Source organism: Miniopterus schreibersii (assembly GCF_964146895.1).
Source record: "Miniopterus schreibersii genome assembly, chromosome: 18".
Classification (NCBI taxonomy): domain Eukaryota; kingdom Metazoa; phylum Chordata; class Mammalia; order Chiroptera; family Miniopteridae; genus Miniopterus; species Miniopterus schreibersii.
In genome coordinates this window covers 5651332-5773038 of record NC_138121.1, presented here as the reverse complement: position 1 = coordinate 5773038, position 121707 = coordinate 5651332, and the positions used below count along the sequence as shown (strand labels likewise).

General features: G+C 54.0%; 7 protein-coding genes across 26 annotated transcripts; 3 read left to right on the top strand and 4 right to left on the bottom strand.

The window, feature by feature from the left end:
• Window positions 1-2746: 2746 nt before the first annotated feature.
• On the top strand, window positions 2747-29221 carry MARK4 (microtubule affinity regulating kinase 4). 3 transcript variants are annotated; one of them, XM_081119334.1, is made up of 18 exons: window positions 2793-2940; window positions 7392-7592; window positions 9494-9547; window positions 9638-9686; window positions 10378-10443; window positions 10522-10592; window positions 11631-11687; window positions 12971-13207; window positions 16677-16796; window positions 17216-17315; window positions 18494-18603; window positions 18707-18866; window positions 20865-21082; window positions 23201-23304; window positions 25129-25407; window positions 25555-25634; window positions 26584-26628; window positions 28231-29221. In XM_081119334.1, exons 1-18 carry the CDS (start codon window positions 2890-2892, stop codon window positions 28293-28295), a joined length of 2067 nt encoding a protein of 688 aa, XP_080975460.1. In that variant the 5' UTR covers window positions 2793-2889; the 3' UTR covers window positions 28296-29221. The 3 variants fall into 3 exon arrangements, with proteins under 3 accessions (XP_080975461.1, XP_080975460.1, XP_080975459.1); XM_081119333.1 differs by lacking the exon at window positions 25555-25634; XM_081119335.1 differs by lacking the exon at window positions 25555-25634 and having other exon boundaries at window positions 2747-2940; window positions 9494-9686.
• Window positions 29222-32093: 2872 nt separating this feature from the next.
• Window positions 32094-41374, bottom strand: CKM (creatine kinase, M-type). Of its 2 annotated transcripts, XM_081119131.1 has the most exons (8): window positions 40676-41374; window positions 38440-38651; window positions 37432-37586; window positions 36840-36972; window positions 34951-35122; window positions 33788-33911; window positions 33087-33276; window positions 32094-32588 (listed from the first exon to the last, which is right to left on the bottom strand). In XM_081119131.1, the coding sequence occupies exons 2-8, from the start codon at window positions 38630-38632 to the stop codon at window positions 32410-32412; spliced, it is 1146 nt and encodes a 381-aa protein (XP_080975257.1). In that variant the 5' UTR covers window positions 38633-38651; window positions 40676-41374; the 3' UTR covers window positions 32094-32409. The 2 variants fall into 2 exon arrangements, with proteins under 2 accessions (XP_080975257.1, XP_080975258.1); XM_081119132.1 differs by lacking the exon at window positions 40676-41374 and having other exon boundaries at window positions 38440-38660.
• Window positions 41375-46783: 5409 nt separating this feature from the next.
• On the top strand, window positions 46784-54738 carry KLC3 (kinesin light chain 3; the record flags this gene model as incomplete). Of its 8 annotated transcripts, none has more annotated exons than XM_081118864.1 (13): window positions 46784-46892; window positions 49383-49648; window positions 50146-50376; window positions 50638-50707; window positions 51034-51253; window positions 51622-51709; window positions 51786-51887; window positions 52635-52808; window positions 53630-53720; window positions 53799-53839; window positions 53930-54036; window positions 54211-54274; window positions 54517-54738. In XM_081118864.1, exons 2-13 carry the CDS (start codon window positions 49391-49393, stop codon window positions 54586-54588), a joined length of 1518 nt encoding a protein of 505 aa, XP_080974990.1. In that variant the 5' UTR covers window positions 46784-46892; window positions 49383-49390. The 8 variants fall into 8 exon arrangements, with proteins under 8 accessions (XP_080974990.1, XP_080974988.1, XP_080974989.1 ...); XM_081118865.1 differs by lacking the exon at window positions 46784-46892 and adding an exon at window positions 47112-47161; XM_081118867.1 differs by lacking the exon at window positions 46784-46892 and adding an exon at window positions 49006-49073.
• Window positions 53042-69349, bottom strand: ERCC2 (ERCC excision repair 2, TFIIH core complex helicase subunit). 4 transcript variants are annotated; one of them, XM_081118858.1, is made up of 24 exons: window positions 69237-69349; window positions 68813-68912; window positions 67088-67165; window positions 66950-67012; window positions 66656-66769; window positions 64376-64492; window positions 64168-64284; window positions 63771-63894; window positions 63580-63676; window positions 63277-63410; window positions 63030-63198; window positions 62228-62346; window positions 60006-60075; window positions 59848-59917; window positions 59654-59755; window positions 58538-58601; window positions 57890-58011; window positions 56508-56600; window positions 56329-56401; window positions 56023-56093; window positions 55778-55921; window positions 55490-55633; window positions 54874-54972; window positions 54064-54126 (listed from the first exon to the last, which is right to left on the bottom strand). In XM_081118858.1, exons 1-23 carry the CDS (start codon window positions 69284-69286, stop codon window positions 54880-54882), a joined length of 2328 nt encoding a protein of 775 aa, XP_080974984.1. In that variant the 5' UTR covers window positions 69287-69349; the 3' UTR covers window positions 54064-54126; window positions 54874-54879. The 4 variants fall into 4 exon arrangements, 3 of the variants coding, with proteins under 3 accessions (XP_080974983.1, XP_080974984.1, XP_080974985.1); XM_081118859.1 differs by lacking the exon at window positions 54064-54126 and adding an exon at window positions 54587-54605; XR_013997568.1 differs by having other exon boundaries at window positions 53042-54972; window positions 57890-57932.
• Window positions 69350-71975: 2626 nt separating this feature from the next.
• PPP1R13L (protein phosphatase 1 regulatory subunit 13 like) lies at window positions 71976-87499 on the bottom strand. 3 transcript variants are annotated; one of them, XM_081118692.1, is made up of 14 exons: window positions 86072-86157; window positions 85058-85119; window positions 81120-81196; window positions 80889-81031; window positions 80010-80517; window positions 79837-79935; window positions 79670-79761; window positions 78885-79350; window positions 77425-77879; window positions 75181-75312; window positions 74848-74981; window positions 74546-74712; window positions 73322-73521; window positions 71976-72525 (listed from the first exon to the last, which is right to left on the bottom strand). In XM_081118692.1, exons 3-14 carry the CDS (start codon window positions 81172-81174, stop codon window positions 72487-72489), a joined length of 2490 nt encoding a protein of 829 aa, XP_080974818.1. In that variant the 5' UTR covers window positions 81175-81196; window positions 85058-85119; window positions 86072-86157; the 3' UTR covers window positions 71976-72486. The 3 variants fall into 3 exon arrangements, with proteins under 3 accessions (XP_080974818.1, XP_080974819.1, XP_080974820.1); XM_081118693.1 differs by lacking the exons at window positions 85058-85119; window positions 86072-86157 and adding an exon at window positions 87433-87499; XM_081118694.1 differs by lacking the exon at window positions 85058-85119 and having other exon boundaries at window positions 86072-86090.
• A 266-nt stretch (window positions 87500-87765) lies between these two features.
• Window positions 87766-90003, top strand: POLR1G (RNA polymerase I subunit G). The gene is made up of 3 exons (XM_081117690.1): window positions 87766-87855; window positions 88216-88357; window positions 88530-90003. Exons 1-3 carry the CDS (start codon window positions 87834-87836, stop codon window positions 89902-89904), a joined length of 1539 nt encoding a protein of 512 aa, XP_080973816.1. The 5' UTR covers window positions 87766-87833; the 3' UTR covers window positions 89905-90003.
• Window positions 90004-90033: 30 nt separating this feature from the next.
• Window positions 90034-121293, bottom strand: ERCC1 (ERCC excision repair 1, endonuclease non-catalytic subunit). Of its 5 annotated transcripts, XM_081117691.1 has the most exons (11): window positions 121148-121293; window positions 101522-103464; window positions 100921-101032; window positions 99732-99947; window positions 97994-98097; window positions 97113-97212; window positions 95828-95904; window positions 91754-91853; window positions 90677-90748; window positions 90385-90453; window positions 90034-90138 (listed from the first exon to the last, which is right to left on the bottom strand). In XM_081117691.1, exons 3-11 carry the CDS (start codon window positions 101011-101013, stop codon window positions 90085-90087), a joined length of 885 nt encoding a protein of 294 aa, XP_080973817.1. In that variant the 5' UTR covers window positions 101014-101032; window positions 101522-103464; window positions 121148-121293; the 3' UTR covers window positions 90034-90084. The 5 variants fall into 5 exon arrangements, with proteins under 5 accessions (XP_080973817.1, XP_080973820.1, XP_080973821.1 ...); XM_081117694.1 differs by lacking the exon at window positions 101522-103464 and having other exon boundaries at window positions 121148-121289; XM_081117695.1 differs by lacking the exon at window positions 121148-121293 and having other exon boundaries at window positions 91754-91848; window positions 95828-95900; window positions 101522-102196.
• Window positions 121294-121707: the final 414 nt, after the last annotated feature.

Genomic DNA, 121707 nt, shown 5'->3' with positions numbered 1-121707 from the left:
CTTCCAGGTCTGAGTTTTCCCAGACAGTGGGCATTGGGGTAGACGCTCTTTGGGTGGTCAAGAGGAAAGAAGGAAGGACAGGTTTTATCTTTCCTGGTCAGCGTGGGCCTGTGGTGATCAGAGGTGGCCCAGGCTGGGATCAGGTGACCTGTTAGGGGTGTGATTTCTGTCAGGTCTCCCTCTCTTTTTTTCAAATTTAATTTTATTGAGATATAATTCACATGCCATGAAATTCAAGTTTTTAAAGTGTACATTTCAGTAGTTTTTAGCATATTCAGAGTTATGGCAACCATCACCAGGATCTAATTCCAGAACATTTTCATCACCCCAGAAAGAAACCCTTGTAACCCATTAGCAGTCACTTTCCATTCCCCTCTCCACTCAGCCCCATGGATTGACCCGTTCTGGCCATCCCATATAAATGGAATCATACAATAAGTGCTCTTTTTGGGTCGGGCTTTTTTTTGCCAAGTAAGCTGTTTTTGTCCATATTGTAGCTTCCTCTTTTTTAAGCCTCAGTTCCCTCATTGGGAAATGGAGTGGGGACAGTCCTTGGACCTGGAGCCGGGCTGGAACCTTTTATTTGTAGAAAGGCGATCTGCTTCCCCCGTGTGGTGCACGGAAGAACTGCAGCTCCTTGTGCCAGGTTTGGGAAGGGATTAGGGGTGACTCAGCTTCCTCAACCCATCCCCCCAAGACCTCACTCCTCACCAAGAAGAGCCCTTGTGATCTCAAAGCTTCTAAACCATCCTGAACTCTTCCCTCTCTGCCTCCCACCATCTCTGAGACTCCTCGGGCCCCATTTGCTGAATAATAATAGTAATGTCGCCCACTTACAAAATTCTAATCGGTTCCCACGTGAAGCGCTTTACTTATATAGTCTCATTAATTTGTTACAGACCGAGGTTGTTCCTATTATTATTATTCGAGGGCAGGTAACCATAGTGGTTAAGAGCCCAAGTTCTGGAGTTTGGAGGCACTTGGATTCAAATCCCAGCCCTACCACTGACCAGCTGTGTGATGAGCATCTGATTTTTCTCCTTTGGGCCTCCTTTGCCTCATCTGTAAATGGGATTCATAATGATAGCTCAACATCATGGAGTGCAGAAATGATAAAGTCCTCAGAGCCTGGCACAGAGGAAGCCTCTGAGTCTATGTGGCTGATAGTATCCACCAGGGATATGCTGGTAAATGTTTAACAACCAGCCCTCTAGGGGGTGGCAGTGGGGAGCCTCAATTCGTAGCATTTGCCAATTTCCATGGTATAAATGAAATTAGCTAATTTCAAGGTGACATAACTGAAAGTGTTTATTTTTTTGGTGGGGAAGAGATGCTCAGTAGCTCATTATATAGCACTTTCACTATGCAGATACAATAGATGTAAATGACCTCAGTGTCACAGGTAATAGTAAAATAATTAAGATGCGATGAATATGTATTACCTTTGTTTTAAATATAATTTATTTAATTGTATGTTTGCATAATTTAATTTTGAATAATGACTATGTAACAACCAGTTCCAAAATTCCTGAGACTTTAACAATCAGCTCGCTTGAGCCAGCTCCATCATATTGCTGTTATCACACCCATTCTTTAGAAAGGGAAACTGAGGCTCAAGAAGGTCAGACAGGGGCAGGGCATGGACCCCAACCAAGGGCTGTGTGATTCTGGGGCCAGGACTGTGCAACGTCCCTTTCTCTTTCATCCCATTCTGGTCTAGAGGTCATGCGTCGTCCTCACACTGCTGTGTGACCTCAGGGAAGCCCTTGCTCTCTGCGGTTTCAGTTCAGCCGCCTGGAGCCCGCAGGTTCCCTCGCACCTGCCTCAGCAGGCCAGGCAGGCAACGTGCGGCTCCCCTCCCTCGCTTCATAGACTGGAAACTGAGGCCTGAAAAGCCAAACGCCTGCCCTGAGTGACAGCCTGACAGAGTCCTGAGACCCTACGGAGCGCCGAGGAGGGGAGGCTGCGGCCCACAACCTTGTGTCTGTTTTCCGGGCGGTGGGAGGTTACTCCTCCGCAGTGGCTCCGCCCAGGACGCCAGCCCTCCAGCACCCCGAGCCGCGTGTCGCCCAGAGCTTCCTGGGCCCCAAGGCTGGGAGGGAGGAGGTGGACAGTGCCATCTGCCCGGCTCTTGCCTCTGGGGGCTTCTCTGCCTCTTCATCCCCACTCTCTTCCCAGGTCTTAGCGCCCCTGCGTGTATCTTTGTCTCTTCCTGCGTCCCCGTGTGTGGGTCTCTCAGTCTTTGTTTCTCTGCGTGTCTCTGTTCGCTCTTTGTATCTCTGTCTCTGTGTGTCTCTCGTTCCCTGCGTTTCTCCCTCTTGCCGTCTCTCTCTTTTTGTGTCCGTCTCTGCGTTTCTCCACGTCTCTCCCCGCGTCTCCCGCGCTCCGCCCCGGCGCTCCGCGCCCCTTCCCTTCCGGGGACTCTCCCCGTGAGAACGCGCCAACCTCGACGCGCTCAGACCTGCCCCCGCCCCCGGAGCCCCCGGCCCGCCCCGACCTGCGCCTTTAAGGGCCGGCGGCAGGGGCGGGGCCTCGGCGGCCACGCCCTGCCCGCCCCTCCTCCTGACGTCCCTTCCTCCGCGGCCCCTCCGCCGCCTCCCTCCGCCGCCGCCCGGGCCGGCTCCGCGCCCCCTCCCCGGCCCCCGCCCGCCCGCCCGCCGCCCGCCGCCCCCATGGCGCCCTGGGCCCCCGCTGCGCGGGGCCACTAGGACCCTCAGCGTCTCCTTCCTTCGCCGTCCCTGACCCCTCTCCGGCGGCGTGAACCCGGGTGTTCACGGCACCCAGCTTTTGAGCTCGCGTCCTCAAGCCGGCGGGGGGGGAGGGGAAGAGGGGACCCCGGCACCCCTGCCCCCCCCACCCGGCCGCCCAGTCCCCCGGGACCCGGAGAAAATGTCTTCGCGGACGGCGCTGGCCCCGGGCAGCGATCGGAACTCGGACACGGTGAGTAGGGCCCGGCCCCTGGGGGAGCCCCGGCCAGGTTGGGCCGCCGAACCCCTCGCCCTGCTGTGCCCCTCGCCGCGCTGGCCTTTGCCCTCATTTCCGGGCCCTGCCCGGCTCGCCACCCGCGACCCCCGCCTGGACTTACGGGACTTTGGACCCTCCCCCACTCCCCAGCCCAGCCCGACCCCTGGGGGCGCCCCTCTCTCGGGACCCCTCTCTCGTCCCCCTGCAGACCGCTTCCGCTGGGGTCTCTTTCCTCCAGGAAGCCCCCTCCCCTGCCTTCCAGGAGCCCCTCCCTTCTCCCGTGTGTTCCTAAGCCCCTTCCCCTTCGGGCCCCCTCCTCCGACCATCGGCCCCCTCCCGGATTTGCAGGGCTGCTGACCCCGAGGCCCAGCCCTGGCCCTCTCGCAGGAAGGCCGGGCCCAGTCCTGCCTCTGGCCCCGTCCTTTCCGGCCGGATCTGGGTGCCGGGCTCCCCAGGAGCCCCCCTCCTCTCGTTCCCAGCTCTCCGCCTTTCCTGGCTCCTGTGGGCACCCCCTCACAGGAAGCAGGTTTCCACCTTTCCTGGGCCCAGGGCCCTTTCCAGCTTGTTCAAGGTCTCTCTACTCCCAGGCCTGGGCCCCATCTTCCAAGCAACCCTGTTCCCTGCATTCCCAGCACCCGAGGTCCTCCCAGGTGCTCCTGGACCCTCTCTGGTCTCTTCCTCTCCCAGGAAGCCTTGGCCTCCAACTTCCAGGCCCCCAGCCCAGTCCCGGATTTCTAGGCCCTGAACCAGTCTGACTCCAGGCCTCATCCTCTCTGTGTCAACTCCTCAGCTTCAGGCAAGCCCCCAACCCCGTGATCCCCCACTTTTGTCCAGGCCCTTCCTGCAGGACACCCTCTCTTCCCCTAGATCTCCAGGCCTCTATCCTTTTTCCTGCCTCAGGGCCTCCCTCTTCCTGGCAGGGGGTCTGGCCTCCCAGGGAAGCCCCTTTCTCAGCTTCAGAGGTCTTCCCCAGCTCACAGCCTGACCCCAGATCCTCCTTCCAGAAGACTCCTGGACTCCAAGCCTCTGGACTTGCCCTGGCGCTCAGGACTCTTCTGTTGTCTTCTGGAAGCCTTTTTTCTTCCCAAGTTTCTAGCCCCTTTGCCCCCACAGGCTCAGCCTTTATTCTTTGGGCTGCCCCTTGCCTGGGAAGCCCCTTTCCCAGGACTTGCAGGCCCCAGACCTTGCTATGGTTCCAAGGGCTGCTCCTACAAGACCCCTTCTTTAATTCTAGGAGTTTTCTCAAGACCTAGGCCCCTGGCCCAGGGATCCTTGGCCCCTGACTTCCACTGCCCCATGGCTTGGACCTTTCCTGTCATCCCCAGGCCCCCCATCCTTATACTACAGCCCAGGACAATCCTGGGGATACTCCCACTCCCCATTTCCCTGGTTTCTGATTGCTTTCAGTGTTTGTAAAGGCCCTCCCACCAACCAATGCCAGACTCTCCCCAGCTGGGATGTTTGTCTCTTTCCCCCAGGCCTTCTGCCAGGTCCCTGCTCCCCACCAGAGAGATTTATCTCTCCTCTTTCATCTTGCAGGACCCTCCCTCACAGAGATCACTACCACCACTGCCACCCATCATACCGTAGGCCAGACTCTGATTTGGAGTCTCTGATGAGATACCCCTTCATCCCCCACCCCCACCCCCACCCCTAGTCACTATAAAAAGTGCCAGGGAGCCCACAGGCCTTGGTACAAATGCTGGCTCTGCCAGCCGGTTTGCACTGTGTCCTCAGACTACTGGTTCTCCCTCTCTGACACTTAGTTGCCTGCCCTGGGAAATAGGGATGATCACTTGAGTCCCTGAGGATTACTTGGGATGAGACGGGTGAAGCCTGGCACGCAGGACGCGCTCTGCACGTGTTCACACTATTGTGGCTGTGGATATGAGTCAGATGGCCGTGGATTCTCAGCCCAGGGCTGTCATAGTTGTTGCCTGAGCTTACAGATCCACTCCCTGCTCAGAGCCTCAGTTTCTTCTGTTTTAAATTTTTATTTATTGATTTGAGATAGAGAGAAACATTGATTTGTCCCAACCATTCATTGGTTGCTTCTAGTATGTACCCTGACTGGGGATCAAACTCGCAACCTTGGTGTATCGGGACAACATTGTAACCAACTGAACTACCCAGGGCTGAGCCTCTCTTTATCTCTGTGTGGGGTTGTTAACAGTACCTCCCTGTTAGGGATGTTTTAAGGAGCCAAGGAGATTATGTGAGTGAGATGCAGAGGGTCAGGCATATTATAACCACTATTATTATTATTGTTACTTTGATTATTCTGATAAGGGTGGGTTCAAATCTAGTTTCTATCCCTCCCTAGCTGTGTGACCTCAGGCAAGTGACCTCTCTGAACCTCAGTTTACTTGTCTGTGAAATGGGACTCATATAAGCACTTTCTCTTTTTGTTATTCAGATTTGTGCATGGGAGGGGGGATTTGGGGAAGTCTAATCCCCTTCTCTCCTCTCCTCCCAACTCTAGTGTCCTGGCTGGGTCACCTCTCCATCTGGAATCTGAGGTTGCAGCCCCCTCTCCTGCCACCTGGTTACCATGTTGATAGCCATGTGGGGTCATGCTACCTCACCCCAAGTTCCAGGCCCCCCACCCCCAGCCTCTCTGGAGGTTCCCTAGCAACAGGCCCAGTGTTGGGGCGCCAGCCGGCGGGAGGGAGCTGGGCCAGCTGGTGGTGCCAGCCAATTTTAGCTCCCGCCCCCGGCCCCTGGGGGCTTTGTCACCCACTGCCCCAGCTGCCCCTTGCAGGGGTCCCTCAGCCACACTGCCTTCAGTGGGGTGCCAGCCCACACCCAGTTGGCTCCCCTGGTGCCACCTGATGGGGATTCTTCTTCAAGCTGTTATCTCAGTGGGGATCAGGGGCCTTATCAGCCAGGATCTCCACTTCCCTTCCCCTGGAGGAGGCCTGGGGTTGTGAGCAGCCAGTGGGATGTGGGAAAGAGATCAGCACCCAGGAGTCTGCAGGCCCAGGTTTGAATCCCAGGCCCCCTGCTCCACCTGCCCTGTGACCTTGGGCAAAGTATTGACCCTGCCTCAGCCTTGGGGTCCCCATCTGGAGAATGCAGATCATAATTGGACCCACATTGGAGGCCAGGGCTTCAGCAGGGGTGGTTCTTTCTGCACTGTGTGGGGAGCATTATATTTCTACTCCTTGTATGACCTTGACAAGGCACCTTCTCTCCCCAAGCCTCAGTTTCTCCTCTGGAATAGGAGGATGCAGGGGGCCGTGTCATGGGCTCTGGGAATTAATGTAGATGAGGTGTGTGTTGGCCCAGGACAGGGCCCTAGTAAAAGCTGCTTAATAAGGACAGCGTAGCAGTGTGAGACACATGGCGTGGTGATGGAGAACATCAAACCTGGGGAAACTGTCACTGCTCAGATCCCGGCTCTGGGCCTCAGTTTCCCCACGTGTAACATAGGGATGAAGATGCATTAATGGCTAGCACTCATTAAATATTGGTCATCATTGCTGTTAAGTGGCCTGGCAGATTCCCTGCAAGGAGCAACACAGGGCCCTCATCTGGCCAACTACCTGTCCTCCTCTCTTCCTCAGCTTTCTGAGCAGGGCACAGGGTCTGAGCAGAGTCGGCTTAGCTGGGGCCTGTGGCTGCCTGGGGCCCAGCCCTGAAAGGGAGGCATAGTCTCTGGGGGCTCACAATCAGGACGGGGCAGCCTGGAGCAGGCAGGTGACCTGCAGGGGAGAGAGACAGGGCAGCAGGAACAGAATTTCGGGGACAGATAGGCACAATGGTGGGGAAGACAGCGGACCAGGGCTCAAATGGAGCCACAGTGTTTCGTGGGGGATGGGGGTGATCGAGGGAGCAGGAATATCTTCAAGGAATGTAACAGTGGTGCTAGAATGATGTCAGGACAAAACAAAAGACAGTTGGGGACTCTGTTTGGAGTTGAATTTGAGATCAGAAGAGATTGTTAGGGTCACTAAACTGGGAATAAAATAATTGACATTTGGGTTTGGAATAGAATTTGGGCGTTGAGAATGGAGACAGTGATAGAGAAAATAGGATGTTGGAGGCAGTGAGGGTTGGGGTGCAGTGTTGAGACCAGGTTGAGTCAACGTTGATTGGGGTTGAGGGAGGGCTGTAGCATAAAATATTATAAAGCTGATGGACGTCCCAGTAATTAGCAAAGGAAGTTGGGGGTAGATTGACTACAGGGATGGATAAAGAAGAGGTCTGATGTCTGGGGACCTGGATGCTGCAGAGTTGGCAGGGGCCCAGCCTCTTTGTCCTTGGAGGCATCTTTTTGTAGAGGGAGACCCAAAGGCATCTTGCTTCTCCGTGGCCTGGGCTTGAAAAGTGGCCGTGGCTGGAGTTGACTGCCCCAGCGCTGGTTCCACTGGAGGCGGGACAGGATGGGCGCTGCCCACCAGTCACGCTCCGTCTCCCCCACCCAGCATGGCACCTTGGGCAGTGGCCGCTCCTCGGACAAGGGGCCCTCCTGGTCTAGCCGCTCACTGGGCGCCCGTTGCCGCAACTCCATCGCCTCGTGTCCGGAGGAGCAGCCCCATGTGGGCAACTACCGCCTGCTGAGGACCATCGGGAAGGGCAACTTTGCCAAAGTCAAGCTGGCCCGGCACATCCTCACCGGCCGGGAGGTGAGCGAGGGGATGGCTGCGGCTCGAGGCCAAATCCTGCAACACCGGCATTTTGTGGGTGGTGGGGCACAGTGGGCTTGACCCTCCTTTTCCTTGGTGACCTCAGGTAAGTCCCTGCCACTCTCTAGGACAGATCAGAGCATCTTAGATTTTTCCAGAACAACCCAACTAGGAGAAGAGAGCCAATGTCAGACATCCCTGGAATTGTCGGGAAATCTCAAATCACAGGCAGAGCCACGTGTTGTGTTTCTAAGAATTTGTGTGGCTTTTGTGCCTAAACCTAGGCCACCTCCCCATTTTAATGGTTCCAGTAAATCTTCCAGTGATCCTGAGGGGAACACAGAGTTCATTCGCATTCTTAATTACACCCTCCCCACCTCCCCTTCCAGAGCGGGCATGTGTCCTGAGTATGGCAACATCATTGCAGAAAGGGCCCAATCAGATGGTAGAACCTAGATCTGACGCCTCTAGGTGGTGGGTGGGTTCGTGACTCCTCTGCACCGCCTTCATTTTTAGAACAAATGACGGGAATGATTTCTCCTGCCTTGGATGAACCTCTCCTGCCCTTAAACTGTCTATGCTGTATACACGAAAGACACTGGGCCCCAATGGTTTATGGGCAAATTCTACCAACCACTCCCCCTTTATGCCAGTACTTCAGAGACTAAAGAAAGAGGTTCCACTGCCCAGCTGTTGTTCAGTGCTAGTTGGACAATGACCTCAAAAGCAGCTAAGAAAGAAATGTATGGGCTGGTCTTAGGTGTGAATGGAGATACGAAAATCAGAGGGAGCCATGTGATGCATAGTTCTTTGCAGATTCACAATTTATTCATATATTTCACCACATGCACAGATTCAAGGAGAGAAACCATATGATCGTCTCAGTATTGGCATATAGAGTGCTTGACAAAATTAAAAACTCACTCGTAAGAATGTGAGGAAAGCCAAGGGACCCTGTCCCCCACAGAGAACACATCGTTTCCCGTATGTGGATCTTGACTGTGATTCCAGGGATTTCTGAGAGGACCGGCTTCTGAGGGAACTGAGCCTCCCAGGGGAAGACTTCTAACCCAGTGGATCTGGGGGTAGCCTCAAAACCTTTGTAAAAACTACAGACTTAAAGCTGGATTAAGACTTAAGGGCTTCTCACTATGGCAAAACTTATGGTGCTCTACCCAAGTGTAATTCAAAATAAAATCTTAACTACAAGATAAATATAAGGAAAGTTTAATAACATTCTGATCCCCCTCGCCTTGATGACTACCTCAAAGTTCTTTTAAAACTGTATACATAAATATTTTTAAGTTTTGTGTTTAAGAGGTAGACTCCATCAGGCTGCATAAGTTCAGATCCCAGCCCACAAACTTACTGGCCACATAACTTTGGCCAAGTAATGAATGGCCCTGTTCCTCAGTTTCCCCATTTGTAAATTGGGGAAAATTCTAGCACTCATTGGAGTATTGTAAAGATTGGAAGAGTTATTGTTTATAATGCACGTGGACTGGGGCTTGGCACATGTGACTAGTCAGTAAATGTTAGCTACAATTATTATTTATTGTTCTGCAGTTTGTGCACTTAAAACAAAAATGTGGTGGATGAATGGTCTGAAGTACCCTCACAGAGGACCCCCTCAAGGTCTCGGTCACCCTCACACACACAGACCCCTGGAGCAACCCCACCAAGGCCCCACTGCAGAGCAGGGAATATATATATATTTTAAATAAAAGTAAGGGTAGCACTGGACACGGTGGGAACAGCATGTGCAAAGGTCCTGAGGCCCAGATCCCCATCCACTAGGAATGGCCCAAGTTGAGGGTTTTCTGTGAGAGGGGGAAAGGAAGAACATCCCAGGTGATCTGAGCTGAGTTACCTTGACCTTCCCTGCCTTCTTTCACCTCCAGGTTGCCATCAAGATCATTGACAAAACCCAGCTGAACCCCAGCAGCCTGCAGAAGGTGAGGCCCAGGGAGGGGGAGAAGCATGGGGGTAAGGTTGGGAAGAGGGTCCTCATCATACCCACCTTCATCTTTCTTTCTTTCTTCCAGCTGTTCCGAGAAGTTCGTATTATGAAGGGTCTAAACCACCCCAACATCGGTGAGGAGGGGAAGGGAGTGGGCTCAGAGGCTGCCCACCAGGGCACTTGGGAAAGGGGAGAGTCAGGGGCATGGGAGAACTGGCAGTTATAATAGTTAGATGTTTTCTCATAGCAGTATCTCTGCTCACTGGCTCTGTGACCTTGGCCAAGTCACTTAACCTCTTTGAGCATCAGTTTCCTCCTCTGCAGTGGGGGTGATAAGAGGGCTTTCATCAAGGTCATTGTGAGGATTGGATAAGATCCTGCATGCAAGACACTTGGTTCAGAGTTAAGCTGTGGGAGCAGGTCTGATTATTGTCATCAGTAGCAACCATTGTCATTATCATCAGGCAAAGGAGAGACAGGGCTCTTTACCAAGAGAAGCAGTATTTGGCCTGGCCCAGATATAGTCGCACCATTTATTCATTCTTTGTTAATATTTATTGAGTGGCCGTTACGTGCCAGATGCTGGGGACACAATGGTGTAGAAAACAGGCACGAATCCCTGGCCTCATGGAGCCGAGCTGACATTCTTGTGAGAGAGAAGATAGAAAAGGTTGTGCAGTGGGACTGAGGAGTGGAAAATCTTGCCATTAGTAGGGAGCCATTGAGTGTTCTTGAGTAAGGGGTGTCATGGTTCAGCACATCCACATAGTTACCGAGTCGGGGGGAGGGTCTGTTCCTGCATAACCCTCGCCCTGGCCATTGCAGTGAAGCTCTTCGAGGTGATCGAGACCGAGAAGACGCTGTACCTGGTGATGGAATATGCAAGTGCTGGTGAGGCCCGCCCCGCCCCGCGCCCTGTGTCCCACCCCCACGCACCCCACCCTCACCCCCTTGGCCTCTGCCCTGCAGGAGAAGTATTTGACTACCTCGTGTCGCACGGCCGCATGAAGGAGAAGGAAGCTCGAGCCAAGTTTCGACAGGTTGGGGTTGCAGCTGTGGGCGGGGCGGGGTGGGATCCCTGGGTCCCTGGAGACCGAGTCTGATTGCTGGGCGTGGGTCTGATAGTCCAATGACCGGGGAGGCGTGGCTTAAGTCTGCGTGGGGGGCAGGGAGTTGGGTGTCCACGGGTGTGCAGATGCCCCGGTGTGAGGATATCCAGATGTCGGTGTGCAGGTGCCCAGTTCATGGGTGAGAGGCAGGCAGGGAGGTGCCGGGTGTACAGGTGCCGGGTATATGGGTGCGAGGCTGTGCCCAGCGTGTAGGAGTGTGGCTAAGAAGACTGGGGCTGCCTGAGTGCCCAGGTGTGAGTGTAGGAGTGTGGATTCGAAGATGTGTGGGAAATAGGGGAGGATGCACAGGTGTGTGAGAGGGCAGGAGGGGGCCAGGTGTGGGTGTATAGGTTGGTGAACTGGAGCGTGTGGTGCAAGGATGTCCAGGTGCATAAGGTGTGTCGCTGTCCGGGTATGTGGCATTGAGGTGTGTGTATGAGGGCATGTGGTGTGAGGATGCCCAGGTGCTGAGAAAAAGACATGCAGGTGTGCGGCTGCCCGAATGTGGGAAAGGGGACAGATGTGAGGGTGCCTGGTAGCTAAGTGTTCAGCAGGTGTGAGGTTTCATGGGTATAGGGATCTGAGTAAGGTGTTAGCCCATGACTCTCCAGTGGCTCTGACGCAGCTGTCAAGGGTGTGGGAGGCCTCAGCCCTGGCATGTTGGGACCACGGGTCCATCTACAGGTATGCGACATTCTTATGCATGTGTCCAGATGTGAAAGCTGGGAGTATGTCCTGATATCTGGTTGTGAGGGTGCCTGGGTGTCCAAGTGGAGGTGTGTGTCTGTGTAGGTCCCACAGCATTTCCTGCCGTGACCGAATCGGGGTGTGAGGCCCCAGCATCTCGGTCTGTGCCTAGGGGAGGCCTGGAGTCCAGGGGCTCGGTTGTGCGTGGGCTCACAGGGTCTCTGAGGGAGGTTGAGAGGTTTGGGAGCCACAAGTAACTGACCCTCCCTCCCCTCCCCCTAGATTGTATCGGCTGTGCACTACTGTCACCAGAAAAACATTGTACACAGGGACCTGAAGGTGAGTTCCCCGTCTCCCCCCACTGTGAGCTCCCAGCTCAGCCCACCTCTGGTCCCCCAGGGTTCATCTGTACCCTTTTCTCCGCATGCTCCTCCCTCAGCGCCCGGGTCCCCTTGGCTTTCCCAGCTAAGCCTTCTGTGGCAAAAGCAAGGCCAGCAGGTGGGGGAGCAAGTCAGGGCTGGGGACAGGAGGAGCGAACAAAGAGGAAGAAACAAAGTGTCCTAGAACAGCCCCGACGGTTACATGTGTACTGGACAAGGACACTGGGGCACGATAGAGTTCGTCACTCTCAGAGCCTCCAGAGCCTTGGCGTCTCTCAGAACATTCAGGAACCTTTTGAGATTTTAGAGCCCCAGAGTCACCCCGCCTCCAGGGTCTGAGTCTCCCAGGCATCTTAAAACTTGAGAAGGACCTTGAGCAAGAACCCTCAAGGCTAACGCCCAGCGGGGAAGGGACTCAGTGGCTGAGCAGGGGCAGTTCCCTAGAGTAGCTTCAGGTCCCAAGTCTCCATTCCACACATCCCACTGGAGACAACCTCACATCTCAGGACTTCTCGCCTTAGACCAGAGAGAGAAACATTTGTCTGGCTTGAATGAAGTTGTTTTGCTTGTGATTTCTTGAGCACCTACTATGTGCCAGACCCTGTGCTTTATGGAAGTGCTTCTCAAGTTCTTCAGTGAGGGACCAGGTTTTTTTAAGTGTTTTCAATTCCCTGTCTGGTGTGGACAGGTACTTCTGTAAAGTATAATAAAAGTGAAATGAAAAAAGATGTACAAAATACAAGCCCAGTTTTTAAAATTATTATTAGATTCAAAAAACATAAAATCCCACCGTCAAATGGCTGAAGTTTGTAAACCCCTCCCCCTGCCCCCCCACTGCTCTGACTCTCTGCTGCCCTCTCCACGCTCTGAGAGAGCACCTCTAAGGTGCCCCTTGAGGGTAACAATAATTGTGAAGATCAGCTGGAAGCTGCATGCCCCCTGGTGGAGGGTCCTGGAAGTGGCTAAAAAAGGGATTTCAGGATCTGGTTAGCCAACCGCTGGGACCAACCCAGATGTGAGGTTGGGGCTGGACTATGGAACTTCAGATGCCACAAAGGGAACTGTCACTGCCCAGGGTCACACGGGGAGTAAGGGCCTGAGCCACAGTCAGTCCAGTGGGCCAGCTCCAGGCTTGTGCTCCTGTCCACTGCACACGTCCACACTCTGCCTCCTCCCTCCCTCCCTCCCTCCCTCCCTCCCTCCCTCCCTCCCTCCCTCCCTCCCTCCCTCCCTCCCTCCCAGGCTGAGAACCTCTTGCTGGACGCCGAGGCCAACATCAAGATTGCTGACTTTGGCTTCAGCAACGAGTTCACGCTGGGCTCGAAGCTGGACACGTTCTGCGGGAGCCCCCCATATGCCGCCCCAGAGCTGTTCCAGGGCAAGAAGTACGATGGGCCGGAAGTGGACATCTGGAGCCTGGGCGTCATCCTGTACACCCTCGTCAGCGGCTCCCTGCCCTTCGATGGGCACAACCTCAAGGTGCTGCGCGGGGCTGGCTTGGGCGTCTTACTCTCCTGGGGAAGAGCTCCCTGCGCCTCGGCCCCAGCACAGCTCCTGAGCAGAGGGGCGGGGCTGGCCTGAGATCATAGGGCAAGATGAGGGTCAGGCAGGACACTTGCGGCCAGCCCAAGTGGACCTGCTGTGTTGGGGCCCAGGGCATGAGCTCTGCAGCTGGCGGGCTGGGATTCAATTCCCAGCTCACTCAGTACGATTTTATTGCCCAGCATCCATGGGTCCGGCTGTTTTAGTAGGTTTTGCAGATACTCTGTGAACAAGAGATGCAGAAGCCCCTGCCCTCACATGCCTCACCATGGGCCGTCCTCGAAAACACACTGAGTGGGAAAAGCCAGTCGTAAAAGGCCGTGCGTTGTGCGATTCTACTCTTAGGAAATGTCCAGAACAGGCAAACTCATTGAAACAGGAAGCAGATGACTGTTTGCCTCAGTCTAGGGGGGATGGGGAAGTCGGAGAGCAGGGTTTCTTTTGGGTTGATGAAACGGTCTAAAATTGATTGTGGCGATGGTTGCACAACTCAGAATATGCTAAAAGCCACTGAATTGTGCACTTAAAATAAAAAAATCCTGCCTTCCTGCACCGACATTCCAGCAACAGAGCCAGGCCGAAAACCAAATAAATAAGCACAATATATTATTTCAGACGCTGGCCAGTGCTGCGGGGAATTGTGGGGTGAGTTTTAGTGCTGTGGTTTTCTTTCCTCTTTGAACTTTTTATTCTGAAACATGGCCAATCTACAGAAAAGTTGCAGGGCTAGAACAAATTTCAGGAGACGCGCCAGTAGCTAGCATTTGGCCACATTTGTCATGTCTGTATATGCTCATGGAATATTGTTGTCATTGTCATTATTGATGGAACGTTTGGGAGTTAGTTGCAGACACGATGTCCTTTATCCCTAAAAGGTGACATACAGCAGGTATCTCCTGAGACCGGGGCATTTTCCCATCCACCTTCACGCTCAGGAAATCCAGCGACCGTGCGTCCTGCCCTCTAACCCCCGCCCGGGTCCATGCTCAGATTTCACCGGGCGTCCCAAGAGCATCCTTGGTAGCTCTTTCCTGCTCCAGCATCCACTCAGCTCCTGCGTGGCCTTCACTTGTCCTATCACTTTACTCTCCTTTCATCTGGATCATCCTCCGCCTTTCTTTGTCCTTCATGACATGGCGTGATGTTGCGTTCAGGCCAGTTGCCTTGCAGAACCTCCCTCAGTGGGTCGCTCGGTGTGTCCTCACAGTGGGATCCGGGTGCGGATTCCACAGCAGAAGTGCCCAGCCCTTCTGGACGTGGCCCATGAGGAGTGGTCAGGAGGTCAGGGAAGTCCTTGCTGAGGACAGGCCATCAGACAGAGACCTGTGTGGTGATGAGGAGGGAGACCCTTCCTTACAGTGGTCTTGGCTGAGCAGCCGGCACTCTGAGCTTCAGTGTCCCCTCTGTTCAGTGAGGACCGTAAGGTACCAGCCTTGTAGCGATCCAAGGACTGGCTGAGATGTGGCAGGGAAGTGTTTGCTATCACACAATAATCTTTCTGAGCCCCAGGCATGAAGCCAAGAGACCTTTTCAAGGGACCAGGCCAGTGTGTCACCTGCCCCAGGCCTTTGTTAAAACCTCACTTGCCCCAGGCCCTTGTCACTTCCCTTTTTTACTTTTATTTTTAAATTTATTGATTTTAGAGAGGAAGGGAGGGGGTTTGTTGTTCCATTTACTTATTATCATTGGTTGAGTCTTATATGTGCCCTGCCCGGGAACTGAACCCACAGCCTTGGTATATGGAGATGATGCTCCAACCAACTGAGCTACCTGGCCAGGGCCCTGGTTACCTCCTTGCTTGGCAAAGGAAACACATAGCTGGAGACAGCAGGGGACAGGTCCCGGCTCTGTCATTTCCTTGCTGAAGGACCTTGGACTCGTCCCTTTCTGAACCTCAGTTTCCCCACCTGTAGGTGTCCACTTACAGCCACACTGGGTGTATAAAGCCCTTCACCGGAACCTGGCATCTGGTCAGGGCATCACATTCGGGGCAGCTCTGGTGGTGGTGGCAGTGGCCCGATGGCTGCCTCTGGCCATGCTGTGACAGGTGGTGTGTTGCAGTGGTTACATAGCATGGGCTCCAGAGCCTGGCTATCTGGGCTAGAACCCGGACCCTGCCATGTTCTGGCTGTACAATCCCATGGCAAGTGACAACCTCTCCAGGCCTCAGTTTCCTCGTCTGGAAATTGGGCGTCATGACCCTGCTTCGCAAACACGGATGTAACGTGTGGAAAGCACTTAGCACACTGTGGCACAGGGCAAGTGCCCTGAAAACAATACTCAGGATTATGAAATATTCACGACCCTCTGGGCTATAACGATCTGCAGACCCAGGAGGCTGCCCAGGCACACGCCTCTTCCAGCCCAGTCCCTGGCAGATGGCCTCACCCCAAGAAACCCCTTTCCTCGCTCACTCCCTTTTCTCTCTCCTTCAGGTTTTTTTTTTTTTTTTTTATATGCCTTTATTGATCTCAGAGAAAGGAAATGAGAAGGAGAGAGAGATAGAAACACCAATGATGAGAGTCACTGATCAGCTGCCTCCTGCACACCCCCGACTGGAGATCGAGCCCACAACCTAGGCATGTGCCCTGACAGGGAATCAAACCACAATCTCCTGGATCCTAGGTCGATGCTCAACCGCTGAGCCACACCCAGCTGGGCATCCCTCAGTTCTTTATTCAGGATGGAAGGGGCTCTCCCTGGTCCATGCCATGGAGCGTAGAATTTATTTGCTCTTGAGCAGCCTTGGCAGGGCTCCTCATACGAGACCCTGGGGGAAAAAAAAGGTGAGCATAGCCCTGGCCAGGTACCTCAGCTGGTTAGAGCATATGCCAGGGCTGTGGGTTTGATCCCCGGTTAGGACACATACAAGAATCAACCCAATGATGCATAAATAAGTGGAGCAGCAAATCAATGCTTCTCTCTTCCTTTCTCTCTAAAATCAATAAGTAAATAAATTTTAAATTTTTTTCTAAAAGGTCAGCATATAAATAGTGCTTGCTCCGGGCCTGGTATGTATCCTAGGCACGTACTTCTGTAAACTCTCACCCTGGCCCATGGGGTGGGTGCTGGGATTCCTGTTTACAGATAAGGAGACTGAGGCCCAGAGGCTAATTCACTTTCTCTGTGAGATTTCCTCCGAGTGAGAAGTGATATGGCTTTAAACTGGTATATGTATTTTTGAAAATTGCGTTTACTGCAATATTCCCATTTTACAGATGGGCAACTAAGGTCAGGAGAGAGTGGTGTGGTTTCACCTACCTCATTCAGCGCTGGGACTCCAGGCTCCTGTCACTTCTGTCCGGGGTTTGGGACAGAAATGAGAGTGTGTGTGTGTGTGTGTGTGTGTGTGTGTGGTGGGTGGGGAGGTGGGGTAGACCCCTCCCCAGTAACCCCATCCCCTCAGGAGCTGCGGGAGCGAGTCCTCAGAGGGAAGTACCGGGTCCCTTTCTACATGTCAACGGACTGTGAGAGCATCCTGCGGAGATTTTTGGTGCTGAACCCAGCTAAACGCTGTACTCTCGAGGTGAGCCCTGGCCCACACCCCTCCCGTTGCAGGCTTCTTGTCCTGCATCTGTCCTCTCCCCTACCCACCTGCCCACGGTCCTCTGCTGGAAGGTGTGGGGAGCCAGGCAGCTTAGGAAAAGGCGTCCGGACCCATCCTGACGCTACCCCCCCACCCAACAGCCTCACCCACTTCCCACCACGCCAGTAATTAGCTAATGAGCTTCTGGGATGATTACAGGGTGTTGGGGACCCAGATGATACGGGGGTGGAAGGGTGGCATCTAGAAGCTCCAACGGGGTGGGAGGCTGGGGCAAGGAGGTGCTAGCTCTCAGGAAGCCCTCAATTCTGGGTGTTAGGCCTTGGGGGTAGGAAGCTGTGTTTTTCCTGGCTTCTCCTGACATCTGTCCTCCCCCCTTCCCTGTCCTCCCATTCCTGCAGCAAATCATGAAAGACAAATGGATCAATATTGGCTATGAGGGTGAGGAGTTGAAGCCATACACGGAGCCGGAGGAGGACTTTGGGGACACCAAGCGAATTGGTGAGGGTCAGGGGGACGGGTGCTCTAGCTCCTCAGAGCCACGGGCCTCAGAGCCAGGGGTAGGAGCTTTCCAGCACTCACCACTTTGGTTAGTGCATCAGAGACGTTTGCAAGGTAGTTAGGGAGGGCCAAGAAGTCTAGGCTCCAGTCCCTGTGCTGCCACTTTCTAGCTGTGTGACCCTGGGCAGGTGGCTTCCATTAGCAGTGCGTCTGTCTCTTCATCTGTAAAATGGCATATTCATGGAACCTATCTTACAGGATTGTTATGAATATTAAATGAGTTAACCTACATACACCACTTTATATTAGGCATGTAATAAGGGCTGATGTGTGTTAGATTTGACTATTGAAACACAAAAGGATATCACAGATTACTTGCAGAGAGCTTAGGCACAAGTCATTGGTGATCTCCATGTTGGGGGAAAGCCCCCATCTTGGTATGTGCCTCACCCTCCAATCCTTTGGTCCCAGTCCCTCCAGCCCAGACCCTTTGAACACTTGACCCCTAAAGCATCAACCCTGGAAGAGCCCCTTAAGGACTTTCCTGGTTGCAAGTAACAGAAAACGCAAGCCATTCTGGCTTAAACCAGATAATAATAATAAGAGGTTGAACCATATGAAATTGCTATATGCTTAAAAATTGTCAATACCAGCAATTTAATATGGCTTACTGTAATAGTGGTAAGTTATTCACATAACTGAAAAGGCCAGGGTATGTCAGCCTTCAGACACAGCTGGATCCAGGTGCTCAGAGACAGTTGTAAGGAACCTCCAAGTGGTGGCTTTTTTCCCAGGCAGGCGCCCCCTCCCCCCCTCAGGAGCAAGCTGGCAACAGCATATCCTAGTGGCCTGGCCACCTCATCAGGGAGAGAGCCACTTCCTAATGCTCCACTAAAGCACTAGGCTGGTGCCCATTGGCTACCCCTGAAGCAGTCAGTTTGGCCCTGGGAATGGAGGCTCTGATTGGCCAGACCTCGGTTATGTGCCTGCCCTTGGGGCCTGGAGAAGGCAGGAATCAACTAAGTGATCTGAGCAGGAAAGGAATGTTCTACCAGGGAAGATCAGGGTCCTCCTGGCAGAAGGGGGAATGGGTACTGGACAGGCCAAAGAGCAGGCATTGCTAATGTGGAAAGGAAGGGTTTGGGGAGACTGAACCTTCTCTCCATGCCCCCTCTCAGAGGTGATGGTGGGTATGGGCTACACGCGGGAAGAAATCAAAGAGGCCTTGACCAGCCAGAAGTACAATGAAGTGACCGCCACCTACCTCCTGCTGGGCAGGAAGACTGAGGTCAGAAGGTGCTAGGGGTGTTTGGGATGCGCGATTCCTGGGGTGGAGGGACTTCTGGGGCAGAGGGAACATGGGGCTGAGGCTGTCTGTCGTCCTCCTGTAGGAGGGTGGGGACCGGGGCGCTCCAGCGCTGGCCCTGGCAAGGGTGCGGGCGCCCAGCGACACCACCAATGGAACAAGCTCCAGCAAAGGCACCAGCCACAGCAAAGGGCAGCGGAGTTCCTCCTCCACCTACCACCGCCAGCGCAGGCATAGTGACTTCTGTGAGTATGGCCCAACCCACATGTGCTGTCCCGGTTCTCTGGCTAACAAGCAACAGAAACCCGCTCGAGCCAATTATACAGAAGAGAGGACTTGCTTATAAAGATGCAGGAACGTTGCATGGAACTTGCAGGCAGGAGTGCACAGCCAGTCTCAGGGGAAGGGTCAGAAACTGGAAAAGCAGCCAGATCCAGAGCAGACACTGTCTGTGTCTTGCTTCCTCTGTTCTCATTTGTTTTTTCCTTTCTCTCTTATCTCACCTTATCTTTTCCCCAGTCTCTCAGTTCCTTACATGTTGGTTTTAGACCAGCTCAAGTAGTACCCAGAAATCTCAGTCCACTTGTCAGGGATAGAGCTCTAATATCAGGGTCCTGCTGGGATTAATCCACTGTGGTTGGAACAACAGGAGGACATGTTGTACAAAGTAGCTGCTGAGAGCTTGCCCTCTGGTGTCTCTTCCTCACTGAAATGATGGGAGCCCCCCTTCCTTACTAGTGGAAAGGACTGAGCAGACACCTAATTGTACCCCACGTTCTCTAACTGAAAGATACCTCATCCATCCCCTGCAGAAAATAGACACTACCACCACAGGTCAGGCATGGGAACTTCTGAGAGGTCTCTTACCTGCACCCTTATCAAATGTTAATTCCTCTCCACTATTTTTTAACAACTTTATTAAGATGTAATTCACATACTATATAATTCACCCATTCAGAGTGTACAATTCAGTGGTGTTAGTATATTCACAGAGTTGTGTGTCCATCACCACAACCGATTTTAGAACATTTTCATCAGCCCAAAAAGAAACTGCACAACCCTTAGTGGTCAAGCTCCAGTCCCCACTCCGCTCTACCCCCGAGCCCCTGACAGTTAACCTGTCATATTCTGTACAGATTTCCTTACTCTGGACATTTTGTGTAAGTGGAATTGTACAATATGTGGCCTTTGGGTCTGGCTTCTTTCCCTTAGGATTATGTTTTCAAGGTTCTTCTGTGTTGTAGCATGTATTAGTGCCACATTCCTTTAATTGCCAGATATTAGTCCATTGCATGGATAGATCACATTTTTTTTGTCCATTCATCAGCAGATGAACATTTGGACTGTTTCCACCTTTTGGCGATTATGAGTAATGTGGCTGTGAACATGTACAGTTTTTTGCATGGATGTGTTTTCATTTCTCGTGGGCATACACCTAGGAGTGGAATTGCTGGGTCACATGGTAACTGTATGTTTAACGGTTTGAGGGACGACTAAGGTGATCTCCAACTCTGCGTTATAGTCCAGCTCTACTTCCCCCCAGGGGTGAAGCTCTTCGCTCTGGGACAGCCCTAGCGTGGGGAGAGGAGTGTCAGGAAGCTTAGCCCAGCCTGAGCAGGAATTGTGTGGTCAAGCCATTCCCCTCCCCTGGGTCTCCTTTTCCCCTACCCCTTTTGTTGTGTGTTTTTTTTAAATTTTTTAAAGATTTTCTTTTACTGATTTTTAGAAAGAGAGGAAGGTAGAGGGAGAGAAAAGGAGAAACATCGGTTGGCTGCCTCCTGCACACCCCCTCCCGGGGATCAAACCGGCAGCCTGAGCATGTGCCCTGACCCGGAATCAACTGGCAGACCTCTTGGTCACAGATGACACTGGCCGGGTCGCAGTCTGCTTTGAGGATCACTCACTCTTTACGTGAAGAGCTTGCCCGTTCTCAGCAGCTGCGTAGTATTCCATCATGCGGAAGTATCGGCACTTATTTAGCTGTCCCCGTTAGGAGGCATTTAGTCTGTTCCCAGTCTTTGGGCCTTAAAAGAAAAGAATGATGCCATGCATAACCTTCCTGCACGTGCATGGTGTCACATATGTGCATGTCATTTTGTGTGTGTGTCATTTTGACAGATACTGTCAGAGGCCTACACAGAGATTGTGGCCTACGCGGCAATTCTAAGGTTCCCAGGATCACCCAGAGTAGGTTCTGGCTTTTCCAGGTGATGCCAGCTCTAACTGTCCCCTCCCTCCACCAGGCGGCCCGTCCCCCGCACCCCTGCACCCTAAGCGCAGCCCAACCAGCACGGGGGAGGCGGAGCTGAAGGAGGAGCGCCTGCCAAGCCGAAAGGCGAGCTGCAGTGCCGCAGGCAGCGGGAGCCGAGGGCTGCCCCCCTCCAGCCCGATGGTCAGCAGTGCCCACAACCCCAACAAGGCAGAGATCCCAGAGCGGCGGAAGGACAGCACGAGCACCCCTGTGAGTGGCTGGGGCTGGGGGACAGGGCACGGGTGTGACCTGCAGATGCCTGCAGGTGCCACTGGGATCACATTTTTTCAGACCCCGGCATTTCTCATCCTGTTCCCTAGACCACCACACAGGACTCTTTGTTACATCTATTCATTCATTCATTCATTCCACAGACATTTGTTGAGAGTTCTTTTTGTCTGATCTCGTCCTTGATACTAGTGTGTAAATTAGCATTCAGTGTTGGAAAGTAGCAAACAATGTGCTTTGGTCAGGAAGGGTTTAATACAGGGAATTAGGTGTGGTGCTTTCAAAATTGTAGGAAGGGCTGGAGGAGCAGGCAAAAGACTAGACCTATGGGAATGACACCTTGTCACAGCAGACCAGACCCACCAAAGGAGCTGCCACCTCGGAGGCTACCTCTAGCACTATTGAATTCAAGAACACACGGCCATGGCTGCAACGCAAGACTCAAGAACTTCATCCTTGACCAGAGGGCCTCTTGACACCCAGAGGTCTAGAGAATGGGCGTTGGGGCCCTGCTGAAGCAGAGACCCTCGTGACCTGGCCTGTGTGAGCGGAAGTCAGAGGGGAGGGGAAGGTGGCCACAACCCCATTCCCACCTTCCAGATCTTCATGAATATAGAACCCATTCCTGTCCAGAACCTGAGCTGCAGATGAGTCTGAGGAGTGTAGCATTTGATTTGTCCTGCCTCTGCAGCTCCTTAGAATGGCATGGTGCAGGCTGAGGGAACCAAAATACACTCAGCATTGGGAGACAAGGGTGGAATCAGGTTATAGGAAAGTGATCAGGAGTCTGAAGCCATGTAGACCAAAGTTTGAATTATATTGATGAGCTGTGTGTCCTTGAGCAAATAACTTTACCTCTGTGAGCTTCAAAACACCCTATGAAATGAGCTCATTAAAAAAACTTAGGTCATTATGAGATGAGAATCTTGTACATAAAGTACTTCACACAGCGTCTGGTTCAGTAAGCACCCACTGAGAGCTATTGTGTTTGTTCAGATAAACCTAGAGCTTAAGAAGCTAGAAAAGGAACAGCAAATTAGCCCCCACAAAAAAGTAGGAGGAAGGAAATAATAGAAGCCAATAAAGGGAAAAACATATGTACACAAGAGAAAATCAACAAAGCTGAAGACTGGTTCTTGAAGAGATTGAGAAAAGCAGTGGACCCATTACGAAAAAAATAGTAAACATGAATTATCAATATCCTAATAAAAAAGAGAACTATGTTGTAACATAAAAAGAAAGAAGGTAGTAGGAACTACTTTAAGCCAATAAGTTTGACAAGTTGAGTGAAATGGACAAATGCCTTTAAAGAGACAGTGAACCAAAACTGACACAAAAAGAAATGGAAAACCTGAACAATCTTATATTCTTGTTATAAAGAGATTGGTCTATAATTTAGAACTTTCCCATAAAGAAAATTCCAGATCCAGATGGCTCTAAACTGGTGGAATTCTTCCAAACATTGAAATAAAAAATACCAATCTTAGACAAACTACCTGAGATGAGGAAAAAAGGGTTCACTTCCCAGCACAGATTATGAGGCGACATAATCTTGATATGATATTTCCTGTCCTGAGCACTCACAGTTCTGTGCGTGATAGGGACATATATGTGAACAGATGTTGACAATACAGAATGATTAAGTCTGCCTTGGGGAGGCCAGAGGGGGCACCTGACTCAGCCAGAGGCTGGGGGTCGGGGTAGATTATGAAGTGACACCTCAGATGTACATAGGAGTGACTCAGGGGAAAGGTAGGAGGAATATTCAGGCAGGTGGAGAGAGACAGTGTGGCATGAATATGTTTTTGAAAGCTTGATGGACTGTACCGAGGGGTGGTGGAACAGGGAGAGAGGTGGACAAGGCTCTCCCCTGGAACCTTCCCTGACCCTTTCCTTTCTCCTCTCAGCTCCCATGGCCTCCTATGACTCTTAACCTGGATTGCTGGGATTGCTTTTGGTTCCTTTAGCCCAGGGTAAACCATCGGTTTACACACAGGCCTCTGCCTTGTTCATAATGAGGGAGGCCAGAGAGGGTGAAAATGAGGGTTTAAGGGGTGTCCCTCCATCCCCTCACTCCCCTCCTGGCCATGTCCCCCACAGAACAACCTCCCTCCCAGCATGATGACCCGCAGAAACACCTACGTTTGCACAGAACGCCCGGGGGCTGAGCGCCCGTCTCTGTTGCCAAATGGCAAAGAAAACAGGTATGGAGGGGGTGGCATTGGAGAAGGGGGGGCAGGGAGGGGGATATAGTGAGCAGGATCCCCCTTGATCTAAGGGGATAGATGTTGGGGAGAGGAGTGCCATTGGGACTGGGGATTGTATGTATCTGCCCTTCCCTTGGCAGAATCTACTCGTGTCCTCCCCTCCCAGACCCCCCTGAAAGTCCTCCCCCCTTAATTAATCTGTCATCAGCACAGGGAAGCAGTCTGCCCTGTTCTCTGCCTACGAGCCTTAGAAATCTGAGTTGATTTTTTTCTTGAATGATCCATTTTTAGAACTTAGAAGCCCCAGAATGTCACAGCTTCCACATCCTCTGGTTGGCTTGTTTTCAAACTTACTTGCTCGAGTCTGTTCAGTCTCTTTAAGCTGGCAAGTGAGGGGAACCAGTGCAGACTGGCTGGAGCATACACAGGGCATGAATTTGTTCATGTCAGAGTTCAAGTCTAGGAGTGGGGGCCGGGTAGGGGGATGTCAGGATAATGACACCCTTGCCCACCAGGACTGTAGGGATATAAAAATAATAACTCATCAAGCAGGAACCATGTGCCAGGCCTCTGTACCTTAGCTGGTTGAATGCCCCTAACAACTCTGTGAGGTAGATCCTGGTATCTCCATTTTACAGCTGAGAAAATGAGATACAGGAAGGTTAAGTAAACTGTCCAGGACCACACAGCTAAGTCAAGGAGCAAAGATTCTACACTGACTCTAGATAATCTTGTGTTTGTAAGCACTGTGCTGCAGGGCCTTCTGGTTCTAGTCAAGAGGCAGTGTATAGTTTGGTTTTAGACTCAGCTGCTGAAATGAAGAGAACCCAAGGTATCGTGGCTTAAATGAGATGGAGGTTTAATCCTCCAAAGACCCAGATTGATTCAGCCAGTCTCAACAGGAGGCTCCAGATCTGGGTCTCAGGCCGCTGCAGCAGTTGCCACCATTTCCCAACCAGCCGGAAGGTTGGAAAGAAAGTAAGGGGCAAGCAGCCTTTTTTTAAGACCCAGAAATAGTACCAAGCATTTTTGCTTGTATCCTATTGGCCAGAGCGTGATCATATGACCACCCCTAGCTGGAAGGGAGGCTGGGAAATGTAGTCTCTGGCTGGGTGGCCATGTGCTGTGCTTTTACTCTTAAGGGGGGTTGATGACTATAGAAAAGCAAGAAGGATGGATTCTGGGGGAGAGGTAGCAGCATCTGCCACAGTCAGGGTTTCCTCTTTGAGACCCAGGCTGGTGCTGGGGTCCCTGGAAGGATAGAGATTGGAGGCTTGGCACCTGCTATCAGAACTGGGAGGGTTAGAGGGGCTGGAGGAGGGTCCTGGGACAGTGGGGCCACCACTGCCCACACAGCATCTTGAGAGAGTTAGGAAGAGGGCCCCTTCCTTTTTATTTTCACCTGTTGAAAAATCGTTAGAATGAATATAGGTGCTCTTGACATTCACATCTATTCCTTTCCCAAGTCTGGAATAGTGGAAGTCGGGATAGCAAAGTATTTGCAAAGTTTATTTGGCTAATGAGGTTTGGGTGGCAAATAGCAAAGGATTCATTTTAAAACATGTCTGAATCTATTCAGTAGCTGAGTTTGGAGAAAGGAGAGCGGGATGGGGACAGTTTGGAGGGGGTAGACTTTGAAGACGGGACCGTTGGGGGAAGACTTTGGAGGGGGCGGTACAGTGCACAGCTTGCACAGCTCACTCTCTGAGCTCTAGGTCGGGTGAAGTTTCTGATCTCAGGACAGGACAGTGAAGAATCAGAGGGACTGGGAACGTGGCCTGCCTCTGGGTCCCACCCTCACTCGTTCCTCTTTGTCCACAGCTCGGGTACCCCACGGGTGCCCCCCGCCTCCCCTTCCAGTCACAGCCTGGCTCCCCCATCAGGGGAGCGGAGCCGCCTGGCCCGGGGCTCCACCATCCGTAGCACCTTCCACGGTGGCCAGGTCCGGGACCGGCGGGCAGGGGGTGGGGGAGGCGGGGGTGTGCAGAACGGGCCCCCTGCCTCTCCCACACTGGCCCATGAGGCCACACCCCTGCCCTCCGGGCGGCCCCGCCCCACCACCAACCTCTTCACCAAGCTGACCTCCAAACTGACCCGAAGGTGAGCCCCACAGGACATGGGGGACAAGGGCGGGGTGTGGGGCTGATGGGGCCTAACCTGTCTTCTACTCAACTCTGCCTCCTTTACCTCGACATCTCCTCCTTCTCCTCCTCCTCCGTCACCCTTCACTCCCTCCTCACACTACAGGGTTACCCTCGATCCCTCTAAACGGCAGAACTCTAACCGCTGCGTTTCGGGCGCCTCTTTGCCCCAGGGATCCAAGATCAGTAAGTCCTGTCCACCCTGCACTCTCACTGGCTCTTCCTGCCTGTCTGCATGTCTGAGTTGTGTGTGCAGGCACGGGGGGAGGGGGCTTTGTGAGTGGGAGGGGGGTCTGTACATGGGGCCATTTACTCATTTAATAAATCATAGTCTGGCCTTCAGAACCAGACTCTTGAGGTTTAGACCCCAGCTCTGCTGAGTGACCTTGAGCAAGTCACTCAACCTCTCTGGGCCTCACTTTTCTCTTCTGTGAAATGGGATGGTAGTAACAGTTGCTCCCCATAGGGTTGCTCTGTGGACTAAGTAAGGTGACATATGAACCAAGCTTAGAGTGCTGCCTTGGAACGTGCTTTATAAATGTTTGCCATTATTACTCACTGAGCACCTGCTGTGTGCCTGGAGCCCTCCTGGGCCCTGGAGTAGAGTGAACAAGATGTACTTTGCCAAGCCCTGTCCAGGCAGAGCCAACGTTCTACCAGGGGGCCCAGACAGCAGTAAACAAGTAAAATATATAGACTGTCAGGTAGTGACAAATACTAAGGAGAAAACTAGGGCAGGGAAGGGGGTCAGGGTTGTGGGAAAGGGCAGGTGCAGTTTTACATGGGGCAGGCCTCACGAAGGAGGTGTCATTGGAGCCAAGACTGAGGAAAGGGTACGTGTGTGTGTCGCCCCTTCTATATGTGGGTGGGTGTCTGTGCCCACCCTCCTCTTTCTTTTGTCTTCCAAATCCTTCAGTATCTTTCCTATGACCTACACTAACCATTTCAGGATGGGCTCCCATTCTGGGCATGGAAAGGGAGATTAAATCCCTGACTCTAGGCCTCACCTGCCGGGCTCCAGTCAGCAGAGAGGAACTGGGGCCAAGTCAGGGGCTTCCCAGAATCTTGAAGGCAGTGGGATGGGGAGGGGCCTCCCTATGTTCAGATTAAACACTCTGGCCCCCCCCTCCTCTAGGGTCTCAGACGAACCTGAGAGAATCGGGGGACCTGAGGTCACAAGGTGAGTGTATGTGCCCACCCCTGACTGCCACACCAGCCCCTCCTGTTAACCTGCCTCAGACCCCACTTGTCTCAGCACCTATCCCTGCTCCCCTCTGGTCCTTAAATGGAACCTGAGCCTTTAAGGCCAACTTCCCGAAATGCCCTGTGACCGTCCCTTCTCTACCAGCACCTCTTCCTCTCTGCTCTGCCGATAGCACCTCATTTTCACCCGCTCCCTGAGCATCTGCTCTTGACATTCTTTAACTTCAGCCTCTTCCATCTGTAGCCAGCCCCTCCCCTGTTGACACTACACCTCCTTTCCTCTCTCACCCAATGAGGAATGGTGGCCGGCAGTCTGGGTCAGCCAGTGGCAAACATTATCTATGTAGCCCCAGGTGGAAAATAGTTTAGGCTTTGAGGGCCAGACAGTCTGTCATGCTTATTCGGCTCTGTGATTGTAGCACAAAAGCAATTATATTCAATACAAACACAAATGGGGTGGCTAAGTTTCAATAAAACTTTATTTACAAAAGCAGGCAGCACTGTACTTTGCCAAGTCCTGCTTTAGTTTGACACAGTATCAGTTTAGAGACCCCCCCCAGTGGAAATAAAGAGTTGCCCCAGCAGTTCCAACAAAGTCCCAGGACTGAGTCTCATTGGCTGCGACTTGGTCACATGTTTAACCAATGCCTGTGGCCAGAGGGGTGGAGTACTCTGATTGGTCAGATGTGGTCATGTGCTCATCCTTGAGCCAATCACAAGGCCAGGGACATGGAATGCTCTTGTTGGCCAGAACTGAGTCTGGCTCAGCCTTGACACTAAGAGGCGGAGTCAGCCCCACCTAAACCAGAAGGACTAGATCTGCAGTGCTTCTCAAAAGGAACGGCCTTGGTACTTGAGGCAGGACGGTCCTTTGTTATGCAGGGCCCTCTTCCCATTGCAGAACATGTAGTGTCCCCAGTCCTCCCCTTACACAGCCTAGTAAATGCCCATGGGTGCTCCCATCCAGGACATTGTGACAATCAGAAAGCCCCCAGAAATTTCCAAGTACCCCCTGGAGGATAGTACAGCTTCTAGGTGAGAACCCCTGGTCTAGAGTGGGGAAGGTTGGTCCTCCAAGGGAAAAGTGACTGTTCTCACCAGAAGGATGATTAGTTAAGAAGCAAGCCTAGTGGCTAGAGCAGAGAGACGCCAAAATACAGACAGGAATACATTTCTCCTTCACACAAACCATGTGGCCAGGCTAGGCTGGCAGGGCCACTCTTCCATGAGGTCATTCAGGTGCCCAGGTTCTTGCACTGCTGTCCCTTAGAGCTCTGTCGCCATCTTCACAGTTGAGTACAGCTCACAGGACGTGGGGCACGAGAGGCCAGGCAGGCAGTGTCCTCTGAAGGTGGCGCGTGTGGAGGTGCACACATGTCACTTCCCCTTGCATCCTGGCCCATGGAGACAAGGCCATGCCCAACTGCAGGGGAGGCTGGGAAATGTTCCCAGCTGGGCAGCTGTATGTCCAGCTGAAACTTTGTCAGTGGGGTTAAAAGGAGGAGACAGGTTCAGAGGGGACAGTGGGTTGCCTTTCTTTCCTGTCCGACCTGTGACCTCTACTATCTTCCCACCTCAGTTGCCATCTACCTTGGGATCAAACGGAAACCGCCCCCCGGCTGCTCCGATTCCCCTGGAGTGTGAAGCTGACCAGCTCGCGGCCGCCCGAGGCCCTGATGGCAGCCCTGCGCCAGGCCACCGCGGCCGCCCGCTGCCGTTGCCGCCAGCCGCAGCCGTTCCTGCTGGCCTGCCTGCACGGGGGTGCGGGCGGGCCCGAGCCCCTGTCCCACTTTGAAGTGGAGGTCTGCCAGCTGCCCCGGCCGGGCCTGCGGGGAGTCCTCTTCCGCCGTGTGGCGGGCACTGCCCTGGCCTTCCGCACCCTCGTCACCCGCATCTCCAACGACCTCGAGCTCTGAGCCACCACGGCCCTGGGTCACCTCCTCTTCCTCTTCCTCGCCCCCTTCACTTCTACAGGAGGGAGGGGGGTCCGGGAGGGGATTCTCCCTTTGCCGTCCCCTCGGCTGCCCTGGATTGGATTTGGGGGCGAAGACTATGTCCTCTACTGTACCCTGGGGACGCTCAGCGTGAGAAGAGTGAGCGGGCTCAGCTGGGGGAGCTGGCACCTTCCTGGAGCCGCCGGCCAGGCCTGTCCCTCCTCGCCCTGCCATGGGGCACCTGAGGAGACTTTGGGGGCAGGGCAGAGGCAGGAAGGAAAACTGAGGACACTTCCATTCCTCCCAACAGTTCAAGAATTAGGCCTTGGGCAGGGGCAGGAAGAGTTGCTGAGCCTAAAGACTGGAGAATTTGGGGGGCTGGGAGTGGGGGATCAGAGAGGCAGATTCCTTCCCTTTCCCTGCCCCTCATGCTCGACCCCCCTCCCTGCCCCAGGCTGGTGCGGGGCACTTTGTACAAATCCTTGTAAATACTCCCACACCCTCCCCTCTGCAGAGATCTCTTGAGGAGCTGCCGCTGTTGCCTCCGGTTTTTAAGTTATTACACCCCCACCCTCCTCCTGTCAGCCCCCTCACCTGCAGCCTGTCATCCAATAAACTTAGGAGAGTCCCCCTCCCCCACGCTGTCCCTGGGGTTTTCCTTCCCTGCCCTCACCTACAAGTGAGATGAAGAGGAGGGGTGTGACTTTGGGCCAGTGGTTTCTCCTTTCTGAGCCTCGGTTTCCTCGTCTGCAGAATGGGAGTAGTAGGGGTGTGAGGGTCAAGGATGATTGTGGAAGAGGGCAGGACGGCACTCAGCCTCGTCCACAAGGCTCCCAGTTCCTATGTGGGACCCCCATTCATCCACTCACACTCCCACCCACGTGTTATACTGGACCCTAAGCCACTTCCTACTCCAGTAGTACATTTATTCAATAAACAGTCATTGACTGGTGCCTGTTCCATGCCAGGCCCAGTGCTGGACATGGAGACAGAAGGTGCCCTGTCTACAGGGGACATGGGTTAGGACACAAACTAGAGAAACCATTGCTTTAGGGGCCCAGGAGAGAAAAGAGGTTGAGGAAGGTACTCCAGAGGAACCAATGCCAGAGATGAGTTTTGAAGGATGAGTAGGATTGGCCAGGTATTAGGTATGCCCTGGGCAAAAGCCTGGAAGTGGGGGTGCATGGTATATCTTCAGAGAACTGTGGGTAATTTCAGTGTGGCTGCTATGTTGGGGGTGGGTAGAAAATTAACTAAAGATATGCTAAATTAGGACTAATAATCCATCTACACTTAAGCCAAAAGCTATCTGTTTGCTTGTTATTTAATAGTCTGGGCGCCTGACTTCAGGTATGGCTGGGTCCAGGCAGCAGGCCACCTCATCTCTGCTTTTTTTTTTCCCCCCCCCCAGCATGAGTTTCATTCTAGCAGTTTTATCCAATAGACACTCCCTGCTGGCAAAGTGACCCCAGCAGTTCCAACTTTCATTCTTCCAGCTTAGTTCCTGCAGCAGAAAGTTCCTTATTGCCAACTGCCAGCAAAAGTTCCAAGCCATATTCTAATTGGCCCAGATAGGTCATGTGACCATCCCTGAACCAATTGCTGAGATTCAGGTGGCCAGGGCTGTACCTAGAGCTGCACTTAATGGGGTTCCCCAAAGGAAAGTCAAGGATTCCTGAACAGCAGGGAAATGAAGCTCAATAGACAAGCAATTGAGGACTGTCCAGTACAGGAAGGCAGGTCTTGTTCACCCAGCACCTTGTGGCCCAAAGTGAGTAGGCTGGGTTTATATCCCAGGGCACTGAGGAGCCGTGGAAGATGGTATGCAGGGAAGAGCCTTAACTGTGCCTCAGTTGCCCATTTGGGGCATGGTAGGGTCACCCTGGTGTTCCTCATGAGGCTGATAGGAAAGTCACGTGAGAAATGAAAGCTAGTAAAGATTTAAAATGATCAGTGTTGAGAAATTAAGGGGCTGGGGCAGAGCATCATTCCTGTCTAATGAGGGAGGCCAGAAAAATGGGGGTGTGGGTGTGGGGAACCAGCCCTGTGCTAGGGACACATTGGTCCAGTGAAAGGAGCGGCTGTGTCTTCAGTGCTGATCCAGACTGGGCAGGTTGTGGAGAGGGGCCTGGACCTTCTTCCAAGGGCACTGGGGAGCCATGGCAAGGTTGTGAGGGAGAGGTAAGGACAGGTTTATGCTGTGAAAGGAGGGACAGAGATCAGAAGAATAGGGAAGAGGTAGGGGCAGGACTGAAGGTGGGGGAAAAAGGGGTGGATTTAAGGTTTATGAGGCAAAATGGGCAGGATGGGCATGGTAGCTGATAGACACCTGGACTGCAGATTTGACAGCCCGTGCCCACTGCAGTGCTGTCTATGTGACCTCTGGGGGTGGAGCTGGGATTAGTGATGGGATCTTCAGTTGGGGACAATATTGTAAAGGACATCCTGGCATCTGACAGGCCCTACATGGCTTGACCTTTGGGGTCCCTCTTAACCTTCCTATTTCAGTAACCTCTCTGGGAATTCTTGGGGAATCCTTGAGCCTCAATTTCCCCTTCCTGCTTCCTCCTGAAACCAAGCTTTCCAAAAGACCAATCCCTAAAGACCACGGGGATGCTCTGCCCCAAGCCCTTGCTGGAGGAGACAACAGCTTGCACAAAGACATTAAGGTGGGAGTTGCAGGGTGTAAGGAGCCAGAGTATATAGAGGAATAGTGGGAAAAGAACTGGAAAGGTGAGCTCAGCAAATGGTATGCATTATGATTTGACTAAATAATAATAGGAATGCTTTTTAGGAGATGTAGGAGCTATGGCAGGTTTTTGAGCAAAGTAAGTGAAGTTGAAAAGACTGGTAGCAACTAGAGGGATGAAGTCAGACCTCACAGAAGGTCAATAAAAAGCATAATGAGGTACATGAGATGCATATGAGGTCTCAAACTGAGAGCCTGTGGGCCAAGTTCAAGTCTCAGACGCCTTGGCTTGCATTTTGCCCTCACACGCCCCGTGTTTGAGATCTGAACCGAGTGTGATCAGAAGCCAAGGTTGAGAAGGGCCCAAGCTCGGCTATAGGACACTGGGCCACACCTCTCTGCGTTTCGGATTCCCCATAGAGCCTTATGATTTTTGGCATCTATTTTTTTTTTTTTTAATATATCTTTACTGATTTCAGAGAGAGGAAAGGAGAGGGAGAGAGATAGAAACATCAGTGATGAGTCATTGATCGGCTGCCTCCTGCACGCCCGGACTGGGAAGCCACCCCACAACCCGGGCATGTGCCCTGACCAGGAATCAAACCCGGGTCGCCTGGATCCTAGGTCGACGCTCAACCGCTGAGCCACGCCCAGCTGGGCTGAGCCTTATAATTTTTGGATTACACTCTGTACCCTAACTTTGCCTCATATGGGATAAAACGTGGCTAGCATGTGCCTAGAGAAGGCAAACCACTTCAAGGTCACACAGCGGCCAATTACTAAAGCCCCTCCTCCTCTCTCAATAACTTGCACGCAAAGTTAAGGCCACCATTGCTTTTATTTGTTGCTTTGAGTGGAGAAAAGCTTGAATGAGCCCCACGTGCGTGGGACGCTCCCCGCTGCGGAGCTCAGTAGGGGAGAGGCGGGCGTGAGGGAGGTTTTCCATTGGCCGGAACCCAGAGGGAGGAGCCCGTTGGTTGGAGCTCCGGGTGGAATCGCACCTCCGGGAAGGGTGGATAGAGCCGGGGTTGGGCCTCCCGGGGAGGGGCGGGAAAGGGGAAGGGGCGAGTCTCCAGGGGGTCCGGCCTTCCCTTCAGCTGGCGCTCCCGCAGGCGGCGGCGGCCCGGCTGGGCGTCTACTTCTGGGCGGGGATCATGTCGTCGATGGACTGGCCCTTCTCCAGCTTCTTCTCCATCTCCACCATGAGCTTCACACCGTCCACCACCAGCTGCACCTGCTCTACCTCGGACGAGCCCAGCCGGTCGGCGTTGGACACGTCGAACACTGAGCCCACGGCAGCTGTGTCCACGCCACCTGAGGGAGCGGAACGCAGGGGCCTGAGGAGGGAGCAGAGGTGCAGGAGCGGGGCCGGACGCCGCCCCGTGCCAAGGCCCACGGCCGCGTGTGCTGAATGCCTCCTGGTGACACGCTCACACACGAGAGCCTCCCAAATGGCTATTCGCGGGCCCACATGTCCGGCTTTAGTTTCCTCACCCCTCTACCTCCAACAAGAAAATATAGCGTAGTGGGTAAGAGCGTGAGCTATGGGGACGGGCCGAGTGGGGCCTAATCCGGGCCATCTCCCCCTTTACAGTGGGGAAACCGAGGCCCATAGGGGGCCGGGGACATACATAACGAGCCACACAATATGATAGTATATTGACCCCTATAAGGTAAGGCGTTTTGATGCCCGTTTGCAGAGGAAGAAACAGGCTCAGAGGGGCAGCCCTTGCCGACTCCCAGAACTCGCGGGGATACCCCACCCCCTGATCCGCCACCGACGTCGCGGTGGGGGGGGAGACAGGGCCTCACCTGTGCCCCGCTTCTGCAGGCGCAGGCGGCTTAGGATCTCCTCGAACTTGGGATGCTTGCTCAGGTGTGCCAGCTTCACGTGCACGCCTCCGCGCAGCCCGGTGCCCAGGTTGGATGGGCAGGTGAGCACGTAGCCCAGGTGCTCGTTCCACATGAAGGGGTGGCCGGCTTTCTTGAAGATCTCCTCAATCTGAGGGAGGGTGAGAGGACCGGAGGTCAGCGCCAGCGGGCGCCCCCAATACACCCCGAACCCGACGGAGCTCCAAGGGACAGGGTTTGAGGATGTGCGTGAGGGCGAGGTTCTGAGGGGCGCGGCTGGGCAGCAGACGGATGAGATTCTGAGGGGAAGGGACCGAAGACACCGAGGACAGCGGGACTCTGAGGGGGCGGGGCTTGAGGGAGCGTGGCGTTCGTAGGGGCGGGGCTTGAGGGCGCGTGGCGTTCTTAGGGGCGGGGCTTGAGCGTAAGGGTGGAGCCCGAGGGTTCCCCCCCCCCCAGAAGGCGGGGCTTTGAAAGCGCTGGGGCTGGTCTGAAGGGGCGGGGCTCGGACGGGATGGGGAGGAGCCGGGTTGCAGGTGGGCGGGGCCTTGGCAATCGGTTGGGGTGTCGGAGGGTGGTTGGCGTTTGGGGCGGGGCCAGGCTCCGAGGGGCGGGGCCTTGGGGGCGGAGCCCGAGGTCGGTGGCCAGGGGCAGGCACCTACCTTCTGCAGCCCCACGCAGAAGCGGCGGAAAACCTCCTTCATGTTGCCCCCCTTCTCCATGGAGATGACTCGGAGGTGGTCCTCCTCGTTCACCCACACCAGGAAGCTCTTGTTGTCGTTGTGCCTGGGGGGTGCAGCAGAGGCCAGGGTCAGCTCCTGTCCCAAACACCTGCCCACCGCCAGAGGGCAGCCGGCTGAGGGGCATGAGGTGGTGGCATCTGCTAGGGCAGAATCGCCGAAACTGACGCCTGCGGACTAACGTCACAGGATCTGTGACATCTCATCCTGGGAACAAGGACTTTTAGGGTCTTAAGTCTCTGAACAGCATTCAATGACAGACGCTTAGAATCTCAGAATCAGAAGCTTAGAGTCAAGATGGATAAATCTTGGAAATTCTACATCTGGTCTCGGGACCAAAGGATCTTCCTATCACATCGTGACATCTCAGACACAGTCTTGGTTAGAACCGTAGCATTTCGGGATCTGGGAATGTTTGAAACCGTGGAATCGCAGACTCTGAAATTAGTGGAATCTCAGAACCTAAAAATCTTTAAAAGCTTGAAATCTTAGAATCATCCTATCTGTAAATCTTGGAACCTATGCTCTCCAAGTCATTTGAAACCTAGGTTCTAGAAACCTTTTTAAATCTTTGTCAGAATCAGGGATTCGAAGATTTATAGAAAGCCTAACTCGCAACAGAAGTTAGTAATACAATCATTCCTAGCAATAAAATCATACTAGCCAAGATGTACCGGGTACTTACTATGTAGCAGGCACTGTTTTCAATACTTATATGAACTCATTAACCCTCATGAGAACTCCAATAGCTATGAATTATTGTGGTCTCTATTTTAGAGATGGGGAAACTGGGGCAGAGACACATTAAATAATGTGCCCAAGGTCACACAGCTAGTCAGTGGCAGCCTTGGGATTTGAACCCAGAGTCTCGTTCAAGTCTAAGTTCCTAAATGCCACTTCTCTGGTCCAAGTTTCCCAAAATGTGACACAGACCACAGGGTTGGCAGGGGTGGGGAGTGAGATCACTTTCTGGTTCTTGAAAACATAATTACTTATGGTCTTGACTTTGGTGGAGGAATGAGGAGGATCTTGGGGGGACTGGAGGAGGCTGGAGGGAGGGGAGGCCTTGGGACAGGGGGTCTCACCAGATGCCACGGGCGTCGGGCCAGTCGCGGGCCATGCCTGAGGCCAGTAGAAGCGGGGACACGGGCTTGTCAAACAGGAAGTGGTCGTCGATGAGCTGCTGCTGCTCCTGCTCTGTCATGCTCTTCAGAGGGTAGTATTTCCCCTTGAACTCACCCGTCAGGCTGTTGAGGGCTGAGAGGCCACATGAAGGAGTGGTCAGCAGCCTGTCCCTCCTGAAGCAGGGTGTGAGGCCCCAGAGACCCACCACTGCCTCCCCTAGCTGGCTTGGGCCTTTGCCCCCATGTGTCCTAAAGGCGCCTGGATACTGGGTCTAAACTCAAATTCATGACCCCCAAGCGTGCTCCTCCCCTGTCTGCCCAGGCCAGAAAATACGATTCTCCCCTTCCCTGGACCCTCACATCCAGTCCACCTGCAAACATTAGCGTTCTGGCGCCCGCTCCCACTAGCTGGCAGAACAGACAGTCTCAGGAATTTGGGGAGTCATTACTAAAAATTTTTATAATATAGTATAATTACTTATTTATATACATTTTATACATTATTTGTATCATATACTATGTGTTATATATCATATACCATATACTATATTAAAAATAAATTATGTAATATTACAAATTAAATTAATTATATTTAAAACAAAGGTAATTAGTACTCAGAACTGTCACTTTCTAATTATTTTGCTATATTTACTATTATCTATGTTCTTGAAGTTATCTTCATCTATCGTAGCTGTGTGGTGGAAATACGATGGATGATATGCTACTGGGCATCTCTTCCCATCTCTGTATGATGTCATGTCACAGCTTAAAATTAGCCAGGGTGGGAGAATTTACACCACAGAAATTGGCAGTTGCTGCAAATCAGGGCTTTTTTGGTTTTTTTAAGAGCCAGTTGTTAAACATTTATCAGAACAACATGAGTTCTGATGGTCCTACCTCCAAAACTTCTCTTTTTCCCCATTCCATTGCTATTCCTCACCCTCCACCTGGACCACTGTGGTTGCCCCCTCACCGTCTCTGTGCTCTTTTTTTGTCCACAGTCTGTCCCCCACTCAGCAGCCAGAGGGCTCCACGTAAGTCTGAACCTGTCCTTCCTCTGCTCACCACCCTCCCATGGCTTCCACCTCCCTCAGAGTCAAAGCCAAAGCCCTCTTGACAGCCCACAAGGCTCTGTGCACCCCGCTCACCCACGCCCCTCTGACCCCACCTCCTCGCCTGCTCAGCCCCAGCCACAGTGGTTTCCTTGCTACTCCTCCCCACCTCAGGGCCTTTGCTCTTGCTGTTCTATCTGCTAGAATTCTTCCCAATGTTGGCTCCTTCTTTATCAGGTCTCAGCTCCCTCACAAGGTAGCTCTCCCATATGCCCAGCCATTCTCTGCCACACCTCTTGTTTCTTGGCTTCGTGGCATTTTGGAACCACCTTGCTTTTTTCTTGGTTTCTGTGTTTCCTCTGATCTCCCCGCCAGGCTGACAACTCTGTGACAGCAGCGACACTGTCCATCTTATTCATCTTGGGAGCCCCAGCTCCCCACACAGGACCAGATTGACCATAAATATTTGCCGCATGGATGGATGGACGGATGGCTGGCTGGCTGGCTGGCTGGCTGGCTGGCTGGCTGGCTGGATGGGTGGATGGATGGATGGGTGGATAGATGGCTGTCAGGACCCTGGTACAATTAGGGGTCTGCATGGATCTGCTCAGGGTGCCTCAAGACGACAGCCACCCCCAGACTCCCACCAGGAGGAACGCTGCCAGCTGGCACTCACCAGGAACTCATGACTTATCAAGCAACTTCCACTGCCACATTTTAGAAAATGGGGGCCCGAGGGGGCCCAGAGATCCGCCCACGGAAGAGCAGAGGCGGAGCTGGTGCTGTGGGGGCTCTCACCTTCCACGGAGAGCTTCTCCACGGCCCGGCGCTCGCCACGGGAGCAGTGGGGGGGCAGCGTGTAGCCCTTGATGCTGCGGCCGGTGCGGACGCGGCTGCTGAGCACGTAGTTGGGGTCCAGGTCATCTCCACCCTGGGGGGCAGGTGGTGCGTCAGGTCCTCCCAGTCCCCTCCGGCTCTCTGCTGCTTCCTTGGACTCCATCCCCGCTAGTCCCTCACCCACCGCCCTCCGTGGCTCTGTCTCTCCTGCCTCTGTCTCTCCCTGTCTCTCCCCCCACCTCTGACTCTGTCCATCCTCTCTGTCTCCCTTTCTACCTGTCTGCTTTGTGCCTGCCCCTCCCCCCTCCCTGCCCCCTCCTGCCCTCTGTCTCCTTGTCTGTCTTCTCTCTGCCCTCTCCCTGTGTTTCCCTCCATCTGTTTATCTCTGTATCTCTGCGTCTGAGTGCTCTTCCCACCTCCACCCTTCTCTGTCTCTGTCTCTCTCTCGCCCTTCTCCCTCTCTCCTCCCCAGCCCTCCCCCGTCCTTCCCCATCCCTCCCCATCCCTCCCCCATGCTCCCCCCATCCCTCCCCCACCCCCTGGAGCAGCCAACCTTGAGGTTCTCGTGGTTGAGGTCGGTCTTGTGCTTGTCGGTGGGTTTGTAGCCCCCATGCCGGTCCTGGATGATGGGGTCAAACAGGTCCTTGAACACCGAGTAGGACTCCTCATCGCCAGCCACACAGCCCACGGTCATGATGAAGGGGTGACCTGGGGGTCGAGTGAGGTTAGAGGTGCTCGTGCCCAGCAAGGAAGGCCTGGGCTCCTGGGTACAGTTTAGGCTGTGCGTGCAAGTGTGTGTGTGTGTGTGTGTGTGTACCCACACAGGTCAGAGCTGAGAAGGGTTGGTGAAAATGGGGAGGGGGGTTGGTGAAAATGGGGAGGGAATGTTGGGAGAGGCCAGGGAAGGATGGTAGGGACAGGGCAACGGGGAAGAGTCTCAGGGGGCCGGTTGTAAGGTATGAAAAATATTACTGCTTCCGAGTCTCAAAATCATGGAATCCTCCCCTAGAATTTTTCAGAACCTTAGACTATCAGCTTTCACGCATAATAAGAGACTTGCAACACCTCTGACTTCCCAGATGGGGAGAGTGGCCCGGAGACAGGGCCTCTCCTGCATCACAGGACGAGTTGGAGGCTAAGGCTGGGACCTGTGCTCCTGCCTCCAGCCCACTCGCCCTGCAGGTGTCCTTGGAGAAGGAACCACGGCCCTAGTAACACCCTTCGTCAGATGCCGACAACTCACTTTGTGCTGGGCAGGGCTCCAGCACTGTATCGGTGCCCATTTTTCAGGTGAGGAAACTGAGGCCGGGGGGAGTAAAGGACTTTCTGGGGGAGTCTCACATGACACTCACGTGCATTCATCAAGTGGCTAACTACATTCTAGGTCTTGTCCCAAGCCCTTCCCACACACGGACTCTGTTTCTCACGACAGCCCCATGAGTATGGTCCCCACTTTACAGGTGGGAAAGCTGAGGCCCGGGAAGGTAGGATGGAGGCCTGGCAGGCAGCCTCCGAAGCGTCGCCCCTTCGGTCCCCGCGATGCCCCGCCAGGAGGGCTTACCTGGGTTGTCCACACCTGTCTGGATGACATCGTCCAGAGTGAAACCAGATGGCGTCTCCTTGTCCCGCAGCTTCTTGTACAGGTCGAGGGTCAGCACCTTGGCCATGTGGTTGTTGTGCTTGCTGAGGTCGGGGTACTCATCCTCCGGCTTGTAGTTCAGCTTGTACTTGTTGTGGGTGTTACCGAAAGGCATGGTGGCGGGGGGGGGGGGCCTGGTGGGCGCAGGAGGAGGGGAGGTCAGCCTGCCGCCTGCAGAGGTCAGCGAGGGGACTCCAACGAGCCTCAGGGCCAGTCCTGGTTCCTGTGCTGTGTGACTTGGAGCAAGGGGCTCCCCTCTCTGAGCTGTTGCATCGTGACAAGATGCATGAGGAGTCTTGGGTTAGAAGCCCAGCTCTGCCACATCTTGGCAGGTGACCCTGAACTTAATAACCTTGCTAGAGACTCAGTTTCTCCAGCTGGAAAATGGAGGGGTGAACCCTCACGTTGGAATAGTAACGGGCATGGATAACAATGTAGGTTCTAGAATCAGATTAGCCTGGGTTTGAATCCCAGCTCTGCCATCTACAACAAGCTGTGTGACCTTGGGCAAGTTGTTTAACCTTTCTGTGCCTCAAATTGCTCATCTGTAAAGTGGGGGGCATAACAGCACTTACCTCAAGGGGATGTTGGGAGGACTAAAGGAGCTGATGTATGTAAAGCCCTGGGAATGGTATCTGCCACACAATAAGCCTTATTTTGCTCAGTTATTATTACTGCTATTGTTATTTTAAAGGTCTCAGTGAGGAGCTGGTGAGAAGGTGGAGGATGTTTCTGGAAATGAGTGTGAGTAGAGAAGGGACAGTCTCTGCCCGAAGGTTCTTGGGCGCTCAATCAAGGGATGCGGGGCAGGGAGAAAGGGCGGCTGGGTGGCTGCCCCCACCTCTGTGTGCTGACCACACTCCTGCAGGGCTCAGTTAGGAAGAGAAGTTCAGCCTCTGGGGTCAACGGAACTGGGTTCAAATCTCACCTATGCCATTCCCCTGCTGTGTGACCCCGGGATGGTTGCTCAGCCTCTCTGAGCTTCTGTCACCTGTGAACTGAGCCTTCCCCAGGGGGTCGTCAGGAGGATTTTTTGAGCTTGGGCATGTGGCCAGCTGAGCACAGGCCCTGGTGTGGAGTTGTCCCTAGGGGGATGGTTGCTATTATTATTATTATTATTACTTTTGTTCACAAGACCCAGAAAAGAAGGGCCCTTCAGCAGTGGTTGTGGGGGTGGGAGGCAGATAGGACAGTAGGAAGACTGGGACCAGGGTAAGCTGAAGGCTGAGGCATCAGGCCGGGGGCTGTGGGTTGGGAACCCACGAAAGACCTTTGGAGCTGCTGTCCAGGGTTGGAGATTATTTTTAGAGCCTGGCAGACTCCTCCTCCCCCGACCCAGCTGCCACCCCCTCTCCTCTCGCCACATTCCAGGGGCTCGGCTTGCACCAAGTCAGCAGGCTGGGGACAGGTGGGCCAGGGTGGCCGGGAGGACACCCATCCTGGCCTCAGGGCTGAAGGGCTTCCAACCCAGAAATCCCCCTTCAGAGGGTGTAGCCACCCTCCCCTGCTTAGGGCCATGCCAGGAGGAGGCACTGAGGCAAGGCGGGGAGCCCGAGAAACATGAGCAAAAATAGCCCCAGAGCCATACACACATCACCATGGACCCCAGATCAACACCATAAACAGTCACCAGATCACACCATAAACAGTCACGCACGCACACCTCCAAGCTCAGGGACACACCCAGGATACGGGCACCCACGCAGGAGCCACAGAAAGGTAGACACAAGGTCGCACTGTTGTGAAACCCAACAGGGACCCACATGGTCACACATGCAAAAGACCCCGCCGCATCTGCTTTTACAGACCCTGACAGGTGACACTCAAACACCCCCATGGCTTGTGGTGCTCAATTCTGGTGACAAACCATCATGAACGCAAGCCAGGCCCACAGCCCCTCACACGGGGGACAGCTGGCAGCTGTCACGACTCCTTTCATCTCCAGGATCCCCCCAGGACCCTGTGCCCCAGAGACCACAAGTCACAGCAGGAGTTGGGGGCTCACAGGCGGAGGGGCCTCCCAGACGCAAGGTCAACCTTCCCACTCACTGTCCCTCTCAAATGCATGAGGATATGGGGGCAGACATGCAAGCCCCCTCCAGAGCCAGGCTGGCCTCCAGTCCCCAGGGGCCCCCACCCTGATCCCCGCGGGCAGTACCTGCTGGGCTGCGCTGAAAGGGACTGTCTGTCTCCTGGAGGCAACACTGACCCAAGGGAAGAGCCTGCAGCCCTGGCCTTATATAGGTGGGGCTTGGGCTGTGCTACTGGCTGGGAGGGGCTGCCCCAGAGAGGGGGGCCGAGGGCAGCTGAGCCTCTCACCTCGCTGCCCGGGCACCGTGCCCACCCTGAACCCAGGCAGGCCCTGCGCCCAGCCCCAAGGCCTTCTATGGGCCTTCCCAGGGCAGCACCACCAAGCTGATCCCCTGCCCAAGTGCTGAGTCGGGCTGGCGCGAACAGCTGGCCCCCTGCCAGGGACACAGGACAGTGGCAGGAACCATCCCAGGCACGTAGAGGCCACCCTCCCCTGGCCCTCCCCGTGGCCACCAGCCCCCTCCAGTGCCCAGGCCTCTCCTCAGCCCCCAGTGGCCTTGACCTGAGCCCTGCCCCTGGGGAAACGTTCCCACAGCCACAGGGGCGCCAGGGGCCCGGTTTTCCAGAGGACGGCTGTGCGACTTGCCCGCTGTCACCCAACTATAGGAGCGGGAGCCACAGCCGGGCTGGAACTGAGGCAGCGGGAAGCCTGCACCCAGCTCTGCTTTGGTCCCTGGGGGGAGCCGCGGGTGGAAACTGAGGCTTGGCCGCGGTGAGATTCAAACTCTAGGCCAGGGTTGGAGGCCGTGGTCACCCTCCCCAGTCTGGCCAGCCTGGTGACAGTGACGCAGGGAGATTTCCGCTGTGGAAGGGACCGGGAAGGACTCGCCCAGGACGGGAGTGTATTTTTAGAACCCGTTTCACTGCCTCCTCTGCTGAGGCCCAGACCTGGGGCCTGGGGATGGGGGGGCCGGGGGCGGGGGGCAGGTGTTAGGGGGTGGGGTCGCCACGTGTCCGAGTTAATTATAACCAGTCGTCTCGGGTGTCCCCGGGCCTCGCCTCCTTACATGGGCAGGCGCGGCCCCGGGAGGCTGTCCCCACCCCCAGGGGAAGGGCGGCGACTCCGCGCCCATCTCCGGCTCCGCTAGTGGGAGGTCTGGGCGGAGCAGGAGCCCCGGGCGCCTCCACGGTGATTGGACCCCAAGGTCTTAGGAGAGGAGTCCGTGGCAGCGGGGGAGGCACGGAGGTAGCTGCTTCCTCGGCCTGGAAGGCGCCAAGATTGCAGGTCGAGCGGGGCCGAGGGCTGGGAGCACCCAGGATGGCAAACAAGAAGGGAATGTTCCCTTCCCTCTGGGGTTCCTCCCTCCTCCCGCATTTCCCCCACTTCTCCGCAAGAAGGTGGGGACTGAACTAGGGAAAAGGGGTCCTCTGTCTCTCCCCAGATTCCTGGTGGGGAGGGGGTGCTTAGAGACTTTTCCTTGAGGCCCAGACCCTGACCTGTCCACCCACCAGTCCCTTCCCAGCCAAGGCAGAGTGGCAGAGGTCTCCTTCAGGGTTAGGGAATCGGAGGCCCACTGGACTGAAAGGAACTGGTCTGGAATCATTAGGCGTTTATCATTTTAACATTTATGGACCCTTACTGGGGACACAGTGGAAAACAGCCCAAACCCCTGCCCTCATGGAGGTGACATTTTAGTGACAGGGAACACGTAAATATGTGTCCTCGTGTCATGAAAGAGGGTATGGGATGAGTGATGGCACAGCAGGGGAGGCAAGGTCAGGCCTTTCTGCGGAGGTGACATCTGCGCAGAGGCCTGAGGGAGGGGAGGCAGCCAGCCATGTGGGAAATCTGGAAGGGAAACAGCAGGTGCCAAGGCCCTGAGGTGAGAGTGGCTTGGCATATTTGAGAGATAAGGAGGGGGTTGCAGGGCTGGAGCAGGTAGGGCAGAGGGAAGAGTGGGAAGAAGAACATGAGGCTGGAGAGGGGACAGGAGCAGACCCGTGTGGCCCTAGAGGCTGTGGAGGAATTTCCATCCCACTGTGAGAGGGATGGGAGCCACCGAGGGTTTGAGCAGGGGAGAGATGGGATCCAGCCACGTCGTACAACTGGGGGGTGGCACATCTCAGGCCCCTGGGCCACGAATAATTCCTTATGGGGACATTTGACATTCTTTTTTTTCCTTTTTTAAATATATCTTTATTGATTTCAGAGAGAGGAAGGAAGAGGGAGAGAGAGATAGAAACATCAATGATGAGAGAGTCATTGATCGGCTGCCTCCTGCACGCCCCCGACTGGAGATCAAGCCGGAAACACGGGCATGTGCCCTCACCGGGAATTGAACTGCAATCAATAAACTTAAATAAACTTAAATTTTTGAATATGCCTCAGTTGATCTTTTAACAATATGCAGACAATGTGGGGTGTGGGACGAGGTGGGAGCAGCCACACAAGGGAAGATTTTCCCAGGCCTGTGCCCAGACACAAAAGGAAATGTTCAAAGCCTCTTAAGGCCTAAGCTGGGAACTGGCCTGACTGCGACCTGTGCCCCTCTGCCATTGTCCAAAGCAAGCGACATGGCCACACCCGAAGTCAAGGCTATCATTCAGTCTTCCTCTGCGGGTAAGATTCTTCCCATCTGTGATTTTCTTAAGTGGGCTCACACTCATACACCCACATGCGATTCATACCCATGGACTGTCTCCGGACGGATATTAGAAACCAGTAATATGTTTGCTTCTGGGAAGGGTGTCTGGGGATCAAGGAAAACAGACTTTTCACTCTTTGTCTTTTGTTTTCTATGAATATTTTTTTCTGATAGTGCAATACTTTGTAAATTCAAAAAGGGGGTGCCCTGGCCAGGTGGCGTAGTTGGTTGGAGCATCATCCCATACACCCAAGTTTGTGGGTTCAATTCCTGGTCAGGGCACGTACCTAGGTTGCAGGCTCGATCCCTAGTTGGGGCACGAATGGGAGGCAACTGATCGATTGTCTCTCACATCAATGTTTCTCTCTCTCCTCCTTCTCTCTCTAAAATCAATAAACGTATCCTCAGGTGAGAATAAAAAAAGGGGGTGAGGTTTTTTTTAATTGTGGCCAAGAGGTGAAAAGAGAAAAGCCCCCTGACCCATCCACCCATTTCTCTGACATGGCAAACTGAGGCCTTAAGTGACAGGATGGGGGGTTTTATTGAGCGCCTTCTTGGCTGTGGTCTTGGGCAAGGGATTTCCCCTCTCTGAGCCTCAGTTTCTCCCTCTTTATATGGGGCCTGTAATAGTTCCTCCTTCAGGGGGTAGTTGTATGGATTCAGGGACTCTGCTACTCCTTGGCTGTGTGATCTCACACAAGTCACTTGACGTGTCTGAGCCTCATCTTCTCCTCCTGTGGAATGGGGATAATCATAGCACCTTATCAGGTTGATGTGAGGATTAACAGAGTTCATTTACAAGACTTGGCATAGGGCCTGTCCTGGGTAAGAACTTAATACACTCCAGCCCTCGACGGTGTGCCAAAGTGCTTGGCACAGGCAGGCCTGGCCTAAAGAAATGGTCACCTTAGTTAGCATTCTCTTCTTTCAGCCTTTGTCTCAGTTAATATTCACCACTGCGCTGTGTAATGAGTGTGAGCCCAGTTTTATAGATGAGGAAATGGGTGCTCAGAAGAGCACTGCTTGCCCCAGGTTACATGGAAAGGAAACGGCAACAGTAGGATTTGGACTCAGATCTACGTGGCTCCAACTCCCTCCCACGGGCCCCGACCCGCACCCACACACAGTGTTTCCCACGGGCTACTCTGAGCCAAGCCTTTTACGGGAATTACTCATTAATCCCCATGACAGCTTCACAGAGTAAGTTAGTCTCGTGAGTCCCATGCTACAGATCAGGAACCTAAGGATCAGAGAGGTTAGTTCCTGGCTCAGGGGTCACACAGCCAGCAAATGACAGAGCAGGGATTTGCACCTGGGCTTCCTGGCTTGGTCCCTGCGCTTCCTCTGAATAAGGGTGTGGCAGATCCAGGACCACCATCCAGTGTCCTGAGGCCAAAAGAGTTGGGTGGGGGCGCTCAGCTGCCCCCTTACACCCTGTCGCCTAAAAACAATCTGGAGAAGTTGGAGTGTGAATTTGAGTTTTATTTTCCATCATTCAATCACCACCCACTCCCACGAGTGCTTTCTCTGTGCTCTGCCCGCATTGGGTAGCACAATAGCAAGTCTGGTGCGGGAGAGGATGACCCACAGTGGGCAGGGCTGGGATGTGGGAGCCCAGGAGGCTGCAGGAGCCCAGAAGGGACGTCTCATGCAGCCCGGGGGGCGGGTCAGAGAAAGCTTCCCAGGGGAGGGAACATTTGCACTGGGGCTTGGAGAACAGGTGCAGAGCTGCTTGGAGTCTGTGGTCTGGTCCACGGGCGAGCAGCGCCCTCTGCTGGATACAGTCTATAGTGCAGAGACTGGGCACCGCAGGGGTTCGGAAAAGCTCGTGTTGAACTAAATTCTATGATGCTAGAACCTGGGAGCCCAGTTTTGGCCGTTTTATGTTTCTAGGACTTGATTCAGTCAGCCAGTCATGCAACAAATATATATATATATTTAAATATGTCTTTATTGGTTTCAGAGAGAGGAAGGGAGATGGGGAGAGAGAGAGAAACATCAATGATGAGTCATTGGTTGGCTGCCTCCTTGCACGCCCTGACTGGGGATCGAGCCCGCAACCTGAGCATGTGCCCTCACCGGGAATCGAACCGCGATCTCCTGGATCCTAGGCCGATGCTCAAGCGCTGAGCCACGCCAGCTGGGCTCAGTAAATATTTATTGAGCACCTACTTTGCGCCAGCTTTCTTCTAGTGCTAAAGATTCAGTGCTGGCGCTGGCGGGGTAGCTCAGTTGGTTAGAGCGTCATCCGGAGAGGCCGGGGTTGCCAGTTCTATCCCTGGTCAGGGCACATGCAAGAACAGACAAATGCGCCCTGACCAGTGTGACTCGGTTGGGCGTCATTCCGTGCAGCCAAAGGTTGCACGTTTTATCCCCATGGATGTTTCTCTCACACATCAACATTTTAATCTCTCTGTCCCTCTCCCTTCCTCTTTCTCTAAAAAGAAATCAATAAAAATATTTTTTTAAAGAGAATCAACCAGTGAATACATAAATAAGTGGAACGACAAATCACATGCTTCTCTCTCTCTCTGAAATCAATCAATCAAAAAAAAAAAAGTTAGTCCTAGCCGGTTTGGCTCAGTGGCTAGAGCGTGGGCCCCCAGACTGAAGGGTCTCCGTTGGATTCCCGGTCAAGGGCACGTAGCTCAGTTGCAGGCTCAGTCCTGGCCCAGGTGGGGGAGTGTGCAGGAGGCAACCAATGGATGTGTCTCTCCCACATCTAGGTTTTTCTGTCTCTCCCGTCCGTTCTACTCTCTAAAAAATCAATAGAAAAAATATTGTCGGGTGAAGTTTAACAACAACAAAAAAATACAGTACTGACCATACAGAGCCCTGCCTTCAGGAGCCGACATTCTAGTGGAACAACCAATATAATTCATGCAATCAGTAGCTAATATTTGCTAAATGTTTCCTATCCATTTATTCAGTCAATCCCCACAGCCTTTGACTATCCTCCTTTTACAGAGTAGGAAAACTGAGGTGCAGAGAGGTTAAGTTACTTGCCTAAGGCCTGCACAGCTAATAAGTGCTGAAATGAGATTTGAACCGAGAGCCCAAATTTTAGCCATTACATTACCTTGCCAATAATGTGATGTAACACAATAAGGTGATATAGTACATAAAGTAATTTTAGGCCCTGAGTAGTTTGTGAACCAAATCAAAAAGGGAAATGAGGTAGTGTTTTGGTGGGAGGGTGTCATTTAGAAGGGGCAATCACGGAAGGCTTCTCGGAGGAAGCAGCCTTAGTGAAGCGCCCAGACAAATGTGAAATATGTGAGAAGAGAGGTCCAAGCAGGAGGCACAGTAAGGCAAAGGCCCGGAGGCTGAAACTACAAGAGGGCCATGGGTCTGGGATCCAAAGTTTCCAAGATTCCGAGTTCTTAAGGTTCGAGCCCGCCGAGGGCCCCGTGTCCAGGCTTCGCTACGCTGGGCTCGTCCTCAGATTCTGCGGGCTCCGGGGGCCCCGCGCTCCGCGTCCCAGGTGCTGCAAGTCCCGCGGGGCCCTCGCCGCCGGGCTAGACTTTCCTGGGCGGTGGGCGGGGCCGACCTCACCTGCGGGGGCGGGGCGCCTGGATGCCCCGCCCCTTGGGTGACCGGCCCGCGGCCCGAGACTCGGGGCACAGTTGGCAGCCGCGGGGTAGGGACGCGGCCCGGTGAAGCGCGTTGAGAGTGGGTCCCGGAGCCGGCCGCTGTCAGGTGGGCGCCGGGAGTGCGGGGCGAGGGTCCCGGGGCCGCGAGGATGGAGGAGGGGGCGGTGGGTGAGGGCTGGGCCTGGGGCACCCCTGGGCCCGCTGGCCTGCCCCGCCCTGGGGCTCCCCCGGCCCTGGATCCCAGCTGGGGCCGCGCCCCCTCCCCCGTGCGCAGGTAAACAGGAGCGAGGGCGGGGCTTAGGGGAAGGAGGGGGCCCTTGTGACCGCAGCGGGGAAGCTGGGGTGCACCCGGCTGGGCAGGCTGGCCAGGGAGGGGTGAGTTGTGGGCTCCGAGGCCTGGCCATGATGGGGACCTCTTGCCTGCGAGTGTACGGAGACAGTGTGTGAGTGTGTGTGAGAGGCGGTGTACAAAACTGAGGTGTGTGTGGTGGTGTAGGAAGCTCAGGTGCGTGCAGAGAGGGAGTCCGGCTGTGGGTATGGGTGTGAAGGGCAGATGGACTCCCGGGGGGCCTGAGAGGGTGCACAGGGACTGTGTGATGTGGAAATCAATTCGGTGATGTGCAAATGTGGGCTGCCTCTGATTGTGTGTTTGTAATGCGCATATGTGTGTGTGGCTGCGTGTATGGGAGGGAGCTGAACCGTTTATAGTTCTAGGTGTGTGATCAAGAGGCTGCAGGGTTGTGGTTGTCTTTCTGCGGGTAGGGTGGGGGGAGTGGCAGGGAGGTAGGCAGTGTGTGCAACAGGATGGCTACCACTGTCAGCTGTGGAGTTGTACACCCAGGGCTAAGCCCGTGAAGGGGAGTTCGCTGCTTGGAGGACTGTGTGAGTGTGGGAGCTCGTGTGCATCGGGGGAACAGTCCCAGTGCTGTGCTTGAGTTGAGGGGCCATTTGCACACCCATGTTTGGAGCTCTGCGTGTGTAGCTGTGTGCGCACCACATGCGGGTATGCAAATCCTGGCTGGCACGGAAGAGGGGAAGACAGTGACAGGTCCATCGTCTGGGAGCGTGTGCACTGGGACGGGCGCTGGGCATACAGCTTGGGGGACTGTTGAGTGTGGGAGAGGGCATGTGTAATGAACGCAAGTGCAAGGAGACAGCCTGAATGTGAGACATTTGGGATCTGGTTATATTTTTGTGGGTGAGAGAGTTCGTTTCTGTGTGTGTTGTGTTGGCTTTTATTTCTGAGAGGAAAATATACCTGTGTGTTGGGTTGTATTTCCAAAAGGGGAGTATGTGTGTGTGTGTTTGCCTGAGTTAGTGTGTTGCATTAGGTTGTATTTTGGAAGGAAAGTGTGGATGTGTGTGAGTGTGTTTATTGAGTTTTATTTTATTTTTTGTCAATCCTCACCTGAGGATATTTTTCCATTGATTTTTAGAGGGAGTGGGAGAGAGGGGGAAACATCGATGTGAGAGAGACACATCGATTGGTTGCCTCCTGCACGCGCCCCAACTGGGGCTCAAACCTGCAACCAAGGTCCGTGCCATTGATCAGAAATCTAATCCATGACCCTGACCCTTCAGTACACGGGCCAACGCTCTAACCACTGAGCAACACCAGCCAGAGCGAGTTTTATTATATAGAGGAGGAAGAGTGTGTCCAGAATGCATTGTATTTCTGAGAGGAGAATGGGTCTTACTTTGTATTTCTAAGAATCCGTACTGAGGGTGTGTGTTTGTGTGCGAGTGTGTATATGAGGGCTCCAGAGGCACCACCAATTGTGTCATTGACTTTGTCACCCACGTACAACCACATGAAGTCCCGCATGTAAGACTCACACCTGTTATGATCTGGGCCTCAGACCCTCAGCTGTCACATGGCCTATGACATCCATGGGCCACGCCTGTCACACGTGTGTCCCAACACGCCTTGGGCGGGCTGGGCCTGTCTGCATTGGAGGGTGGAGCCCGTGTTCCCTTAGGGTCTGTCAGCTCCTCAGACCCCAGGAGCCCACACATGGGGTCCCCCTCGCTGACCCCCATCTAGACGCCTCCTCTGCTTCTAGCATCCCAGCCCCTTGGCCCTCTCCTCCTGTCCCACCTCCCAGCCCCAGTGGTCTGACTGGTTCCCAACAAAAACACCCTAAGAATGAGCTCACAGAAAGGCTGCCGCCTCCACACACCCCGCCCCACACACCCAGCAGAGGAGGGCACCTCCGGTTCCAGGTCGCACAGCCAGGAGGTCTGGGCCAGGGTATCCCGGGCCCTTGGGGTGGCAAGGGCCGGCCAGGTGAGCTGGGGCAGGTGGGAGGCACAAGCTAGCTGTGTGCCCTCTTTTGGTTAGTCGGACATGAGGTTTTAGAGTTGTTCTCAGGGCTGGGAACAGGCATAGGTAGACTAGAATGTTCCCAGTTGAGGTGCTGGCAGGATGGGTGTGGAACAGGGCGCTGGCTGGAAGGAGGTACGGAGGCAGAGGGCCGGCTGGGATGGCTAGAAAGGGGGATAGCTGGGAGGGGTCCTGCTGGCCAGAATGGGTGGAGGCTGAGGGGCTGGCTTGCCTGGACTTGGCAATGATTCCCCAATCCTGGCTGCCCCCCAGGAGCAGCAATGTCCGTGCAGGTGGCAGCCCCTGGAAGCGTGGGGATGGCCCCAGAGCGCCTGAGCCCTGAGGAGCTGGTGCGGCAGACACGGCAAGTGGTGCAGGGGCTGGAGGCCCTCCGTGCAGAGCACCGTGGCCTGGCTGGGCACCTGGCGGAGGCCCTGGCAGGACAGGGCCCGGTGGCTGGCTTGGAACTGCTGGAAGAAAAGCAGCAGGTGGTGAGCCACTCGCTGGAAGCCATCGAGCTGGGGCTGGGCGAGGCCCAGGTACGAGGGGTCCAGCTCTGGTGGGGAGACTCAGACCTAGGGGTAGGCCCAGAAGGGAGGCCCAGGTATGCAGGGGGTAAACCTGGGGTAGGTGAGACCTAGGGGAGCCAGGTCTGGGAGGGGAAGGCTCTAGGCCAGAGATGGGGTTCCTGGGCAGCACTAGGGGGCCCTTGAGTGTGACAGGTACTCCTGAACCCAATGGGATCCTTCCATAGAACTATGGGTCCTGGGGGGACTTTTGGGTGCATGGGTGAAACACGCAGTCCCTGGGCATAATTTGTGTGCCTGGGTGAGATCAGAGGGGTCCCTTGGCAGGATTCGGGTCTGGCCCTGGGGCCTTTGTGCATCCTTGGAGTCACACTGGAGGGCTCTCTGCAGAATCTGGGGATCCTGGAGAGGATAGGGATGCCTGGCTTGACTTGAGGCCCTGGGCTCGGGAGGGGCTGTCCGGCAGGGTAGGGGCCAGGCCCCTGAATCTTGACCCCCAACCCCGGCAGGTGCTCTTGGCCCTGTCGGCACATGTGGGCGCACTGGAAGCCGAGAAGCAGCGGCTGCGAGCGCAGGCCCGGCGGCTGGCCCAGGAGAACTCGTGGCTGCGGGAGGAGCTGGAGGAGACCCAGCGGCGGCTGCGGGCCAGCGAGGAGGCCGTGGCCCAGCTGGAGGAAGAGAAGAGCCACCTGGAGTTCCTGGGGCAGCTGCGCCAGTACGACCCGCCTGCGGAGGGCCAGGTGTGCTGGGGCCCGGCCCTCCTTAGATACCCCAGGGCCCCCAACCCTCCGAGGAGCCCAGTGCCCTAGGCCCCCAAAGAACCCCCAACCCGCTAGACTTCCCAGAAGGCCGCAGCTGCTCCACAAAACCCCCAGGTGCTCCCCAAGCCCTCAGGAGACCCCTGAGGCCCTGACCACCACCCCCTCAGACCCTGAGATTCAGGACCCCCATCTCTGAACCCGCCCAACCCTCATGACCCCTCTTTCCGGTCCTCTCCGCAGCAGCCTGAGTCCCCCCCTCGCCGAGACAGCCTGGCCTCCCTGTTCCCCAGCGAGGAGGAGGAAAGGAAAGGTGGGCGTGGGGAGCGCGTGACTGTGGGGAGCTCAGCCACGGACGAAGGCTGAGGCTGGGGAGGGACGGCTGGAGCCCACGGCCTCAGGGCAGGGTGTCAGGAAGATGAAGCAGGTGCTATGGGGGTGACAGCAGGCAGGTGAGGCTGGGAGGTGTGAAGCCAAGCAGGTAGGTGCCTGGTGTTCACATCCCGTGGGCCCCGTGGGCCCCATGGTCCCAGGGGCCAGTTGGACGGCAAGGCAGCTGTAGCCTTGGGGTGTAGGGTCCCCTCATGTGAGGCTGGAGGGGTAGGAGACCTGCAGTGACTGGGTACCTGCCACCCCCAGGTCCTGAGGCAGTGGGGGCCGCGGCAGCTCAGCAGGGTGGCTACGAGATCCCGGCCCGCCTTCGGACCCTGCACAACCTCGTGATCCAGTATGCGGGGCAGGGCCGCTATGAGGTGGCTGTGCCACTGTGCCGCCAGGCCTTAGAGGACCTGGAGCGGAGCTCAGGCCACTGCCACCCTGATGTGGCCACCATGCTCAACATCCTGGCACTGGTGTACCGGTGAGGGCCGCAGCTGGCTATGGCTGGAGGGGCAGCAAGGGCGGGAGCTATTGCTGGGTGGAAGAGAGGGCAGGGGGATGGTGGTGGGAGGGGGGAGAGATCTGGGGAAACCACTTCAACCCAGGCAAAGGGGAGTCAGGGAGTGTGGATGATAAAGACCCCAAGAGTGTGGGGACGATGCCGGGGTGGCCAGAGGCTTGGCAGTGATCTGAAGGTGTTAGACTTAGGAGGTGTGGGAAGACCCAGAAGGGACCCCCAAAGGATGTCACCCATGCCTGGTTCAGCCAAGTCCCTGAGCCTGCTGGGATCGGCCCAGCCTCTGCTACCCCACCCTGGCCGACCCCCTCCATCCCTGCGCTGCCCCACAGGGACCAGAACAAGTACAAAGAAGCCACAGACCTTCTCCACGACGCCCTGCAGATCCGGGAGCAGACGCTCGGCCCTGAGCACCCCGCGGTGAGTGCGCACGCGGATGGAGGGAGGGCTGGGGGCTGTGCCTGCCTACCCCTGACCCGCCTCTCCCGACCCGCAGGTGGCTGCCACCCTGAACAACCTGGCTGTCCTCTATGGAAAGCGTGGGCGGTACCGGGAGGCGGAGCCCCTGTGCCAGCGTGCCCTGGAGATCCGTGAGAAGGTCTGCGCAGCCCGAATCCCCCGTCCTGGGAGGCCCTTCCCATTTGATCCTGAAATGCTCAATTCTGTGGCTCTCACAGTGACCCTGATCCTGTGCTGCCATTTGTTCTTGTGACCCCTGACCTTTTATGCCCTTCTCACTGGATGGGATGTCGTGAGCCAGCAATTTAAGCCTAGAGCACCCATTCCCATGAGCCACCACACTTGACCTCCATACTTGACCTTCCCTGATCTCCGTTTGATTGTGACTCCTGACCTCTTTTTTTTTAAATATATTTTTATTGATTTCAGAGAGTGGAAGAGGGAGAGAGATAGAAACATCAATGATGAGAGTCACTGGCTGCCTCCACGCCCCCCACTGGGGAGCAAGCCCACAACCCGGGCATGTGCCCTGACTGGGAATCGAACCGCGATCTCCTGGATCCTAGGTCAATGCTGAACCGCCAAGCCACGCCAGCTGGGCTGACCTCTCCTCTTATAACTCACCTCACATGCCCCCAACCTGGTACAACCCCCACCCTCATCTACCCATTTAACCTTGCATCCCAAGGCCAAGGTGGTTTCTGGACCACCATGACCTCTGATGTGACGAATCTTGTTTGATATAACTTCTGCCCTCCAGCACAACCTCCTGCAGTTCTCCACTTTGACCCTGTAATCCCTAACTTAGAACCCCTTATGGCCACTGGCATCATGTGGCCTGCCAATCCTGGAAGACCCCAGTGACTTGTGATCCCATGATCCCTAGGTCCTGGGCGCCGACCACCCAGATGTGGCCAAGCAGCTCAACAACCTGGCCCTGCTGTGCCAGAACCAGGGCAAGTTTGAGGAGGTGGAGCGGCACTATGCCCGAGCCCTGAGCATTTATGAGGCCCTGGGCGGGCCCCATGACCCAAACGTGGCCAAGACCAAGAACAACCTGGTGAGGGCGCTGTGGGCCCTGGGGGGGACTGACATCACATGCTGGGAGGCTCAAGGGGGGGGATGCCAGGAGCACCTCCATCAGCCCTGTGGGGAAGCAGTTCCCTGAGACGTGGCCTCCCTGCTGGGCCTGACTGGTGACACTTCCTAGCATAGTGGACACGAAAGCGGCAGCAAATAGGCAAGTGGTGGTAGCCAGAGAACAACCCCAGTGAAAGAAGCTGGAGACTGGCCGGGAGCAGATGACAGTGTCAGGAGTTTATTGAGCTCTAGATCCCCTGCTTAGTACTCTCCTTGTACCATCCATTTCTTTTTTTTTGTTAATCCTCACGTGAGGATATTTTTCCTTTGATTTTTAGAGTGGAAGGGGGGGTGGGGCAAGAGAGGGAGACATCAATTGTTTGCCTCCCGGGGCTGGGGATTGAACATGCAACCCAAATGCACGCCCTTGACTGAGAATCGAACCCGAGACCCTTTGGTGCAGGGGCCGAAGCTCTAACAACTCAGCCACACCAGCTAGGGCAGTACCATCCATTTCCTAAAGGGCCCTGTGAGGTAGATGTTCTTGTGGCCCCCATTTTGCAGATGAGGAAACTGAGGCACAAAGAGGTTGTGTCACTGGCCCAAGGTACAGCAGGAAACAGGCTGAGCCAGGAAGTCCCCTGCCCTGGGTCACCTAGGCAGGAAGTGGTGGGTCGGCTCCAAGCTCTGCTGTAGGCCAGGCGTGCAGTGGGAGTGAGAGCAGGCCGGGGAGGATGTGCCTGGGAGCAGTGCTGGGGACTTCCCAGAGAGCCAAGATCACCAGGCCATGCTCTCCTGCAGGCCTCAGCCTACCTGAAACAGAACAAGTACCAGCAAGCGGAAGAGCTGTACAAAGAAATCCTCAGCAGGGAGGACCTGCCCGCCCCACTCGGTGAGCCCCCAGTCCTGCCCCTCCCCGCCAGGTGGCTTCTCAGTGTCCCCACCACAATGTCCCCCATCTGTTCCCCAGGAGCCCCCAACACAGGCACAGCTGGTGATGCAGAACAACAGGTGAGGATGGGCTTTGCTTCAGTTCCCAGGGTGGGAAAGGGGACTAGGTGGGATGTGGGGACTGAATGATGTCCCCGGGGCCCTCCCCAGATCCGTCGTCGGAGCAGTTCATTCTCCAAGTTCCGGGAGTCTATTCGGCGTGGAAGTGAGAAGCTGGTCTCCCGTCTCAGAGGCGAGGGGGCAGCAGGAGCAGCCGGGTGAGTGTTGGATCAGGTCAGTGAAGAGCCCTGATACCTGCAGATCCTCCCCTAATCCTGCTCAAGAACCTTCCATGGCTCCCATCTCCCCTGTGACGCACAATCAAACCCGGTGCTGCAGAGGTCCCCAGGGTGGGAGCCAGGCCCTCCTGGACTCACTTGTTTCCTTTGCAGAATGAAGAGAGCTATGTCGCTCAACACACTGCACATGGATGATGCAAAGGCTACTGGGACCCAGGTGAGGGGGAGACAGGAGCACCTAGGTCAAGGATGGAGTGGGGGGCCCAGGGACAAGGGAAGGGGACAGGCCGGTGTTGGAAGTCAGGGGGGAGGGTAGGTTGGAATGGACCAGAGGACAGAATGGATGGGTTTTACTTGGGGATCAAGGTAGGCTGCTGGGGTAGCTGCTCTAGTGGCAGCTGGGGCAGGTGTGTCCTGCCCCTCACTCACCCATCAGCCATCCCTTGTGCCTGTCCCCAGTTCCCCAACCGGCACCTGAGCGAGGCCTCTCGGACCCTCAGCACCAGCACCCAGGACCTGGGCCCCAGATAGTCAACAGGACCACGTGGCTGCAGCTTTTGGGGAAAGGGGTGGGCACAGGGGATCCTTCCATTTCCCTGCCTGGTGCCCCACCTCCTGGGGACACCGGGTGTATTGGGCTTCCCTCCCCTCCTGCGATTAAAGGCTGTAGGTTTGGCTGCCAGGAGTGTCTGCCTGAGGTCTCCTTCCTGCAGGGACCTTGCAGTGCCTCCCTGAGGCCCCCTTCAAGCCCCGGGGACCCAGGGCCAGGTAACACTCTGGAGTCACAAGGAACACCTTTTATGGCCCTGCCCCCACCTCACGCTACAGTTGCTGTGCAATCTGCTCAATTCTCCGTAGCGTCTCCTCCGACTCCAGCTGCTCCAGGCTGAGCAGGGACAGGCCCAGCTGATCCTCCTGGAAGGAGAGACAGAGGGAGGGGTCAGGCCAGGGGCTGGGGAGACAGCTGCTGCCCTTCCTCACATGCCCCCATGAGGAAACGGAGGTCCATAGTGACAGGAGGTGGCTCACACGGGGGCTAAAGGGCAGCATGCTTGAATTGGAAACACCCGTAGGACACAGAGCTACTATCCTGTAACAGAAGGCGGGCTAGGAGGGAGGTGGCAGCCAGACAGCTGTGTCCAGGCTGGAGAAGGATCAGTTTCCAGAGGCTCCGCCTGCCTGCTCACCCCAGTTCTCTCGCCCTTCTTCCTGGGGCTCCCACGCACTTGCTCGGCTACTGTAGACACACGCTGGCGTCTGTAGCCCTTGACTCCCACCAGTTCCCAGGCTGAGCTCGTGGGCGCACACAAACCTCCCTTTGTCAAGGGCAGGCTGGGGTTAGGGCGTGGGGAGAAAGCCAAGAGACCTTCCTGGAGGAGGAGCTTAGCTTGGGAGGTTCAGGGGAAGTCAGGGCGGGCCACCTCCAGCTCACCCTGTGGAATGGCTGTGCCATCTGCCTCAGGAAATACTTGGCCACCTGGACCCCCTCGTCCACGGTCAGGTTGAGGTTGGCGTCCGTGAGGTGTTCCTGGATCCAGCGGGGCAGCTTCCCCCGCTTGTCTGCCCGGGCAAACCGCTTTGAGCAGGAGAGAAAGGGAAGGTGTCAGGACCCTGGGGTGGGGGCTTGGGCTACCCTGCCCAGTCCTCCCCACCTGGATGATGATGGCCGGGGGGGGGGGGGCGCAACGACGACAGGTTGGCAGGGCCCCTGAACCCACACCTTGTCAGCGAAGACCATGAGGCCGTAGTCCGTCTTGCCCCTGATGGCCCGACCCACACACTGGGCTGCATGGCGCATGGCGTCAAAGGTGAGAAAGTCATTCTCACGGATCTGGAACTGGTCCCGCAGGTATTCCAGCCGTGCCTGTGGTGAGATGGGGGAGCAGTCTGTCCCTCACTGCCTGACCCTCTGCATCAGCCCCCTCCCTGCACAAGTCCTAGCAGGAGGGCCCAGGCACTGCTCACCTTGAGAATGCGGCTCTGGGTGTAGACGTAGGGGACACCAAACATGATGACAGCCCTCCCGAAGTGGTGCACTGTGTGGGTGGGGGCGGTGGTGAGTGATTTCAGATGAGACCAGCTGGAGAGAGCCACCCTCACGCAGCCCAGGAGTGGGAAGAGAGTGAGTGTGCTGAGGGCCCTACCCGGCACCCAGGGATGGAGGGAAGGGGAGGCCCCTGTGCGTGCCCAGGCTGTGGGTGGTCCCCTGGGGGAGCAGAAGTGGCCAGAGCTCTGGAAGGCTCTTGGAAGAGGAGAGCATAGTCTACTCACCAAAGTCGATTCCCTCGGACACTTTGCCTCGAGCCACTGAGAGCAGGATGGCCCCACGGCCATTCTCGCAAGCCTGTGGAGGGGAGGCCAAGACAGAGCTGAGGCCCCTCAGAACTGTCCCCTTTGGCCCATCTCCAGCTGCTCTTTCAGCATCCTCCACCCCCACCCCGCATATTCACCTCCTGGTACTTCTCCAGGGCGACACTGGTCTCAGCCCCATCCTGGGTCTCAATGAAGAGTAGCTTGTTCCTCTGGATGTTCTCGAGGATGCCCTGGGGAGGGACACTGGGTGGGTCATGGGGTCGGCAGGAGGGTTATGCTCAGGGGTGTCCTGGCTAAACTCAGCTCCGACCCTGGTTCCCAGGCAGCAGACCACTCTCTCCCCAGTGGAGACTCGGGAGGAAGGATGGTAGCACAGGCCAGCTTCACTTCTTTTGGGATATCCTGTGATCCTGGTAGGGAACTGATCCCCACGCCCCAACTTTCAAACAAGTGGGGCAGGCATGTGACCCAAGACAACAAATTGGGACACTCCCTGCCCAGCCAGTGACTGTGGAGATGAGATTTCATATGTGACACTGTAGCAGAGATGTGTGACAAAGGACAGACACACAGACCAATAGGACAGAACAGAGGGTCTAGAAACACACCCCCTCGGAGATAGTCACCTGTAACCTCCAGTGGGGAGAGCTCTTTTCAATACATGGGGCTGGAGCAACCGGATTTCCACATGGGAAAAAACTGAGCCTTGACCTCGACCTTACTGCTAACCTAGATGTGAAAGCTAAAACTACAGAGCTTTCTGGAAGGAAACGCAGGAGACGACCTTTGTGACCTTGGGGTAGGCAAAGGTTTCTTAAATAGGACACAAAAGGCACTGAGGATGTGGGGCTCAGGTGGCCAGCAGCAGAGGTCTTGGCCATGAGTGGATGAGGCTCTCATCCCACCGCCCCCCGGTGTTTGGATCAGCCAGTTCGCTGATCTCACCTAAAGGAGTGCTCGCTTTCACCCACCCAAGAGCTGGGCCATGGGGCGCTCAGCAGCAGAAAGGACAGAGCAGCCCCCTCCCCACATCCTGCCGCTGGCTCCCCATTTCCAGAATGCCCCGTGACCTCGCTCACACACTCCCCAGTGCAGACTCTTTGTCCTGAGTCTCTGTCCAGCATTAATTCTCCAGAACCTTCCTCTTAACAGCACAGCACCCAGCTAGAGTTGTGCCTGCTACCCAGTGTCTCCATGTCAAGCCATAGATGTGAGGGGAACACAGTCATGGTGGCAGCCCCGAAAAGAGCAGGAAGGGAACAAGGAACCAGGAAGACGGGCTGTGGTTACTTCTCCTGAGGAGTAGGTCTTTGAGAGAAGGGCCCAGAGGCTGCTAATGTTAGTTCTTAACCTGGACATGGGGGAGGGGCACAGGGATACACACTATTCTTTAAACTGTTCATGTATGTCTTATACTCTCTCCTGTCATCTATGACACATCACCATTTATAACATTCAGAGCCAAGATCTGAGAAGCAAGGGGCCTTGCTGGGTGTGGACAGTGGGGCGGTGGGCGTACCTGCTCATACCAGGAGGCCACGGTGCTCTCCATGTACTGGTAGCTGGTGAAGAAAGCCACAATGCCATCGGGGACCACAGCAGACATCTCCAGCAGGAGGTTTCCATAGTTCCGGATCACCGCTGTGAGGGCCAGAGGTTGGACCCTCTGCTGGCCTGGGTCCTCTCCCTACTCCCTATCAGGGTGTTCCTGTCTAATGCCTGGTCTTGAACTTGGGGTTCCTAGGGACCCCAATGAGCCATCTGTAGGGCTGTTCACACACACATTCTACTTGCAGGCCGGTGGGAGGACAGCACTCCCCACTCCCAAAGTTAGGAGTGGCCATGTGACTTGCCATAGCCAATGAAAGGAGCGCAGGAGTGGCTGTGTGTCACTCTCAGATGAGCACCTTGGTGAGCCAGTGTGCAATTCACCATGATCACCACGGCCCCTCCCATCACATCTCGCCACAGCAGTGATGTGTCCAATGCTGGAGGTTCCCAGAGAGGCGACATTGGGCAGGCCCCCAGCATGTACCGGGACAAGAAGCAATCTCTGTGTGAAGCCACTTTGACTTGGAGTATTTTTTACCACAGCAAGACTTAGCCATACTGACTGCTAAACCTCTCCTCTCGGAACCCAAACAAACCAACCCCTTGGGCAGCATACCAATATCTTCCCGGGTCTCAAACTTGGAGCTGATGGCCACCTGATCGTTGCCACGGCCGATGATCTGGAGAGAGAAGATAGCATAATAAGCGAAGCAGCAGCAGCCACTCCGATGCGTGAGTGCCCGCCGCCAGCTAGTGCTGTTCGAAGATCTTTATAGACATGGTGTCATTGAGTGAACCCTCAACTACCTTGTTATCTGTACTGCACAGAAAAATGACCTAAGGCTCAGAAAAGATGAGCCGCCTGCCCAAGGTCACATGGCAAATAAATAACTGAGATGGAACTGAACCTGAGTCGGCCTGTGTTCCCAACCAGCAAGTACACTCCCGCCAGCCCTAGCCTCCAGCCAGTCGGTTCCGGAAGACTGCTCCTCACCATGACCTTGACAGCCACTGGTGCACCCCCACCAGCACCTCCCAAAACCATGCTGCAATGCATGGTCAGCACCAGTCCACAACCCCTGAAAAACAATTCCCAAAGCTGCAACACCCTGGGAAGTCCAGAAATTTAAGTCTGTCACAAACTAATAGAGTAGCAAAACCTGCCCGGCCCTGAATCCATCGAGTCCAACTGATCTCTTTTTTTGACTCTAAAATGTTTCACGCTGAAATAAACAACTTTGACCAGAGGCTGCTGCTCAGACCCTGTGGGGAGTGTTACGCAGCACACGCCTTGTTTCTAGAAAATTCTCAATTCTTAAACACACGTGGCCTAAGAGCTTCAGATGAAGGACCGAGGGCCCGTGTTGTGAAGCCCAGCTTACAGAGGAGACTGATGCAAAGCAGAAGGGTCACTTACCCAGGTCACAGCCAGACAATGAACCAGGCAAAACTATGTTAACCAAGAGCCCAGTCCTGGGCCACATAAGCATTTTACACCAATTAGCTCACTCTCCCCTCCACCGCCTTGGGATGTCACAGAGAGGGCATTCCCATTTTACAGATGAGAAAACTGAGACTGGGAGAGCATACCCATAGGGAGCAGCAGCATTATGCCCAGGTGTGTGTGAACCCAGAATCTGTGCCCTGAGCTGTAAAGCCTCCTGCCTGATCAGTGGAGGGAGCAGAGGGAGGAAAGAGCCCCCACCCCGTAATCCAACCCTCTCCCACGCACCATGGGGCACAGGCAGACCCGGGCCAGTGTCATGGTGAAGGTTGCCATAGTGACAGGGTGGAAATCCAGGATCTTAGGGTAGATGTCCAGTGGGGACAGCGTCTGTAGTGGGGACAACAGGAGGGATCTCAGCAGGACTGAGCAGGAACCAGGAGTCCCACAGGGGAGAGCTGAGGGGCAGAGAAGGTCCTCACTCCAGATGTGATGATGACCGACTGGAAGCGCTCGAAGACAGGTTTGATGGCCAGCGAGGCATCCATGCAGCTGTGGGAAGCAGACAAGGGTGGTGAAGGTCAGGCCAGGGGCTAAAGTCCTGGAGTTCATTCATACCCCTGCTGGGGTCAGGGCTCACCTGAAGTGCAGGATGGGGTTGGAAATGGTTGGGGTCCTGTCATCAAAGGGCTCGATGATGATGGTGAAACCTACAGGGGGCCGGTGAGAATGCTGGAGTGCCAATGATAAACATGCCCCCTCTCCCAGTCCCTACCCCCAGAGTGAAAGGGACCAGCCACCTGCAGCCCAAGCCTAAAACCCAGGCACCTGAGTCCAAAATACACTGGAGCCTGCCTGCTTCTCCCAGGACCAACACCCGTGCAAACATTCACAGAGGATCCTGAGCAGTGAGCACCAAAGATTCGCCCCTCAGTCTCTTCCAGGCCACAAGGGCCTGCCCTGCCACTCAAGCCTTCTCCCTGGACCTCTCTAAGCCATCAGGAGGCCATCGGCTCTGCCTCCAAAGTCTGTCTGCAATTTGACCACTTCCTCCACCCCCACCCCAGTCCAGCTGCCCTCTTCTCCTGCCTAAACCACTGTAGTCACCTCCTCAGTGGGCTCCCAGCTCCCACCCTGCTCTCTTCACAGCAGCCAGAGGGACTCTGTAAAATTCTGAGCCATGTCACATCTCTTCCCTGTTCCAAAGTCCCTCACAGTTCCTCCCATCCCTCCTGGGGTCCAGGACTTTGCCATTCTGACCCCATGTCCTCCTTGCTCAAGGGCCTCCTGCCTAACTTTCAAAAACCAGGCTCGGTCTACCCCAGGGTCTTTGGACTTGCTGGTCTCATTGCCTGGAAAGCTTCCCAAAGCAGCTAGTCCATTTGGTCATTTGGGACTCAGCTCAAATGTTGGCTCCTCAGAAATGCCTTCCCCAGGCACCCTGGCCACTGCTCCACCATGGCGACCTGTTTGTTTCTCAGGAAAACAATCACTGTAATTATCTGGAATTAGCTTCCTTGTCTGCTGTGTCTTTGCTACCATTCTTTCCCTCTAGAATATAAGTTCCAAGAGGTCAGGAATGAGGTCTTTCTTGGTTCCTGCAGCTTCCCCAGTGCTAGGCTTGGCCAGTTAGTTGAACAAATAGATAAACGGATTCACATATACAATTTCACTTAGTGAAAAAAAACACACAAAACAAGTCCTCTGTGCCCAGCCCTGTGCTGGGGATACAGCAGAGCCCAAGACAGCTCTGGCCTTGCCCTCTCAGGGCACACAGTTCAGTGATGGGGACACAGACCTGTCTCTAGACAGTGACCACCTAGAGTGGCAGGGCTAGGATGGGAGAGCGCAGAAGAGGGGGCCAGACCCAGGGGGGAAGTCAGAGAGGGCTTCATGGAGGAAGGGACATTTCGACTAAGCCGGGAACGGAAGGATGAGGAGGCAGTTGGGAGCTGAGGATGGAGAAGGTATTCTAGGTAGAAGAAAGGGAGCTGTGGGCATACGGCGAAGTGGGGAGAGAAAGGCAGCCCAGGAGGGAAGACAGTGCGGGGCAGAGGAATGGGTGCAGAAGGAATCTTCCAGTGGGACTTGCTGCTGCTGGGCCCCAGGGTGGGAAAAGGACTCTCCGGCCTCCTGCTGAGGCTGGGCCCAGGCGCAGGACATCAGGCAGGCCTGACCTGGTTTCCTGGATAGAGGAATAATCCCCAGGGATCGGGCTGAGCTTTGGGCCAGCTTAAAGCTGAGGAAGGGAAGGGAATGCTGACTGATAAAGGCAATAAAGCCTCAGGAACACTTCCCCTCTCCATGGTAAGCTGGAAATCTTCGCATCCTCCTCAACTCCCCCTCCCCCCCAATGCTGCCCACACCCAGGTCCCAAGTCCTGGCCTCTACCTCCCACATCTCTCCCCAACCCCTCCCTTTCTCTCATCCAGCCCTGGCCCAGGCTCCATCTATCCTGCCCCGTCCCTGAGGGAAGAATCTTCCTAAAGTGCAAATCTGCCCCTCCCTTGCTCAGAACCTGCCTTGGCTCCCTAGTGCCAACAGGAACAGAATGCCCAAGTCATTACCACAACCTACTTGTGGGCTGACCCCACAGAGCTTCTCTGGCCTCATCTCATGCCATCGCCACCCATCCTTCTCTAGTCTGCAGCCAGAGAGAGCCTCTGAAAGCACGAATCTGAGCACAAGTTTTGCTCACTCAAAACTGTTGGTGGCTCCCCAGTGCTCTCAAAGCCCAAACTCCTGAGCCCAGCTCTGCAAGGTCCTGAGTGTCCAAGTCCCTCAGACAACCCTCCGGACTCCACTAGGATCCTGACTCCAGCTGCCAGGGGTCCCAGCAGAGGCAGGAACAAGTGCTCTTACCCTTGGCATAGGTGCTAACTAGAGTGGCAAAGTTAGCCAGGAGGGTGAGAGGGGAGAAGTCCGCAAGGTCGGCGATCTCCAAGGTGTGTAGCAGGGAGCGGAGGCGTTCAGCACAGAACCTGGTGGGGAGGCCAGGAGGGGTTAGGGGAAAGTACAGACAGGGCCAGCAGCCCCTCCTCTGTCAGAGCACATGGTCCTGCACCCATCTCCACAGTGAGGGCAGGGGCTGGGGCTGTTCCGGTGACTTCTGTGTCCACACATTGTACAAGTGCACATCGGGCAGAGCCGACTGCATGGTGGCACACAGAGCAATAAATAATCACACACTCAAGTCACATGGTCCCACTTCACACATGGTCTCACTTCACACATGGTCCCACTTCACACATGGTCACACGATCTCATACACAGGTTCTCTGTCAGAACAGGAGATCCACAACCATATCTAGAATCCCAGGCACATAAATCCTGCTCGGCCACACAGTCACACACACCCCCAGAACCTCATACTCAGTCACACTCAGCCACCCCCTCTGTAAACAGTGTCTCCATCAAACTCTCTTCAGGTAAATTCTCTGATTAGGCTATGTGCTGCCTGCCAGGTCCCTGCCCTAGACAGGGACCCAGTACCAGCTCTGGCCTTGCCCTTGGACCTGCCTGCTCTGGCGACAGGTGTCACACATGCTCCCCTCCCCCCACTCTTCGCTTACTCCTGACACTGGCAACATGGTGACCCAAGGCCGTAGGCGCAGAGGACAAGGCTGCCAGCAGGGACCTGACCCCCAGCCATGTGGTGCCGCACCTGAGGGGCTTGCGCTGGATGCACACGCGCTGGGCCAGGCCGCTCAGGAAGGCCGGGGGACTCTCCTGCACCACGTGCTGCACGCGCAGCCGCCACTTGACATACTCCAGCAGCCGCCGCAGGAAGCCCAGGAAGTGCTCGGCTGTGCGGATGGAGCCTGGCACCGCCTCTGCAGGGAGAAGGGGTCAGTGGCCCAGCCACCGTGAGAGTGGGACAGGGTGCCAGCTGGGGCGCGGCAGCAGCTCACCCTGCAGCACCTCGTCGGGCAGCACGGGGTTGGCCAGGTGGGCGTCAGTCTCCCGGGCAGCACTGGCCTCCCGCAACCCTTCCACCAGGCGCCGGTACTCGTCCCGCAGACGCTGCTCGTCCGTCTCCTTGATCCTGTGGAAAGTTCACGTGTAAGAAGAGCGGGGGACACCTGAGGGGACACTGGGACAGGGCTGGTGTTCCTGGAGGCAGGTCAGGCAGAGAACTGGGGCTCGGGAGAGGCAGGGGCTGGATGGCAGGGGCAAGGCGGGCATCAGGGTCACCCAGCTGCCCACACCCGCACCTGAGCACAGTCTTCTGCAGGGTCTCCAGGTTGCCCTGGCATCTGTCGAGGGTCCGGCGGGTGAGGTTGACACTCATGGAGTCGATGCAGACATTGTCTAGAGAGGAGGGGGAGAGGGGAGGGCCGGGCTCAGGTAGGCAGACTGGGTGGCAGCCTGAGGGGTGGTGTCACCTCCCTGGCCCCCTCCTCACCAATGTTGTGGGCCTCATCGAAGACCACCACAGCCTTGCGGGCCAGCTCCTTGGACACCAGGTCTGCAATCTTGGGGTCCAGGAGGTAATGGTAGCTATAAACCACCACATTGGCGTGCAGGATCTGGGGGGCAGGAGGGGAGGGTTACCCCAGCCTGCCACCTCTAATCCCTGAACCCTGCTACCTCCCACCCACCTACAAAACCACGTCACTCCTCACAGGCCTACAGAGGGGAGGCAAGGCCAGAGACGCAGGCAGACAAGACAAAGGCAAGGCAAGCTGCCAGAGACAGACAGACCCTTAGGGAGATACAGGCAGACAGACAAGTGGTCCAATGGGCAGGCAGCCTACAATCCTCACACATGCCTTCTGCCCACTCCCTGCCAGCCTCCTCACCGAATAGCGGGCAAGGAAGTATGGGCACCAGCCCTGGCGCCGCCCCACGGCCTTCAGGTCATCCAGGTTGTAGATGCCAGCAGGGAGGGGCACCTGGCGCCCATGAACATCGAATTCCTGGGATGGGGCGAGAGGGTGCCTGGGGGTCAGGGAGGTGGACTGTCACAAGCTGTCTGCCCGCCCTCCCTTAGCCCTGTCCTGCAGGCACCTCGTAGAAGCGGCAGTGGGGCAGGCTGGCGTCCCGCTGGTACTGTGCCCGCACGTAGGAGGCTGTGAGGCTGTGGCATTTTCCATCGACGTCCTTCCCAAAGCGCAGGGGCGTTACCTGGGGAGCAGGGCAGGGATGTGCCTCTCAGCACTAAGATAGGCTGAAAAGCCTGAGCACGCCAGAGCCTGGGGCTCTACACCTACCACTGGGTGGGATGGGAGGCTGTCCTGGCTGGGGTGAGACTAGGCGATTTTTGGAAAACTCAAACCTCAACCTATTTCAATAATGAACAGTTCAGACACTTAGGAACTTACCGCAGGGGTGTAAGAGTGGCAAATTGTTGCTCTTAAATTATCATTTTTAAAACGTTATGCCTTATATACAATGGAGTATTATTCAACCATGAAAAAGAAGGAAATATTGCCATTTGTGACAACATGGATGGACCTTCAGGGCATTACGCTAAGTGAAATAAGTCACACAGAGAAAGACAAATTACATATGCCCTCACTTATATAGAGAATCTAAAGAAAAAGAAAAAAGCAGCAGCCAAGCTCATAGATACAGAGAAGAGATTGATGGTTGCCAGAGACAGGTTTGGGGGTGGGTGAAATGGGCAAAGGTGGTCAAAAAGTATAAAATTCCAGGTATAAAATAAATAAGTCATGAGATGGAATGTGCAGCATGCTGACTATAGTTAACACTGTACTGTGTATTTGAAAGTTGCTAAGAGAATAGATCTTAAAAGTTCACATCACAAGAAAAAAAATTTTCATAACTATGTAGAATGATAGATATTAACTAGATTTATTGCAGTAATCATTTTGCAATGTATACAAATATCGAATCATTATGTTGTACACCTGAAACTAATGTGTCAATTATACCTCAAAAACAAAAACAAAAAAACCACTAAGCCTTGAGGATTTAGTGTGTAGATTAAAGATAACTGCTTAATCTTCTTTTTTATTTTTATTTTTTAAAGTTTACACTTTATTGCTTTTCAGAGAGAGTGGAAGGGAGAGAGAGAAATATCAATGTGAGAGAGACACGTCGATTGGTTGCCTCTCCCGCTCGCACCCAAACCAGGGCTAGGGCTCATGCCTGCAGCAGAGGTATGTGCCCTTGGCCGGAATCGAACCCCAGGACCCTTCAGTCTGCAGGCCAAGGCTCTAACCACTGAGCAAAACCGGCCATGGCAACTGCTTAATCTTTTAAAATGCTCAGCCAACCAGGACCTTGGCAAGGTCTAAGAATCAGAAGAGGGTCTGATCACACAGCATGGCAAACTGCCTTGCCCTTGCCCTGCTCTGTACCCTCCGAGGCTCTGTTGGCAGAACCGTCACAGCCCAGGGCTGCCTTTCCCCAAAACAAAACCTTTCCTTCACCAACGGGAAGGTGCCAAACCTTCCCTCTCCCTTCCCCATTTAACCAGTTGCCTAGGCCTGTGCTACTAATTATTATCCGACACATGTATTAGTTCTCATATATTCTTACAAAGAATGTTATAGAACAATGCCTGGTACGGTGAGCCCTGCGGCTCTGTAACATAATTTTAAAATAACAACTAATATCCTATGTGTCATATATCTATTAATATCATGATAATTTCTAATATTCTTTTAGCTTTTTGTACATGCTAAGGGCTATACATAATCTCACCTAATCTTACCAACTGTATGAAGCAGGTACATTTTTTTTTTTTGAGGGAGTGGGTGGGTCTTCTTCTTTTTTAACATGTTTTTATTAATTTCAGAGAGAGAAAGGGAGGAGACAGAAACAGCCATTGGCTGCCTCTTGCATGCCACCTACTGGGGATCAAGCCCACAAACCAGGCATGTGCCCTGACTGGGAACTGAACTGATGATCTCCAGGTGCATGGGACGACACTCAACCAACTGAGCCACACTGACCAGACAAAAGTAGATAGTTATTTATCCTCACTTTACAGAAAGGAGTCTGAGACCGGACTGCAGAAATCACCTGTCCAAGAGTACACAAGTAATAAGCTTCAGAGCCAGGAAACCAGGCCTGCTAGCCTATAGGAAGTACCTTTTAACCTCTCCCAGCCTGGGAGGAAAGTAGGAAGGCTCCCCAAGGAGGCGTGCTTGCCTCAGCCTTGAACAACGAGTCAAATTTGAGAAGTGAGAAGAGAATTGCGTGCGTGGCCCCTGCATATTTCCCCCAGAGGTCTGGTCTGGAGCGCTAAAACTCCTGGTTGGATGGGAGAGTTTCCTCAACCCTGGGCTTAGGGCGGGGTGGGGGGGGAATGGTGCTCACCTCAGGGTGAATACACAGGTTCTTCCGAGAGCTCAGAGCCAGTCCCAAAAATGGCAGCTTCTCACCCTCCTGCTTCTCATAGAAGTTGAGCAACTTCCGAAGCTCTTCAATCACCTATCAGTCGAGGAGGGAGGAGGGACTTGGCCTCATTGAAAGCACAAGCCCTTGCCCAGCCAGGCCCCAGCCCCTTCCCCAATTTTCCAAACACCCCCTCCCCAAGCTGTGATGGCAACTACCAGGGGCACCATGAGGTGCAGGGAAAGTGGGGGAGCATGAAGATTGGCCCCAGCTCACCTTCTCAATCTCAGGCACGGTCCTTGAGCAGTAGATGAGTTTAGTCACCTCCAGTGGGTATGCCTGTCGATGACAATGGGCTCAGCCCGTCTGGCCCCTTACCCTCTTCCCCCTCCACAGGCCCAATGGGTCACTTACCCGCTGGTATGCCATGATCAGGGCCAACAGGGACACTGTCTTCCCAGTGCCTGAGGGCATCTCTAGGACTCCATGACCCTGTGTATTGGGAGTGAGAGGAACAAGACACAGGCTCTCAGAATTCAGGGGCACAAACTCTGGGGACACCCCCTCCAGAATGCCACCATCTTGGAATGGAAGGACAACACAGCAATTGAAGCCTGGGCCCCAGGAGCAGTGGATTTGAACCCCACTTCTGCCACCTCTTTGTTGAGTGGTCTTTGGCAAGTGCCTTCATCTCTCTCGCCTCAGTATCCTCATCTCGAAAATGGTCCAAATGCCTGGCCAGCATGGCTCAGTGGTTGAGTGTAAACCTATGAACCAGGAGGTCACGATTTGATTCCCGGTCAGGGCACATGCCGGGCAGGGTTGCAGGCTCGATCCCCAGTAGGGAGCGTGCAGGAGGCAGCCAGTCAATGAGGCTCTCTCATCATTGATGCTTCTCTCTCTCCCTCTCCCTTCCTCTCTCTGAAATCAATAAAAAAAATTTTTTTTAAAAAAAGAAAGAATACTCTTTCTTAAAAAAAAAAAAAGAGAGAAAACATAAAAATAAAACGGTCCTAATAAGCTCTAATGATAAAGTGCAAGTTAAATATTTAGCACAGTATCTGAATATAGTGAGTCCTTTTTCTTTAATTTTTAAAAAATATATATTTTTAGCCCAGCCAGGCTAAATGGCTCAGCAGTTGAGCATTGACCTAGGGTCCAGGAGATCGCGGTTTGATTCCCGGTGCCCTACATGCCAGGGTTGCGGGTTCAACCCCCACTGGGGGGCGTGCAGGAGGCAGCAGATCAATGATTCTCTCTCATCATTGATGTTTCTATCTCCCTCTCTCTCCCTCTTTCTGAAATCAATAAAGATATAAAAAAATGTTTTTATTGATTTTAGAGAGAAAGGAAGGCACAGGGAGAGAAACACAGAAGGGCTGCCTCCTGCACACCCCTACTGGGGCCTGAGTCTGCACCCCAGCACCTGCCCTGACAGGAAATCAAACCACTGACCTCTCAGTGCACCCGGATGACACCCAACCAACTGAGCCACACCAGCCAGAGCAGCCCTTTTCTTCTAATTTAGCAAATCCTTCCACAGCACATACTCTGTGCCTGGCAGCATCCCTAAATGTCTTACATCAGGGTTTGTCAGCTTTGGCTCTATTGACTTTTGGGGACGGGATAATACTTGGTCGTGGAGGGCTGTCCTTCGCACTGCAAGGTGTTTAGCAGCATCCGTGGCCTCTACCTGCTACTTGCCAGTAGCACCCCCACTCCACCTGTATGCCAACCAGGGAAGTCCCCAGACATTGCCAGATGTCCCCTGGGGGTCAAAATAATTCTCAGTTGAGAACCACTACCTTACTTAGCGGATTAACTCACGTAACCGTCGCATCAGCCTCTGAGGCAGGGGCTATCACACCCATTTCGCAGAGCTGAGAACTACGGAACAGGGAGGTGAAGTGACTTACCCAGGGGATCCAGGATTCCAACTCAGGTAGCCCACCCCAAATTCTACCTATTCCTAACCACGGAGCAGCTGGGCCTTTGACAAATGTCAGCTGCTGTTCTTAACTATCGTTATTTTAGATAGCAGGGGTTTTGAGGGCGGTGGCTTCCCCAGGACCTCGGGGGTTTAGCCGCCCGCGAGGCAGCCCCTCGGCCAGGTGGGCAGCGGGGCCGGGACCCACGCACCTTGGCGTCCAGCGTGCGCTTGAGCTCCAGCATGTAAGAGAACTGCTCCGGGTAGATGTAGTCGTACGGGAAGTAGACCAGCAGCCCGTCCACGTTGAGCCTGGCGGCGGGGCGGTCCGGTCAGTCCCGCGTCCCCTCAGCCCCTCTCCAGCCCCTACGCTCTCCAGCCGTCGGGCCGAGAGAGGCTACCCGCCGGGCCCGGCCGCCGGATCTCCCCGAGCCCCCCAGGAGCCTCCGGACCCCCTCGGCATCGCCTCGCTGCCCATCCCCGTCACCGGCCCGTAGGTCCCTGCAGCTATCCCCACGCCACCCCTTCCTTCAGTCGCCCTTCGCCCCATAGGGGTCCTGAGCGCGCCCACTGGTCCCCCCATCTCTCAGGACCCCGCGCCCACTAGCGAGCCGCCAACCCCGGCCCCCTTCTTACTTCATGGCGCCGGTCGCCGCTGGAAGTGGAGTCAACCCGCCCCCCCTCATGAATATTCAGTGCGGCTGGATCCGCGGGGCGTCCTCGAGGCGCCGCTCCACCTTCCTCACAACGCCATTGGCCAATCCTGCCCGTCACTCCGCTGGGGTGGAGCCAATCGGGATAACGCGCGTGCGCATGGCAATGCGAGGGCGGGCTCCCGGGAGAGGCTGTGCCAGAGGCATCGCTGAGGATCGCCGAGGACCTAGAACAAAGCATGGGAGGAAGAGAACCGAGAGAATCGATCCCATTCATTAGGATTCGGTCTCCCCGCGAGTGCCCAGATTATCTGACAAGCGGAGAGAGTCTAGGGGAAATGACAGGGAAACTGGGTCCCCTTCAGTTAGGAATGGCTTCACCGTACCAGACAAACATGCACTTATAAAATACCTGCTGTGTCCTAAACTTCTCTGGGATAAATAACTCCTCTCACTTATTGAGCGCCTACTGTTTGCCAGACACTGCCTTAGGCAGGCAATAATAAAAAGGCACTGTGGTCTGGTGGTTAAGTTGTGGACTCTGGAACCAGAATGTCTGGGTCCAAATCAGGGCTCCACTGTCTACTACCTGTGTGACCTTGCTCAAATTACTTAACTTCTCTGGTGTTGCATTTTCTTATGTGCAAAGTAGGAAAAATTAGGTTATCTACAGTGTAACTCACATTAAGCAGTTAAAACTGGGTTTAGCACATACTAAGCATTCAATAAATGTGTTTGTTTCAGAAATAGCTATGGGGCATCTACTGTGTTCCTGACTGGTACTAGGCCCTGGGTTACCACTTCCTTCATAACCCCCTCTCATTCATTCATTCATTCATTCATTCACTCATCATAGATTCCCTGAGCCCCTGCTCACTGTACTGGTGTTGAAAGGCACACAACAGTGACCGACTGCGACAACCCAGCCATGGCCTCTGGGGGCTCAGATTCCAGTGGGAAAGACTGACTCATCCCTAGACAGTGAGGACCCAGGGTGTGCAGGGCTGCGAAGAGGGTGGGATGGGGAGCAGCACCTGACCTAGCTGTAAAGCCTTGGCAAGTTTTTCTCTGAGACTCAGTTTCCTCACCTCTAAAATGGAGATAATAATATTTAAGTCAACAAGTGACATTTATTATACAGTCATACAAATGAGAATATAATTCCAAAGTTTGACAAAGGCTCTGAAAATAGGTCCTAGGGAGCTGGAACTCATAATAGTGGTGATGGTGGGGGCGGGCGTTGAGCCAGTTAATGAGGTCACCGACTTGACCCTGAGCCTTAACTGAAGGAACGCTCGGTGGGAACAGCTACGCACACAGATGCTCCTTGCAGTACAATGTACAGGAGAACAAACTGGGAAGAGCAAACACAGGTGATGTCGGGTGGCCGGGAGTAAGCCATGATGATGCCTTTCATTCCAGCCCCATCTTGCTGCTCAGCCCTCTGCTTTTTACTTGCCTCCTGGTGTCCTCTTTGCCCGTGTGTCATCTCCCCCACCTTGTCCGGCCTCACTCCTACCACTGACTTTCAGGTCTCAAAAGAGACAGCCCTTCCTCCAGGAAGCCCTTCTTCACCCCCAGGCTGGGTCAGGCATCCTCTCAGGGTTCCCCATCCCAGCCCTGGTTACTCCATTAAAGTAGGGGGATGGGGGAAAGGAAGGAGGACATCTTCAAACAAGAATATAATAAAATAAAATTGAGCATTGGATTTACATGGGCCAGGCACGGTGCTCAGCACCCTGTCACCTGTCTGACATCCTTTCCCACTGTTCTCTCTCTTACACACTCCTCCCAGACACACTTGGCCTCCTGGCTCTTGCACCCAGGCACCAGGCCCACATTAGTCAGCTAATCTATATAACAACTTGCCCTCAAATGTAATGGCCAGGGCTTAATGTAAATTTAAATCGTTACGTGAGGTTGGTGGTGATTGTATCGCACAGCAAAGACAATGATGTAGCTTTATGATTTGTCAAAAACTATACAGAAGAGATAGATGTTCATGCTTTGTCAAGAAATCTTTAAGGAGAAAAAATAATCTTTAAGGAGCACTTTATGAAATAAAGAAGTGGGACAGGCTCTAGCCTGTTAGCTCAGTTGGTTAGAGCGTCATCCGATATGCCAAGGTTGCAGGTTCGATCCCTGGTCAGGGCATATGCAAGAATCAACCAATGATGAATCAGTAAGTGGAACAACAAACTGATGTTTCTCTCTCTCTCTCTCTCTCTCTTTCTCTTCCTTCCTTCCCCCTCTCTCTCAAGTCAATTTTAGAACAAAAACCGGGGCAGAAGCAAAGGAAAATCACTCTTCAGGGTTGTACCTCAACAAGGCCACACGGGTTTCTGGTAGATGAAGCCCTGTTGGAAACGATCTCACAATCCACGTCAACACACAGGAGGAAAACAATTTACCATGAGTTAGAATCAGCAGACACAGCAAATTACAGAAGTGCTGGCCCCAAAGTCAGATGATCGAGTTAGCAGGCGTATACTATAAAATTACTATGCTTAAAATGTTTAAAGATGTAAAAGAAGAATCCAAAACATGAAAAAGGACCAATGCACTACCAAAAATAAAAAACAGGTGTATTTGAAAGAGGAAAGATTGAATTTACATGAGGGACATCCCTTCGAAAGAGGTGACTTTAAGGCTGCTTTGCCAAAAATAACAGTGACAATCATTTATTAAGTCGGAATGGAATCCAAAGAGAAGGAAGACAATATCTGTGCAAACTACCTTTATTTATAAAGAAAGTGTCCCCATTTTGTTATAAAACCAGCACTGTGCGAAGGCACTTGGTCAGGGAAAGCAGGGGCAGGGATCCTGGTAGAGAGACCAGTGTGCCTCCCCTGGTCCCCAGAGGTGACTCCCAGGTAAAGCCACTGGAGGTGGCCCATCCCACTGGGATGGTGGATTGACTTGCTTTGAGGGGCTTGGGAAGGGGCTGGCTGTAGAGGTGGGGGGCATTTTGGACAGGATCTGACTTGGCAAACGGGGGGTCTCTCTTGCCCCCAGTGATTCCCAGCCCCACAATGACCTCCCACAGCTAAGGCAGGTTTCTAAACTTAAGGCTGAGGTTCTCCCCTGGGCTTCCAGGGAAGCAGAGAGCTGGTGGCGAGGCTCCCCCCTGCCAGGCTTGGAGCACAGGGCGGTGCAGCAGCGATGGAGCCGGGGGTCTGCAGCGAAGGCGAAGCTGCTTCCTCTGGTCTCCCTTGCAAACGTCCTCTCTCCAGCTAGACCTTACTCCTCTGAGCCTTCACCCTGGGGAAGAGCTGAGGACAGACAAGAGTTTCAGACGCCAGGAGCGCCCACCCCCTCATTCCACCCCCAAACTTTAGGGGTCACCTATCCACCCCAAACACGGGACAGTCTCCACCACCCCACTTCTTCCTATCGACCATCTCAGCGTCTCCCAAACTGCTCTGGAATGCCCAGGGTCCCCTGTGTCCTTCGGGCACTGCACGGAGCCTTCCAACCAGCGGCCTGGTTGATGAGACCCGAGCTTCTGAGTGTCCCCCACACGGCTGTCTGGTGGGGACCCACCTCCACCCATCCCCAAATCAAAAGAACCTCCTTCTCTCCTAGATATAATGGGATCTTCCTGATCTTCCTGATCTTCGCAAACCTAGTTGCATCTCCCTCAATTCTACCACAATTTTATTAATGGATTCTTTCTCACCCTGCCCAACTCAGTGTAATAAGTTTCTTCACTTATAATGTAACACTTTAACATTCCCCCAGCACTAAAACGTAATTTTTCATCTCTCCCCTTAGCTAAAATACATTATTTACTTCCCATTAACATCATAAGGGCTGATAATAGAAATATCTGAGCATGAACCAATCAAATGACCAGTAAGATAGTATTGATACAGATCCCACGAAGTACACGAGGCTCTCCCTTGGCTCCCCCATTACCACCATGGGCTCTTCCTCACCTCTCCGGGCCGATGTGGACTCTTCTGACCCCCCTTCCCTCCACTTAATGGACTGTCCCTTTCCTCATCTTTTTCCAGTGGGGTCTCCCCTCTCCCCATAGGGAGGCCCCGCAGTATCTCCCTGGCTCACCCCGAAGTAGTTGCGGGGCACGTAGCCCTCCTGGCCGTGCAGCGCGGCCCACCACCAGTCCGTCTCCTCCGGCCCGTCCCTGCGCAGCACGGTCACCGACTCGCCCTCGCGGAAGGACAGCTCGTCGCCGAACTCGGCGCTGTAGTCCCAGAGCGCGTGCACCACGCCGCCGTGCATCAGCCCCATGCTCTGCTCCACGTCTGGAATCCGAAACGCAGGGACCGTGAGGCCGGGCCGGGGGGCCGGGGGCGCTCAGGGGCACGGGCACGCTGGGCTCAGGGACAGCCTGGGATTCGGCGCCGGCCGCAGCTGGGGGATGAGCCACCTGAGCTGGGGTCAGCTGCGGGGACCCGCAGCCTCTCAAACTGGAGCATGCTGGGGTGCATCAAGCTGGCCGACCCCCGAGGCAGGGCCAGTGGTCCCCATTCCCTCTGGGACATTAAGTCCCCGTGTCACTTCCAGAGGTACAGTCGTCTGCACTTCCCACTTAAGTGGTGCAGCCTCCACCGAGGACTCAGGCGCTCCTTCGGGTGGATGGCCCTACTCCGCCGCCCCTTAAGTGACCCCATCTCCCCATTTCCAGACGGGGCGGTCCGCACTGTTCCACCTCCCCAAGTGGGGAAGTTCCCAAAGCGGATGTAGTGACCTCTCCAGATGGCACAGCCCACCCAGGCCCTCCCCCCTACAGTCATCGATGGTCCCCCTCTTTAGGGGTTCAGTCCACAGGGTTCCAATTTCTCCTCGGCTCCCTGCCAGGGGCGCTGTCCAATCTTCACCCTCACAGCACCCTCCGTGTTCGAGACACCTGTGACAAGGGTAATGGCCCACCCCCTCCGCAAAGGCTACAGCCCTTCCTCTCTTCAGCGGTGTGGCACAGCCCCCCTGCCCAGCCCCCCTGCCAGGTAGGTGGTAGTTAACCCCCGCAGGTAAGAAAGCGGACGAACTGCGCAATGTCCGGGCCACGTTTCTCCCCACGGGTGTCCAGCTTGCACAGCACAGCTCCCATGGCCCCCCTCTCCCCCCAGGCAGCACGCTCGGCTCTCCCCACCCCCTGCCTGCCCCCCCCCCCGCTCCCCCTGGCAGGTGGTCCATCCCGCCGCCCCCTCTTAAGCCCCCTGTGCCACATGGTTGGAACAGCCCCAAGTCCCCTCTCTGGTGAGCGTGAATGGCAGTCGGCCGCCTCTCCTCCCATCCCCCAGAGGTGGCCCCAGCCCTGCCTCGCACCTGCCAGGTAAGTGGCGCAGTCCGCGTACCCCTCCCGGTAGGGGTCGCATTTCTCGATGGCAGTGGCGCCGTCGCTGAGCGTGGTGGCGAAGATGGCAGCGCCGTGCTGCACCAGCGCCGTGCAGATGGCCGTGTCGTTGCACGACGCCGCACAGTGCAAGGGCGTCCTGGGCGTGGGAGGCAGGTGTGAACGGCCGCGGGCCGCCTGCGGGAGGGGCGTGCGGGAGCCGCGCCCGCAGTGCCGCCCCCGCGCCCGCGCCCGCCCCGCGCCCGCCCCAGCGCACGCTCGGAGCCCGGCTCACCAGCCGTGGCTGTCGGGGGAGTTGACGTTGGCGCCGGCCGCAATGAGGAAGTCCACGATGGGGTAGTTGGCGCCGCAGATGGCGTTGTGCAGGGCGGTGATGCCCTCCTCGTTGGGCTGACTCGGGTCGTTCATCTGGGCGGGCCCGGAGACCCGGAGGCTCAGTACGCGGCCGCCCTCCGGCGCTCGCCCCGTCCCGCCCCGCCAGCCCGCCTCCCGCAGCGCTCATCCGGCCCCGCCAGCCCGCTCCCCGCAGCGCTCGCCCCGCCCCGCCCCGCCAGCCCGCTCCCGCAGCGCTCACCCCGCCCCGCCAGCCCGCTCCCGCAGCGCTCACCTCCTTCACCGCCTGCTGCACCACGTCCAGCTCCCCGGTCAGCGCGGCGTCCAGCAGCAGCACCAGCGGGTTGAGACGCGCGCGCCGGGCCTTGCGCGGGGAGCCCGCCTTCCGCAGCACGGAGCGCATCTCCTGGCGACAGGGTGGGGGACGTCAGTGACTTCCAAAAGATTGGAAGGAAACACTCCATATAAATTTGGCCCAGCCGGGCGTGACTCAGCCCTTGAGCACTGGCCTAGGATCCAGGAGGTAGCGCTTCTATTCCCCAGGGCACACACCTGGGTTGCTGGTTAGATCCCCGGCAAGAATCAGTAATTAGGCCTAGCCTGCAGGGTACACCTCGGGTTTGATTCCTGGTGAGGGCACATACCCAGGCTGCGGGTTTGATCCCCAGTGGAGGCGCTTACAGGAGGCAACCTACTTACACTGATGTTTCTCTCCCTCCCTCCCTCTCAAATCAATTTTTTAAAAAAGAATCAGTAATTGTGCACCTGAAACCTGTATAATTTTGTTAACCAGTGTAACCCCAATACATTTAATAATAAGGGGGGAAAAGGACCATTGATAACCAGGGTCTGTGCTACTTTTTAATTGCAAAGTCCTATTCTTCAAACCTTCCGTGCTCTAGGGTTCTGGGGTGTCACTGTTCTGAGACTGTGATAACCAGGACTGAATTCTTGAATTCTGAGAGTTTTCAAGTTTCTCTGCGGCCAGGACTTTGTGATTCTACAATGAAGCAACTGGACCATTTCAAGACATCACCACTCTTCTGTTCTTGATGTCAAGATCCTAAGCCTTGTCCTGGCAGGTGTGGCTCAGTGGTTAGTGTTGACTGGAGAACCAAAGGGTCCAGGGTTTGATTCCAGGTCAAGGGCATGTACCTGGTGTGTGCAGGAGGCAACCAATCATCAATGTCTCTCTCTCTCTCCCCCCATCCCTCCCACTCTCTCTAAAAAAACAAACAAAAAACAAAACAATGGGGGAAAAATCCTCTAGTGAAGATTAACAAACAAGAAAAAGATTCTAAGCCTCAGCAGTTCTTGGCTCCAGCCTCAGGAGGGTCTTGGAGTAGGCATTTTGGGGTGCCCCACTTCTCTGGGAGTTGTTCCCCTCCCTCTGTCTCCCCACACTGAATGATCAGGACTGTTCCAGGTGACTACACCCCCCCCCCCCCCCAACCTCGGCCAACATGCAGGGACAGGAGCAAAATCATCAGGAGGTCATCACCTGGCCAAATGATAACAACAGTAAAAGCAATTAACAGTTAAGTGCCAGACACTATTCTAAGCAATACATTAATATATTTAATCCTCACAGCAGCCCAATGGTTATTCTCATCCCCATTTTACAGATGAGAAAACTGAAGCCCAGAAAGGCTAAGCGTCTTGCCCAAGGTTGCACAGCTGGTTAGTGCTGTGGGGCTGGGATTCTAACCCAGGCGGCCTAGCTTGACATTTAACCACAACAGCCACAGCCTCAGGAACCAGAGACTTGCTCTTGAAAATCTGAATGGAAGAAACTCCCAGTAGATTCAGAGGACCCTATGGGCTTGCACTAAGAGGTCCTTTTGAGTCAGAGCTGGCTGGGCCATTTCTAGCCATGGCACGGGCTTGTTGGGGTATGAGAGGAGAAAAGGCACACACAAAAGCCTGTGTGGCAACCAGGGAGTGAAATGGTGACTGCCTTGGTTCAGATGGGCTTTTCAGGCCCCAGAATAAACCCTCTGTCTGCCAAGACACAGTCATTTCCAGGTTATAAGATTCCATGATTCCTAGCCCTGGCTGGGTAGCTCAGCTGGTTAGTGTCATCCTGATATGCCAAGGTTGTGGGTTTGATCCCTGGTCAAGGCACATACAAGAATCAACCAAGGAATGCATAAATAAGCGGAGCAACGAACCGATGTTTCTCTCTCTCTCTCTCTCCCTCCAAAATCAATTAAAAAAACAAAACAAAACAACTCCAGGATTCCTGAAAGGATGCCCTGGTCGGGGTGGGAGGTATTGGAGAGGAACAGGAAAAGTTTGGGTGGTCAAGATATTTGGGTGCCCCTCCATATGTGTTCTGCCATTCTTCTGAACATGGGTACACTAGATTAAAAACTACATTTCCCGGCCTCCCTTGGAGTGGGTTCCTAGCCAATAGGATGCAGCAGATGTGATGAGTGCCATTTCCATGTTCTGTTCTAAAAGGGAAGGGGCACTTCCCATGTGCTAATATACCTCACTTTCCTCCTATATTACTTACCATGCTCTGCAGCTGCTCTGGTGGGCTGCTCTGGGGCGGAGCCAGGGGTGGTATGGGAGCTGGTGGGGCAGGAGCAGGGGGTCCTGCCCTGGCCTCCGATCCCTCAGAGATGGAGGACAGCTCGGGCTCGGGCCCCCCAGGCCCACCATGGCGATGGAAGAGGCGGCTGATGATCTGCTGGTACTGCTTCTTATGGGTGGGGGGCAGGGCTACAGCAGGGCTCTGTTCCATGGAACCCCTGCGTTTGAGGGGCCGCGGAATCTCTGCCAGCACCCGTGCCACCTCCTCCAGCTCGGGCACCGACTGTGCCTCGGGTGGCAGTGCTGGCTGCAGCCGCGTGGGGCTGAGGGGCCGAGTTACAGTGCCTTCATCTACATCGCCAGCCTCCAGCACTGGTACCAGCAGCCCCTCCAGCTCTGGTTCAGGCTCCAGCTCAGCAGGGGCTTTGGGGATACCTAGAAGGAACAGAGGGGTTCTCAGGAGACCCCCAACACTCCCTCCCCACAATTTCCAAAACCTGCAAGCAGCACCTGATTTGCTGTGTGACCTTAGGGCAGTTCCTTGCTCTCTGGGCTACACTTTCCCTGGGCTGTGACTAATACAATGATGACACCTCCCACTCATCAAGCACTTAGCATGTAGCTGGTGCTTTACATGCCTGTCATATTGAATTCTCACCTCACTATCCTGTGAGGTAGATATGTCTATCATCTCCTTATTACAGAAAGGGAAATTGAGTCACAGAGAGAGAAAGTCAGTTGCCCAATGACAAAAAGTTGAGATTTGAACTCAGTTCTATCTGACATTATGACAAACTTGACGTTCTAAGATTCTGGGAATTTCCTCTCCTAATATGTCGGGCAGAAAACTCCTGCTGGGACGAGGGTCCTGGTCTTGATGGTCTCTTCTGTCTGTCTCATTCCTCTCTGTCAGAGCTTTTAAAGCTAGTAGAAATAATAATGATTACCTTCTACACAATATTATACATTGAATGCCCATCAGAATCTGTGCAGTAGATATTATTGATCTCTCTTCACAGATGAGAAAACAGAAGCTCAGATAGGTTAACTAATTTATCCTGCGTCACACAGCATCAGTGGTGGAGAGGGGCTCAAAACCCTATCTACTATACATCAGGCCCTATTTTAAGGACTTTATATGAATTAAATCTAATACCATATCCCAATAAGATAGGTTCTATCGTCGCCTTTTACACTCAAGGAAACTGAGGTTCAGAGAGGTTAAGTGACTTGCCCAGGTCACTCAGCATGGAGCCAGGCAGTGTTATTGCGCTATCTGTCCCTAGCTCCCCAGCAAATTCCTCAGCTTATCTGGCCTAGCTCTCTGCAGGGACAGGGTCTGAACACAGGTGTTTGGCTGCGATGGCTCCCTCTGCTGGTCTGGCCCTGTCAATTGGCCTCCCTTCACCAAGCCCTCTGGAACCCCCATTGCTCACTCACCTTCACTCCAGGTCTGTTGGGGAATCTGGGGCACCGGGGCAGGGGGTTGAGGCTGTGGCTGTGGTTGTGACTGGGGATGTGTGGGCATCTGGGGCTGGGGCTGGGGCTGGGTTGGCAGCTGGGACTGGGGGGGTGCCTGGGGCTGGGGAGGCAGCTTGGGGGGAGGAGCTCTGGAGAAGGTGGGGGTGCCAGGGAACATGGCCCTGCTGGCCCCCTGTTCCCAAAAGGCGTTCTGCAGCTTAAATATCATGCTGAGGGGGATGGGGCGCTGGCGGGGGGCACCACGGGGCTGGAGGTTGGAAGGAGGCATGGGAATGCGGCTGACAGGCTGCCAGCTTCGGGGCAAAGTGCCTGATGGCCCCGCGGAGCCCAGCGATCGGCGGTAGCTGCCCACATCAGAACGCCTGTCATTGGCCAGAGGGGAGACCTTGTAATTGCGGGGCAAGGTGGCGCTGGTGAGGTTGTCCTGGGGGACAAAGAGGGAAGGAGGGAAGGAAGAAGGGGCTCAGGTGGGAGGAAGAGAAGGGGAAGGGAAGGGAAGGGAAGGGAAGGGAAGGGAAGGGAAGGGAAGGGAAGGGAAGGGAAGGGCAAAAGATGAGAAGGGAGAGAGGGAGGAAGGGAAGCCAGAGAAAGGAGAGGGAAAGAGAACGGGGAGGGGTTGGAAGCCCGGGTAAAGGAAGAGCTTGGGGAAGGGCACGGAACAGGGGGGCGCAGCCTGGAGGGGAAGACTAGCCCTGCCCCTGTTCCCCACCCTTGCCGCTCCCCAGGCTTCTCCTGCCCCTCACCTTGCCGGTGGCCCCCAGCCCGTCCAGGCTGCTCTCTCTCCAAGGCAACAGCTGCAGGCCCGGAGAGGAGGGCCTCCCGAAGACGTCCAGGCCTGCGGGGGAGGAATCATTAGCATCCGGGGACCACCTCTCCGGCTCCCCCACTCCCCGGGTCTCCCGCCACTGACGTTCGTAGCTAGCCGTGTGTGAAGGTTTCTTCTCGTAGGCCACGTCCAGATCCGACTCGTTCCAGGCTTTGGGAGGCCGCCGTCGCAGCATTAGGTCGTCTGGGGAGAGGCGGCGAATGGGAAAGGAGGTCCCGGGCCCGTACCCCCCCCCCCGAGTTTGGCCCCCCGTGTACCTTGAGCGCGCAGAGGCGGGGCGAAGGCGCTGCTCCCGGCGCCCAGCAGCGGGACCCCGAAGGCGGCGGGCGCGTCGTAGGCGGCGGAGGGGCGCGGCGAGGGCCCGCGCTCTGGGAAGAAGACCTGGGGCCCCTCCGCCAGGGAGCTGCCCCGCGGGGAGCCCGCGCGGGCCAGTAAGTCGAAGGGCGTGGGGGCGCCCTGCTGGCGGAGCGAGCCCGAGCCGGGCCGCGGGGAAGGCGCGCGGCCGAGGGTGCCGCCTCCGCCGTCGTAGGCGCGGGGCCGGGGCGAGGGCGCGCGGTCCAGGCTGCCGTAGGCGTCCGGCTGCAGGTAGAGCGGGGTGCGCGGTGATGACGGCCGGCCCTTAGGGGGCAGCGAGCTGTAGGGGAGCAAAGCCGGGGCGCTCTCGGAGCGTCCGAACAGGGTGTCCGCGCCGTCGCTGGTCGCCTTCCGGGGGGACCCGCGGCTGCCGAAGGGCTCGGGGACTGCGCTGGAGCTGTACCGGGGCAGCTGGGGAGACGCCGGGACATTGAGGGGTCAAAGGAGACATTAGCAGTAGAGCAGGTCAAAAGAGGTCATCGAAAATCAACCCAGGGAGGTTGGGCTGGGGCTGGAGATTCAGGCACAGAGAGCCCAGGGAGGGCTGTTGCGGGGAGAGCCCTGAAATCAGGGCTGAGGCTATAGAGCTCTTTTGAGCGACTTAGAAAAAGGCCACTTTCCTTCCGAGGGTCCTGGTAGGTGTCCACTTCCACTAGTCCCCTCTGAAGTGTCCTTAAGTAGCCCACAACCCGCACAGCCACACCAAGCAGGCTTGCCTGAACTCCAGGCGGAAAACAGCTGGCTTTTGGGGACTAGGGTGGGGGCCAGGCGAGCGGGCTCACCCTAGAGGGGGCGCCAGCCTGAGAGCCAGGTGGCGTCGGCGAGTCTGACCACAGCGACTCCAGCTGCTTGGTCAGTTCGTCCACCTTGGCCGCAGCCGTGTCCAGCTCCATCTGCTTCAGGTCCATGTGCTTCATGGCCAGAGCTGGGCAGGGGGAGTGGCGGTAAGGACCGGGCCCTCCTGGCAGGTGCCCGACTCCGCCCCCAGGACCCTGCCCCCTGCCCCAGCTCACACTGGAAGTTCAGGTCCAGCAGGTCCCCCGAGCTCTGGAAGGCCTCGCTGTCCATGGTGCCGGCCGGAGCGGGGCGCCTGCGTTGGGTGGGGGGCAGGGGGGTGAAGATTCTCAGACACCAGCCGTGGGGACCCTGGGGGCCCTGAGGAGGACAGCGCCTTTACTCTGCTAGTTCGTTGCACTGGAAGCGCTGTGCCCCACCCCTTCCCCTGGCTAGGAAATGCCAATTCCTTCAAAACGCTGCTGGAAGACTCAGGACAATTAACTCTCTTTACCTGGCTCTTTGCCCATCTCTCTGTCTCAGCCCTAATAAGATTCTAATCATTCCTTCAACAATTGATCCATTGATTACCTACTATGTGCCAGGCATTATAGTGAACAGAAGATGAAATCAGAGTAACCATCAAGCCCTGGCTGAGTAGCTGAGTTGGTTAGAGCATCGCCCTGATGCGCCAAAGGTTGTGGATTCGATCCCTGGTCAGGGCACATATGAGAGTCAACTGATAAACTCATGAATGAGTGGAGCAATGAAGTGATGTTTCTCTCTCTCCCCCTTCCACTCTCTCTAAAATTTAATAATAATAATAACAGGCAACAAAAATAACTATTAATTACTGAATGCCACCTACTAGGGACCAGGAGGAGCTATGCTAGATACGGAGGATATTTTAAAAAATGTTTATTGATTGATTTTGAGAGACAGAAAAATAAAAAATAAAAACATCTACCTGTGGTTCCACCCCTCCACACATTCAATGGTTGGCTCTTGTATATGCCCTGATGAAAAAGTGAACCCTCAACCTTGGAGTATGGGGATGATGCTCTAACCAACTGAGCTACCCAGCCAGGCCCAGCACAATTATTATTTTGAAAAATATCCTCCCCTGGGTGGGTAGTTCAATTGGTTAGAGCATTGTCCCCCTACTCTAAGGTCGCTGGTTGGATCCCCAGTCAGAGGACATACGAGAAGTAACCAATGATGCATAAATAAGTGGAACAACAAATCGATGTTTCTCTCTCTCCCTTCCTCTCTCTAAAATCAATAATAATAATAATAATAATAATAATAATAATAATAATAATTGTGCTGCCTACTGTGTACCAGGATCCGTGCTAGTTGCTTGGTATAATAAAATAAGACAATCATTTATTGCTGCCTCCTAGAATTGTGCCAACTTCTTTGCACCCAATACCTCATTCGATTGTCAAATCAGCATAGCAGGCAAGAAAGCGGGGCTCAGAAACATTTGTTCAAGGTCACCCTGCAAGAAGCTCGCAGTACTAGGTGTCACATCTGGATCTACCTTGTTATTTTGGGTCGTCTCCACCAGACTAGAAGGGTCCCAGAGGGCAGGGATCACTCAGCTTCCTCTCCCCAGAGGCCCCACCCAGAGGAAGCCTCACCCAGAGGAGGCCTAGTTCATAGGGACTCAGTGTGAACAGGAAAACAGGGAAGTGGCCAGGGAAGGCTGGGCTGCTGTGGTCACCAGCCCAGTGGATGGGAGCCAGGCCACCAGGAACCGGTCAGGCCAGCACCATCCCATCCCCACAGTAGCTGCCACGCCCACCAACTCTGCCACTTCCCCAGGCTTCACCAGCAGCTTAGCTTTGGCGGTCAGGTGTGGGCAGCAGGGCGGGCTGGGGCATGCTGATCCCGGCCCCCGTCTGAGAAGCCTCAGGACAGAACCTGTTGGGACTGGTGGCTCATTTGGGTGTGTTGGGAGTGTATAACCTTGAGCAATGAGTCCCCTCCACTCCTTGGGCCTCAGTTTCCCCAACAGTGAAAGGAGGAGGCAAATTAGCTGTTCTGAAGGGCCTCTTCAATCTCTCAGAGGCCTAGACTCTGCACTATAAGGATCTGAGATTGCTCTACAGAGCCAAAACCCCTCAGCTTCAGAGTCTATTGTTCCAAAGTTCTGAGTCTTAGATTCTATCTTTGGAACATTCTAGAATTCTCCAATTTGGCTAGCCTAGCTTTCTCTATCTTCCTGTGCCACATTCCATCTATCCCAGGATCCCACTGTCCAAAAAGCCTAGGGGACTGTATGGTATAGTGCAGTGGGTAAGAACACAACGAAGGAGCCAGACCTCCAGGGTTCTAATCCGGTGGCTCCACTGTCCCACCCTGACAAGAGTGCCTCAGTTTCCTGATCTGCAAAATGAGGAGAAACAGCAGTCTATCTCATCGATGAGAGAACCCACACCCCAACCCAGACCGAACTGAAACCTGGGCATGTGCCCTGACAGGAAATCGAACCAGCGACCCTTTGGTGCACAGGGCGACGCTCAACCAACCCAGTCGCACTGGCCAGGGCAAAAACTCGGGTCTTTTAGAATCTCAGAGATACACAGGAAACACTCTGTCTGTTAAAATATAAAAGTTGAACAGTTCTCTGCAGCCTCCAGTGCCAGCAGTCTGGCAGCGAGCGGTTGTTTTGGGGATTTCATGATTTCCATATTTCTAAGACTCTCGGATCTCACGCTGACATCCTCTGGCTCAGAGGAAATGCCGAGGCTGGGCGTGGGGCCCACCCGAGGCTGGGGCGGGCGGAGGGAGTGTCGGGGCCGCCAGGGGGCGCTCAGGGTCACGGTCCGACCCCAGCCCGGCGGGCGGACAGCGCCTGAGCTCAGCCCCCGGGAATGCGCCGCGGGTCCGGGCAGGTGCAGAAGCTCGCGGGGTAGAGAGCGGGCCGGGCGCGGCGCGAGGGCGGCGCGGGCGGCGCCTCTGCTCCCGGGCCCGGCCCTCCACCCCCAGGTCTTCCCCAGCCCCAGCGCCCGCTCCTCTCCTCCTCTCCGACCCTAGCTCTTTTCCAGGCCTCCTCTGCACTCCAGCCAAGTTAAGAGTGCGGGCGGGAGGGCAGGGGGCTTCCAGAGGAATTATCCTCAGTAACCGGGCCACAGCGCCAGGCTGGCCTGGGAATACCCAGATTGTAATCCTACAGCTCTGTGTGGACAGGCTGACGCTGGGAGAGGCCTCACCCGCTCTGGGACTTGGTTTCCCCGTCTGAAGACAGCTGTGAAATGGGCTAAGACCTTCCCCTTTCTAAGCTTCGACCTTGGACTAGTTATTTAGCTTCTCTGTGCCTCAGTTTCCTCATGTTTATAATGGGGGATTAATACCTTCACCTCAAAGGAATGTGAGGTTTGAGTGAGATAATTTATACACAATGTTTAGAACAGTGCAGGGCACCAAATAAAGTTCACACATATACGGTTCTTAACTCTGGTCTTCCTTTGCTGCTCATTAAGACGACACAGGGTCTGACACAGAGTGAGGGCTCAATACTCAAAGTAATCTTTTCCCCAAAAAAGAGACCTGTCAACTCTTTCTGAGATTCTAAAAGCCCTGCACTTGGACCCCTGGGGTCTTGACTTCCTGAGCCCTAAACTCTCCATGTACTCTCCTGAGTTCTGGCGAGGGGTCATCCACAATAATTTAAGCACAGGGGCATGTGGAGCCCTGGAAGTTTCCAAACAGAAGGCGGAAAAAGCCCAGGGTGTAGGCTGTGCCTGCTCTCCAGCCTGTTTCCCCACTGGAGTAGGGAGAAGTTATTCCCTTGGGTGGGGTCTGCAAACCTCATTGGAAGTGACACCTTTGAACAATTGCCTGAGACAATGGGAACCATCCGGTCTACCTGCCAAGCCTAAGCCCGGCACACTGTGAGCTCTGTCTTGGCAGCCATGGTTATTATTTTTAATGTCATCGCAGGCTATTACCAAATGCCCTTCAAGCCCAGACTTTTAGGAAGTTCTTCCCTCTCTCATCAGAGCCCCTTGCCTCCCCCACCCTCTAGTTTAATCCCTTCACGTGACACTTGGGGGTGGAGAGAAGGGGGAGACAGACAGAGGGAGGTGCGGGGCTCTGCCCTCCCCCTGCTTCAAGGACAGACACACACCTCCAGAATTAGCCTCTATCCCTCCCTTATCTCCCACGCTACCTCAGGTCAGACAGATGGGGGTGGAGGTGACATTTCTCACCTCGGGGTCAAGGTGAGTAGCCCTAGGAGGGAAAAGGTTAGTCAGAAAATCTGGTGGGAATAGATGGAATTCTGTACCCCTTAGAGCTGCAGAGGGAGGGGGATGCCAAATCCTGCCTCCCCCCAACTCTGACCTCTTACCCCCATTCTCTCTGGGTAATGACTGTGTAGTGCCCAGCCAGGCAAGCCTCCCAGAACCCGGACCCTACCCCACCTTCTGGAATTCTGCCCTGGGTTCTACTTAGAACTCCCGCCCTCTGCAAACCCCAGTTGTTTCCCACCTCCATGGGGCAATCGAGGCACCACGCCCGCGCCAGGGGGCGCCCTGGGGCGGAGGTCCCCTCTCTGGTTAGGCAGGTCTGACGCCTCGGTTAATGACATGTTGGGGATCGCGCAGCGGCACAGAGGAGGTTGGAGAACTGCCCCACTCCTCCCACCCCCAGCCCCCACCCCAGAGCTGGAAAGTTAGAGAAGCGCCGGGACACAGCCTCCAGAGGGACCCCTGGTATTTGTCTTGCTCCATTTCAGGGACGGGGTTCCACTATCCCCACCCCACCCCACCCCACCCCTGATTCTTCTCGGAGATCTACATGCTCGGTGGAGAAGGCAGCAGGAGCGCTAGGGAAGGCCGCCCATGCCAGAGCCCCAGCCGTCGGAGCCTCCCATTTCTGCCCAAGAGGCAGGCAGGTATCCCTTACCCCAATTCTACTCAAAGGCTCAGGGTTCCGAGAGCCCCCAATTCGAGTGCGTCAGGAGTCCCAGCTCCAACGTATCCCCAGGACCACGGCGTCCGAGTCCTCCATTCCAAGAACTCGGGCGTCCGGGCCCCCTTTCCTTCTACCCAGTAAATCAAGTATCCAAGTTCTCTCCTTCCAAGGACCCTGGCGTCTGCGCACATCCAATTCCTCCCAGTCCTCCCAGGGACGCGGGTGCGGCTCCACCAGAGCCGCTGGACCCCAGGGAGGTGGAACTTACAGATCAGGGGCCGATCCTGGCACCAGGGGTCTTCCTCGGGCTCCGGCTCCGGCTCCGGCTGCGGGGAGCGCAGGACGGGGCGGGGCAGGCTCCGGGAACAGGTTAGACAACGTGACTCCGGCTGGAGAGAGGCGGGTCCCGGAGGGGAGGGGGAGCCGGAGTCACCTCAAGCACCTTGGGACTTGTAGTCCCGGAGGAGCAGGGCGCAGACCGAGGCGTTCCCATTCGGAGTCACCCGAAGTCCATTTCACAGACAGGAAGGGAGAGGCCCAGAAGCCTAGGGCGACCTGGCCATGGAAACAGAGTCCCGACTTCTACCTCTCTGTGGCTGCGGAAGACGGACCCCTGACTCCCTGCCGCATCCCTCCAAGCGCAGTTTCCCACTTCTTGAATGAAAATTTGGGCACTACCAAAGGGGTAGAAGGTTAGAGACTGGGGGAGACGCACACGCCCCGCCCCTGGCGCTAGAAGGGGGCCTGGCTAAGTCAGTATCCCCTCAGGTTCCTGAGCCTCAGTCTCCCGTCGGTAAAAAGGGAGGCTTGGATCTTGATGGGATGTCCCAGCAACGGCGTCCAAAGCTGGGACTACAATCCCTAGCAGTGTCTGCAACCTAGGTCTTGGGCTCTCCTCGCGTCCTCTGGGAATTGTAGTCCTGGAGCCCGCAGGGGCGATGCCCGGGTGTCGCGCCCACGCGCGGGGACCGTCCGGCGATCCCAGGCGGAGGGAACGCGTCCGCTGACCCTACCTCTGCTCTGGGAAGCCCCTCGCCCCATGAAAAGATGAGCACCCCAATTTCGGATTAGGATCCGAAATCTCGGCAGAGGGGGCGGGAAGCGGCGCTGACACACCGGCCAGGAATGCAGTTGGGTCACCCTGTCTAGCCGCTGTCTCGCGGCTCTGCCCGCCGCCCCACGCGAGGCGGTCCCTGTCAGAAGGGGCGTGGACGCGTCCCCCAAATCTGGGCCCACGTGCCGCTGTTTACACGCGCCCCGGGTCTGGGAAAGGGCTCTGGTCTACTCCCTCTCCCTTCCCCAAAGCCTTCTGGAATGCGCCCCACGCACGAGACTAGATCCTCCAGGACATCTACTCATCTCGTTTGTCCCACAAGCCCTACCCCTTAACCCGCACGGCCCCACGCGTGTCTGGCTCTGGAGTCTGGAGGCTCCGCCCCCTATGTTTCCCGCTCCCCAGTAGTCCAGAAGCCCCGCCCCTGGCTGTTACTTCACGCCCTCGGGAGGAATTACCCCCTTTTCTCCATTTTTCCACCCCTCCCACTCCAGTTCTGAACTCCCAAGGCATCTGGGCCTCCCTAGAAGGGACTGTAACACTGAAAGCACAGCCATGCCAACCAAGACTCTTACCTATCTCTTTAAGAATTTCAGACCAATCGATCTTCCTGTCTCTTTAAGAGTTAGGTCCTATCGATGTGGCTGGCCCTTTAAGGCGACGTTGGAGCAAAGAATGTCGGCTAGAGTAAGGGGGATGCCCTCCGGGACCTGGTGGCTCCACCTCCCGCCAGACATCGAATCGGCTGCTTTTGGGAGCAGATTTCCAGGAAAGGATGTCTTCCTTGGTTGTCTGCTTCGCACAAACGGAAATTTCCCCCAGTTCTGCTCTAAAAGCGAGCGGGCTCCGAGCGACCCCTCCGCGCTCCCGCGCACTTGGGCGCGTCCGAGTGAGGCCCCACCCCTTCGGTTCCACGTGGTCCTCGGCGGGGCCGCAGTGGGTCTGGCTGCGGGCGTGCGCAAGTCCTGCTTACGGGATGGCAGGGACCCCGTCCGCCGGTGAGTAGCTTCAGGGCGGGCCGGCGGGGTCCAGAGGGCTGGCTGGCGGGAGGAGAAAGGGGCGCCCGGGAGCGTCCGGACGGAAAAAGGGACATCTCCGGAAACGGGACCTGCGAAAAGCATGCCCTGGGGGGGGGGGGGGGGCGGTGTCGGACTGAGAAAGGATATCTTGGGAGGACTACCGGTGGAGACAAGAGCTCCCCTAGGAGTTGGAGACAGAGGGTCTCTGCGGAACAGAACGTTGGAGAGACCGGGTGAGGCCATTGTGGGGCTCAAGAGGCTGGGACCAGTGGACCCGTAGGCGCCCTGGAGGACTGCACTGACAGGAAAGTGTCAGCAGGCCCGTTTCCCCTTCTGCAGGTGCTGCTCGGTTCTCTTGTCCCCCCAGTTTTACCGCGACGCCTCCATCCTCAGAGCCCACTCGTTTCTCCTTGGAGGCGCTGACGGGCCCCGATACGGAACTGTGGCTTATCCGGGCCCCTGTAGACTTCGCCCCGGACAGGTGAGTGGTCCCACGCCACTTCCCTGGAATACTACCCCCTCCAGCGGCTCGACTTGGGGAAAATTTAGAGGGGTTTGACCTAAAGAACCTAGAAATGCAGCTTCTCGGCTCCTTTCCCTGTGCCACCAAAACAATCTGACCAGGTTTCTGCCCTCCCCCTTTCTCCTTTCAGCCTCAATGGGCGTCTGGTGCCTCTCTCTGGCTCCCAGATCGTGAAGGGCAAGGTGGCAGGCAAGAGACACCGCTACCGGGTCCTCAGCAGCAGCGGCCCCCAAACTGGAGAATCAACCCTGCTGGCCCCCTCAGGAGAGGCAGGAGGTGGACTCACCTGTGCCCCAACCCCCAAGGGCAGCCTAAGGATCTTAGAAGGTCCCCCAAAATCCCTATCGGGGATTCCGCTGCATCCCATTCCCGCAAACCCCCCACCACAGATCCCCCCTGGCCTGAGGCCTCGGTTCTGTGCCTTTGGGGGCAGCCCACCAGTCACAGGGCCTGGGTCAGCCTTGGCACTGAGGTCGCCAGCCTCAGGGAAGAGGAAGAAAAGGAGGCATGTGCATGAGGCCTCCGTTCCTCAGGAGGCAGTGAATGGGCATGGGACCCTGGAGGCAGACACAGCTTTGGGGTCCTCAGAGACGGTTGTGGGGAAGAAGAAGAGGAAGCAGCAGCATCCAAATGACCTGGGGGTGATGGAGCCAGTAGCAGCAGAACCCATGGCTGTGGTGTGGGAACCTCTGGGGGTGCCGTTTCTGTCCCCCAGCAAGAGGAAGAAAAAGAAGCCTAAAGAGACAGAAACAGAGACACTGGAGCCAGAAGAAAAGACTGTGGAGCTGGAACTCGTGGTGAAAACTGAGCCTCTGCAAGAGACAGTCCTATCTCCCACCAAGAAGAGGAAGAGACAGAAGGGGACCAAAGGGATGGAGCCAGTGGAGGGGATGAGAGTTGAGTCTCAGCTACAGGTGAAGGAGGAGCCACAGGAGGAAGCCATCCCACTGCTGTCCTCAAAGAAGAAAGGAAAGGGGTACAAAGTGCCGATGGAGCCAGGGACTGAGGCTGTAGAGCCAGAGGTGAGAACTCTGGAGCTCCACGGGGAGATGATGGAGCCTGGACTGCAGCATGAAGTTGAGCCCCAGGCCGAGGCAGCGCTGGCATCCACCAAAAAGAGGAAGAAGAAAGAAAAATGGCAGAACTCAGTGATGGAGCCAAAGACAGAGGCGGTGGAGCCCCAAGAGGAGGTGATGGCGCCTGAGCTGCCAGGTGACCTTGAGCCTCAGGCAGCTCCAGCATCCACCAAGAAGAAAAAGAAGAAAGAAAGAGGGCACAAAGCGACAGAGCCAGGGACTGAGGTGACTGACCCACAAGGTGAGATGATGGAGCCCGAGGCCAGGGCAGATCCAGCACCCACCAAGAAGAGGAAGAAGCGGGGCCAGGAAAGCGGGGGGTCAGAGATGGCATCCCAGGAGGAGATGTCAGAGCCGCCACTGAATCCAGAGTCTTGGGAGGTGGCTCCTGTGAGACAGGAGAAGAAGAAGAAGAAGAAGCTGCAGTAGGATCCTGCACAGCCTCCTCCAGGGAAACTGACAGCTGCTAAGAAAAGCTGGGGCGGCCGCCTGGCCTGTCAGAAGATGAGAGCAGAGAACCCCTTCCGGCGGTTGGACCAGCACGCCAGCAGGAGCCTGGACCGGGAACATGCTTTATTATTACACAGAGGGCCTCCTTGGCAGCTGAGGTCATCGGGGCACTTTCAAGAAGGGCTCATGTAGGACATCAAACAGCCTACGGGCCTGGGTGGAGGAGAGAAAGAAAGGAACTAGTCATTAAATGAGCCATTATTTGGTACATCCAGAGTGGGCTTCAGTTCTTTTTCTCCAGAGGTGGCTGAGTGAGGTTGGGCTGGTCCCCACCCTCTTTTCCATTGGTAGGAGAGGCACTGTGAGACTTCTGAAACCTTAGAACGTTGGGATCTGGGGTCCCATTATTTGGGGCCCCCTCCTGCCCCTGACCCCTAAGTCCATTCCAAGAGCTCTTACCTTCTGGGGCCCCAGGCCTGGGCACAAGGCCAGATCTTCCCTCGATGCAGCTATGAGCTGTTCCAGAGACTGAGGAAGGTGGGAGCAAAGGGTCAGGGAGGTGAGCACAAAGCTCTTCCCTGCCCCAGCTGATCAGGGGTCTAGGATAGTCCTGGGAGGAGGTGAGGTTCTGTGTGAGGGAAGGGGAGGCAGGAAGGGGGAGTGGGGGATGGAAGGGAACGGGGGGGGGGGGGGCTTCCTTTAAAAGGCACAGGGGTTTAAAGCCTGTAGGGACACAGGAATCCTTCCTTACCCCAAAAGTAGTCAGGAGGGTCTGACTGTCTGTTTTGTTGACTGACTTCACCGTGGTCAGACATTCAGTTACCTGAAAGGGGAGGAGAAGGAGGCAGAGGTGTGTTAAGAGACGAAAGGAAAGCAGAAGAACCCATGAGGGCAGAGCTGGATTACTACTGTGTCCCAGACTGCTTTGCATGCAGAAGGTGCTCAATAAATGCCCCTTTTTTGGACTGATTAAAAGGTCATCTCAGAGTGATCCCCAAGTACCTAAGAGGGTGTTGGTCATACAAAGGATAAATGCCACTTATCTCCAGCTGGTTCTGCCCAGGGGAAGACTGCAGGCTCTGAAGTCAGAGCTGTGTTCAAAACCAGGCCCCACTGCTTACTCCCTGTGAGATCCTGAGCACAGGAATTGACCTCTCTGGGCCTCCATTTCCAGGTAAAAGAGGGTCCTAGTGGTACCTACCTCAGGGGTGGCTGTAGGCATCCACTGTTACTCTATCATTGGAGCCCACTGAGTGCTGGGGACACAGCAGGGACCTAGACAGCCCTGGCTCTGTCCTACTGGGGCTCCCAGTACAGTGTGAGAGACAAATTAGTTCCAGACAGTGGTGACTCAGATGGGCTGGGATGGGGGAGTCAGTGGTGGCATTTGACCTGGCCTGGGGATCAAGGCAGGCTTCCTGGAGAAGGAAGCATCAGAGCTCAGATGTGAAAGATGGGATCAGGCAGACAGAAGAGGGAACAAATGGGCGCATACTTAGAGAAGCGAGTAGGCCTGGGAGAAGGGACAGAGAATGCAAGGGCAGGGGGCGGGCACGGCTGCTGGGCCCAAATAGGCAGGGCCTGGTGAAGCTGGCGAGGGGCCAGGCTTTCTCTGAGGGCACTGGGGAGACATGGGAGGGTTTTGAGCTGGGGAAGGCAGGATCAGGTTTGTGCTTAGGTAGACCCCTTTAGCTGCTCTTCCGGTGGGAGAGGGGAGACTGGAAGCTGAGGGTGGGATTGGGGAGGAGAGGCATGACTTGAGATCAGAAGCTCAAAAGCCCAGGAAGGAGCTGGGGAGAGGCTGGGCAGGGGGGTGCCATGGCCTCACCCGGGACATGAAGTCCTGCTCCATCTTCTCCATCAGGAGGTCCGCCGGCTTCTGCTCGTAGGCCTTGTAGGTCTCCAGGTACCTCCCGGCCTCCTCAGGGCTAGGGTGAGAGGACATTCGGGTCAGCCAGGGTAAGGAGGGGTCATGTTTTAGATTCATTTCATTATGGTAGTAGTAATTGCTGACACTAAAAATTCCAAACTCTAATACACAGAAAAAGGAACATTCTCGGCCTCTCCTAAATGACCCCTGGGTAGCAACCCCTGCTGGGCATATTTTTTCTGGCTAAGGGCCAGAGCTTAGGACCCTGACCAGTTGGGTTCAGGGGCCACTTCCCATGTGAGTGACCTTGAGCCAATGATTTTAACCTCTCTGGGCCTCAGTTTCCTCATCTGTAAAGTGGGGTGGATGGCAAAACTGTGATAATTAAATGAGTCAACGCCCTGTAAGTGCCTGGCACTTAGAAGCCTGTTTAAGAACTGTTAGCTATTCGGGAAGGGAAGTCAGTACCTGGAGCTTTTGCACGGGGTTTGAGAGAGAGGAAAACCAGAACAACTGTTTATTTTTCCGACTATAGGAACACAGCCTCATGAGCACTCAGCTTCCCACTTCCAAGAAAAGCAGCTTCTGAAAGTTTTCATACAAAGTCCACCTTCGCCCTGGCAGGTAGCTCAATTGGTTAGAGTGTTGTCCTGATATGCCAAGGTTGTGGGTTCGATCCCCAGTCAGAGCACATACAAGAATCAACCAAAAAAGCATAAATAAGCAGAACAATAAATCGATGTTTCTGTCTCTCCTTCCTCTCTCTCTAAAATCAATCAGCCAATCAATAAATTAAAAATAATAAAATAAATCCCACCTTCAAAAGGAAAGCTCAGGATACTGACTGCTGAATCTTTTATAGCAACAAACATGATTTATTGATCACCATTAATATTGACATTAAGCACTGTTTTTGACATGTAATTAACTGTTTCAAAGGTAGTAGAAACAGCTAAATCATAACAAGGGTGTATATGTGTGCAGAGTAAAGCACATAACTGAAGTTTATTAGCAGCAGGAAAATCCTGGCATTTTTTCTCTGGCACTTAAGAATAGTGAATTGAGTGGAAGTAAATAAAGTATTTATTTGTCTTGAGGTATTTTCTTAGCCTTCAAAATCCAGCTAGTAAGAAATGTTTGTTGATCAAAATTGATTTATATTCTTGAAAGAAACATTCATTTTTCTAATTCTATTGTTTTCTATAAAATGGGCGTTGTGCTTTTCTCTCAATGCAGTAGGTATTATTATTATTATTATTATTATTATTATTATGAAATTTGTTCAGGACACACACTTAGCACCCTTTATCCAGTTCTGTAATTTGCTTTCATTTTTGCGTTCTACAATATAATCAGACATCTTTCCTCGTTAGAAGACGGAGTTCAATCTCATTTATTTATTGATTGCAAAATATCCCATGTGTGCCAGTCACTGTCCTAAGCCCATTATATTCAGAGGCTGCTGGACTGCCCTGTGAGATCCTGTAAGGCAGAGGGGGAAAAGAGACCAGTGGGGTTGAGTGACTTGCCCAGATTATACAGCTGGCGAGGAGGAGAGACCCCTCAGTGGGTCTGTTTCACCCAGCCAGGCTCCTTACACTCTGCTACTTACCACAAAATGGAGTGATTTTTACACTTGCTTTTGTTTTATTATACAACTAATGAATAAACACATTTCTCCAAATACTCAAACAGTATAGAGGTATAAATCTGGAGGGAGGGCACAGAATTACAAATACCATTTGGTGTAAAAAACCCATTCCTGGGGCTCAGGACAAAAGTAGGGATGTTGGTGGTAACAGCAAAAGACAGAGCATTCCACCCTGGCTGGTGCAGCTCAGTTGGTTGAGCACTGTCCTCTGCACCAAAAGGTTGCCGGTTCAATTCCTGGTCAGGGCACATGCCCAGGTTGTGAGCTCAACCTCTGGTCCAGGTGTGTGCGGGAGGCAGCTGATCTCATATCAGTGTTTCTCTCTCCCTCTCTCTCTAAAATGAATTTGATTTTTTTTTTTTTAAACAGAGACTCCCAGGTGTCCACCAATATAGGGGTTGACCTGGTCCATCTACACAATGGAATGCTCAGCAGCTGAAAAAGAATGTGGATCCAGACAATGGGATATTATTCAGTGATTAAAAATGATTTACCAAGTCACAGAAAGACATGGAGGAACCTTAGCATGTTGCTAAGCGGAAGAAGCCAATCTGAAGAGGCTACTGTGAAAATAGAACATCTAGCCTGGTCTTTGCCCCTGGTTGCTGGCACGGAGCTCCTGAAACCTTGTAAATTCTTAAGTGATAAGAGCACTAGGAGCACCTTTTGTTCTAATAAGGTGATGCTGGATGGGCTCCTGGATGGGGCTGGTCACCAGGAAGTCCAAGCCATGATTAGAAGCTTGGAAGTTTCTGCCCCACCCCCATCCTCCAGCAACAAGGAGGGAAAGAGGGGCTGGAAATGGAGTTAATCATTGATCATGCCTGCATGAGGAAGCCTCCATAATATCTCAAAAGTATGGGGTTTGGAGAGCTTCTAGGATGGTGAGCACATCCACACCGTGAGGGTTACTCACCCCATCTCCATGGGGACAGACATTCCTACACTTGGGATCCTCCCAGACCTCACCCTATGTATCTCTTCATCTGGCTGTTCATCTGTATCCCTTATCATATCTTTTAATAAACTGGTAAACAGCCCCGGTCAGGTGGCTCAGTTGGTTGAGGTCATCCTGCACACGGGATTTGATTTCCCGTCAGGGCACATACTCATGTTGCGGATTCAATGTCTGGTCGGACACATGCAGGAAGCAGCTCATTGATGTTTCTCACATCGATGTTTCTCTCTCTTTCCCTCTCTCCTTTCCTCTAAGATTAATAAAATAAATAAATAAAAAACAAAATTGGCTGTGGTTTTGAAGTATTTAAAAAATATTTAGGCCTGGCCAGGCGTGGCTCAGCGGTTGAGCATCGACCTAGGATCCAGGCGATCAGGGTTCGATTCCCGGTCAGGGCACACACTCGGGTTGCGGGCTCGATCCCCAGTCGGGGGCGTGCAAGAGGCAGCTGATCAATGACTCTCATCATTGATGTTTCTATCTCTCTCTCCCTCTCCTTTCCTCTCTCTGAAATCAATAGATATATTTAAAATAAATAAATAATATTTAAATATACTTTACCATATAAATATAATTTGCATGTCCATATACCCGTGACAGTGCATGGGACGACACAACCAACTGAGCCACACCAGCTGAGCATCATTTACCTTTTAACTTTGTTTATAGTATCTCTTACCATCTGGAAGTTTCAAATTATAATTTTCTCAAATCAGTCTACCTTTTCCTTTATGGATTTTGGGGTTTGTGTCTTGCTTCGGGAGACTTTTCATACCCCAAGATTATAAAAAATATTCTCCCATAAGATTTCTTGTAACACTTTTATTGTAATTTTTTTTTTAATCCTCACCCAAGGACACACTTAGAGAGAGGAAGGGGGGGGGAAGGGAGAGAAACATCAATCAGTTGCTTTCTGTACAGGCCCTAACCGGGATCAAACCTGAAACGCAGGCATGTGCCCTGAGTGGGAATCAAACCGGCAACCTTTCAGTGCACAGGATGATGCTCAACCAACTGAGCCACTCCAGCTGGGCTATTGTAATTTTTAAAAAATCACTTGTCAGGATTTACCTTTTGTGTATGGTGTGAGGAAGGGATTCTTTTTTTCCAATTGGAGAACTCATCTAAATGGTCTTTAGAAACCTTGACATGGAATTAATTATTCAGCCAAATTTTATGTCTAACTCTTAAGTGACTAGTATGGTCCTGGGAACTTGATCTACATTACCTGCCTTTGTGCCTACATCCCTACAAGAAAGATATTAGGACTCTATTTTACAGATGAAGAAATTGAGGCCAGAGAGATGCCTGGACCAGGTTCACAAAGAGTTCATGAGAGGAGAACGGAAGGGTTGAGAAGGTTGCGGGGAAGGGAATGACTCTCAGGATAGAGCCTGACCTGGGCAGGGAGCCTCGATCTCACCTCCAGGCAAGGACCAGGGTGCAGTCTGCCAGAATGCACATTTTAGCCAGCTCCTTGAGGGCCCGCTGAGGATCTTTCTGGGTGGAGAAGAAATGAGAGAGAATTAGAATGAGAGATCTGGGAGAAACAAGGAATTATAGTCCTGAAAACAGTAGCTTAGGATGCCAGGAGTTCAACTGACACTCCTTAAGCTCCTACTGGGTTGCCTGGCCTGTGCTGGGCAATACCAGGACCCAGCCATGACTGAGACAGCCCTGCTTCTATCATCCTGGGCTCACAGTCTGAAGAGGGGACAGACCCATCCCCAGACAAGAGATGACTCAGAGTGGCCAGAGCTGGGGGTAGGGGGAGCCAGAGGAGCATATGACCTGTGTGAGGATTCAGGGAGAGCTTCCTGGAGGAGAGGGCATCTGAGTTGAGACCTTAAGGGGGATGAAAAGGAGTAAAGGCAGCAAAGGAGAACAAAAAGGGGATCTCAGGCACAGGGAAGAGCATGCGCGAGGATGAGAGGGAAAAGAGGGCTTGAGGAATTACAATTCACTTGGTATGGGATGGGAGATGTGAAAAAAGGGACTTTTTAAAAAATTGACTTGAGAGAGAGAGACGAAGGGAGAAAGAGAAACATTGATTTACTGCTCCACTTATTTATGCATCATTGGTTGATTCTTATATGTGCCCTGACTGGGGATTGAACCCACTACCTTGGTGTCCCAGGAAGACACTCTAACCAACTGAGCTACCCGGCCAGAGCAAAAGAAAGGGTTTTCACAAAGAAGCTTAGACATGAGCCCAAAGAGTTGGGCAAGGGCCAGGACACACTGGCCTCAGGGGCCACGGAGTGCATGGGGAAGCCATTTAGGGGTTTGAACACCAGACCTGGGTTTTAGGAAGAGCCCCCTGGCTGCTATGAGGATGGGAGGGGTCAAGGCTGGAGGCCATGAGACAAGGAAGAGGCTGGGGCAGGGACCCAAGCAGGAGAGGGGGCCTGGATCGGGCCAGGCTGTGAGGATAGAGAAGATAAAACAGATTCAGAAACATTGAGGGGGCAGCGTGCTGGCCTAGTTGAAGCAGGTTTGCGGAAGGAGGAGATGGATAATTCTACCCTCCCACCTCCCTGCCAACGCAGGGTGTCAATCTCATGGGGAAAATGGATCCTCACTGAGGTTTTGACTTGTATTTCTCCTTGGAAGGGATTTTCAACAGTCCCCTTGGCTACCACGAGGCCCAACGTTCTCCATTTCTCAAGTGAGGACAGTGAGGCTGGCGGGGAGGGACCCCTGCTTACCACGTCCACCTGGATGAGCAGGACCCGCAGGGTGAAGCTCTTCCCCAGGCTCTGCAGCCGCTCATGGATGTAGTCTGGGTGGAGGTTGTGATAGCGGAGGCTGGGGGCGGGGGAGAGGAAGGGATTGGGAGGTCTCCTGGCCTCACGGTCCAGGGAGCCTTTCACTCTCGCTAAAATGCAGAGTTGGGACAGTCTTGCCAGGAGCTGAGGTTCAGAGAGCGTAAGTGACTTCACCCTCCCAGGAAGGGGCACAGAAGGGTTTGGCAGCAAGGGCTGCCTGGCTCTGGCTCCCTGAGAGGTTGGCCCCAGGTTCTTCACCAAGGAAGGGGGGATGCTTGGGCTTCAGGTAGAGAAGAGGAGATCACTGCCCTAAAGAGTGTGACTGGGGGACATTGCGCAGCTGGTCTTGGGAAGCAGAACCATCCATGATCGTGGGCTTTAACCTCAGAGAACACTGGAGGGGAAGTGGGGGCTTCTCCACTCAGGGGCCTCAGGGACATCTCTGCCCCAGAGCCACCAGCTCTCATTCCCTGCAGAGAGGACAGGAACCTAGAAGTTTCACTTCCCCTCTCTGGCTCTGCCTGGAGAGGGGCCCCAGTTTAATGGGGCAGAGGTTAGAGAAATCCTGGCCCTTGTCAACTTCAGCCCTGGATGCTGGAGTCAGTCTGGGACATGAGTGACCCGGCCCCCTACTTGCTCAGACACAGGAGTCTGGGCCCACAGCTCTTGTCACTCCGGCACCTCCAGACCCAGCCCTCTTCCTCCCATACCTGGGCCCAGAGGAGACAGGGCCAGGCCTGGAGATTTCCTGCAGAAGAGCCCAGAACACCCTAGCACACCCTCCATGCCTTCCTGGAGGTGGGACAGCCCCCAGAGCTCACCTGAGGAAGAGGGCACAGGTGCTCTGACCCAGCACGTAGTCAGGAACCACATCACCAAATTCCCAGGGAACGTTGCGCACAAACTTCAGTACAGGGTTGCCCCTCTGGGAAGGGAGGAAGAGCCAGAGCCAAAGCTATTAACAGGAAGGCCCTGGAACTACGGCCACCCCAGGGCCCCGCCCCCACCTCTCTCAGCACCTCTCCACCCTCCTCCTGCCCTAGCCTGGGTCTCGCAGCTTCGCTCTCCTCCTCTCCCCAGACTCCCCTAGCCCCAGGCCTTAACTAAAGGATCCCTGGGCCCAGCAGGCGTGGCTCAGCGGTTTGAGCATCAGCCTGTGAACCAGGAGGTCACAGTTTGATTCCCAGTCAGGGCACATGCCTGGGTTGCAAGTCCGGTCCCCAGTAGGGGGCATGCAGGAGGCAGCTGATCAATGACTCTCATCATTGATGTTTCTGTCTCTCCCCCTCCCTTCCTCTCCCTGAAATCAATAAAAATATTAAATAAAAAAAAGAAGTCAGTCATCAGTTGATGGACATTTGAGTTCTGTCCACTTTTTGGTTATAATGAATAATGCTGCTATGAACATTTGTGTGCAAGATTTTGTGTGGACATGTATTTTCATTTCTCTTGGACATATAGCTAGAAGTGGACTTGCTGGGTCATATGCTAACTCTATGATTAAATGTTTAAGGAATTGCCAGGCCATTTTCCAAAGTGGCTGCACCATTCTACTTCCCTACCAGCAGTGTCTGGGGGTTCCAATTCCTCCACAGCCTCACGGCCCTTGTTACTGTCTGTCCTTTTTAGTCTAGACGTTCTAGTAGGTGTGAGTGGGACTTCACAGTGGTCTTTTTTTTTAAATCAATTTTTTTAAATTGATTTAGAGAGAGAGAAACATTGATCATCTGCCTCCTGTATGTGCCCTGACTGGGAATCGAACCCACCACCTTTTGGTGCATGGGATGACAGTCCAACCACCTGAGCCACACCAGCCAGGGCTCACTGTGGTTTTGATTTGCATTTCCCTGATGGCTGACACTACTGAGCACTTTTCACATTCTTAGGTCCTATTTTCATCTTTGTATAAAGAACATCAGCTCTCTCAACTACAGAGACTTTCTGTCTCCTTTCTATCACTCTATCCTGAGCCAAGAACAGCATCTGGCAACCTCTGAACGTATTTGTGGACTATAAGTGGATGAACCCCCATTTTAAAGGCACAGATGGGCCTGGCTGGCGTCGCTCAGCAGTTGAGCATCAACTTATGATCCTGGAGATCGTGGTTCAATTCCCGGTCAGGGAACACGCCCAGGTTGCGGGCTCCGTCAGGTGGGTGAAGCCCACATGAAGGGGATTAGTGCCCTTATAAGAGAGACCCCAGAGCTCCCTCATCCCTTCCTTCACCATAAGGACACAGTGGGAACCTCACTAGACACCATTCTGCCAGTGTCTTGATCTTGAACTTCTCAGTCTCCAAACTGTGAGAGATAACTCCAAAACTGTTTCTTGTTTATGGTATTTTTGTCACAGCAAAATAAGACCTGTAGGGCAGCATCAACCTCCACACAGTAGTTGAATGAATGAATGAATGAATGAATGAATGAATGAGCGAACGGCACTGCTTAGAGTACAATGGCTTGTACTCAGACCTCCTCCCACTGCCCACCAGAAAGGCATTCCTATTACTGTTTTTCCCACCAAAACTTCAAAGCTCCACTTCTCCACCCCCCTCCTCACCTGCCGAGGGCTCACAATAATGCTGTTGGATTTTGCCCCTGGTTTAGGAGCCTGGTTGGGGGTCTCTCCTGCCTGGGGTTCTGGCCCCGCGGGGTGTGTGGCTCCAGCCCCTCCTGCAGGTCCCGAGATGGCATACTCAGCGTAGGTCTGAGGGGCTGCCTGGGCTGAAGTCTCCACGGTGGGATGGCTCCGAGTGGATTTGAATAAGGGCTTGGCCTGTGGGGAGATATGGTGGGGGGATCAAAATCAGAATATATCTATTTCTTCCCACTTCTCAGCTTGTACCCTGGCCCCAGCCACAATCTTCTCTCCCTTGGACCACTGTCATCACCTCCTCACTGGATCCCTGCCTAACCTTCACCTCTCACCCTCTGTTCCTCACCCTCTCATATCATTTCCCTCCTCTGCTCATAGCCTGCCTCAGAGTAAAAGCCAAAGCTGTCACCATAGCCCACAAGACTCTAGAAGATATGTCCCTGCCCCTTGCCTCAGGGACCTCCCCTCCCAACTCTTCCCCCTTGCTTTGTCTCCTCCAGCCCCACTGGCCTTTCTGCCCTCAAACTTGTCAGGTCTCTCTGACCTCAGAGCCTTTGCACTGGCTGTTCCCTCCCTACAGATGTTGTCACATAGCTCACTCTATCACTTAATCACGTCTCTGCCAAGATGTCACCTCCTCAGAGAGGCAGTCCCTTAACTGTCCTACCTAAGGCAGCCCCTCTCCCCCATCATACCCTGTATCCTTAGCCCACTTTCTTTTCTTCATAGCACATAAGCGGCAGCCAGTACTCAGCACCAGCCAACTGTTTTCCTGTGAGAACGAGATCTCAGTGTTGCCAGATCCTTCGATTTATCAAGTCATGTCAAAAGTGTCAGGTTTTTGTTTGTTTGTTTAATTTGCAAAACCTTCCAATTCTCAAATGTCAGCAAGAAATTCATGCCTTGCTGGGTGTGGCCACATAAAGCGCATCCCGGGGCCACTCGCTGGTTGCTAGTTTGCAGCCTCGGCCTCGGCGCTCTCAGAACCACCTTGACATTTGACAGGTAGAGAAACAGAACGGAAGCGAAGGCCCGATTTCCCAAGGTGACCCGGGCTCCTACCTTTCCTAACCCTCACTGTAGCCTCCCTTTCCGTGCGCCTTCCTCTACAACCTCCCAGCCTCCCAGCGGCCCCCCCATCTCTCTGTCCTACCCCAGCAGGAGGGACCTCATCCTCGCCCAGGGGTACGAAGAATTTCTTCCTTGTGGGTGGCCCGGAGGGTGGCCGCACTCCCCCTTCGTCCATCCCAAGGTTCTTCAGGGGCCTGCAAATGAAGACGCGGCGGCGGGAGCGAGTGAGACATCAGCGTCTGCATTCCCATCCCTCCAGCAGGAACCCCCACTCGCGGCCATCCCCCCCAAAAAATCCCAGGTTTCCACAGCATCAAGTTGCAAACACCCAGCGCCCCAGCTTCTCCAAAGCCCCGGCCGGAGGGAGCCTCCACCTGCGGCTCGCCCCGCCCCACAAGGCCCCTACGTCCCATCGGTCCCGCCCTCACCGTTCCCAGCCTTCTGTGTGCAGGACTGGGCTGCAGTCCCACCTTCGGTCCGCCCCGCCCCGGGGCTCGCACCTGGATGCCCGCCCCTCCCTCCTTCCCTCGTATCCATCTCTGTCACCGCAACTGATTGGCTTCCGCGCCTGCCAATCGCCACCAGCAGTCTCCACTCCTCTCCCCGCCCCCCCGCCCCCCCCCCCCCAAATCCCACCACCCTTCTCGCTCCTACCCCGCAGTCTCTGTGCCAGGAGGACTCACCTGGTCACCCCCGAGAGGCGGGGAAAAGACTGGTCCGGCGAGAGCGTCCCCAGGCTCGCTGCACTTCCGGCCTCTCTAGCCCTCCAGCCCGCCCTCACCGTTCCCCAGAGAGCCGTCCCCGCTCAGCTCTCTATGGTCGTGGAGGACTGGAGATTCGGGCTGGAGAGAGCGGCGGGTCTTTGTGCCTGAGCGTCTCTAGTTACCAAGCGGTTCAGCTTCAGTGCCCTGACTGAGGCCTGTTGTGTGCTCTGGCTCTGGATAGGGTTCAATGAAGCGGAGGCGGTGGAAGATCAAGCTAGGTCCCTTCTCTCTGTACAGCCTCGGGTTTGAATCCCAGCACTGCCATTGATGTAGCCTCAGTTTCCCCATCCGTTCTTTTATTCCGCACATATTCCCCAAGCGCCTCCTCTGTTCCTGGCCCTGAGCCTGGTGGCGCTAGTGACACATCGGTGACTAGATAGCCCCGCACTACCCACCTGGAGCTCGCAATCCAGTGGGAAAGACAGACCTGGTTGCGAACAGTCACGACCCAGAGTAGGCAGAACTGGGGTAGGAGACCCCAGTGGGCCGTGGCGGGGGGTGCGTGGGTGCGGGTGCGGGGGAGGAACCTAAGCCAGCCGGAGGGTCAGAAAAGGCTGCCTTGGAGGAAGGGACATCTGAGCAGAGACCTGGTTGATGAGTTATGGATTAGTCATTTCCTGAAAGGATAGTACCACGCTGTTCTAACTTGCAACTCTGATTACTAAGGAGAGAGAACATGTTTTTGTGAGTTTATTGGCCTTATGTATTTTGTCTGTTGTGAATTGCTTGCTCATATCCTTTGCCCATTTTTTAAATGGGGTTTTATGCCTTTTTTATTACTATTAATTTGTAGGAGTACTTTATGGTTTCCGATTCTCTTAGTCAGTTACATATCTTCCAAATATTTCCTTCTAGTTTGTACTTTGCATTTTAACTTTATTAATTTTTGCCACACATAAGTTTTTAGTGTTTATTCATACCTACTTATCAATCTCTGCCATCCTAGCTTGCTTTTGGTGTATTATTTAAGAGGCCTGCCGTACCCCAATGTCATAAATATAGTCTATCTTTTTTTTTTAAGACTTTCATAGTTTTGATTTTGCCTTTAACCTATGTAAGACTTATTAGAAAATGCACTAAGGCAGAATTTATAATGTATGTAGCCAATTGCTCTACTACCATTTATTTAAAAAGTCAACCCTTTCCCCAGTTTTAATATTCCATCTTTATTGTGTACCAAATTTCCATATATATACATACAGGTATATTTCTGCCGTTCCTATTATGTTTCATTGATCTCTATATCTGTTTCTTGCCTCTGTGCCATACCATTTAATTATTTTATTTTGATATGTTTTGCTGTTACATAAGGCAAGTTCCCCCTCTGTTCACTTTCAAATCTGTCTTTACCATTCTTATACATTTTCTCTTCTGGGTGGATTTTAGCAGCTACTTTTCTAGTTCTGTGAAAAACCCTATGGGGATTGCGATTGGAATTGCATTGAACCGATGGATTGATTATAAGAAGATTGACATCTTTTTCATATCCATGAACATGTCTCTATTTCTCTATTGATTCTAGCTTTTGCTAGGAGCCTACTGTAAAAGATTTTTTCTAATTAATTTTTATTTATATAATTGATTCATGAATACATTTTTGTATTAGCTTCCTAGGACTGCTGTAACAAAGTACCAAAAACTAGGTAGCTTAAACAACAGAAATGTATTGTCTCACAGTTCTGGAGGCTAGAAGTGTGTTGGCAGGGCCACGCTCCCTCTGACCGCACTGGGGAAGGCTCTGTTCCAGGCCTCTCTCCCAGCTTCTGGTAGCCTCGGTGTTCCTTGGCTTGTAGGTGGCAATCTTCTCCTGTGTCTCTTCACTTCGCCTCCACTCTGCGTGCGTCTGTCTCTGTCCAAATTTCCTGTTTTATAAGGATATCAGTCACGTGGGATTAGAGCCCACCCTAAGGACTACATTTTAACTTCATTATCTCTGCAAAGACCTTATTTTCAAATAAGGTTACATTGTGAGATTAGGACTACAATATATCTTTTTGAGGGGACACGACTCAACCCATAAGGATTCTGTTACTTTTTATAACCTTCTTCCTTCTGAATTCAGTTGACTTCATGCTAGGGTACATTCTCTTCTGTTCTTTCACAGACCATTGTGAATAGTACCTCTCTGAGTCTTGCTCATCTGAAAATATCTTTATTTCACCCTTACAATTGGAATCTCAAATTCTGGGTTCCTAGTAATTTTTCTTGCAAAATTAGAAGATATTTGTCCTCTATCTCCCTGACTTCTCAGTTGCTGATGACAGTCTCCTTTCTTCATAAGCAGTGTCATCCCTGCGTGTAATTTCCCCCAGGGTCACTTACTGGCAGGGTGACCTTGCGCCAGCAACGCAGCTCCTGTGTGTGTATCAGTTTGCTCATCTCTAAAACGGGGCAAATAGCCCAGCCAGTGTGGCTCAGTGGTTGAGTGTCGACCTATGAACCAGGAGGTCAGGGTTCAATTCCCGGTCAGGGCACATGCCAGGGTTGTGGACTCCATCCCCTGTGAGGTCGTGCAGGAGGCAGCCGATCAATGACTCTCTCATCATTGATGTTTCTATCTTTCTCTCCCTCTCCCTTCCTCTCTCTGAAATCAATTTAAAAAAACATATTTTTAAAATTCTAAAAAAATAAAATGGGGATAATAATAGTAAAATTATTATAAGGATGGAATGAGTTACACGTAAAGTGGCTAAAACTGTACTTGGCATGGTGCTATGGTGCTATATTCAGGTTTGTCTTATAAATAAAACGGCCCTGACCAAGTCCTGGGCAGGCAGGAGCTGTTGCGGCCGCTGCTGTATCACGGTGCCCCTGCCCAGGGCCTGGCACCCAGAAGCTACCAACCTGGATGTTGTGTGAAAGAATAAAAGACAAAAGCCAAGCCCTAAGGCAAGCGACGTCACTGCTGGGAGCCTCTGTTTCCCCATCTGTAATTGTAAAATTGTGAGGATTCAATTAGACCACAGACACCTGTCTTGAGAAGATGGACTGGCTCACTCATTCCTTGGATGATTTTTTTATGGGCACCTACTACGTGCCAGGTACTTTGTGAGCAAATCAGACCAGGTCTCTGCCCTATGGAGCTGACATTCTCACGGGGGTCCTAAACCATGAGCAGGAAACCCACAAATAAGTTTCAGACAGCCATACATGCTATGGAAAAAGAAAAACAGGGCTTGTGAGGCAGGCGACCAGGGAGGGGGCCACACAGTCACAGGGAGGAGGGCTGTATAAGTAATAAATATTGCCATCAGCTAGATCACCATCACAACCCTTCTCTACGGCTCTGTCTTCTGCAGTTACCTGCGTTCCACTGCGGTCCGATATATTACGTGGAAAATTCCAGAAATGAACAATTTATAAGTTTTAAATTGCGCACGGTTCTGTGTGGCGTGATGAAATCTTGCACTGTCCCGCTGCATCCCGCCCGGACATGAATCATTCCTTTGTACAGTGTGTCCATGTCGTATGCGCTCCCGTTAGTCACTGAGTAGCTAGCTCCGTAATCCGATCGACTGTGAGTTATCACAGAGCTTGTGTTCGAGTCGCCCTGATTTTCCCTAATCGGTACCCCAAAGCACAAGCACTGATGCTGGCAATTCAGGCCTGCCCAGGAGAAGCCACAGAGGGCTTCCTTTAAGTGAAAAGGTGAGTACAGTGCCCCGAGCTGTCTTGAGAGACAGAGAGAGCCCATCATTTTTTTTACAGTACATATCGCTCTGGTTCTGTTACTAGTTGTTATTGTTATTTCTTATTGTGCCCAACTTATAAATTAAGCTTTATCATAGGTCTGTATAGGAAAAAACATAGCATTTATGGAGTTGGGTGCCATCCACCTTTTGGGCATTCACTGGGGACCTTGGGCTGTCCAGCCCGCCCCCCATGTGGGGACTGCAGTGGGCAGAGCACTTGGTGCGAGCCCAGGCCTCACAGTAACCGCCCCTCGGGTATCATTAGTGCGTTTGAGGAATGAGGGAGCGGAGCCCCAGCGACCTAAGGCCCGTGGAAATGTGTGTTTGAATCCAAGGGCAGAGAGCGCTCTAGGGGTGTCTGTCCTGGCCTGGACTCAGTTTCTCCCGTTGGGAAGTAACTGCCAAGCAAACATGCAACTCATGCCTTGTCTGCCAGGGGGCGATGGCGCCCCATAAGAGGATTTTGGTGCGGGGACGCCGAGAGGTGCCCGCCAGGGCCCACAGGGGACCAGACTCCCGAGAGGGAGGCGCGCTTTGCCCCTCCCGCCTCGTCTTTCTTTCTCGGAAGCGCGGCTAAGCCCCGGCGCCCGCGGTTAATGCAACTCTGAAGCGGTTTAGTGAAGGCGGCTGGGGGTCAAGTTGCCGTCGGTTCTACGTTAGTTGCGAGTTTGATTTCTCCTCTCGATCGCAAACTGAGCTTTCGGGTGCCGGCTCCCCGAGTTGAGAGTTCGAATCTCCCAGAGATTCGCACTCGGATTCTGCGTCCTTCTGACAAAGGCTCCAAGTTCAAGCTCCAGCTGCAACCCAAGTCCCCCGGCGACTCCCGAGTGCTGGCCCTGCTCCACTCCCAACCCCCCCCCCCCAACTTCCAGACTTCTCTGCGCGCGGTAGGGATGAGGTGGGGGTGGAGACCGCGAGGACCCGCGCCCCTAACTGCGTCCGCGCGGCTCTGGGAGAGACGCCGCGGCCGAAAGCTCTGGAAGCGGGGGCGCGGCCGAGGGGCGCAGTGACCGGGCCGGTGTCCCATCCCGCCTCTAAACTTAGCCGCGGTGACGCGCAGCCGGGCGATCGCTGCGGGGCCGGGCACGCAGAGGGGGGCCCGAGCGGAGGGCTGCGGCTCTGCTCCGGGAGCCGCTATTAATAGCGCCCGGAGCCCGAAATAGCGCGGTGTGGAGCGGCCGGGATGACGCGGGAGCCGCGGGGGCTGACTCACCCGGCCCCGAGCGGCGGCCCCCGGATGGCGGGCAGTGGCGGCACCTGGCCCCGACCCCGCGCCCTCCCCAGCACCTCTTAGGCTCGAAGGTCCCAAGTTTCTACGGGTCACCACTAAGGATGGATAGAGAGCAAAAGAGAGGATCTGCAGCATGAGAGACTGGGGTTAGATCGGAGGTGGGACTTCCCTCAAAGAGCCCAGAATCTAGGAACTAACATACAAGAAGACAGGTTGGAAAGGAGGAGATGCACCAGACAGACACACCTATAGCTCACCAGCAACAGGATAGAGATGTCTTGGAGTCAGAGGAATGGACACAATAACCTGGCCAGTCACGGGGCCAGAGCATGTCCTCCTCTCCACTTGTCATAGCTCTTTGCATGCCGTTTCTACTCTCTAGAATGCCCTTCCCTGCCTACTCAGTCTTAATTAAGAACTCATGCTCTCCAGGGACCTGGTACTAAGGGAAGTCTCTCATAAATGAAAACTCTGTGACCCACTGGACTGGGAACCCCAGGGGGGCAGGGACAGGCCCTTCTCAGTCATCACCATGTCCCCAGCACTGCCTAGCACAAGACAGGTCTCTGGAGAAATTAATTGCATGAATAAAAAGTGTTGGTAATTTAAAAAGTGATGTTTCCCAAATTATAATAGCATTGTTTATTGCAGGCTACATGCCAGGTATGATTCTTAGAGTTATCTCCTGTGGGACTCTCTACGACCCTAGGAGGGAGGTGCTTTTATTATTTCCAAATCATCATCCCCACGTTAGCCTCAGATGCGGAAACTGAGGCTCAGAGGTCACCTTGCTAGTAGTAAGATCTGTCTCTTGAACCAGGTCCCCTGGCTCAGAGGGTGTTCAGTTCCCAAGACACTGTCTCTAGGCTCTAGAGAACCCAAAGCTAAGGAGGGATTCTCGAAGTGCAGTCCACAGAACCCAGATGCAGGGGGTCCCCCGCACTCTTTCAAGAGGACCCTGAGGTCCAAATGATTATCGTAATAATATTAAGGCACTTAGCTGTCTTTTTCACTCCCACTGTTTCCTGAGTGCACAGTGCAGCCTGCGCAATATCACAATGGACCAAACACAGAAGCGAGGTGAGGACCCAATTGTCTTCTGGTGGGCCAGACATTAAAGTAATTTGCAAAAATTACTAAATTTTTTAATTTAGTAATTAAATTACTATTTTTTTGTTCTGGAAAATATGGCTTTTAATTAAAACTATGTGATTTATGTTAACTGGTTTGTTTGTTTTTTAATGAAGCGAATATTTCTGAACTATATCAGTTTTCAGTTCCAATACAGTGAATATTGATAGATATAATCCACATCAAACTCTTTGGGGTCCTGGATAATTTTTAAGAGCATAAGAGACCCTGTGACCCAAAATTTAAGAATCAGTGAACTAATAATCACATAAACCTGACAAGTGCCATGAAGGACAAGAATATGGGGACATAACTTTAACTGGGGGTGGGGAATGGGAGGACAGGAGAGTCTTCTCTGTCAAAGGAGAGTTTAAAGAGAGCTGTGCCTGGCTGGCGTGGCTCAGCGGTTGAGCATCGACCTAGGACCCAGGAGATCGAGGTTCGATTCCCGGTCAGGGCACATGCTGGGGTTGCGGGTTCGGTCCCCAGTCGGAGGGGTGCAGGAGGCAGCCGATCAATGACTCTCTCATCACTGATGATTCTCTCTCCCTATCCCTTTCTCTCTCTGAAATCAATAAAGATATATTTTTTAAAAAGAGAGAGAGAGATAACCCTAGCCGGGTAACTGGGTTAGAGCGTCCTAGGGATACGCCAAGGTTTGGGGTTCAATCCCCGGTCAGGTCACATGCAAGAATCAACCAATGAGTGCATGAACAGGTGGAACAACAAATTGTTTCTCTCTCTCTCAAAATCAATCAAGAAATAAAGTACCCCCCAATTCCCCGATGAGGCCTTGTTGGTAGCTCCCTCCTTTATAGAGAAATAAACTAAGGTACACAGAGGCTGGAGTTGCAGCTTGGAAGCTCCCGAGCCATATCCGAAGCCTGCAGTCTAGAGTCTAGGGTCTCCATGGTGAGCCACGCGGTGTCCTGGAGCCACACTGTCACTTGTTAAATCTGGAATTTGAGGAACACACACTCCCGGGTCATACTCAGGCCATCGCCCATGGCTGTGCCACTGGCCACACGAGGTTCTTAAGCTCTTAAAACGTGGCTGGTTCAAAATGAGATGAGATGTGCCGTGAGTGTAAAGTCCACACTGGATTCCGAAGACTTGGTGCGACAAAAAGAATGTAAAATATCTCATAACTGCTGATTCTGAGGACATGTTGGAAGAGTATCTCGCATAGATCTGGTTAAATAAGATACATGAACAAAATTATTTTCACCTGTTTCTTTTTTCTTTTTTAGTGTGGCTACTACAGATTTAAACTTAGACACACACGAGGTTGTAATATTTGCTATCAGTGTGTTCTCCATCTGGGAGGACATCAGATGCCAGGGTGCCATTTGTTCTGGGGCCACTGAGCTTTGGGATTTTTTTTCTGATGTTCTGGAACAATCCATGTGAGAAGCATGTTGGAGCAGGGTGACTGATGCTCATGCAAAAAATGTGGCCTCTAAAGGATGCTCTGGCTCCGGCCCCATAGCTCAGTTGGTTAGAGTGTCATCTCGATACGCCAAGGTTGTGGGTTCGATCCCTGGTCAGGGCACATACCGGAATCAACCAATGAAAGCATAAATAAGTGAAACAATAGATCAGTGTTTCTTTCTCTCTCTCTCCTTTCTCTGTCTCAAGTCAATAAATTAAAAAATAATAGTAATAAAAAGATAAAGGATGCTCTGAATCGTCTGCCTCCACCATACCTGGATGAAGAAGCTACTTAACTGAGAGAGGCCACAGTGCCACGAAGGATTCTGTGGCCACTCTGTGTATGGAATACATTCTTTTCTCTTTTTTTTAATCTTCACCTGAGGATATTTTTTCCATTGCTTTTCAGAGAGAGTGGAAGAGAGAAAGAGAGAAAAACATCGATGTGAGTTGAGAGAGACCCATCAATTGGACCTGCAACTGAGGTAAGTGCCCTTGGCCAGAATCAAACATGAGACTCTTCAGTCCTCGGCTGACATTCTAACCACTGAGCCAAACTGGCTAGGGTTTGGGATACATTCTTTATTAATAAATTGCATACATGTGTACCTCTATTGAGACTTATAAAATAACTTAACAAATTGAGATAAATACTCGACATAACTGGGTGAGCCAGGCTGTATGCAGCCAGGGATTCAAATCCTGACTCTGTCCCCTCCTTAGCCTGTGATTCCTTTGCTGAGTCACTTGTCCCCGCTGTGCCTCAGTTTCTTCATGCAGAAACTGGGAGTGTTTGTTTCTGTCCTCTGAGGGTTCTGGCGGGAACTCCACGAGGCCATGCATGCAAAGGACCCAGCAGCCACACTGCCCAGCAGGGAACCAGCTACACAGACCAGGTTTCTTGAGAGGAGGGGGCCCAGCTTAGGTGGAGGGAGTCACTCAAGGTTTCTCAGAGGAGGGGATGGTTGAGAAGGACTGAGAAATATTCACTCAGAGAAGGATCCGAAAGATATTTCAGAGAGAGGGAACCAAACGTTCAAATTCAAGAGGCATGCCGGAGCACAAAAAGGCATGTAGTTTGGGTATTATTTCAGGGCAGAGTGAAAGTGTGTTGGGGAAAAGGGAGAGGTGGCAAGAAATGGGGCTGAAGAAGGCAGCAGCGTTCAGGTCATGGAGGATCTTGTGGGTGAGGGGACTGGAGCACAGGGGAGCCATAGCAGGCTCTAAGCAGAGGAAAGACCCGACAGGGGCAGGCTTGTGGTTTAGCAAGATCCTTCTAGAGAGGTAGTGGGACTGGAGCAGGAGACCAGGGAGGGGTGTAAGACACAATGAAGTGTGGATATGGGATCAAGTAGGAAGGGGAGGGAGAGTCCATGAAATCTTTACAAGATAGGAGTGATGGAAAGAGCTATGGGAGGTAAGTGGAGGAAGACATCCAGGATGAGGCCCCGGCCTCTGGTCCAGGAGGCAGCATCAATGTGGGACTATGCCTGAACTGGAGAGCCGGGGGAAGAGGCACAGGAAGGAGGTTGTTGAAGTCAGGGTGAAATCCTGTGGGACATCTAGGGGGAGGCATCCAAGATCTGCTAGAGTGCGGAAGAGATGGCGGAGGCCTTCAGAGCTCAGACACTGCTGAAACCCTGACAGTGGAAGAAAGTGGAGGGTGCAGTAGAGCAACCTCACCACCAGCCATTTAGGGAAATGCATTGGCTCACATTTAAAAAAAAAAAAAAAAGAAAGAAAGAAAAAGTCAAGGAATAAAATCCCTGGCTTTAGTTACAGCTTGATCCAGGAGCTCAAAGATTATATGAAGTCACTGTTAAATCTCTGGGTTCCATATTTCCCTGATTTTTTCCTAAGGAAGATTTTCCTTGAGGTAGCAAAGATGATGTCAACAGCTCTGCACTCATACCCTACCCTCTTAGTAACTCTAGAGGGAACAAATGTCCTGTGCCATGGTTCCATCACTCACAGGCCCAAATGAGTCACATGCCTACCCCTGAACCAATTACTGTCATCAGAGGGCAGAAGAACTAGAATGTTCTGATTGGCTGGGGCAAGGTCCTGTTCCTTTCCCTTCCACCTGCCCAGAGGGAAGGAAGGTGGCCTGAAATAAACCAGGCAGTATTGGGTCACCGGAACAGTACCTCACCTTCTAGGTTTAGAGGGAGGATTCAGTAAAAAAGGCAGGTGCGGCATTAAGCAGACTGCTCCACACAGAGTAGGTGCCAGATAAATGGTAGCTATTATTTTAAAAATAGTAGTCAATATTACCACTATACACTGGAAGGGAACGAGCCCCTGGGAACTGAATGGGACCAACCTGAAGCTGAACAATCACGAAGTGGACTCATGCCCCTATATTCTGCAAGCTCATTCCCCACACCGGGTCCTCTCCAGGCTTCTGCCTCCAGATCTGTGAAATAGGATGAAGGGAATGAATTAAACCGGAAGGTCTTTTTAGATGCCTGATCTCATCACTCAGGGTACAGTTAAGTGTCAGCTCCTCAGAGACCTTTCCTGAGTACTCTTCTCAAAATACCCCCTTTACTTTAATATATCCTCTAATTTTACTTTCCCCTCAGTGCTTATCACAATCTGAAATCGTCTTATACATTTACTGTGTGTCCCCCATCAGAACTTCAGCACGAGGGCAGACAACTCTGTCTAGTTCACTGCTGTGTCCCAGCACCTAGCACAGTGCCTGGCACACAACCAACCCTTGACAAAGATTTATTGAAGAATTAAATACTACTAATAAAAAGAAATAGTGCTTAGTTTTTTGGTAGGTAGTGAGTTCTCCATTATGGGAGGTGTCCAAGCTGAAGCTGACCGATCGTACCTTCACATTCAGGCTGCAAGGCCCCAACGAGTTCCTCTCCCCGCCTCAGTTTCCTCATTTGGAAAATAGGCGCATGAGGCAGGGGGTTGTGGGGCGGGGGACTGGACTCCTGGCCCAGCTCCTGCCTGCGATCCCCGCGGGGGCCACTAGGGGACGCCTCTGACTCACGCCTCGCTGGACACGTCGCGATGCTCCTGGAATATTCTGAGCGCCGCGGGCTTCCCGGCGCCCGGGAGCCCAGGAGGCTGGAGCGGATGCGGGGTGTCCGGAGCCAGCGTCCGTGTTCCTCGCCGTGCGGGGGGGGGTCAGCGGGAGGCTGTGAGTCAGGCGCGCGCCCCGGCCCCCGGTTCGCGCGAGGGGGCGCGCACGGCTTCGGGAACCCGCGCGGCTCCAGCTCCATTTTTACCCGAGCGCTGCTAAAAATAGTGGCGTCGCAGCCCGAAATAGCGGCGCCCAGATAAGGCAGGACAACTCAGCGCTTCCGGGGAGCGGAAGGGGAGGCGGGGGGGGGGTTGGCTCAGCCCGGCCCCGCGGTCCCCATCCCGTCCCGGCTTTCGCACTGCCCCCAACTGCGACCCCAACCCGCATCCCGCAACCGGTCACCCGCCTCGCCTCATCCCTCCCCTTTCCCAGCCATCCCCCCGCGGTTCCCCGTCTCCTGGCCCTCACCCTCCAACCCTCATCCCCCACCATTATCCCCTCCCCTATCCTAATCATTTCCAGTCCTGCCCCCCCCCCCCCAAGTCCCCAGCCAACCTAACCCGAAGCCCTGCCTCTCTTCTCCCTCCCCACCCACAGCACTGATCCCGAGCCTTTTGGAATCTGACCCCACCTCATCCCAGGCTTCAGCCTACGCCCTAGGAGGGGAGGAGGGGAGGTCACATGAACAGGTCACAAAACCAGCCAGCAGAGGGCTGGGGGTGAGGGTCTCACCTCTCGGTTTGTTTCTACCGTGGACCGGTGTGCTTAGGTCTGGTCTGGGCCGGTTTCCTCCCCCTGTGACCAGCCTCGGGATTCAGCCTGGGGTCAGGGTTGGGCTCAGGCTAGGGACCGTCTCTGGGTCACCAGAGCCAGGCCCAGCCTGGCACTCACTGTTTGGTTCACCAATCCCAATTCCATTGGGCTGCTTTCCTATCTTGCAAGTCAGTGATTGGACATAACAGCTCCAGGCAGTGGAAACCGCCAGGCTAGAACTCTGCTGCCTCTGGGCCTAGGTCTCCCCCTTTGTACTTGGATCCTCCAAGACACCTTCCCATTCTGATATCCTGTGACTCTTTCAGTGCCCACTCCAAGAACTAGCCTCAAGGGTCTTATACCACATTTTCCTGAGGTCAAGGGCAACACTGTCAACATCTTGTCGTCTCTGATATATCAGAGGACAGAGAACCACCCTGTCTTGTATAGCTCAGGAGAGCAGAGTGTACTAGAGAGATGCTGGTTCAGGCCACAGTGATGGCTGTGGAAGGCAGCCTTAGGTGGGAAGGTCCCTGTCGGTAGAGGACACCTAGTTTCAGCCAGGAGCACAATTGTTATGTTGTTTGGATGGCTGAGGGACTTAACCACCAGGCAAGGAGATTGAACTGGAGGATCCTTTAATTCAAGAAGAATCACATATTTGGGATCAAGGAATTAGAAGTCAGCAAGGACCAAATCAGACAGGGCCCCATGGGCTGTGGTGAGAAGCCTGGACCATTCCCCCACAAGCACTAGGGAGCCATGACAGGTTGTGAGCAGGGAAGGGACAGGGTTTGTGCTTTGGTAAGAACATTCTGGCTGCCTCCTGGAGGTAGACTGAAAAGGAGAGGAGGGGCCTGGACCTAGGGAGGAGGCTTGGAAAGAGGAGGAGAGAGAAGATTTGAGAGACAGGAGGCAGGAAGGACCGGACTTGGTCGCTGAGAGGTTATGAGGGGAAGGAGGTACCCAGAATGAGGTACGGGTCTCTGTCCAGGTGGCAGGGTGGGTGGTGGAGTCATTCCTGGGATTCCTAGATAAGTTCCAAAGTCAGTCCTGAGATGGTAATTTTTAAATAATAAAAAATTTAATTTTTGGAAATATTGGGAAATACTTTTTCTAGGTATGTATACCCTTTTGTAAATTTCCCTCCTCCATCTGACCCCCACTTCTCACTGTTAACCTTTTCTTATGTACCTTGCCTAATAGGATTCAGTGAGCTCTCACAATGTCCCCAGCCTGTGCTAATCTGCCATAGAAGTGACCTGGCTCAAATTACTGTACCCTGTGTGTGGGGGAAGCACCACTACTATGCTCATTTTAGAGAAGTGAAAACTGAGTTTTGGAGAGGTACAGTGATGTGTTCTTTCAAGTGCCTGGCTTTGAAGACTTTTCAAATTGAAGGCATGGGACTGGGTAAGATCAGAGAGAGAAGGTCCAAAATCCAGGAGCCCAGGGGGAACTGGAGGTGGGCACTGGGGAGTTGAAGGAAGGATGCCTGGAGGAGAAGTGAGGGTAGCCAGGAAGGTGCCTTCCAGAGCCTCCTAATGAAGGGTTTAAATCAGTTCCTTCATGGGGTTGAGGTACAGTTGACAGCAGGGCAGTGTCCCCTCCTCAGGCCTTCAGGTGTTTACTGGAGGAGACTGAGGCTGCCTGATCGCACCTCAGGGACATGATGATAGCACAGAAAGCTCTTGTGACCTCTGTGTGATTTGCCAACTGCCCGTTATAACCAGTATCTCTCTAGTCATGCACTGTGTGTGTGTGTGTGTATGGGGGGGAAACCACAGGTCATGGGGTGGAGGTCAGGGTGACAGGGCTTCAGTCATGCAGAGACCAGGGACTCTGGAGGTAAGAGCTCTGTTCTGCCCCCTGCACTAGGAAAGAGTCTCCCAAGGTTGGTGTGAGGATCCACCTTTTGGGGCTATGTCTAGTGAAGATTTGGCTTCAGGGAGGTGTGGCTCGGATGCAGTCTGTCTGGGTTCAGAATCAGAGACTGCTGGACTCAGGGACCTCTGTTTATTTGCTGCTGTGTCCCCATCACCTAGGATGGTAACTGGCACACATCAGGGGCTCGATACATTTTAACTGAATGAATGAATGAATGAATGAATGAATGAATGAATGAATGAGTGAATGAATGAATGAATCAGATGAAAGGGGTCAGCACTCTTTGGGAGTCAGTTTGTCCTCTTGCCTAGCAGCCTGGAGGACCATCTGGCTGCTTCAGCCAACCTCTCCCTACCCAGGGTGGCATCCCAGGCCCCCTGGGCGCGGGGGTGGGGGGTGGGGCCTAGAAGACGACTTCCCAAAGCGCTCGGAGATCCCGACCCTGGTCCTTCCCTCGGAGCCGGGACTGGGCGTGAGAGAAACCGGGAGTCCAGACTCCGGCCCCTCCCGCGAGCCTGTTGGTGTTACATAACCCGACGTCGCGTCCCCAGGGATGTCACCGGACGTCCTGGCCCGGCCGGGGACAATGGGCAGTGAGCGCGGATCCCGCCAGACACCTGGGAGTCCAGGGTGTCCCTCCTCTGATTCACCCTCGCTTCCGGCTCGTTTCAGTCGCCTCCTCCTCGGGGATCCTTATCTCCCCAAACCCTCACTTCTTGTACCCCCTACAATTCAGCCCTTTCCCCGACCCTGCAAATATCTGCCCCTCGTCTCCCTACGCCCGGTTTCCTCACACCGTCACCTGTGATTCCCGAATGCCCTAAACTTCCAGTTCCCGAGCCTTCCCTCCCTCACCCATCCCGGGGCCCCTCTCGCGGCTCCCTCAGACTACCCCCATTCCTATCCCCGCCCTTCCAGTCTCCTCCCGTGGCTCCCCCAGCCTTTCCCCACGATCTCTGTCTTCCCTAAACCCTTCCCCACGTTCCTTGAAAACAGACCTCTAATACGCTTTCTCGTCCCTAATCCCAGCCCGCCAGTCCCTCTTGTCTCCCCGAAACTGCCCCAATATGCCGATCGCGTGTCCTCCCCCCCCCCCCCCCCCCCGCTGGCAGCTGCGGGCCCAGGCCCCTCCCCGCGTCAGGCCCGGGCCAGCCCGAGCCCCTCCTCCGCCCGCTCCCACGCCCGGCGCCGGTTCCCAGCCCGCCCCTCTCCGGCTGTGGCCCAAAGACCCAGTTTGCAGAAGCAAAACATTGGTCTCCAGGCAACAGGCCCCGCCCCCCCCGGCGGCGGGCCGCGCGTCCAGCCGAGACCGAGCGCGCCCGCGAGGAGGGGCGGGGCGGGCTCCCGGAGCCCCCGCCCGAAACCCCGAGGCCAGCAGGGCGCCGGAGACCCCGGGACCCAGAGACAGCGACGAGGAAGTAGAGGATCAGGGACCCCCGGGGGCGAGAAACTCGGAGACCTCGGTGGAGGCGGAAGCCCCGCGGGAGCTGGCGGGGACGGCGCGGTGGATGAGGGACCACGAGACCTCGAGAGCGAGGCCGCGGCCCGAAATAAACACGGAGGCACAGCAACCTCGGGCCCGCAGGGGACGCTCCTACACGCCCGAGAGTCTACCTCTGTCACAGGGAGTTCCCCTGACAGCTTCCGTGTCTGAAAAATGGGGAGCGTTTAGCAAATAGGGCTGTTGTGACAATAGGGCTGTTATGACGATTCAGTGAATTCACTGACCTAGAGCTTCTAGCACAATCCCTGGCACATACCATTCCTCATTCGTTCTTTTAGTAGATATTTATTGAGCACCTATATGTGCCAGGCACTGTGGTAAGTGCTGGGATACAACGGTGAACATGACAGAGCTCTGTCTCCCTGGGAGCTTACACTTTCGAAGTGGGGAGGGTGTTGAACAATACGTTAACATAGACAAGCAGATTATATAGCACTTCGGAATGTAGTAAGTGCTGAGGAAGCAGAGAGGGAGGGGTGGGGTTGGCATTTTACATATATTTTATATATATGTGTACATTTATTTGCCATTACATATCTTTATTTTAAGATATTATTGTACAGCCTATGTTTATTACATGTGGCATAAGAGAAAAAACTGGACTTTCACCCTGGCCAGGTGGCTCAGTTGGCTGGAGCATCGTCCTATGCACCAAAAGGTTGAAGGTTCAATTCCTGGTCAGGACACATACCCATGTTGTGGGGTTTGATCCTCCGTAGGGGCACATATGCCAGGCAACTGACTGATGTTTCTCTTTCTTCCTCTCTCTCTAAAAAATTAAAATAAAAACATATCCTCGGGGGAGGATTTTTAAAAACCTGGATTTTCAAGTTGGAAAAATATATAGATGTTAAGTAATCTTCAAATAGCTCCTTTTTTAATCTTTTTAATCTAATGGGAAAACATCTGGCATCATGGTTTAGTCCCTAAGAAAATAAATGCAAAATTGAATGACATGAGCTGACATGCTGGATGTAAAAGTGATGTGATGTATGAAAATAACAGTCAGAGATAGTAATGCTTAAAAGTAAACTCCCATTTGGAATAGAACTTGAAAAGAAGCCTACCCAGGGTTGCCATTTTAAATAGGGTGGTCAGGGCAGGCCTACATGAGAGTGGGGTCAGAGAGAGAAGCCATGCAGGTATGTGGACCAAGAGCATCCCAGCCAGAGGGAACAAACACTAAGTGCATAGGCCTTAAGGTGGGAATATGACTAGCATGTTGGAGGAACAGGGAGGAGGCTGGTGTGGCTGGATCAGAGAGATCAAGGGGAGGGAAATGGCAGAGATGAGGTCAGAGAGTAAGAGCAGAGTGTGCAGGACCCTAAGGGTCACAGTGAGGCCCCTGAATTTTTAAAAAATATGTTTTTATTGATTTTAAAGAGAGAGGGAGAGGAAGAGAAAGAGAGAGGAACATTGACCTTGAACACCCCCTACCAGGGATAGGGCCCGCAACCCAGGCTTGTGCCCTGACCTGGAATCCAACCACTGGCGACCTTTTGGTTCATGGGATGACACTCAACCAACTGAGCCACTCCCACCCGTCAGGCCTTTGACTTCTACTCTGAGTGCATCAGAAGCCATAGAAATGTTTTGAGCAAAAGAAGGACATGAACTGACTGATTTTAACAGCATTTCTCTGGCTATATGTGGGAGACAAGGGTTGAGGCCCTGAGACCAGCCAGGAGCCCCAGGCAGTGATCCAGGTGAGAGAGGATGGTGACTTGGACTAGGGGTAGCAAGGATCTGATTCTAGGGGTGTTTGAACTTAGAGCTGCAGAATTTGCTGACAAGCATATTCATAGCAAGCCCTCAATAAATGGCAACAGTTACCATTATGTTAGGTGGTGCTTATCAACTTCCCATAGAAGTGGATATCATCCGCATTTGACAGATGCAGAAACTGAGGCCCAAAGAGGTCTCAACTTGCCCAAGGACTCACAGCTCAATTTGGTTCCAAAGATGGCACCTCTCTATTAGGGTGGCTATGCCCATGTCAACATACCCAGACACAACACACTCAGTGCCTGTAGCTACACCAATCTCATTCATGTGGGCCCCAGGACCCCTGGATCAATTTCCTTATCAGCCACACCCAATGGGTGTAGAAAGTGGCTCAGCAGAAGAATGTTGCCTGACTGGTGTTCGGGTTGTCAGGCAGTCACCATGCTGGCCCGGGACACTTGCTTAGAGGCAGGCAGGTACACGTAGAGTTGGTCCACCCAGAACCTCCCAGCCCAGCATCTGCCTTTCACACTTAATCTCAACACTGGACCTGGCACACCCCAGTGCTGCCTGCAGCAACCTGTTCAACACAGTCACACATTCGCACGCAGATAGGTACGTGGCCCTCCACTGTGAAGGTGCATTTTCAGGTGTGCAGAAAACACAAGTTCTCTCTCTTTAGGTCCCTGTATCTCTCTATCTCTGTAACTTTTTGTCTCTATCTCTACCTGTCTCTGTCTTGCTATCTTTGTGTCTCTCTGACCCCACCCTCACCCAAATCTCTGTCTCTCTTCACACTCAGCATCCTCTACCTGCAGTAGAAATCACTCTTATCCCTGGCTATGTGTCTCCATGGAACCTCACCTATTATGTGGCACCAGAACCTGGCACCAGAACAAGTGTGTAGAGCCACCAGGCCAGCAGTTCTGGCTGGCTGCTCAGAACCACCCAGGGAGGATCTTACATGTCATAATCCCTGCTGCCTCTTCCTGTGAAATCCACCTTTAAAAAGCTCCCCAGTGACTGGGACCCCTGTGGGTTTGTATTAGTTACTCCATCTAATTTTGCAGACAGGGAAGAGCAGAGGCCCAGAAATAGAGCTCACCCCAACATCACACAGCAGTTAGCTGCAAGGGGCTCCATGCTCCCAGATCCTTCTTTGAATCCCTTCAGGAACAAGTTTGGGAGTTAAATAATAAAAGAGAATCATAGAGATACACAGAGAGACCCAAATATGTATAGAGACTTAAGATCTAGAGACTCAGATAAATAAAGGGGAGTAGGGGAGGAAGAGACCTAGAAAGGGACTTAGGGAAACAGAGACAGAGAGTAACAGAGATGCACAGAGATGACAAGACAGAGACAGCGAGACAGGGGTCAGAAAGATGCAGAGTAGAATTGAGACTCATTAAGACACAGAGACTGAGAGAAACAGACATTTAGATGGATAGACCCCAAGGTGGACACATTTTCTTTTCAATGAAACAGTATACACATGGCCCATGTTTTATAGGCCATACTTCCTAGAAGTAGCTGGTGCCATAGTTTGGCAATTGCAGGCTTACCAAGGCCTGATATGTGGGATGCTCACTAAACACTTTATATAACCTGCCCTCTGTACAGAACCTAAGAGCTATACAGAGCCCTGTGAGTCATGCTACAGACACAGGGCACTGACTGGACATGCCCAACAAGAGGGAACCCCTGGCCCAGGACCATTAGTCACCTAGAAGTGACTGAGATTTGAGGGATCACCAGTTTCACTGAGGAGGAAGCAGAGGGTCAGAGAGGACAAAGCATTGCTGCAGGTCACACAGCGAGGATCCAGCAGGACAATGATTCCAACCATTTCTGCCTGATTCCATAGCCTTTGCACCCCCAAGACACCAAGACAGGATGACTGCCAATGCCCTATCATGTGCTCCTTTACAGAGTGGAAGTAATCATAAAAGCACCAGTGAGAATCCAACAGCCCCTGTGAGTTGAGTGCACTGTGCTGCAGTAAATATGTTACAAGCATCATCTCATTCATTCCAAAATCCAGTGAGGTAAAGACAGAACTCAGTTATTAAATAACAGTTATACCAGTTATGTACAGAGCACTTACTATGTACAAAGTGCTTAACAGGATTTCATACAGTCACAATTCTGGAGGTGGGTGATGTTGTCATTCCCATTTCAGGAAGGAAAGAGGCTCAGAGAAAGGAAGCCACAAGTCAAGGTCACAGAGCGGGTATTTGAACCGAGGTCTGTTTAGCCGTTTATCTCTGCCGCCCATTGCTCTGCACGCTACAATCTAATATCTAACACCAACATCTCACATACTTTAGTTCAAATACCAACAGCTCCCGCCACATATTCTTTCTCTGCTCCGGGGGGGCTAACCCAGCCTCCAATCGCTACACCTTCCTGACACCTAGGGAGCAACCCTCTACTCTCCCTGAAGAACCTCAGTCCCGCCGTGAGGCTTGAGCCAGAGCCTGTAAAATGTTCTTGCCCCTTTAAGAAAGTGAACAGTCTGCCGGGGTTGCCCAGCAGCGCCAGGAGGTTGCCAGGCAACGTCAACAAACGACGCGGCCGCCGTCTCCGTGAGCCACCCCCCGCCCGCGCAGACGCGGTGACGCGACGGGCTGTGGAACGCCGTCGCCTAGCAACAACTAGGCTGTTTGTCCCAGGCCCGGCCGCGCGGCTGCACGGGGCTCAACCAGAACAGGCTCCAGCCGACAGGAGGGCCGACCGGGAGCCCGGGGTGGGGGGGCTGCGGTGATGGGAGCAGGGGAAAACCGGGCCCCCAAATTGCCGGTTTCCCTTTAGACATCCGCCGTCTGCTTGTCACCCGTTCCTCCTGTCTGACTCCGGACCGCCTCCGCTCGGGTACCCGTCCGTCTGCGCCCCTCCTCCCCGGCATGTCTGTCTGTCCCGCGTCTCCCGCGCTGTGGCTGTCTCATATTCCCCCAAATAACAATCAAAACAGATATAAACACAATTCTCTGGCTGCCGCTTTTGCCTCAGACTCCCGGATGCGATTGGGGTCCCCACCAGTGCAGGCAGAAGCACGGTGAACAGCCTGTATCCCCACACACTCGGAGCCACGGCCCTGGAGCTTCCTCCTCCCGTCCCTCTCCCCGCGGCCCTCCCGCTCTCTTGCCTGTCTTTCTGGAGCCTCTTTCACCAGACAAGGCAGCCCGCGGTCCTTCCATCCTGTGTCCGGGAAGCTGTCCACAGCTGGGAGGTTCTAATAACTCATCCCCAACACACACACCCACCACCTCCATCCAGTAGCTTCATGTGATCAGGGCTGGGGCGAATCTCCAAGCAGACAGAGGAAATTGGGTGTGTGACAGTGTGAATGGATGTGACTGTAGGTGAGTGACTGGGGCAGTGACAATGTTTACATCTGGTATTTCCTGTGTGAGAACATGATCATGAGCACTTCCTTTGTGTGAAAGAGCAACTGCCAGACTGAGCGAGTGAGTGGTTTCCCAAGTTTGCATTTGTGTATCTGGACGTATGGGTATCTGGAGCCCTGCTGACTCTGTGTGTGTGTGTGTGTGTGTGTGTGTGTAGCTGTGAGTCTCTGCGTGGTCATATGTGAAACAATGAGTGTATAAGTGCCTATGGATGCGTGTGGTTTTGCCTCTAGCTTGCATTTCTGAATCTCTGTGTATGTCATCTGTGTGCAACTTTTCAGGTACCTGTGTTCGTGAG

Bases quoted from the DNA above. Each gene is read 5' to 3' on its own strand.
- MARK4 (XM_081119335.1), top strand. From the start codon at position 2,890: ATGTCTTCGCGGACGGCGCTGGCCCCGGGCAGCGATCGGAACTCGGAC. The intron at 16,797-17,215 runs GTGAGCCCTGGC...CCATTCCTGCAG, and splicing joins CTAAACGCTGTACTCTCGAG to CAAATCATGAAAGACAAATG. The intron at 17,316-18,493 runs GTGAGGGTCAGG...GCCCCCTCTCAG, and splicing joins TGGGGACACCAAGCGAATTG to AGGTGATGGTGGGTATGGGC.
- CKM (XM_081119131.1), bottom strand. From the start codon at position 38,632: ATGCCTTTCGGTAACACCCACAACAAGTACAAGCTGAACTACAAGCCG. The intron at 37,587-38,439 runs GTAAGCCCTCCT...CTCGACCCCCAG, and splicing joins GACAGGTGTGGACAACCCAG to GTCACCCCTTCATCATGACC. The intron at 35,123-36,839 runs GTGAGAGCCCCC...GTGGCCTCTCAG, and splicing joins GGAGAAGCTCTCCGTGGAAG to CCCTCAACAGCCTGACGGGT.
- ERCC2 (XM_081118857.1), bottom strand. From the start codon at position 69,286: ATGAGGGGGGGCGGGTTGACTCCACTTCCAGCGGCGACCGGCGCCATG. The intron at 68,913-69,236 runs GTAAGAAGGGGG...CCCCGCCGCCAG, and splicing joins GCGGCGACCGGCGCCATGAA to GCTCAACGTGGACGGGCTGC. The intron at 58,012-58,537 runs GTATGCTGCCCA...TGGCCCTCACAG, and splicing joins TGAGACCCGGGAAGATATTG to CGGTGATCCGGAACTATGGA.
- PPP1R13L (XM_081118693.1), bottom strand. From the start codon at position 81,174: ATGGACAGCGAGGCCTTCCAGAGCTCGGGGGACCTGCTGGACCTGAAC. The intron at 79,936-80,009 runs GTACACGGGGGG...GCCTCTCCCCAG, and splicing joins CCCGCCTCTGCGCGCTCAAG to ACGACCTAATGCTGCGACGG. The intron at 79,762-79,836 runs GTCAGTGGCGGG...CCTCCCCCGCAG, and splicing joins ACACACGGCTAGCTACGAAC to GCCTGGACGTCTTCGGGAGG.
- POLR1G (XM_081117690.1), top strand. From the start codon at position 87,834: ATGGCAGGGACCCCGTCCGCCG. The intron at 87,856-88,215 runs GTGAGTAGCTTC...CCCCTTCTGCAG, and splicing joins GGCAGGGACCCCGTCCGCCG to GTGCTGCTCGGTTCTCTTGT. The intron at 88,358-88,529 runs GTGAGTGGTCCC...TTCTCCTTTCAG, and splicing joins GTAGACTTCGCCCCGGACAG to CCTCAATGGGCGTCTGGTGC.
- ERCC1 (XM_081117691.1), bottom strand. From the start codon at position 101,013: ATGGACGAAGGGGGAGTGCGGCCACCCTCCGGGCCACCCACAAGGAAG. The intron at 97,213-97,993 runs GTGAGCTCTGGG...CCCCGCCCCCAG, and splicing joins ACCTGTGCCCTCTTCCTCAG to CCTCCGCTATCACAACCTCC. The intron at 90,139-90,384 runs GTAAGAGCTCTT...TCCTCCACCCAG, and splicing joins CAGGCCTGGGGCCCCAGAAG to GCCCGTAGGCTGTTTGATGT.